The sequence below is a fragment of the Chiroxiphia lanceolata genome, chromosome 11 (genome assembly GCF_009829145.1).
Source record: "Chiroxiphia lanceolata isolate bChiLan1 chromosome 11, bChiLan1.pri, whole genome shotgun sequence".
Lineage (NCBI taxonomy): Eukaryota > Metazoa > Chordata > Aves > Passeriformes > Pipridae > Chiroxiphia > Chiroxiphia lanceolata.
Window position 1 is genome coordinate 12,711,749 of NC_045647.1, and position 106,997 is coordinate 12,818,745.

The 106,997-nt window shown below is 40.0% G+C and overlaps 1 protein-coding gene across 42 annotated transcripts; it reads right to left on the bottom strand.

Annotated features, from left to right (window-relative positions):
- Positions 1–19,278: 19,278 nt before the first annotated feature.
- On the bottom strand, positions 19,279–105,767 carry SLMAP (sarcolemma associated protein). Of its 42 annotated transcripts, none has more exons than XM_032698564.1 (24): positions 104,774–105,763; positions 71,688–71,841; positions 66,543–66,615; positions 65,304–65,340; positions 63,881–63,943; positions 62,389–62,484; positions 62,026–62,097; positions 61,229–61,369; positions 59,451–59,588; positions 58,047–58,215; positions 57,911–57,961; positions 57,319–57,369; positions 53,698–53,760; positions 47,855–47,911; positions 44,395–44,478; positions 44,069–44,128; positions 38,603–38,725; positions 37,740–37,814; positions 34,233–34,553; positions 33,564–33,681; positions 31,921–32,092; positions 30,358–30,492; positions 26,721–26,810; positions 19,279–25,693 (listed from the first exon to the last, which is right to left on the bottom strand). In XM_032698564.1, the coding sequence occupies exons 1-23, from the start codon at positions 104,969–104,971 to the stop codon at positions 26,727–26,729; spliced, it is 2,535 nt and encodes an 844-aa protein (XP_032554455.1). In that variant the 5' UTR covers positions 104,972–105,763; the 3' UTR covers positions 19,279–25,693; positions 26,721–26,726. The 42 variants fall into 42 exon arrangements, with proteins under 42 accessions (XP_032554455.1, XP_032554458.1, XP_032554478.1 ...); XM_032698567.1 differs by having other exon boundaries at positions 71,694–71,841; positions 104,774–105,762; XM_032698565.1 differs by lacking the exon at positions 19,279–25,693 and adding an exon at positions 25,706–25,968 and having other exon boundaries at positions 104,774–105,764.
- Positions 105,768–106,997: the final 1,230 nt, after the last annotated feature.

The following is a 106,997-nucleotide window of genomic DNA, read 5'->3' on the forward strand; positions in this document are numbered from 1 at the left end:
GCCCCTGCACGTGGTACTACCATAATGCATAGGGCCAGCCACCAGGGACTCAAAATACTGCTATTTCCAGAAAGATGCATAAAATGCTTACATGATGATGTCAGTCCTGACCTCCATGTTCCTCCGGCACTCCTCTGCTGCACCGACTGTTGAGCAATGGAAACACTTCCTGCGTTTCAAGTAGCTGTGTTCTGTCCCCCCACCCCCAGCTGCAGGCTCACTCTCACCTTCAGCCACCACACTGTCCCCTGCAGCCCGTTCAGTGCTGGCAGATGGGAATTTTTAAGCTTCTGCCCCCCAGGAAACTAAGTCTGGCTCTCTGCAAGGGTTCTTCAAACACCACTTGTTAGGTGTGAAATCATGACTCAAAACGAAACTCTGCTCTCGGAGCTGCTGCCACACGCGGGCTGCCCTCTCGCCCGGCTGCAGGAACAGGGCAGGTGTGAACACTTACCAGCCTCCTCTGAAGGAGGATGTGCCGGGAGGCTGCAGGGACTCACAGGGAAGGCCACACATGGCAGGGACAGGAGCATTTCATTTCAGGCAGCAGGGCCAAGCTGCACTGGAGGTTTTCTAACGACCCTAATGCACCCAAGGGTTCTGCAGTGCCCTGTGGGCACAGCGCACGCTGTCCCGGGCACACTGGCACCTGCTGTGCTGAGCCCGCCTGCTGCCCACCCCTGCTCAGCCTCCACGGCCTCTCCAGTGCACCAGCCCGTGCATCCACAGGAATCCATACAGGTCCTCACCACTGGTGACAAAGTGCTCAGAGCAAACAAACACTCCTGTAACTCATGGCTCTGACGCCAGCACGTCCCACCCTGCCCCCAGCATCTGGGCTCCACTTGCGAGCTCCCCAGGCACGAGCTTTGCTGAGACCCCTGAGTCAATCCAATGCATTTTAGCCTCATATAAATCAGATGACCCTCAGCCAGCCCCATCAGAGCCTCTTCCTGTCCAGGTGATTCTCCAAGGACCATTGGTGCATGCCACAGCCAGCCCCCTTCAGTTCCCAGGCACCATGAGTTACACAAAAGGTGACTTTTGTCCCAAATAATAGGAGCTTGAGTGAGGGAGAGGGAGGGGACAGGTGCCCCTCTGCCCCTTTTCCCCAGAGCAGGAGGCTCTGACTGCAGCATTGTAATTCCAGGTGAGGCACAGCATCCCTGGGGCTCCACCATCAATGGCGCATGAGATGGTGGCTGACACATAATCCCTGTGCAGACACCCTTACTGATAGGCTGCAGCAGCTTTTCATTCATCCCTGAGATCAGCAAAACCAGCATTTAAGATAATTTTCCAAACCTTGCTCTGGAGGGAGAGCAGCTTTGGGGCTTTTGATTTCAAGTATGAGAAGTGTAATTATGGATAATGATGCCTCTTGCTGCAGTGCAAGCAAGAAACCTTTCTGTGTTTCATGGCTGGTCCCTGTGCCCTAAAGTAAAAAAGGGTTTCTGCTTTCATTACAAAACATATTTGTATTTCAGCCTGAAAGACCTTCTCATCTGGGAGCTCTCTAGTGGCCAGCAGTCTCTCCTGCATCTGGTGTTACTTAGCCAGCAATTTTTCTTCTGCATTGCCTGGGGGCCAAAAGTACTCCCCAAAAGGCGAAACAAGGGTTAAAATTGTTTAGAGAACAAAACTCTGTTAGAACGTTTTATTGGAGTCCAGGGAAATTACTTTTAAAATACATACACATAATACTAGCAGCAATAATAGACTTTTCAAAAAGTCCACTGTAAAAGTAATGGTATTTCAGACCGGAGCCAGTGTTTCAAACCCCTCTGTATGGAGATGACATCAGACACACGGCTTATGTTTCCACTTTCTGCAGTGTGAAAGCAAATACGCTGCTACGTACTTACCTTCAGCTGGTGTGTTTGCTAAACTTGGACAGTTTGGTTGGGTAACTGCTTGAACTCAGAAAGTTTCACTGTCAGGGAAAGCAAAAACTGTTTGTTTGGGTTTTTTTTTTAAATTTATAGGCTTCTCAGCTTGTATCAAACCACTCTTCTCAGTCCTCACTGGGTTCTGCCACTATGATGCTTAAAGCCACTATTATCTTTAATTTATTATAAGGTGACAAATTAATATAGGACGTGTATGGTGAATGCAAGACCTGTCCCAGCAGGTGTCTCACATTGCAAAATTTTAGGCTCACCTGGTTGGCACCAACCTTCCACCTTCCCCTGTGGTTCTCTGAAGGATGGCAGTGCCAGTGCTGGGATGGGCAGCATGAAGCACAGGGCAGCTCCAGCACTCAGACCAGCCTGGCCACAGCCCTTCCTGATGTCAGTTAAGCAGTTGCATTAAAGGTGACTTCTCAGCTGAAAACAGAGTGGTTGGGTTACCCCACATTCATCTCCTGCGAGCAGAAGCCAGAGCTCCTATTTTTCACCTGTCCATGAGCCGGAGCCTGGTGGTCTGTGGATATTTGTGGGGGCAGTTCAAGGAGGTGCAGTTCCTGCTGATTTGGACCCTGCCCAGGATACAATGGGTCCAAGCACATTATACATCCGTTTTACTTAAGGACACTTGCTGTTGAAGGCATTTTCTGTCAGGAATGGGAACTCCTGAGGGCTGTTCCCTGTACAGAGACAGGCGGTGAGGAGGGGATCTGCTGGCATTCAGACTCTAAAGGTAGTCTGAGATTTCCACATCATCTTAAAAAAAGAGTAAAAAATATAAATGATAAGAACTATGATATCTGAGCAAACAGCCCTAATGGATGTTTCCTAATTCCTTAAGCTGCCTTCTATGTTTATAAATGAAAGAGAAACATCCAGAGGTTCCAAGTATGAGGTTTCATTTCTTTGTTAATCATAAATGCCCTAAATACTTCTCAGTCTCTGTTTTCAGATGTTGCCTTCTCACAGAAATGACCATCTAAGGCATTAATCTTTTTTATTAAAAATACATCTTTTCATTAAAAAAAATACATTTGGTTTTCATCCTTATTACAGTCCTACGTTTTTCTTTTTTTGATATGGGTACAAGCATTTTTCTAAACTTAAAGAAACCCTTCTCAGAAGGGGGTGGAGATATGAAATATTTTTAAGATGCAGTTTTCTTTGATTTCCAAAGAATCTGATTCAAGTGTTAGAAAGTTGCAGAAAATAATCCCAGTGAGAGGAATAACCAAGAGCCAGGTTATTCTTAAGCCTTTGAGACCCTTTCAAGTTGGTCTGAAAACCTCATTGTTAATCCAAATAATTGCGTGAGAACCAATCAGGAAATCCTGAAACATTCAGAACGAAAACTTGTCGTTACAAATTCGCCATCATGGCTAAAAAACAGATTATCTCTGTCAAAAGCTGTGGGAAAGTTTGCTTTGTAGCAGTAGGGGCAGAAATAAATATTTGCCCAGTCTGTTTTGTTTATCCTAAAAACACATATACATGTGCAGAGTTTCAATTAAACACTATTTTCTTTTCCCCCCATGTGCACATCATTTGAACTGCCCATGTGAGGAGCTTTTAAAGCATCTCTCCCAGGAGTCAGGGAGGTGGCTCCAGGCCAGTACGTTACTCAGACCATTACACCATTGCAGGGCAGGTCGGATTGCTTTGAATTTTAAGCCTCATTTCTTTGGTCTCACCTCTGAGTCCATTTAAACACAGCTGACCCCTTGCTATAATTTAAAGCAGATGCACAAAGTGCCACTGAAAACATACCTGAGGATGTGTTGGTTTTGCTGGTAAATGCTGTAACTTCCCCAGGCTGGGGCTCGCTGGGGAGCAGGTGCAGGGGGAAGGGGTTCACATGTGGACAGGGTCCATTTCACCAAGACAACAATTCCCCAAGTTACTGTATTTAAACCCTTCAAGAAATTGCATATTTTTTCAAGGAAGAGTGTTGCTGGGCATGTCTGAGCTGGTAGAAGAGCTTGACCCCACAAAGGGATGATAAGCAGAGACCTTCTCTGTAATCGGTGGCAGGGAACATCTCTGGCATTCAGTTATGCCAAGATATCCATTCCATGTTGTCCCTCAAAACCCCAACTACTGCCCAGCGCTGTCAGTTCTTCTACCATGGATCCTCTTCCCTGCTAAGAGGATCCCTGGCCTCCAAGGGGGTCCTCCCCAGGGGTTCAGCATTTTCACCAATTTCAAGTCAAGTGACTGCTCAAGTTAGGGCCCAGCTTGCCTGGGGACATTGGGATAAAACAACAGTTCAAAGCACAGCTGTTTACTGCCCCACAGAGTCATGAGCCCCTCCTGCACTTAGCCCAGGAACCCTCTGTGCTCACACCACTTTTGCGGGGACACAGTCAGAGATACAGATGCAAAAGGTCTCTGGTCTGGGCTCTTTTGCAACAGCTGTTTGCAAAGTTAGTGGTGCACTTTGTTTTGAAAACTAGGTCCATACTTATAAACATGTCATTTAAAAATGCAGTTGTTAAAAAAAAAAGAAAACAAAAAGAAAAAAAATCCAGCCCAATGGTCAAACCCTCCTGATCCATTCCCCTGTGGCAACAGTGTTCAAACAGGTGAAAAGGGAGAAAAACAAGGGCTGGGAAAAGAACAAATGGTCACCACACTTAAAAACACCTGCTGGAAGTGACTGCAAGAGAAAATAGTTTGGAACATTTTGGAAAATACCTGAATGATGCCCATAAACCACTGCTGCTCCTGGGAGGGCTGGGGACCTCTGAGCACTTCACTCTGGGACCCCACCAGAGCGTCTGCTGATCCCACTGGCATCACATGAAAGTGAAACAATCCTTTGTGAGGTAGTAAGACTCCTTCAAAGTTTCTTCTTGCCTGAAACAACTCACAGCTAAACAAAAGTAAAGCTTATTTTGTCCAGATTTAGCAAGTCTTAGATCTTCATCATCTCAGGAGATCAGGGTCTTGATGCTTCTCCCACTTGAGTCATTGGGAATGCTGCCACAGGCACCAGACGGCAACCAGATCTTATCCTACACGCTGCTCCATCGAACTGACACCTTTTCATTTCCTAGCACCTATCACAGCAATGGATTTACCAGAGCTGAGACTGTTCCAAGCAGAGCAGTGGGAAAGACAACAGCCTTCTACAGCCACACAAGCAGGTAATGACGCTCAGCCTCGATGGTTGCAGGTCCCTCCGAGCTCAACCCCTGACCTGCTGCTAAATGAACCCTGTGCCGGGACCCTGCAGTCGAGGATGAGCTGGAGGGGCCCCCTGGCCAGCTGGGGCCACCTGCCCCCAGCCCTCCAGCCCTGGACCTGAGGTTGGAGCTTCTCTTCTCTGGCCATGGGGCAGCACTGCAGGTGAAAGCTGTGTTTCAGGAATGAAAAATTCCGGCATTTTGCCCCAGCTCTACTTCTCTCCCTCCAGGCCTTTGCAGTGCAGTGAGGGGCTGGCTCTCCTCAGAATGTTGTGTCTGGGACTGCACCTGAGTTTGCAAATATTTCATGTAAGGAAGACAACTGGTTTGACACGATGCTCAGTTTCAGAGTAACATCACGGAACACACATCATGTGTGCATCCCCTTGCAGGACCATCACTTCTAGTGTCTTGAGGGTGCCCTGTGCAGGGCCAGGAGTTGGACTCAATGATCCTTGTGGGCCCCTTCCAATGCGGGATATTCCTTGATTCTATGACTAGGAGCACTTCCAGACACCCACCCCGTTGTGCTGCAGCACCTCACTGCCATCTCAAGCCACTGCTGCAGCTGGTGACCCACCAAAGCCAAAGGACAGCTCCAACTGGCTATTTATGCCTCCACATACTCAGATAGGGGTCTGCCCCAGCAGAATGGGCAGAGCGGGCACCTTCAGCTTCCCAGCCCTTGGAAGACATGGAAAGGAAGTCAAAGACACTTTAAGAGAGGAAAAGAAAACAATGGGCAGCTATGCTGGGAGGGAAAGAGGCCAAGCAGCAGGATTATAGATGAATAACATGTGCAGTGTAATTAATCTAGATTAGTTTTCATTTTATAGCATTAGCAGCCCGCAGTCGCAGCATGCGGTGATCTGGTCCCATGAGTTCCCAGCCTTTGCAGGGCTGGGCCGGATCCCTCGGCTCTGGGAGAGCTCCAGGCACAGCATCAGCGTGCAGGAAGCAGCGCTGGTGACTCACCGGCTGCATGTTTGCTTGGAGACTAATGAACTAATACCCGGCACTCTGGCCCTTTCCACGGCCCCTTCCATTAATCTTCGGGTTAAAAAGTGCAGCAGTTGCTCAAGAGGGAAATTCCCACAGAGCAGAAGGATTTGTGCTGGGAGCCCCCTGTGCTGACCTCCTTGGCAGCCCTCACAGAGCCAAAAGTCCGACTCCTCCGCCCCATCAGCCGTGCTCAGGAGCCGCTGGGATTTACGGCTCTTCCTCTCGCCTGCGCTGGGAGGGTGGCTGTCCCACTACACGTGACGGGGGTTCGGGCTGCAACTCCCGTCTCGGGGATGACATGCAGCAGCAGGGTCTCTCCCTGGTGCCAGGCAGCTCACAACGACATCTTTTTTCCCACAAAATATTCACCTTGGCATTTTTGGGCAGGTTCCACTTTCTCAACAGCAAGTTGCCCATGTGAAGTGCTCTCAGCCCTCCTCACCGCCCTCCCAGCCTCCCTCCATCCAAACCCTGGAGATTCAGGGTTTCGCTTTCCCTAGATTACAAATTGCCACGTGCTGTCCAATTAGAGGTACTACCCCTAAAGGGCCCTCATAGCAGTTGTGCCTGGAGATGTAATAGAGCTTTTCCAGCCTCAAAAAAACTGAAGCACAGTTGAAAATTGTTTCTGAAAATCCCTGAGACACAAGAGTCGCTCAGTGCCTCAAACAGCAGGGGAGCCTGGGATCGTGGAGACAGGCTCTGCTGGTGAGTGATGTGCGACAGAACTTGATCTGTGCTTCCCTTTCCATCCAGGACAGACTGTATTTAACATTGTATCGTCATGTGGAAAACTCCTAAATCATTCCAGGGAGGGCAGAGTCCTGCAACCACAGTCCTAGGGAATGGGACAAACAGCGCAACTGGGGACTGGGGGTCCAGTTACCACACAGTTACTTTACTCCATCCTTTGACTTTATTTTATATTTGTATTTCTTCAATGTAATAGAATACAACTTATTTTACATAATGTATACAAACTATATCACAGTGCTTTACAGAGCAAAGCATGAATTACATCGTGAAAACTGGGAGAAAAATGAAGAAGGTCCTTTGCACTGCCAAAACCCCCTCTTTTCTCCCTATTCCAGGAGACCTCCCAGGACATCCTCAATTCTAGTGGGAAACTCCCACCTGGCTAATCACTGGCCCCAAGGTGAACATGGCCCATCACTAATGCTCTCCGCGCTCTCCAGGGCAGGGGCAGGGCTGGTGTCCCACTGCCTCCACCCTTGTCTGCCTGAAGACTTGTCACATTTAACTGCCCTTGTTCTTATCTCCATTTTCTCACAAACCAAGCAGCAGCTCTCTTTCTTTTGAGCAACATAATTACTCCCAAAGTAATTACTGCAAACTCAGGGAAACCCCCCATTATTCTTTCCTCCAAGGATGAGCTATCTTTTGCAGGGCACAAGGGTGGCCTCAGATAAACCACTGGGTTTGGCAATGCCATCTGCTACATTTATGGGAGCAGTAAATCCATCACAGCTCCACAGTAACAGAGCTGGGGTGGGATGCGCACCTGCCTCCTCCAGTAGTCTCTTCGTAGCTGCTTTATGGACATAGCAAGGAAAAGCACTCACAGCCACCACTCATGATGTTATGGGATGCTTTAAGTGACATTACATTGATGGCTGCCAGGTCTCCAAGACCTAGGAATGGGAGTACTGACATGGGGAAAAAGGAAGGCTTTGGAGGCTGGAAGGGAGTGGGACGGTGGACAGCAGGAGCTGGGGGTCACACACGCAACAGGGACAAGGCAAGGACAGACAGAGGGAGACTGCCCTTACTGCCAAAATAAAAGTTTTCAGATGGATCCCCAAAGAGATCCTTGTAGGAATCCTGAACACAACACACACCTGTGAGGATACATGACCACACACAACAAAAGCAAGGTACTGGCCACGGCTCCCCCAGCGCCCGCACCACTGCAGATCATCCCAGAGTGAACAGGGCGCTGCTGTAACAAAGGCTTTTAATGAGTAATAAGAATAACAAACCACCCGTTTTCCATTCTCTAACCTAATGGACTAAATGTATAAATTCCTAGCATCTGTACAACAACATCATGTCCAGAAACTTCTCCAAATGTGGAAAGATCAGGATCCCTTTCTGCAAGAGTAAAATGGAACACACCCATGGCAGAGCTGATGACAATGGGCAGAGAAAGAGCAAAGGCAGACGTGTAGGAATAAGTTTCCCTACAACACTTACAATAGAAACACAGGTCAAATATACATTTGATGAGTAGGAAAAAAGTGCTTAGTGGACAAGAAACCAGCTTTTCTAACTTCAGAGTCTACTTCCTCTCGTAATCCCTTTCATTCCAGATTCACATCAATGAATCAGACTTTGACTTAAAAACTTTGCAGCAGGAGAATTAGCCAAATGCTTGAATTAAATATTGCTTTACAAAAATCTATTTCCTTTTCTTAACAGCAAATTTTCCAACTGGGAAAAGAGTTTGAGGCCCACATGCTTTCTAAGTTTGGAGAACTACAAGTTTTCCTCTTTTACATCCCATCCCTTATAATCTGGAAAAGATACAGCCTTACACGTCGAACTATTTTCCAGGAGAAACTCAGCAGGATATTTGCTTAACCAGGAGGAATTCTCTATGTCTAAACCATCCTTGAATGATCTCTTCATTTCTGACCACGCATCCCGCAGTCCTTGAAACCACTTCAAGTGTGACGGGTCTCTGCTGGCCCTGGTGGCTGTTGTTTGGTGTTCCAGGACTTCCTCCTGACCAGGACCTGGTGCATCTGCTGTGGCTCTCCCAGGCCCAGCAGCCAAGGGACAAACCTACCTTGGCTTGACCGCAAAGTCAAGTGCTACTGTGAGGTCATTCCAGCAGCAAATATTAAATATGTCAGACCCTGCCCCATAACTACACTTATCAAGAAAGTCCCAAAACAACCTGACCAAAAAACCTGACGTCCCTGTCAATTTTATAACATATTGATATTATACAGTTACAACCTCTGGAGCACAGCAGCTGTGGCTTGTTGAGTACACGTGAATCAAGCCTGAGCAATGGCCTCACTAACAAAATAAAGGCATTGCCAGATCACATGGGCCACACGGGCAGAGACAGGGGAAACCACAACTCACAATGCTTTCAAGAAGTGACTAAGACTTAGGGGATAGGATCAGGCCCTGCCTGAATAATTTTACTTTTAATCAATGGAGGTACACGAGCTTTTATCTCTACCGATAAAGTCTGGACACAATGCACGATTGATAACGATGGGAACTGTAATCTCAAACACTAAAATAACAGAGTGTTTATTAAATTAATACTGGCTGGTCCATGAAGCTTCTCTTCCAGAGAAGGATATAACTATGATTAAAAAGCTTTTAAAGTCTGAATAGGACTTAGGTGACCAGGTTTAGGCACCATTTCCTTAGTCCTCAGTCATCACTCTTGGCTCAGCTTTGAGCTGCAACCATTTCTCAGGCCATGGAAAGGAGGTTGTATCTTCCCCACAAGCAAGCAGGAGACCATCATGTTTAACTAACAATGGAAGCTTCGCCTGTGGAAAATATCCTAATTTAAGTTTCCATATTGGTGGCATAACTGGAATATCTAAGTAATCGCGTGAGCGTTTTCTTGGACTAGTTTTAAGATTACTGCATAAAAGGAAACACTTTGAAGTTCTGGCAAAAATGAGAACTGGTAACTGGTGGCTTTATATCCTGCTGGGCCTTTCAGGGGCCATAGGCATATATTTAGAGCAGCAATTAAGTCAAGCTTTCCTGTTGTTCCCAAGAAAAGCATTTCTTGAGAATCCTTCCTTAACAAGAGAGAAAAAGGAGGCAGCTCTCCCTATTTTGCTCCTGACTTGTAGAAGGATGTTCTGCAAGTACATGTGGCCCAGGGCCCACTCCCACGAAGACACAGATGCCAACAAACCTGGAAGCACTGTGGACTTGCAGCGAGCCCACTGCTGTGGGCTGCACACAACAAGACATCTTCCTGCCCTCTCCATCACACTGGCACGCTCCTGCCTTGGAGGAGATGTCCTGCACATCTCCTCCAGCGAGTTTCTCTGAACCTCTGCCTGGGGCTTTATGTTCTTGCAGGAACACAGGGCCATGGTAAAAGGCAAGATCACAACACAGACCCTCCTAAACTCCCCTGATGTTGAGGGCACTCTATCAACCAGCCTTTCCTGCACACAGGATCGATTCCTACCTGCCAGATGCTGCTGCCTCCATAAAGCAGTTAAGATGCATAAAGCAAACTTCACAGACAAGTTATTTTGGTGGGTAAACAAGTGCTAGTGGGCAAGACACCAAAAAAAGGGAAAAAAATTAAGAGTCTAGCATGGCACCAGTTAGCTTAGATTATTCTTTTTGCTTTACCCCCCTCACTTTAACTGGATCAGTACTTTTTAAAGCAATCTTGAGCACATCTTCCTAATGAAAACATTATTTAATTCTACTGCAGCAAAACAGACTGCATGGCAAAGCTTAATTTCCTAGGATCTCACGCTCATGGTACGCTAAAGTCACACTGATTCCTGTTCTAGGTGTGCAATTGGAGATGTGTCAAGCTTTAAAGGACACTGAAGATCCTACTAAACAGCCCTTCTTCAGAAAGTGCTATACATAGATATAAGGAGCACTGAAATAATCTGGAAAAAAGCAGACTGTATCCTAAGGCAGCGATGCTTCAAAAATGTGCTGAAGCCCATAAAAATAAGTTAAAGGCTGTGTTGACAGACAGGATGAAGGAAAAATCTGTTTCTGGGATTAGTAGTTACAAAAGGTCTTCCAGATTCTGGAGTAATCACAGGATGAAATTTCCAGATGGTTCACCAGGATCTTAGTAAGACCAGGAGGAAACACACATCCCTGAAGTTACCAGGCACAGCAAATCCTCTAGATAAATGGTATCTCAAGGGTACCCCTGAGAATTATCACATGAAGGTGGCACCTAAAATCTTCTCAAAAAAGGACCAGTCTCTCCAAATCTCCTCACCTTCCTGGAAGCAGGAGTAGTAAAAAATGCTTCTTTGTCAGCCAGGACAGCAGCCCTTAGCCCTGGGCAGACCCAGGCCAATGGAGGGTACACTGAGGATCTGTTTGGGGCTCAGCTGTAACCCTGGACCCAGTGAGGAGCTGGTGTATGTTTGTGAGATGCCCCAAACCATCTCACTTCCGCTCTCACACCAGCTGGGCTCATCTGCTTTTATAAAGCTGCTGTTCTGAGATGAGGGTGAAGACACTGGATAAGCTCCAAACAAAGCATGAAGTGCCATCAGGGAGTTACCCCTCCCACAGGGAGCTGCAAAGACAGAACACCTTCAGATGTGGTTTTCCTCAAGTTTTAGTGTGAAACTCAGGCATTAGAGCAAGTGAAACCTGGCAGGAGCTACGAAAAGCAAGCTGGTGACCTCCTCCAAACCACCTTGGCAGCACTGGAGCCCTTCACAGGGCCAGACCCCGGGTTGATGGGCTGGTCCAGGAGTGCTCCCCCACTCTGGCTGATAGCCTGGCAGGGCTGTGAACAGCAATGGGAAAAGGCAACAACCAGATGAGAGAAATCAGGAATCTGACCAAAAGTTTGCTGAGCCAGCCCTGGCTTAAAGCCAAGGAGAAGTGGCAAGAGCCACTCCACAAGGAAGGTTTAGGAAATGCTGTTCGGCCCCTGGAATAATGCAATATTTGTCTTCATTTACAGAGGAAGCAATTCAGAGAGGACAGAAGGCAGACAGGCTGGAGGACACTGGGACGTGGCACCCCCCGTTGTCCTGCAGTGCTGTAACACCAGCCTTTCCCATGGCACGAGGTCAGGTTTGAAACAAACTCACTGAAAACAACCACTAATGCTTGCTAAACGCTTGTCCCTTTTTTTTTAAACAAACAAACCAACCCAAACAACTTTCAGTCTCTGTTCCTGCCTGACAGCACAGACGAAGTTGCTGCCTGACAGTGAGGAGAGGCACAGAGACGTCCCTGCACCAAGGCAGGTGCTATGAAATGGGAAGTGCACATCTACTTTCCTCATGGCAATTCACAGCAGGGGCAACTTTTTTCAGTAAATATGGCACAGAAAATCCAGGTGAGGAGAAAACAGGGTTTTCTCTCTCCAGTAGGCAGGTTGGTGTGTTGCTGCCAAGGTGCAGCTGGCACAGAGGTGGGGCCTGCCAGTCTGTGGCTTTCCTCTTTGGAGAGAGTGATTTCCTATTCAGGTACCAAACAAATGCAAGAACCCAGCCAGGCCAGTGCTCTTGGCTGCTCACAGGACGTCTTTAAAGGCTGAATGACAAGCTGTAGAGCAGATGTTCACCCTTGGCAGCAACTCAGCCATACTGCAGTGTAGCATTTTGCTTTCTCAGCTCTGGCCAGAAGGGCTGCACAATCCCTCCACGCTGTGTGATGGAGAAGAGACTGAACCTTACTGGGGGGATACTTTCTAACAGACATCAGCAAACTCCTCTGGTAGGAAACCGAGCTCTTTACTGGCAGTTCATCAGTGCCCTGAACATCCCCACTCTGGGTGACTAACACTGAATCCCAGAAACCGTCACCGCACGGGTCAGGCATCATTTACAAAAGGCTTTTGGAGGAGTGCAAAAGCAGATTTCTGGAGAAAGCTGGAAGAGGACAAAAGAGCTGCCTGTGCTGCTCCTCGCACTCCCCAGCAGGCTGCAAGCACCAATTTTCACACAGTTCAGAAGAAAAAGAAAAAAAAAGTGAAGAATTTTTGCTAATAAATTACAGTTTGAAATGGAGTAAAGATCACAGAGCTGACGTGACTCAGGATATAGCGTCTTTCTTAAATACACACTTGAAGATGAAACACAAATGTCTCATAGGGACACTTCCTAAAATTTGCTCTCCCATAACTGTTTAAGGTTCCCGTTCTGCCATAAAAGATGATGTCACTGTTTATATAAATAAAGGCAATGCTGCTCAGCTCAAATCTGGGAAACCAGTCCCTTTCCTCTAAAAGTTTAGTAACCACATTAACTTTCTTACTAGGCTGGGGAGTGTAAGAACTGGCCAGGGTATAAATAGAAACATAGACAAAAAAAAGGTGCAGAACTGACCCAAAACACATACTTGACACAGATTTCTTTTGTTCTCGGAAAACTGGCTAAATTAAAAGTGATACAGCTCTCATTGCTCTCACTCTGTCCATATTAGGGAGATCAAACTCCTGCACAGGAGAGCTGCAACTGAAAAATATTGCCATTACACTGAGCACAAATAGCTTTTTCTTGAACACCGAGCATGCATGTGGCCTCCCCTCTCCCCCCAGCTTACATTTTATGAGATTTTGGACAGTCAGAGAAAACTCTCCTTCCATATGTTCAGGATGTTAAGATTTCAACCTCCTTGCAGCGGGAAAATAAAGTCATCTTCTTTGTAAGGCCACAGCACTGAGCACACACACAGCACCGAAACAGTAACGCATGAACTGAGCTCTGCCATGGCGGAAAACTGCAGGGATCCCGGAGCAGGTCTTGTTCCTGTCATGTCTGCAGATGCTCTGTTAAGGACTCCAGGGACATAGAGCAATTACTAGGGTTTGTTTCTGCTTTCCAGGAGCAGTTCTGTTTAGGAGAGAATAGAAAGGGATTATTTTTACCTTGTAGTTTGGACTTAAAGGGTGTGAACTGAATGCTTCTTCCCACAGAGAGACATCGTGTAACAAGTATTGCAATGCTCTGTATCGGGCTGGGTTCCTTCTCAGCAGTGTCCAAAACCCCAAGGGCTAAGGAGGGTGACAGGCAGGGCCCAATTAGCAGCACAGGAGTAGGGATGGCTGCATTTAGGCCACACACTGAGTCTAAAGGTTTTTTCCCTTTTGTTTTGGGGGGGCTTTGTTGGTTTGTGGGTTTTTTGCTTTGAGTCTAGAAAGTTGACATCTGCTTCTGGTAAAATTAACGACTTATTTAACAGTAAATGTAGATTAAAACAGTACTGTGAACTGCATTGTCTGGATCTGCGGGACTGTAGGAAGTATTGATGAAGCATTTTCCACTGGCATATGTTTAGAGAACAAAACATTTAAGTGAAGATAATTTTTTCCATATATATTATGTACATTATTATATACAAGTGAGAATTAGACAAAACAAAACTAGAACAAAGATTCTTTTAAGTTTTAAAAGGATCTTTGTCTCTCGTAGCCACAGGGATGGCCTAAGCCAAGCTCCACGGATGAGGCAATGAATGAGGCGACAGATGCACCAAAGGCATCTCACTCCTAAGACACAGTTTAGCCAAGGCAATACTCAGACCACGCAGGACGTGCTGGCACCAACGTCATTCCTGCTACAGCAGGAAAGGTCCCCAGATCTTACCTTCTCCTGGTGCAGTCAGGGACAGTTCCACCCTCCACTGTGCCCTACAACAAGTCCTGGCCCTGGGATGAGCAGGGCTGCTGTCAGCACGGGCTGTGCCCACCCTGCAGGGGCACTGTGCCTTCACAGCAGCACGTGCAGCTGCATTCTGCAAGGTGATCTCCAACAAACCTCATCCCACAACGTTTCCTGCAGCCATGACTGCCAAGACCAAAGACTTTGCTTCCTGGAGACCTCAGTGACTAGAAGGGTGTCTCCAGTTAAAACCCTCTGGACATGACTGGCAGCTACTTTACTGTTCATCTGCCCAAGGCTGCAAGCACAGTTCCAGGTCACCTCCCCTTTGTGAGAAGCAGGAGAAATCTTCTGCACTCAGGGATAGGGAAGTCCATGGACCTGGCTCTCATGTGGCAGTGGAAAATGCTGGCCCCACAAAGGTGAGAGGAAGCCTCTGGTCACAGCAGACCCACAGGTCAATACCAGGAAGGAGATAAGAATGGAGCAGGCTTCCCATGAGGTTCAGGCACAGGGAAGGAAAGCAGATACTGTCTCTGAGGCCCTTCCCTTGCACAATGCGTTAAACATTAAACAGCACCTTCCACCTCACTGCACTCCAGGTCAGGCAGGGCAGCTCAGGAGCTGGGGACTCTCCACCACCACGCTGGCTCAAGGAAGCAGGCAGCAGACATGAACAGAGGATGGGGATGATCCCTCAAGGCAGGAAGAGTACTTTTCTCCTCTGAGGTAAAACCCAGGAACACCCCCATCCTTCCCAAACCTACTTTGCCCTTCCCTTTCTGATGCCCCCCCCCCCCCCCCCCGCTTCTCCTTTGCATTGTGTGGGAACTTTCCCCAAAACATGCTGTTTTCCCCTCATTTCCTTCCTCTCAAGACACCTGGAATTTCCTCCTGCAGGCTCCTGCCACCCCTCACAGTGACACAGGCCAGGCCATGCTTCCCAGGCCACCAGCTTATTGTCCATGAAACCAAATCAAACAAACATGCAGCACGGGGCTGCTGGAGCAACACACTCAGAGCCAGTGCAGCTACAAGGGCTTTTATGTACTGAAGATGACAAGTAATTTACTTCAGCAAAAACACCAAAAACATATTTGAGGAAAAACAGAAGCAGCAACTACCAGCAAGGACTTCCTCCTGAAGGCTGTAGGGGAAGTATTTTGCATCACAAAATATGTTTTGAAATGTATTTGAAATTCGTGATTTGACATCTCAAGCTGTTAGTAATAAGCTCCTTGCTTAAAAGAGTCAGTTTTGCATGCATTAAGCAGTGCAGCATAGAAACAAAAGAAAAAAAACCTTTCTGGCTTAAATGCCCATTTAAAAGTTATTGGGAGGCAGCTAATATATTTGGGGAAGGTTTCTGAGCACCCTTTTGCAAACTAAGATGCCTCAGCAGAGATCTGTGCACACAGCACACGCCACTTCTCAGCTCCAACTTTATCCTTCTAACACACTGCACTTTAAAAGCTTGAAATAACTTTATCTGAACCTCTATGCCATTAAAACTGTATTCAGAAGCACAAGGCTTCACCCTGCTATAACAGAATGTAGAGATAAGTGGAGTTTCATGCAGAGCTCTGCTACACTCGCTTGTTTCTGCTACAGTGTTCACCTGACTCCAGAAGCCACAGGAACACAGCTTCACTCACTCAGTGTGTGCTGATAAAACAGAAGTTGCATAAATACACTCAATCACAGAATCATTGAACAGCTTGGGCTGGATGGGACCTTAAAGATCATCTCGTTTCAACCCTCCTGCCGTGGGCAGGGACACCTTCCATTAGACCAGGTTGCTCAAAGCCCCCATCCAGGCTGGCCTCAAACACTTCCAGGGATGGGGCAGCCACAGCTTCCCTGGGCAACCTGTGCCAGTGCCTTCACAGTGAAGAATTTCTTACCAATATCCAGTCTAACCCCACCCATTAGCATAAATGCTGGACTCCAGCTGAAAGCCAACAAGGCAGGCCACAGTACACTGAGATGCAAGAGCCAGAGGCTGCTTTTCACTGACAGGTTTTCACAGCCTCCCCTCGTGGGTACTGCCAAGTGGCAGGCTCAGCTCTCCCACTCTGGACACTGGAGCAGGTATAACCACATTTCATGAAATCAACCCCAGAACCCACTTCTCCAAACACACCAGAATCAGCATCACAGCAAATATCTCAGCCTATGACTGCAGAGAAAACCACAGGAGTGTCAGCTGGAGGGAAGCAAGGCCACTGTATGTGTGTGCCTGGGTCTGCAGCCAGCGGCCTCAACAACGGGGCAGCAACAGCCACCAGCACTGGAAAGAGGTCCACTTGACTCCAGCACCTGCAGTGCTGAGCTTGAGCTGCTTTTGAACAGGTAAGCTACACCCACATTTGGACAGCCACAGACTTCTGAAGGACTGGCTTTCCCTTTCTCACATTTCAAGGATTTTTTTTTTTTATGGCTTTTCAGCTCCCATTCATCAGAAGCAGGAAGAGTGAGGTGGTGGTGTCCCTAACCAGCATTAACAGGATGTGACTCTGCCCTGAGTCATCATCCTCTTTCTCCTCAATTGGAGATGTCTGCTCACACCTGGATCACAGACACCTATTAACAAACACACTGCTTCCCCAGCTTGCTCTTCAGAGGCTGCAGGAAGCAATCTTCATATCACACAGTTACAACTCTGTATTTTCAGACTATCTTCACAACCAGAAGGACTGAAGGACTCCAATATGTGCTCAAAATCTAAAGAATAATACAGCAGTTTCCTGATGAGGTATCTGAGCCAGCAGAATCTCAGCGAGGCCCTACTCACAATCCAAGAAATTAAAATGTTAACCCACACAGCTGCAGGATATTACTGAATACCCAATTACTGTTCTTTATTTTAGAATAAAAAAAAACTTACCATGTTTTAATAATCTCCAGTGAGATGTATTTTATGGGAACTGGAAACAATTTACATTAAATGAACCGAATGAACACACCACTGTTACATGAGTCCACGTGCACAGGAGCAGAACTGAGGTACCTGAGCTGAGAATGATCTCTGCCAGTGCAGAGGTCTCATCTTCCATCTTGATAAACTTTACATCAAAGGCTTCCCTGATACATTTCCCTGCCCATCTAAGGACAGACATTCAGTAGCAGGGACATCCTGCAGACCCACATTCCAAGCAGATGCAACATCCTACACATCTGATAAAGCAATTCAGTTCTCACCAAAGAAACATCCCAGAAGTGCTCATTCTGATGGCATTATTCCAGTATTTGTTTTTTAATTACCAGGAGAAACATTAGCTTGGGGCAAATAATTTTTTACCACTCTCTCTAGATTTGAAATGAGAAACACCATGTAAAATCATTAAAGATTTTTTTGCTGTTTATCTACTAAGTCTCCTCCTGAACAGGGGTGTGGATGTGCTAAGGAACACCCTCACTCGCTGCAAAAGCGGTCTTCATGTGAAGTAATAATAAGGGAGACTGTTAATAATTTATTATTGGCTGGGACACAATTAGGGAATATATAAACATGGTACTACCCTGCAGGTGCACCATGGCAGCAACTTTAAATTTACTGATTAAACAAATGGTGAGAGTCCTTTAAATCTCAAAGGACTGAAAACTAAGGAAGAATTACAGTCCAGAGAAGTCTGCAGGGGAAGGGCATACTATTGCTGCAACATGTAGCACAGACACACCAACACCTGGCTAGCCCGAGGGTGTAAGTGCAGTTATAAATGACTGAAGTTGCTGCAGGCTACATCTTCAGTTACGTGCCATTGCAATAATTACGAAGTGGAAAAAAAAAGCGCAATAAATGTGTCTCACAATGCCCAGCTACAGCTGGATTACAGTCAGGTTCTGCAACAAAAAAGCTGCCACTCAGCTGTGGCTGCTACACATACAACAGAAACAGCACCTCGAGTATCACACCTAATGAGCCTGTAATCCTCACACTGAGGATTTACAAAAGCGCAAACCTTATCACCCCTTTTCACCTTTAGGCTACTCAGATATAAACTCACTCAGTGTCTAAGGAAGAGCGCTCTGCACTGCTATTTGGAAGACCAGAAGTCAAGACAAAGTTACTGGCACATGTAAGGTGTTACCAACAGCACCCCGTGAAGAGCAGCACAAGTATTTAACATTTTTTTAGGCTGTTTCCCCCCTCCTTCAAAACTCCCAAACATCTACTGCGTCTGGGAGAATGTTTTCATGTTAACTCCTGACTTAAACTTTTAAACAGAGAAATAGCAGAGACAAGTTACGTAGGGTCTTACACCAGGACTTACCACAGTCTGGAGTGCAACCGTGTGCACTTAAACTGCACCCTGAGGTGGATCCAAACCACAGAGCAAACAGGGAGGAGACTTCCCTTCCTCAAACTCGCTGAAAACTATGTAAGTGACTCAGTAAATGTCCTTCTGAGTCAGCACTGACACAGAGCCCCAGAATTCCATCTGGTTTACAGTGCAGATAAAAGACAGTAGGATTGTTGGTTTTCTTAAAGGATGATCCGTGAATGATACCCTGAGGGTGTCTGGTCGCTAAAACCCACTTAACTCTTGCACAGACCAAGGCTGAACTCCTGCCCCCTGATCCAGCCCTCCTCTCCCTGGGTTCACAGGCAGACCTGTCGCAGCCCGGCTTTACCACGTCACACAGAGCAGGGAAGGTCATGTGGCTGCAAATCCCATTCGTACAAAATAAGCAGATAAATAGATTCCAATTTTAAAATAAGTTTTAATTGCTTCATTAATTAGTAACTTGTCTTCTACCGCAATAAAGCAGAGTGTAGCAGGTTCGGAAGTTGTGGAGTGCTGAAATTTGGAGTTAGGCTGAATGAAAGACTATGTACAATACACATCAGCTTTCTGTTGTGTTGTAAATTTATTCTCATATTTTTTACCATTTATTCATCCCAAAAAGACATATTGCATATTTGGAACATTTTTAAAGTAAGAGCCACTGTATTATTCAAGACAAGAAGTAGTTTTGTCACATCAAAACTGATGACATACTCAATAAAATTATTTTCCAGAGCAAGTACTCCTTACAAGAAATATAAATAGAATATAAACTTCATAAATGATCTAGCATGAAAAGATTAAAATAGTAAATCCATTCCATACTGAAGGCAGTACCTTACCACTCATAGTGTGTGTGTGGTGTTTCTAAAAAAAAAAAAAAACAAAAAACCAATAAATCATCATTTCCCAACAGAGGGTACTGAAACAAATATGGGCAAGTTTTGGTTAAGTTTATTCCAACAGAACAGAATGAATTGACCTCTTCAACCTTTTGTCTGAAGTTACTGAACTAATATGATCAGGTAATAAAAAAGTTACTTTTAGTTTAACCCAAGCTTTGGATTTGTTCATCAGACACGATGAAGAGATGACATGCTTGGAAGCACATTTGCATTTCCAGTGTGTCACCTGACACGGTACAAGAATTCCACCTCCCTACCAACACCTCCCTCCCACAGCTGAGAATTATTTCACCGAGAATCTCGATCCCATCCCCACTCCCAGGGCTGCCAAGCGCCGGTGATCACGACCCGTTTTGCCGCATGCAAGCGCAATCCCAGAACAGCCACGGCCACACATGCACATCCCTGGGAGCCACAACTGCCCACAGCCAGCACTGGGAACGGCGCTGAGCCAGGCCGGGCACACCGACAAATTCAGGGAACGGTTCTGGATCTGCGATGCCTCGCAGAGGGAAGCGGCACTAATGGGCAAACAACACGATGGGGCTGAGGGGAGAGAGTAAAATACCCGATCTTGGGAAAAGGACTGGCTTTGCTCCACCCTAAGATCTAAGCAAATCAGAGCGATCCAGGGGAAGCAGTCAGCACAAAATTCAAGAATGTAGAATAATTCGGGCCTGTCGAAGCATTTTAAAAATAAAATTCCGCTTTTCTAAGTTTACAAAAAAAAAAATAAGTTTATTGGTGTTGTTAAAGCAAGGCTTCTGTGAATCACGACATTCCAATAAAAGTGATCATTACACTACTATCACTGTAACTAATAATGCAGATTACAGAACAGTTGACAGACTGCAAAAACTAAGTGAAGGAATTATTCTATGAATGTTTTCCCTACTGTGCTTCAGGGACCTGGTTTGGGCTCACTACTGTTCAACAGTGTATGATCAATAGTCTAGAAGAGCTTCAGTAATCACCCCTGTAAAAACCTGAAGGGAAAAAAAAACCCTCTCAAGTGCTGAACAGTCATGGGAACACGTCACTGCCTTGGAATGCTGCCTACAGTGATTTTTACCAAACAATATTGCAAGAAATACACTGATTTGATTCACAAGATGAAAATCCAGATGCTAGAAGTCTGTGAATCCCAAAATAAGCTCTGGTAGACAGTCAACAGGGAATACCAGAACAGGATATAAAGCTTATTGTCTATTTATATGATGTCAGTAAGGTAATTACTGTAAGGACGTGCTGTTCTAGTACCTAGTCTTCAAAAGAAGAACATTCAGAAAATTACATATTGTTTAAAAAGCTGACAACAAAAACTAGAGGGATGAATAAATAAAAATTACGAAATTGAATCCATTCATATAAAGTAAGATTGGAAGGTATGATCATGGCATGTCAAATCCCTAGATCAGGATGACATTTGCAGCAGAATATCCTCCAAAGAATATCCTCAGAGATATACTGAAGTCCAATTTTGGGGATACAAAGCAAGATGAACCCAAACACAAGGTTGGGTTTTGTTTTGGGGTTTTTTTGAGGGGACAGTAGTTGCTCACATAACTTACCTACAGAGGAGAGTGATCCTTTTTCTTAAGTCCTTAAAGCAAGAATTCTTTTTTTCTAACATATGCTTAACTTCTTGACACTCTGCTGCCGATGTTGAAAGCAGTGAAGTTTTATGATTGCAACATCCAGAAAAGTGATGGGTTCCCTTACCTTTCCAAATGGGAACTTGAGCCTCTAATGGCCCTTAACACCAACACCTGGGTTTCAATGGCTGATTCACCTCCTCCTGCTGGGAGCCTTTAGTCAAATACTGGTAGCAACCAGTTTTTAAAACAGTAGTGGGTGCAACCCTCTCTTCCAAGCAAAAGAACTTGGCTCTGTGGGCAAACCTCTGCTCACTTTTAGTAAATGGATACGAACTAAAACCCTGGGAAGGCCGAAAAGCCCCCATACTGCAGCCCAATTCCCCACCAGAGGAGAAAGAAGAATTCTGTGTCCATAAGCATGTGCAAAGAGGGACTGGGATAAGTAAATCAGCTGGATCTGGGGAACTCAGTGCAGCTGTTTGCCGGAAGCAATCACCCTTCAAACAGAGGTATACGCAAGAGAGAAGGAAAGAATATGGCTTGTAATTCTTTTATATGATCCATTGCTATTAAAAATGGAGACTCAAAGTCTTGAGACAGTTGCTAATGAAACACTAATGGTGGATGAACAGCCTGAGGGGAGGTGAAACCCAGCCAGCCCCAGTTGCAGAGCCAGTGCAAAAGACAGTGGCTTCCTAAAAGCCGTTGTGGTGACCTGGTGTTTTAAAGCACTCAGATGCTGCTGGTGGAATGAATTCGGCAGTGGTTTTGTCATGGAGAAGATTCAAGCTGAAGAAATTATTCTTGCAAGTGGTAGAACCCTATGGATTAAGGCAGGAGACATTCAAAATCTTATGTAAAGCACACTGAAATTCTGGAACAGGTAATATACTTTAGAAAAATAACTTAAGAATATACCCCAAAAATACATGCACAGGTGATTACCTTTGCTTCAGTCATCAGTCATTTGATACTAAGTCTCGCTGTTTTATGAGAACACTTGGCAATATACTGTGCAGGCTCCCAATTCTCCATTTAGCACCAAAAAATCCAGAGATTCTGCAAGAAGGATGAGGCTAAGACTCTGGAAGAATGCGTTTAATTCAGCTACAAGGAACAGGAAAAACCACACTATATTTTTTTTACATACTATATATTTTTAAATAGAAGGCCTGCTATTGTAGTCCCTGTGTAGGTAGAATTCTTTTAGAATTTAAAAAAGGTGGATCAGTCAGGACAAACCTGAAGAAGTGTTCAGATATTCTATTACAGTAAATCTTCCAAATTGAACTAGCAACTGATAAAACAACTCTCTAACTTTCCTTGTATGAGGAACCTTTTTAAAAGCTCAAACTTCAGTGCAAGCTCAGAGCACTTGTTTTACAAGTAGAGCAACTTACACGTGTGAAAAGCTGCTCATTACAGTGACTCCAGGGCTTAGCTAATCAAGCTTTACAGAAGAAAGAACCTAAATTTGAATGTAAAAGAACACACATATTTTCCATTAAAAAAAAAGCAACTAAAACCCAGAAAGAATTGTGCAAGGAGTGCTTGCAAAATAACTCCACTTGCTGTTTTAGTATCAAAGCACTGAAGAAGAGCAGCTTCCCAGTTACCCAACCCTTCTCCAGGGATTTTCACAACATAAGAGTGAACTGTGCATTTTAGCTCATTCCTCATCATTTTGAACATGCAATTGTCAAGAACTCCTGGGAAAGGCACTGTATTAGGGAACCACAGGTATACTTGTAAGCATAAACCCCCATGCAATGTGTACTATGTGTATATAAATATGCACACATGCACAGAATGAGATTAGAAATATTTCTCCCTTAATACAACCACGCTGGGTCTCAAGCTGCAGCTCTCTGATGCTCTAAAGATTTCTGAAAACTCAACGTTAGTCTTCAATACATGAACAAACTTGTGTCCCAGGCAGCACTGCTGCAGTTCAGGTCCCTCCCAGCTGTTCCCAGGGAACTTGGCACCTTCCCTGCTGCCAGGCAGGAGGGACCCCTGCTCCACCAGGCTCCACTCCACCTCCTCACACCATGTCTACATGCAGGGAGGAGAGAAGAGAATCCACTGAAAAAGAAACAGTAGCTGAAAGAGGGACAAACAGAGAGTTTGAGATGCTGAATAAGTGAGGAGGCAGCATCAGGTCCCTTCCCCCAGCAGGGTTTTTCTCCTCTATTGCCCAGGACCTGCAGCCACTGCTCCTCCCATCTCACCACCCTGCCACAGGCACAGCCACCCTTCAGCTCTGAACATCTTTTTCCTCCCCCATGGAAATATGCTCCTAAGCCTTCCACGGCTCTCTCCTACCCCATTTCTTTCTGAAAACCACAAACAGGAGAGGGATCAGCCAGACAAAAACTTAAAACCAGTGCAAATGTGAAATACAAAGTAAAAAAAAAAAAATGTCTTTTGCTTCTACTGGACATGCTGCAGACATTGTGCCTATAACTGTGGCAATATCTAGTGCAAAAGAAACTTAGCATGAATCTCTTGTTTTCAAATGACATTCAACTCAAACATGCATAGGGAGAGTAAAGTTATTTTATTAAATCATGCACATCACGTGTGTTAGTGCAAATAGTTTAATCTGTACTCCAGAAATTCTATTGTATTTTTATATCTTTACAAAATAGATTTAAAACAATTATTTACTTTAAAAAATGTAATTCTGAAGTTAAGCATTTCAGAACAATATTTGCAATAACCTATATACAAGAGGTACTAAGTACCACTGGCATACGAGTGTTCTGTGGTTGGGTGGCTTCCTGCAACTGAAAAGGATGAAATGAATGAACTAAATGACAATATTTATTTTCTACAAGTCACTTGTGGACTATTTTTTCCAACTAATAATCCTCCCATTAGCAAATCCCATGTAACTTAAGATAGAACCTTTAATTAAAGGACAATGACCCTTAAAACCTCACAAAGTAAATTATATGCTAAATTTCTATTTAATTATTTAAACTATCTGTCGATTGCCATAACATCCTTTAAAGCCAATTGAATTGCTGAGATTACCTCCCTATTTTGAAGTTTCCTTTTACTTTACCATTCTTTAGCATATTATTTTAGTCTTTAATAAACTTTTTTGACAGAACTGTTGAGCTGAACAAGACAACTACAGTCTACATTTAATTCAGCACTAACTACAGTGATTCCCACCAAAAGTCAGCAAATAGCAATAGTTATAGTACTTAGATAAGGAAAATCAACTTTGTAATGGGGACCACTGCATCATACTTACAGCCATGTGATGAGGATGCACAAAATTTTACTACCAAATTAAAATCATCTTCACCTGACAATACCTCAGCAGGCATGTGATTCCAATTTCGTAGTATTTTATGTATCTTAGATGTTTTCAGCTAATCACAGACATACTGTAGCAGTTCTCTTAATAAAGTTACGTCAACAAAAGCTTATCTAAAGAGCTTCTCCAGCTCAAGTCAGAGAGTATCAAATGACTGAAAAAATAAACTGATACATGTGATATGTGAGAAGGTATTCATACTTTTAAAGAACGTATCTCTTTAAATATATGAAATTCAATAAATTACATTCAAACTAAAGTTAACGTAAGTTGAATCACTGCACTATGTCCATCAAATGACCAAGTACTTGCTCCCAGAAACACCTCAGTTCACTCAAGAACACACACATGCTACACTCGCACTCGCGCACACTAAATACTTTAGGCTGGTCTTCACCATCGATATCTCTATCTCTTTAAGGCTGGACATGAATTGTGTTTATTCCCCAAACCCATTCATAAAGCAGTCCTTATCAAAGAAAAATATGCTTCCTTCGAAAGGCGTGGTAAGAGAAGTTTTCTTAAAGTCTTGTTCCCAACAGCTCAGTGACTAACAGCAAGTAAATGATATACTAGTTAAAAAAAAAAAATAGATCATACTGAAAGGCACTGAGCACACTGCATCTGTTTCCCAAGTATCTGCAAAGTTACTTGGCTTGGATGTCCAAATCAGAAACGTATTTTCCTCTTATTTCTGGCAATCAGATTCTAAAGTCAGTGTCCACAACCCTAGCCATTATAAATAATTTGGTACCAAGAAGCCTACTTTAGGCCACCATTATAGTATTCAGAACCCCAACATACTAATTTAAAACTTGCATGAAGTTGTAAGCAAAAATATTGCTCACAGTATGATGAATCACAATTTTATTCCCTCTTTATAGACAGATACATTTTATACAGTTTAAAGCAAATGACCCTACTGCTGTTCTCACGCAGAGCTGTGCTGTATTAAGAGGTAAAAAGGAAGAGAATTAATCTGTTTTCCCTCAGTATATGAATGTTGCCAGCTTCTAAAGGGAGGACGGTGTATGGATTCAACAACAGTTCTCATGGAGAAGCTCTGGTTAGGCCTGGGTACAGCACCACGGCTGTTACAGCAACCAAAGCTGCCATCACAGGCATCCAAGGCCATTGTCTCTGTGTGGAGAGAAAAAAGAAATCAATATCATATCTGTTCTAGTTCATACTGATCAGTTTACCTCGTGGTTCCTGAAAGTCTCGAGTACCTGTCGATAGGCATCACTACATTGTTACCCACGAGCCCTGCTGCAGGCTAGTCCTGACTCGGAGCATCACAGCAAACAGTGTTCTCTAGCACAGGGAACTCCACAACTCTTCAGGACTGAGGATCAGCAGGAGAACGTTTGGCAGCTCCGAATTCCCAGGTTCGTTAGTGTAGGCACCTCAGAAATCTGCTCTTAAACATGCGAGGGCTTGAGGTGTTTGAAACTTGGTTTGTGCCAAGTCATCACTAGACACAGGTTTATTCAGTACTGCATCTTTAACTTTGGCATGTTCAAATCCAGATCTGTGTCGTTAGTTTGGAGCAGATCCTAACAACATCATTTTTAAACGGACTGTCACAACATTGCATGACAACAATGGCATTTCAAGAGGAGGACACACTGAGAGACATTAGAGAAAATGCAAGCTGAGAGTTCAGAATACAAACCAACCACCTATTTCTCATCTTTGTTTCCATCTTTCCATCAGCAATAGTGAGAAAAATTAAAGTGTTTAGAGCCAGAGTGGAATTTCTTAGTCCATAGATAGGAACCAAAGCTTGTTGATTTTTATTATTAGAGGCAAACTCTTCATTTTCCATAGTTAATCAAGCAATTAAGTTTTCTTACAAGCCCTAGCATCACAGCATTGTGCAAAAGGCAGCCCATTTGCTAAAGACAAACTGAGACCGAGTTAGAAGAGGCACGTTCAGAACCAGTTAGGATGAAATTAATTGTTAAAATTAAAGAAATCACATAGATGTTAAATGATTAGTTGATCGCTCAGCTCGTCAGTATCAACAGAATGGCATATTAAATGAAGGGTTTGCTTCAGGTAAAGAAATACCTGTGAGCATTTGAACCATGCAGAATTTCATACAGAAATGGCACAAACAGGTGAGAGGGACAAACATACATTGACTGAACAGTAGTGCTTGTACCTTTCGCTACCACAATGGGCCGTAACACCAATACAGGAAAGCCAGGATTAGGCCGATGAATACGGCTGGGACGGGTTGTAATATGGAAGGCTAAAGAAGGGAAGGGATATTAAAAATCACTTTGTGCTATAAAATCAATCAGGTAAAGATGATTTAGAGGGGGGGGGGAATAAGTCAGTAAGTTCTGTTTTAATTGAAATGTATTAAAGACATCTAACACATTACAGCATGATCTAATCTGGTATACAAAGTTAGTACACCATTCTACTCAAATGAACAGGGGTGTTTAAAAATAAAGGGAAGTAAGCAGAAAATGTTCCAAGAAACCTCTTGTCACAACTTGGAATTTAGCACTTGAAAACAATACAAATCTTAAACTGCTTTGCCTGTATTTTATTTATAGTTGGTTTTAGTTTTTCTAAGTGAGAGGAAATCCCAACTGGATTTCTTGAGGTAGATAGACTCACACCAGATTTTGAATTTTTCAGGTATTTCTTCATTCCTTGCTAGTTAGCCTTTCCCATTTTCCATCACCAGCCTCCAGGAAAAACAATCTTTTCCCTCCATTAGTGAGTCAATTAACTATGTCCACAGGCAAACCCAGTCGTTCAGACATTTCCGTGAGATTGTAACATGACTGTACAATCAACACTCAAGTTACTATAAAGCAGAGAAGCACATTTCCATCAGAGATACCACAAAGCTCAGCATCTCTGCCAGGTCAGCAGCCTTGTGACCAAATGCAATTCTGAAAATGGATCAAATGCTGCAGCTGGGCCAAACTCCAGCTGACCAGCCTGCAGGGTTCCTTCAGCTTATGGCCTCCTTAGAACCAGCCACACGTTTTCTCAGCTATGTTCAATTAGGTATAAACTACTGCACATTCTGGATGGACAGCCTCTATCCATGATATGATAAATTAAAAGCAAAAATGGACCTAAATTTTTTTTAAGCTGTCCTTGGAAGACATCTGCTTTCTCTGTATCCTAGCCTACATATTTGTGCACACACAAAGACACACAGGGGTAAGTTCAAACCATGCCAAATATTTTTAAAACTTTTTCTTGTGCTGAAGCTACCTTGATTTTTGTTCAGTCAAATAAATAAACAAATAATAAGTTCATGATTGAATTTTCTAAAACATTGTGATTCATAAATCAAATCTCATCCTGTTACGAATTTGCAGAAGTCACTTAATCGTAGAACCTCCAATATGGTTCAAAATACAGGAATACTAGAAGGCATTCTAGTCTCTGCCATTCAATCACTTTTTTTTTTCAATCAAGGCAAATATTTAACAGAAAAATTATGTGTAGCTATTGAAGTAATTTTCATGCAGGATTATTTTTGTGTCACTGGTGCCACAAATCACAGTGCCACCTTCCCACAAGAAAGCATGTTGGCAGAAATAACCACAGCAGTGTTCACAAAAGTGCCAGAAGTTTAAATCAACCAGAGCAGCTGACGTTCCCAAACCACTGACATCATTAAATCTGTCGTATGAAGCACATCAGGAAATAACCAGTGACCATAAGCATGCAAGCACGAGTAGTACACCACACTGCCAAGCGTGTCAAGAACACAACACTGCAAGTTTTTTAAAAGTAAAACTGAGGTATAAAAACTTTAAATTTAAATGATATCCCAAATGGAGTACAGAAGCCTTGTCTTTTCTAACATTTGTTAGTTCACTGAACAAGTCTATGGATTTATTTTTTTGGGAAGTTACACACATTCGTGGCTGCGGCATCTTGGCAAATGAAACCGGTGATAAATATCCACTGCATCCAATGGAATTGTCTCCAAACAATTAAATTTTTCCTCTCAAAAACTTATCAATATGTAACACATCTTCTTATTGTCAAGGAGCACTTAACTAGGTGCTTTACCAAAAATGTGCATCTTTTATTAGAATATGAAGATATGCAAACTCAGACACAGATGGGCTGCAAAAAGGAACAAATCCCACAGTGGGAATCCACTTTCTGTTCCTTGGAAATGAAGTAGCAGAAAATGATTCCAGCAAAAGGGGACAATGGTACTTCAAAAATTTGACCTTGGAACTCAGCCCAGTATCCACAATGTTTGAAATAATCCCCAAGATGGACATGTTTTACATTACTGATGGGGAGCAATGTTTGCTCAACAGCGAGTTTGTCCTGCAAGCCCTTATATGGCTGGATGCTCTTCATCATACCCTGACCTCCAGGTTTCAACTGTCATAACTAATTCCTCCTCTGGAAGCAGATTTTGGCAACTGCTGTGATTCCTCATTGCATTTACTTACCTCTAATTCTTCCTAAAATTTCCTTTACCTTACAAGCGTTTCCACTGTCATCAGGTGCAACAACTCCCTTCACAGTATGTCTTCCCTCTACTATCACCCTTTTCCACTGATCATTTTAATTCTGAGGTTAATGTTTTTAACAGAGCAGAAAATCTCACATTCACTATTATTTATTCAGTGTGTTCTCTTCTACTAAAATGGGGTGGGGTTTTTTGCTGGTTGTTTTTGACTTCTGCCTGCTTAAGTAACTCAGTATTATCCGAGCACTGCAGAAGAGTTCTGAGCAAGAATCAGGTTCCAAGAGCATTACAACATTATAAAATCACGTTTCTGAAAATATGGCTGAAAGAAGTGAGAAGGGCTTTGAACTCTTTACATCTTTGACAGCTCTGCGATGTTAGAGGTTTATATTCAGGAATTGATTATGGCAAGGGTATTCATACAAACTTTTGGGCATCTAGGAGTCAGCTGATTTTAGAGGATGGGGTACTGTAAAGTTTCTTTGTAGTGAGAAAACCAGTTTTCTAAAAGGCTATTACAGAGCATTCATTATTCTCCTGTTTTGTACTGTCCACTATAGGAGTTGTTCACTCTGCAGTGACCACAGAGGCAGCAAAGGAAGACAAGAAACCAGCCCTCCCAGGGTAGTAAGGTACCTAAAGATAAGGCCATGACCCCCCTTATAAAGTGTCTCCCACACCCCTAATGTTTGGAGGATTTCAGAATCTCAGTATAAAAAAAAGTTGTCTCTAGCTGTAAACTCAGTTCTAATGACACAAACTCTCAAATTAATTGCAATAGAAAACAGTATTTTCATTAGTGAATAGAAAGGACAGTTCTACTGTACTGTTTAAAGCATGAGCCCATCAGGAATAACCAGTTAAGAAGAATGAGCAAGAGTAAGGAGGGAACATCCATCGTAATAAACACTAAGAAAATAAAAAGCATCTTGGAAACGGTTGCTTAATTCATTTGGATACAGGTTTCTAAGCTTTTACCCCTGTATCATTTTTTGAAGTCAAAGAGTTTTCCTTAGTTCTGGTTCACTAGCATTTCAGTCATATGTTTTCAAGAGAGCAGATATCTAAGGACATACCTAAACCTGTCACACAACTGTAAACTGAACTTTCACGTGTAACTGTAACAGTGTAATGACCTGCAAATTTGCACAGGTAGGACCAGAATGGAATTTTGCATATATATATATATATATATATAAATAAAATAGAGTACACAGCCTTTTTTTTTTTTAAAGTCCATCCTTTTCTATTTGACTCTTCCATATTCCTTCAATCAACAGGATTGTCAGTGCCATAATCTGACTTCCCCACACATTTTGTACAGACTTACGTTGTTTCCTTTTTCTTGTAGCAGCTTCAGGTTCTCTTTACACTGTTTGAGCTCTTCTGTGAGTGACTGCTTCTCCTGCTCAGCCACCTCATACTTTGCCTTCAGCTCGGAGAGCACAGTCTGTGTTCTTTCATACTAAAGACAAAGAGAGAACAGTCTGTGGACCCCTGGACACCCAACACATGCTGACATTTGCTTAGTGCACAGCTTCCTTTTCTGTCATCTGCCTGGAATAACTTGTCTTGGATCAGTACACTCTTTTTTCACAGAAGCAGTGTAGAGTTTAGATTTCCTTTTTTTTTCCTAAATGAAGATTTTTGCCTGACTTGAAGGGCTAGAATTACTAAAACCAAGGAAATACAAAGTAAATGCAAGGTCTTAATTTGTGTCTTATACCAATTATTCATTATCATACTGGAAAGGACTGTAAAAACTAGGAAGATAAAACAAAAAAGAGGGGAACAAGGAGTCCTTCACGTTTGAATAGTTGTCTTACATCTAGGCTGCAGCTTCAATCCCTACACCCAGCAAACAGGTGCAAAAATCAGCATTCTGTATGAAGTAAATCAAAACCTCTTCCCACAATGCCAACTCAAACATAAGGCAGGCATTAAAAATTATTATGCCTTGTACTGTCGTGCCATAATCCTCAGTGTGGGTCAATTACAAACAGTACTGGGTGAATGTGACACATGTTCCTACAGGATGGACAGACTTTCCTTTTTCAAACCCACATTCCATTTTTTCTAGAGATCACAAACTTTCTAGTAGTCCTCCTGACAGGGACAGAATCAATGATTTTCAGTACTGGCATTTACCACAAATTTAGAAAAGATTAGGCATCTTGACAAATACATCTGATTACAAAAACACAGACTAACAGGACTGGGATTTTACAGTTCTGAAAATTGTAAGGAATGTGACACGGATGAATTATCAAAGAAAAGTAATGTAAAAGAAACTAAGAGCAGTGATTGGAGAAACACTCAAAATGCTTCTAAGAGGAAGCAAGTGTCGGAAAATATGTCCTTCTTCCAGACAATCCTTAGATGCCAGGCAGACGAAATACATGCTCAAAATGCTGACCCTTATGCACTTGCAAGTCATCTTCAGCAGGCCAATGATCCAGTCAGATGAAAGGAGATCTTTGTAAAGAATGTATAGTTCCACTCATATAACTAGAGAGATCAGACTGACTCAAAAAGAATCAATTTTGAGTCATAACAGCTAGTAAAACTCTAGACCATGATGTTCAGTAGACTCTGAATAAGAATTTACCCATCTGAACAGCTTAAAAGTAAATTCACTAGGGTAATGCATCAAAGTAAAGCTTAGGAAGGTCCCAATGAACACAGAAGTAATTTTACCTGAAATCTTCCTTTTTAAATCTAACTGCCAGTTTATATTTTCTTAGCTACCATTAAGTGCTTGCAATACAATTATGAAAAAATTTCATTACTAGAAATCTTTTTTAGTACTAGAAAACTTTTCCTTTTCTTTTAGCTGAAAAGTCAGTCATTGGGCATTACATTCCCTCAAAATGGAACCAGTATTTTGTGTTACCTCTTTCTGAACGTCTTTTGCTTGACTCTCAGCTTCACTGAGCTGAGTTTTCAGACTAGCTGCATCCCGTTGATGTTTTTCTCTCAAAGATCCCATCTGATTTTCAAGTTCCTTTCGAGACATTTCAAGAACACTTATATCGCTGGTCAGTGCTAAACTCTGTTTCTGAGAGCTGCAAAACAAAATCACATTGATTCTTTATGTATCTTAAACAAGCACTTTTCATCCTCAAAAGCTTCACACATTATTTTCAATGTGTAAATATCAGCTTAGAACAGTAACAGAAGCACAGATCTTTGTCTCTTTGTACACAGTACTGACACAAAAGGCTGGCCATGATCTTGCTTTAAAATATATGTCCACAGTTTACTGTGTATAACTAACCATAATTTATAATTTAAATAAGTTATAACTAATTTTTATTTTCTTATTCTAAATTTTATTACTCAAAGGATTTGCTATTATATACTCCAAAGTATTTTGAAACAAATTTGTAATAAGAAGTCTGTTCAAGGTTGTTCAAAGCATTTCACTTGTTTGCACATGTGCTTCTGCTTACTCCCCTTGCATAAGCTAATAGCATGAATAGTATGTTCAACTGTTTAGTGCAATTGGGTAATAATCAGAGAGCTCAAAATTAGGCCATTAAACATCAGTGTAATAGCCAAGTAGTGTTAATTCATGCCTGTGCAAGAAAAAAAAATAAGGAAGAGATCCTGCATATTTCCATTATGCAAATCCTGTAATTTCTCGTCTGACCTTGTGTATGCAAAAAACAGAAATGAGGGCATAATGAACCAAAAAAGAAAGGTTTGAATCCTGAAAAATAATACATTACTTCTGGAATGTTTACTGTGAGACATTTTCAATTTTCAATTACATCTTACAACGCTGAGGAAGCCACAAGGGAAAAGAGACCACACATATATCTAAGCAGATCCACAATAAAACAAAGTTGTTGTCCCATATTTAGTCTGTGAATTATATTCCAGTATCTAAAACTGAAAAAAAAAAAACAAAAAAGGTAGATGAAGGGATAAGAGGGGAAGTTGTTTCCAAGTAGAAGATTTAGATGGCCTTGTGCAATGTCATGTTCTCAAACAGCAAAAGAAATACAGTACAATACACTCTAAAACCCCTCCCAAAGGATATGACGCCACCTGTGATAAAAAAAGATCTATATTTTTCTCTTAAGGAAAAGATGATCTAGAACATGGTTTCTGCCCACCATTTCTATTTATACTGTGACAGGCTATCACAAGACACCCAACTGTTTGAGAATCATTTTCCACCCTGAACACTAAGAAAATTTGAGGTTAGGAAATCCATGTAGTTTATTATCTTTTAAGTGGAAGGATAACTGTTAAGTCTAAATTCTTCCACAATGCATGCTTCCAAGCCCTTATTAAAAGCAGCAAAGTTGGGTTACCTTATGATGATAAAACATGACAAAAGCATTTGTAAAACAGAAAAACATAACTTGGGATAACAACTGACATGGAAGTGTTCAGCCCAATACTCTGATATAAATAAAATCTCAATGCATTTATTGAAACACCCTCAGACATGTAGTACCTCTCTTATGAGGAAAGAACACCAACAAAACTCTTCAGCTACTATGGTACCTCCTAGACAAACCTTACCTAGAGAGCTCCTTCTCTTGTCGCTGAAGTTCAGATGTAAGCAAAGTATTTTCCTTCCTTAGTTTAACACATTCAGCTTCCAGAGCAAGCCACTCTGCCTTCAGCTTTTCAAGTTCACCTGCAATAAATAAAATTTAATTCAATTGAGTAAAATTATTTCATGACTGCATCAAGTAGCACAAGCTAATACATTTTAAATTTAACATTTTTTATGTTAAAAATGAGATGGTATCAACAGTTTCATTAAGCCATAAAATACAGTTATTTGTCTTGAGTAAAGCTTTGCCAGAATTAAAAAGCCTGAAGCTCTCCCTTTATGGGCTTAAATTACAGAAGTTACACAAATCCTCTTGGAAATCTGCAGCAGTCTGAGTCCCTCAACTGTAGAAGTTTTCCATCTTTTCAAAGTGGAATTATAGTTGGTCCTGATATCAAAGTACATGAGCTAATTTAGACAATTACTATTTAATGAAGCATGCAAAACAGCTTTTGTAACACTACAAGCCTTGACACACATACATAAATATACATATTTGTGTATAAATATATATATAGACAGAGTAAATGACTCAAAGGGACAGACCAACAGTGATTTGAGCAACTGCCATTCCTCAGAGTGAGAAGGATGCTGTGTTAGCACTGGTCTGTGACATCCTTTCAAAGGAGTACCTTTTAAGCGAGTGGCCTCTTCCTTCTGCTGATCCTCACACTGCTGGCACCTGAGCTGAAAACTGGCTTGCAGGTCGACAATTTCTTTCTCATAATCCGAGGCATCTTTCCGCCACCGCTCAAGCTCCGCTCGCACCGTCTGCAGCTCTGCTTGCAAAGTGGAAATATCTGTGTCCCGTTCTGATGCTGCCTTTTCTGCTACTTGCTGAAGTGACAGAATCTCATTCTGAGCACTGACTAGTTCGTTTCGAGTGCTTGAAATCTCGTTCTCCTTTTCCTTACGAAGATTCTCAATTTCTTCTTGTAGTCTTCGCAACTGGGCTGGAAAGTGACATTAACATTTGTATTTTTTAAAACTGTATTTAGAGAAAATCTAAAAAAACCATAACTCCCTTTCTCAACTTGTCGATATTTAACAGGACTAAAGAAGCCCAATGCAAATGAAAAAAATATATTAATCTTGTCAAATGCTGTACTGACAGAGACATGTACGTGGGCCATGTAGCACAGAGTCAAAAGAAACAAAAATGATGTCTGAACAAAGCTTCCTTAGACAAAGCTGTGTTGTGTGTGTGATACTAAAGCAACTCTCCAAAATCTGAAGCAGGATTTAGATCCAACTTTATTGTAAGCAAAACAAGGATTATAGAACAAGGACATTGGGGCTTTCAGGAACAAGAGGAAAAGGAAGAAGGCTTCTCTGACAAGACAAACACTTGCAAAGCTACACTGGAAATGTTCGCCTGTTCAGCAGTTAACTTGTGATGTCTATAAAAATTTGAGGCACAGGGTCTAAATTTTGACTCCATGCTCAACATGTAGCAGAGGAAGTAAACATTATTTCTTTGCAAAAAGCCTTTTTCAAAGCACAAGATGAATTCTGAATGAAAGGGACAGCTGCTCCAAATATACTGAGCTAGAAGGTCCTTTAGCATTTACAGCTACTGTAAATGTGCAGCAGGCATGTACACAGTAGGCTATGTGACATTTCTGCATGAAGCAAACCTTATAGGTTATTCCCACCCAAAACTGTTTCATTACCAAAGACATCTCTGAGCACAACGATTTTTCATGAACACACATGCAAACAGAATCAGTGCAAACAGTTGGACAAAAAAGTACAGTACAGAGGAAAAACTACAGTTAAACCCCTGACTGATGGGAGCAAAGTGTTTAATTTGCTGTGGTTTTGTTTTACTTTTTAAAGAACACGTATCAGAGTTCACATGTATTTCATTGATTTTAACATGTGAAAAAGCAATTATTAAATTAATAAAGAATTACTCTGAGAAGAAAAGGTAAAATTCTTCACAGGACCTGAAAACCTAATGTACGATACTGTGGAGGGTCAGGATCACACATTTAAAGTTACATGTTTCAGAAGCAAAGGGCCAAATGAGGACAGTGGAAACTGCTATCCACTATGGGGTGGATAACAAGACTGAGTAACCCTCCTAGATTACTTGTATTTATTTCTGTCCTCTCAATCCATTACAGAAGATGACAGGGAGAATGTGAGTGAGTCTAGCTGTAAACTGATGCAGCATCAAAGCTACTCAAGAGACACCTGCACCTTCATGACAATTATACTTGATATTTTTCAGTAGCTACATAGTAATACAGAAAGAATTCATATACCAGTACAGTCTAGAAACTTTGGTGTTAGTTGATGTACAGCAAAGAAGAAAAATTCAGCTTTTTTTGCTCTCCTCTAAACTGAAGCAAGACATTTAGCTCATTAGAGAAACTAAAGAACCCATGAATTGCCCAATTCCCCAGTTTGGAAGAAAAAGACAGCATGGGAAAAATATGATAGCTATTGTACTTTGCAATAGGTAAGAGCTATTATAGACAAGAGTAAGTTAGATTCCACAGCAATTCTGTATGAGATGAAACAGTCCACCTGTTCCATAACACTTGCAGCATGATGGATTTTTAAATATATGTGTGCAACATGAGGCTTACTACCACCTCATCTGTTTGAAAATAGTTTCTACAGGCTTGTACTGTAACAGAATAGCAAACAAAGTAGTGGATGAGAACAGCCTGACAGTAACACAACATCTGGTGTATCAACAGTTGCCTTTCCATGTAGCCTTGGAAGCCCTGAGCCTATCTCAGTAATATGCTCTAAAACACAAAGAACTATGACTTGCTAAGAAAGCAGGTTCCTGAGCAAAGGAATGCAAATTATATCTTCTTGATACTATTTTCTTTATCAAGCCAAGCTAAACTCCTGCTTCTTGGCATCAGCAGCATTTCAAAGAAATGTGTTCTTTTCTTCCATCTGGGTTGCTGATGAATAACTGTCCCTTTAAATGTTCAGGCGTGAAAACAAGCAAAGTATGATGGAAAATCCAAAGATGCACAAGAATTTCTAAAGCTTGGTGGAGTTGTAGAAATAACTTACAGATGAAAATTACTACTAAGAATCTTGGAATGGTTTCTGAAGCACTGGGTATAATTTGAAAGAACAATTAGAAGGAAAACTTCCATTACATCTCTCATTTATATAAGCCATTACCTCATCTAAATTGAATGTTTCACTTCTTTTATTTTTTTTAAATAAGGCATAACAAGTTACTTGAGTTTCCTTGCTCTACCTATCTGTTCATATATCGAACTTCACATGTAGAGACACAATCTCCGTTGTTTCTGTGGCCCTTTCTCTTCTCCACGACAAACATAAAAAAGCCATGCAGCACTGGCTGGGCTAAAACACTGATTCCATGAAAATACTTCAGGAAATGTTACTGCATGAAGTTGCCAGGGTTTTTTTTTCCCCTCCCTACAGTTCGCAGCAGTTGCCAAGGAAGAATCCTGACAACTTTTTCGAAATTGCGAGATGTGTCACACCCTAAACGTTTGGGAAGCAGCAAGCACACAATGAACATCAGAACAGTCTGAATTACAATGGAGAGAGAAGAGGAGGAAACATTAGCAAGACCTCACTTGAGAACGATCAGAAAACAAAAAAGTACTGAACCAACAAGAGGCATCTTGCAGTTAAGCTTGGCTCTCTCAAGGTCCTATCTCTTATTCTCTTTTTTTGAGAAGAAAAAAAGATTTATTTTTTCTGCATCAAAATAACTATCAAATTCTATTTTTTAACTTTCGTTACAGCATTTGTTACTTGGAGAGTTTTTATTACTAGCAGGATAACATTCAAAATTAAATTACTCCTCTTATTCTGAAGACTGAACCTTCTCAATGCTCTGAAGGTCATCACAGTAAGAAGCCCTACATAATTCAGAACTGAGGAAGACTGAAGAAAAATGAAGAGGTATCTGTTACAGATTACATCTTCTGCATTTTCTAAGTTACTATTAGAACCGCAGGAATTGACAGGAAACATTTCACAATAAAATTCAAAGATACGGTGAAAGACATCAGATTTAAAACATACACTCAATTAACATTTTCCTTTATTAGTAATTATGATGCCACAGAAAGTCAAAGCTATATATTTTCCCTAAAGAGTGGGGGGAGAAAAAAATAAATTCCTACCTTGCAGAGCATTTATTTGCTTGTTAGATTCTTCAACTTGCACTCGATATGCTTTTCTCTCTTCTTCCAAGAGTGCTATAAACAAAAGTGAAAATGTGCCCCAGAGGTTTTGTTAGTAAGATGTATTTCAGCTGCATAATTAATTTTAGTCACAACTTCCCCTTAAATGAAAAGGTGAAACAAACATATTATTTCAGGAAGTTATCAAAGCTAGTAACTGTGTGAGTAGTTTAATAAAAGTTAATTTTAAGAAATCATTCCATTATTGTGGTAGTATTACAATTAATTTGAAATTCATGTAATCTGTTGCCTGCTCCGAAAACTCCGTGTGTGCTAAATGCAAACTGGTGTGGGAGGAGAAAAAAGAAAAAGCTGTAAATACATCCCATAAAGAACATTGAATAATATGCAATTCAACTGGACTATACTATTTCCTGTAAAAAACAACCCACAACTTTACTGAGGGTAATGATACAGCTACATAGCTGGGAGGATGATCTAAACACTTCCCATTATGTGCATTATCTGACTGAAAAGCAGATTAATCGGTATCTGGCGATAAATATATTCTATAAGGATAAAATATACAGAGTTCAAGTACGTATCTGATACTATGAAAACTTTATCTTGAACTAAAAAATCAGAGCTGAATTGAACTGCGTAGAGTTCAAAAAAAACAAGCAAAAGAAAAAAGTTGGGAAAAAAGAAGCATAAAAGTTTCTGACATTCTGTGCAAGAGATGTGAATGCTATGAACCAGATTTATCTAACAGACAGTCAGCAAAACTGGACCCCCATTTAAGACTACCTGACAAATACAATTTTAATGAATACCCTATGCAACCAAGTTGATCTGGGTCTCACCTTGAAGTTCAAAGCATTTTTGTTTACTTGTCCTAGCTAGCTCTTGGGCTTCAATCAGCTCCTTGTGCAGTTGCTGAATTTCTTGCTTAGCCTCAGTCTCTGATTGTGCACCCTGCAATTCATCTGATAAAAGAACATTTTCTTTAAATCATAAATTTGAACAACAGTTTAATTTGCACTGCCACGTGGTGACTGGCAACTTTTTACTCAAATCTTCCAAAGTTAGTTAAAGTAAACTCAAAACTGGATTAGGTAAATATTAGCCAAAATATTAATATACTTAGAAAAGGAGTAAAACATATGCAAACTTTAACACATTCATTACATATAACATGCAGTATAAAACAAAAAGTAACAAACAAGAACTAGAGAGTTTTTGAACACACTGTATAGCTTGGCAAGGATTTCTGGACTGACAAAACCGAGGGACAACAAGTACATATTTACAACTTGTCTCCTTTTGAAGGAAGCCACTCTAAGCCTGTCCCTGAGCAATGATCCTGCATTCCCCCTTTCCCAAACACCCCCAGCCCAGCCTCCTGCTGAGGCTGCTAATGCCCATCAGCTGCAGGGATCAGGCAAAGAGCTGCTCATAGAGGGTTTGCTACTGCCACCCTCCCTCTGGGGACCAAAGAGGAAAGGAAAAAATTAGGGAAGTTTTCTAAAACAAAGTTAAGAAAAAGAGGAGAAGTCCAGCCTCCTTATTTCGTTCTTAGTGCATACTAAAATAAATTTTGCCTTTACATTTTTTTTTTTCACTGTCTTAATTAGGTATATCTTTATTATGATCAGCTATCTATGCATGTTATTTAAATAAAAACATTTGCTCTTCCCATAAGTTTTGTATTAGCTAAAATGCATATTAAAAGCCTCTTGCATTTATAAGACATGACTTGCAGTTACAGACAAGGTAAATACTTTTATAGCTGAAGTTTTGGAGGAATTTAAAAGGAAAAATAAGCTACTTGTAACCAATAGCAGTGCCCTGTAAGGGACACACACTAGAAACTAGATGCAGGAACACTCCAGCCTGCAGGCATCTGCAATGCCAGGAACTGCATCCAGGAAACTCTCATTCACTAGATTTTCCCTAAGCAGTGTCTGTGCAAAAACTGATCTTTCAATAGGCTTAAATAGCATTAATAAACCTTTTAGGCAGAGGGCTAAAACTTGATACAAAGCTTGTTTGGTGAGAAAGGTAAAGAAAGGTCATTAGTGAAAGAAGTCCAGCTGCATCTCATGGGAGAGGGAGGGAAAAAAAAGGTACAGGAGTTACACAGCTACCTGGTTAATAAACATCTGCAACTAGAGACCATATGGATCTAAGATAAAGGCTTTGAATAAAATATTACTTTCATTGTCTGGACCCTTCACTAATAAGAACAAAAAAATAAAAAGAAGCTATAGTTTAGTTTGTCATTATACTTTTGACATTGACGTTTGACTATATACGCTACCAACAAAGTAACTATACATTTTTCTTGTTCTCTTAATTAAAACAATTGTTTATCAAATCATGCTTAAGTATTCATACTGCATCCCTCTAAATAAGAGGTTGTTTTTTCTGTTCTCACAGTAATGAATTGGTGGGATTGAGTAGAGCTGAGGACACACGTGTGCTTTTAGACTTTTTCAGAACAAAATTATGAGAGCAGAAAGAACAGAGAGGACCCCATATTTCATCCAAATACCTTGGTTTATAGTTTATTATTTCCAAATCCAAGTTTCTCTTTACTGAACATGTTTTGTTCTTAGCTTTTCATGGATAAAGACATGGGGCAATTAGACTTCCAACACTCCTTAATGAGACTTTTCAGAAGAAATGGATGAGGAAGCTGACAAATTATGCTCCAATCACTCCTGATAAAGAAGCAGTGTTCTAAATCCAATAAAAGACACCCTAAATGAACTTGCTGGTGGACAGGATTTTCTAGTCATTGAAAGCACACATCATAAAAGACAGTACTGCTTCAAAGGAGATGAGAGGCTCAGTTTAAGGGACAACATTATCATTTGAGCAAAGGAACAATCAAGGTAAAAACTCTTTCCTACTCCAACCCAAAAGGGGAATTTTCATGTGCCTGACATGCTTCTAAATCAAAAGGTAATTTTAGTTTTGAAAAATAATTTTTAAGTGAGTAGAATTGCTCTATATAAATAACAAAACTACTAAATATCATCATGCCTAGAATCAGCTCCCTTAAGAAGCAAATTCACATCACAAAAACCTGTTTTGAGAATCAGTGTAAAAAGCTGCAACTAAAAAGTATTTGAGCAATTTCCAGAAGTGTTCAGCTTTGGACTAACTGTTCTCAGAGAAGGTTAAAGAAGTTATCATTAATTACAACAAGGTACCAGAAAGAAATTAAATTTTTTTTTAAAAAAGGTCAAATACAACAGTTTGAAAACCCTCATTCATTTATGTCAATACTAAAAATTTAGAATTTACAAACATGAAGATATTAACCAAGCTCTGTTTCTGTTTGCCTTTACACTTTTGTTTTGATAACAGAGATGACACAGAACCACACATAGGCTGTGGTCTTAATTGATCCCCTATCTGTATGTACCTGGCCTGTGGAAGCAACTTTATTAGCAGGCTGGTATTTCTCCAAGTCTGACAGTAGTTGACTTCCAGAATTTTGCAGGATTTCTCAGGTTATTCAGAAGACAATACTCGGGGTACTCCAGTGAAATCACACAAACAATTAAAACCCTGAGTTTTCTTTAGTTTTGTAAGATCCACGTGAAGGAAACTATCATATACTTAAAGTAAAGTACCTGGCTACTGTAACATAAAACAACAGTTCCCAAACTTTCTGCATCAACAGACCATTGATGATTTTCAAAATTTCTTAGGTAAACTACCACTATTCAGCAAACCTTCAACTGAAAACACTTTCTACTAAGACTCCATGGATCAGTCTTGTAGTTACTATGAAAACACAGGGGCATTGATAGGAACAAGACCAGCAACCTTCCAGTGACATTTATTGCTTCTTTCCATCTGTTTAACATTTACCTGTCTCTAACTTTGCAATAAGTAGTCACAAACAGCCTGTTTAAAGAGAAGTATCCAGGGAACTGTTATGAATGGCTCTTAAAGTCATTTACCTCGCAGGGAAAGGGGAAAGGGGAGAAGAAAAACCAACTAATCTGTGACAGCTTTCCCCCCTCCCCTCTTTGCCCGATTCTGACTTGTAGAAAGTTGAAACTAATCCTGAATGCACTCAAAATTTTTGATAGAAAATGCATGGATGAAACTAGAGCAATTAGAAGTCTCATAATTTTCTTGTTCCATTGTTTTGCGAATTCCAACAAGACCGCTGCCTTTTGCAGCAGCTGTTTCCACGTCCCAAACAGCTGCCAGATCAGAAATGTTCTCACTCTTCCTTAATTATATGACAGCACAACAAGGCCACTTGAAAGTCTTTCTGTGGCAAGTAAGATCCTTTTTAGGGCAAAGTCAGGCACATGAAGTAGCTCCCTGAAAAAAACCTCAACACTGTGGGGGTTTATAGGCTCTTCATAAAAATTAAAAGGGCAAATGATTCATTGTACAGATATTTTGTAATGGTTTCATGAGAGCAAAATAGGAGTGTCCATAAATAGCTTCAAGAGGGAACAAGTTATTCCAACTATTTTAGTTAATTCAATAGCAAAGCTCTCTATGCAAATAGGTATTTTTCTACTTATTCACTTAAAAATTCAGTAACAGTTACGGTTTAAATCTTCAATTGAGTAAAGACAGATGAAGCAATGAAAACATCTACATTAGCAAGAGACTATAGAAAACTTGATTTCAGTCCTTTAAGTGCCCAATTAACCCTCCTTGCCAGTTTAGCACACCCTGGACAGAGCAAGTGTAACTACACCTGCCCTTGCTGTGCAATGCAGGAAGCAGCAGGGTCACAGCTGCCTGATCCTGGTCTTGGGCTGTTCAATGAACCCTTCTGGCAGAACTTAACACTTGTCTTGCATAAAAGGAGAATTCAGGAATCTATGGGGTTTCAGCCTAAGGGGTCCATGAACTCCCTTTAATTTGTTTGCAGAAGATAACTAAGACATTGAGGCAGTTGGGACTAGTCCTCAGTTGGCCATCTTAAAACTAAACCAATTAGAATTAAAATAGAACTTTGACATGAGCTGAATTCAGTTTCTCTACCATACAGTTTACACATGAAGGGTTGTTCCAGCTGTGAATTCAGTGCATGTGCCAATGCTTAGAGAAAACCAACTCCTTAATATGTCTCCCATTCTAGACTTAAAAGTTCTGATACTTAATGAACTTCATGCTTTTCAACTGAATTTTTTTTTCAAATAGAAGCTGCTGCCAACATCAAATTTATAACTGAAAATAAGACTGTCAATCACTACACACAACATTATCAAATTCTACCTTCTAGAATAGGAAGTCACTGACTATACTTGTTATTAATTGCAAGTATTAAAGCAAACCCCAAATGGAACACGCTCAGTATCTCAAATACTCCTTTCTAAACTGCTTTGCTGAACTGATGCCTACTGGGAAATATCAAACTCCATTTTATATAGCTGCCAAAAGCAAAAGTAATTTGTGCAATATTTGGAAGCCTTTCTGTTGTAAAATTAGGGAGTGCAAACAATTGCAGAAAAAAAGCTCTTTTACAGGTCTCCTAAGTTCTGTTATGGTTTCCTGTCTTTCCGAATCACAAAGAACTGTGACATTCTTTTTACTTGTGATCACAACATGAGCATAATTTTACAAATCTTATCAAATATCTACCTGCACAAAAAGCATAGAATTAATTTTCAGTAGGCTAAATGTAACAACTAATTAATATGCCATCTTTTCCAGCTCATGAATATGTAAATATAACCTTGTTAATTAAGTTTTAATCACAAGCCCTCAGTGGAAAGAACAGTAAAAAATTTTAATTTTATAGCTATAAAGCTCAAAGCTACAGCTCAGCAATCATTCTAAATACAGCTACAATAGGAAATTCAATTCTTGATTGTGTTAAAAAGAAAAACTAAAGTCTTGTTTTGGTTAACCCGTCAGCTACAAACAGCAGCATTTCTGACAGTGATGGAAGCTATGCAAGTAAAATTAGACAATGCTTAAAGCACATCAGTGATGGAAGAATCCCTCCTCCTCACAGCTATTAACCCTAACTTAAGTGCATACTGACTAATTCTCAACTCTACTTGAAGTCATGACATGTAAATTCCTAGAACAGTGTTGGTGAGTGCAGAGACTACCTTTATACACAGATTATTTCTATACTAACACTGAGAAGTGTGCTTTTATATTATATCACCCAAAGGAGTCATTATTGATACTTAAATTTAACTCTTACATACTACATGATTAAAACCTTTGAATTTCAGCACTCTACTTCAATGCACTTTTGATAAAAAACAGGTAGATAAAAAGATGACATATACAGATTATGCACCTAAAGGTAGAAAAATAAGTTTGTTTACCTTTTAGAAGAGCTACTTTAGCAATAGGTTCATTTAGATCTTGGTCATCCATTTGAGCATCTAAAAAAAAAACCAAAAAACAAACCCCAACCTTTCAGAGAGCAGGCAGACTGCAGACAGGTTTCATTCTGAACATGGAGAGAAGCTTTTATGTTCTTCTCAATTTACGAGAGTCAATTATGAAGCTGCAGAATAGACAATAGTGCTTTAAGCTTGTATTTGACTCTGCATAATACACCCCACTCTTGTAAGAAGATACTCATGATTAATTAAGTGATTTAATTAAAAAAAATTATATGTTACAGAAACCTCAGTTAAACTCTGACCTGTAGTGTCGTCGCTGCTTTTTTCCTTGCTTGGGCTGAGAGTGTCTGACAAATCGTTGGATTCTTTGACTCGTGCTTGATTCTCTGCAAGAGGCAAGGAAAAGCAACTACAGTCAGTAAATGCTTTGTTCATAGTTTCTCCTGTACACCCAAGTACAGCTCAATGTCAATAGAAAACGACCCAGTTCAAGAAACAGTTAAAAACCTGGTGGTAGCTAATTTCTTTGCAAGTCTGAGCTAAAATGGATTCCGCATCCCTGGATCATTAATCCACCCTCGCCTCTAACAGGGGATGCAACTGCCTCGTGCACAGCTTGAACTTGGGTTAACACTGTGTTCCTGCCAGCTGGAACTGTGCAAAAGCTGATTCAACCAGAGAACAAATAAGAAAAGGAAACTAAAACAATGCAGATACTGTAGCAAGTCAGAAAGAAAGTGCTGTTAAGAATAAAACTGTGCTTCAGTATTTAGGACAAATAAAATAATAGCAACAAGTCTTGTACATACTGTACCGTTAAAAAAAAGTGTGGCGTGAACCATTAAAGAACCATAGAGATATAAAATAATACAGGAATTTCTAGAAAGAATTTTCAGCTCAAATTGTATTAAGAGAAAGCAATGTATGTCCTTTCCACTAAAAAAATACCTTCATGAAGTATCTGTTCACACATAATTCATTACATTATTACATGCAACTTAGTGAAGCCACACAGTTATTTTTTGTTTTGTTTGCTGTTCCTTTTTTTACTTCCCCAGTTCTAGGTTTTCAAGGAGACATTTTCAAAAGATGAGGGGACTTAATCATACCAGTGCATTTTTTTCCCCCAGAGAACCATCCCTCCTGACTCAAAGTCTAAATATTTTATGTGACCAAAATATTTTCTTTTTAATTTTTCTTAAATGATAACTCTGGTTCAGTTCTGATGGGTCCATTAAAGAATGACACCATCTCTGGTGTGGGCTAACCCAGGAGGTCTCAGTGAGGAACCAACACGCAGGTGAGGTTACACATAATGAAATCTTTCTAGGCTGACTGTTCAGAGCCTTGGTTTGACAGCATTGCTCCCCACTTGTAGATTAGAAGAGGTTTCCTCTGAGTCTCAAGTTCCAGGCAGAGATACATATTAAAAGGAGTCAATGCAACATTCCCAGTACACAGACTTTACTTCTACCATACATGCAGAAAAGCATGGTGAACATAAATCATTTCCTCACATATAGATAATGTACATGCAACAAAGAAGTACCAGGACACAGGAAGAAAGAAGGACATCAAGAAATAAATCAAGTGTGTTATACCAACAGAGTTAGTATATGAAAATAAATAAAAAACAAAGGAGACATGAGAAAGCTTTTTCAAATAACAAGAGAACAGAACTAAATTCCCCCCAGATTAAAGAAGTTAAGTTCAAACTGAAAACAACTGATGCACTACATGGGAAAATCAGCAAGATGACAAAACACAGATAGGTTAACAGGAAAAAAAAAAGTTTTCTTCATCTGACATGAAAAATTCTCTATCTCTGTGTGCCAGAATAACATCCCCTTGTACACGAAACAGAAGGTAGCAAGTACAAACAAAGCAGCTGATGAAGAGCCAGACTGTTCTCATGCTAATGCACTGAAATAACTGGAGAGGAGGAAGGGGAAAACACCTGTACAGTTAAAGCACATCAGGGGTTCAGACCTGGCAGCTATTCCAAACAACTCCCATGACTTTAACAGACTTCAGAGTTCATAATGATTGGAGTAGTTAAAAACTTATTGTTTTAGCAAATAACCACCCCCAAACATAAAGGATACTTCCCTATTTTTAGGAATAAGGTTTTTAACTAATATCTGAAGATGCTACAAATCAAGCATTTTACATGTACCACACAGAACCAAGCTCACAGCATTGCCACTAATAATTACTAAATAATTACTAAAAGTAATACATCCTTTTTAAAATATTAAGCAAAGGATAACCTAAAAGCCTCACCCATGGCAGTTATATGAGCGGCCGATCCAGAAGCGCTAAGCTGAACAAGATCTGTATCCAACTAACTTTACCATATCTGGGCATCCATGGAAACACAGCTTTCCTGCTCTGTGTGAAATGGGAGGAACTACGCGAGCTCCAACCACGGAATTAATGTTCTCTCCCCCACCTCCCCCTCATAATTCCCTCCCACCCACCCTCGGGTACACTGGCTTCTTCCTCCTCCCGCCCTCCTCCCTCTGGAACAAGGCACAGAAGATCAGGCACCAGAGGAAAGATGCATCTACATGTGAAGCAGCAGAAGTCAAAAAGAGAAATGATTTAGAAACCTCCTTCCTATTCTGGAACCAGAGTCATAAGCACAAAACACCTTCCTGTACTATATTACTTCACAGCAGTTGTTCCTATTTCCCATAATAAAACTGAGCTGAATAAATATAGCAAAAGTGATGAAGTATATTAAAATGTGTTGACATCATACTTACTTGATGAGTTAGAATATATTACCCACTAAAAATAGCTCCCAGCTTTGCAATAAGTGGCATGCAAGTGTTACATTACAGTTATTGTATGCATTCTTTGCCAAATATGGCACCCTTTCTATAGCTTGCTCACATACAGAAAGAAGTTAAAGGTGCAATTCCATGCACTAAAGGAAGATAAGAAATTAAAATGTCTCTAGAATACTGGAACTTCTAACATGCTCACACTTATTCAACAAAACGACACTTTGCAGAAGGACAGAGGGTAAAGAAATGAGTTAGTATGTCTAGACACCAATAAAATGCTACAAAAGAGGAGCCAGCCTACGAGTCCAAACAATCTTATGTTATTGGACACATGGGAAATATTGACTTCCACACTTTGTAGCATTCCTGACTGGCACTGTAAGATCAGGATGACTGTTCCTTCACAAGACAAGTCTTTTCTAATTAGCTCCTTTAATTTAACTTGCTTTATACATTAGAGAAGAGAGTTAGAGATGCACAGATATGTTTTACTTGGAGAAGGCACATTTAGGAGGTTAATGCTTATTTTACAGTTATAAGGGTCTGAGTTAGAAAATAGTCAAATTAAAATACAATTTTATTGAAAACTTAAAATGAGACCAAGCATTATTTCTATTTAGCCCTGTAACAAAAACAAGATCCTGTTTGAAATTTATGCAGACATTAAAGTTTGAATTCAATTTACAAAAATTATTGTAATTTTTAAAAAAATGCATATTAAGGTCAGAACTCAGTCAATACTGAGATCAGCATTTCATGCACTCAATCTTCCAAGATTGTTTCCATTAAATCTTTTTACCCTGCAGTAGTATTTGGAGCAGAGTTCAGCAAACAATTTACCTCCCTTTTATTGAATTTCTTCTCAAATGTGTATTTAATCAAAACTCAAACTGCTGGCTTAACACAGAACATGCACTGAGTGACATAAAAAGCATGCTTCAAAAACAGTGAAACAATCCAGAAGTCTAACCTTTCAAAAGCTTTGTTTCTTCCACTTTGGTTAGATGTCCTTCATCTATGATCTTGTCTGCCAAACAAAATAAGTGTTACTTTCCAAGCTCAAATTTAACAAGCTTTTCCCTGTACGCATCTACGTAGAGCACATTCCATGACCAAATTAAAAGCTGATAATATTACTTCCTACTCAGGCTTGAACAAAAACTTTATTCTGGCACAGAATAACGACACAGAGCACACAAGCCTACCGGAACTTTGTGACACAGTGCATAATTACTTCTCCTTATTAACTTACATAATCCTTCAGTTCACTAATGAGAATTTAGGGAAATTAATTTTATGTACTTTTTAAAAACCTAACCAAAAGTAATAAATTATGAATATGTTTCTCAGGTTCTAGTTATCAGAAAAAGAATTCTAAGAGCTGGTTCCCTGAAATAGGTGTCCACCCAACACAGCAGACATCTAGAAATACAGTACAGTAAAACAGCAATAGAGAAGCCCCCCATTCACATCACAACTGCTTTAAAGGTCTGTGAAAGGTACAAAGAAACAGCCTTTCTTAGATTAAATCTTTCAAGAGAGCTGCATAAACTTTCAAAAACTAGGAATGCATCACATTCAAGTTCACAAAAATTGAGTTTTTATATAAAGTCTACTTTTGGAAACCCTGTTCGTGTATGTCAGGTGCACAAAAACCTAAAAAGTTCAATTTGAGATTACATTGCTAACTTCATCCTAACTCCAGTTAGGACATGAAGGCAAACAAGAGGACCAAGGGAAGAACAAGTTTGGATTAATCAAAGACACTAAAAGAACTATTGTATCATTACTTAATTTCTTTTTTCAGATGAGATTTCATTATTGCAAATTACTTAAGAAGCAACTAAAACCGCCAACATACAAAATTATCGAGGGTCACATCTTGCAGATCACATTCTCAATTTCTATGCAGTAGATCTTTCTATTTAGATCCTGTTGAAAGCTGTTAACACCCCCTGAGACATCAGGCTTGAAGCTGCCTCTGTCTTCCCTCTGTGCTTTCCCTGCCAGATCCCTGATAACCAGGCAGGGAACTGAGTTTGCTGCTTACTCCATGTGCTGTTAACAGGTGACTGAGACATGGAGAAGACTGGATGAACAGCACACATAAGAGAGTTCAGATTCAGGAAGCTGGATGACAGTAAATCTTTTTCAAAATTTTAATTAAAAAAAAAAATAAAATAGTGAGCTTTAGTCAGCATCTCCAGCTTCAAGCAGCTCTGAAGATTAGCCTGTACTCCTCCAATGGCATGCTGCTGTAACCATGACAATCTAAGGACAGATGCAGGACAGGATTTGTGAGGAGGCAATTTTTTCAACCCTAGATGGTAGACAAGCTCTCAGACAAAAAAAAAAACCAACCTGAGATTTGAAGAACAGTTTGCATGGCCAAAAGATTGTCCTGTCCTCTTTCCTCCCACATTGCCAGGTAAACCAGTCTAAAAGAGATGTTCCCTCCAACTCCTTTTATCCACAAATATTATCTGGCATTCCTGTAACATTTTACTAATACTGCTTCAGAAATACACTGAACAGCACACTGGATTTTTAGAATTGGCTTCAGGTCTCAAGCAACTGTAGGTGATAACTCATCATCCAAGTTCAGGACAGCCTCAAGTTCCTTAGAGCTGGAGAGAATGACTGTCCCCAGACCAAGGAAGGCATCGTGGAGGGAATCAAGTTACTGCAGCCACAAGTCAGGAGTTTGAGTGATATCAGGAGCCCTCTTCCATTTAAAAATAAAATAAATCTAATCAAAAGTTAGTCCAGGACTCATCTGAGGCTGAAAGTGTGGTGGAGAGGAAGACAGCAAGAAAACAGTCGGGAATTCCGCCTATAAATCTGAAGAAAACAGCTGAATGCAAAATTCAAGTAGTGATCAACTGCTTGATCTGAAGGGGTAACATCTCATCTATGCTAGACTGCCAGCTTAAAATAGGCTTCTATAATCAGTTTACAGAGCAAAACTTAGCTTTATGAAGTGATGGATCTTGTAGTTTTCTGAATGCAGTAACTGCTAAATCCAGAATAGTTACAGCACAAAACAACAGGCAAATGTTTTCCAAACTGAAACTTTTGCAGCAGCTCTTTACACTCAGTTCCCACGGCTAAAAGAAACTCTCTCTATTTTTTTTCATTTCCACCATGGCTGTTTTCTAGTGTCCATTATAGATTTCACCATCTGTACACACGGTTTCTCCTTGACACTATTTCTTCAGCCAAGACCTTCAGCAGCAGCACCAGAGTCCCTTGCCCAGCTTGGCCAGTAGTTTTCACTTGGGGACTGACATCTCTCCTAACTTACAGAATGCTGTGTTTAAAGAATGTTACCATTAGGGTATTTTGAAGCCAACAAAAAATAGTTTATTTCAGTGTGCTGGCATGTATTTACATAATACACAGAAAATTAGATGCTGGTATCACTGAACTACACAGAATCTTATTTTCCACTCTGTTACCATCCCAGTCACTAAAAACAGTAGAAGCCAGACAACAATTAGAAAGTAAAAGAAACAGACATGTCTTCTTTAAAACATCTCTTTCGAATCTCTGCATCTTTTCACATTGCTATTTCAGAAAACTTCACAAACGTGATTTATTTTTAAATGTTTTCCCTGAATCAAGACATGCAGTTTTGGCTACCAAAATATAAATTTGGGTGAGGATCCTGTCTTTAATTTCTGGCACAAAAGAATTTTATCTGTCATGCTATCCAGTCACTACTTAACAAAGTCACAGAAAGTAGCAGAGAGATATATATAATAAATAAATGCTTTTACTGAAACAATCTGCTGTGAAATTAAGCTTTCAGTTCATCTTTCGTATTCCTTTTTGCTGATGAAAGCAGTTCATAGGCAGCTTCCCTTTAGGTTTTTAGTCATTTCCTATCTTTTCAATTTAAGAACTCCCTTTTAGATTTGGGTTGCCTATCACTGTGTGCAATATAATAGCTAAGATCTGTTAACATTAAAATTACCACTTAAGTAACATGTTCCCAATACATTTAATGGTTTTGTACCAAAATAGTCTTCGAAGAAGGCCAGTTTTGAAAATCAAAATAAAAGCAAACTTGACCCTCAAAACACAAATTTCCAATCATCTGAAAAAAGTGATACTAAAGAGCTTTAACTTTACTTGCCACATGCAGGTCAAATGGCAAAGTTAAAAATAACCATTCAATCCATCCAAAAACTACTAATAACAGCTTCTTGAACATCAGCTTGGTAAAAAGGAAAAACATTAACTTGCATTTCAAATCATAAATGCAAAAATCACAAAATAAGGGGAAAAAAATAAGGACACAGGGAAGGGTTAGATTGGAGCTAAAGGCAGGAAGCTAGCAGGGCAAATCTCACTTTTGTCTATACATCATCACCATTTTTGGTAATAATTCATATTATGAACTAATCAAAAAGAAGCACCATGACTTTTGCTGTCGGTATCACTGATTTTCACCAGTGGTTATTGAAACAAGAAAAGTTATGGAATGAGCAACAAGTGAACTGGATGTAATGATCAGAAAGTAACAGACTTCCCAGATCATTCAGAGCCAGATCTCATAAGACTGTGCAGATGTTGCAAATCAGGACATGTTACTGAATGAAATTGTGAGCGTACTGCACTTAAAAAAAAAAATCAAAATAATTTAAAAATACCTTTAAAAACCTACAAAGCTGGATTTTACAAACAATACTACCGAAATCAAGCATTCAAGCTGCACTGCAACTAAGACTTCAGTGTCCTGTTATTTCTGCCCCACCAAAAATATTCCAGCTTTAGTACTTCAAGAGGTTTTAATTGCTCTGAACTGATGAGCACTTTCAACTGCCTTATACCTCCACAGCCACTGTTTGTATAGAATACCAGACTGCTTAAACAGCTCATTTTTCTTCTTGTGCTATCCTCCATACTCCAATTCCTTTACTCAAGCAGGTTTTCCTCATTTCTCTGCTTGTGCTTTCCCCATTTAAGTGCTTTTCCCCCAGAACTATGGAGATGCACACTTTGCACGCAGTACAAGCACACCAACTCAGAACCTTCCCTTCTTGACCAACTGGATGGTTGTCTCAATTCTCCTTTTGTTTTTAGATTTCTCTTATGGTTTGCAGATCCTACAGTTTCAGTTCCTCTGCTTCTATTACAAAGCAGTAAGCCCTACATAACACAACTTCAGTGAGTGACTCCTGTTTCTGGGATTTTTACTGTACTATTGTGTTTTAAGTAATAAACCTGCTCCTCTCTCTATACTTAATCCTTGGGGCAAAACTCCTACATAGTACCACATGATGAACTATATATTCTTTCTTTATATTGCCAATTCTACACTTCAGTATTTGCTGCATACCTTAAAACTCAAGTTCCTGAAGATCTCTGGAACTCTAAAATTTCTCACCAGAAGTTCCTAACCCTCAATGCTACACAGAGCAAAGAACAGGAGTAAGACTGAAAGGTAGCATTCACATACAAAAGGAAAATAACAGATCCTGCAGTTTGCAGTTTTTAACCTCGTGATATTGTGAGGTCTGATTAAACATATTTGAATTTGGAAAAGGCAAACTTTCAACCCAAGTATGAATTGCTGACTTGGAATCTTTTTTTTGCTCTCAGTGGGAAATTAAAAGTTTAGACTGTCGTAAAAAATGCAAAATCCTGAACCCTTTGAACTCATACTCATTCTTTTCAAAGTGAGGTGATGGAGGCCTTAAAGTGTCTTCACCCTGTAGCTTTCCATCTCTGAAGAATGGGTAGGGTATAAACACATGGTACTTTATTTTACTCTTATTACTGATTCAATTATATCCTAGAATCTTTTGATACTGAGAATTACTTTTCCTTCTCAATAGTTACAAGATCGGTCATATTTAGTTTGCAGAAGTGATACTAATCCAAGTTCTGCTAAAATAGGTTAAGCTAACATCCAAACAATGAAAACAGGCAACCAATCTGTATTTGAACATCATTCAGTGTGCTCTTCATGTTCAGTCTAGACAAAAATAAAGATTACTCAAACATTTAACTTCATTTTTATGTACCAAATAAAGATGATTCATATGTGATCTTTGCAAAATTTAGAATTATTTTAAACAGCAGCCTGACATAAGATAGCTACCAGTCATTTTTAAAAATAAACAGTTTTCAAATAAAGTTTTAATTTTCTTAGACAAACACTGGCAGTATCACATCATTCAGTTTATAGCACTGCAACCCTTCTCACCAGCAGTAAAGTCACACAAGTCTGCTTCACTTCCTCATCGAAATTTAAAAGGGAAGAGTCCCACAGACATAATGTCAGAAAAAGATACTCTCTTGTTTCTGCTTCTAAATGCTTCTCTCTGCTCAACTTTAGGTACACAATTTCTATAAACTCTTAAATAAAAAATTAATTCCTTATGCTACAAACCAGTTTTATTTGAAGTTTAACAGTACTCTTCTCTCTTTTTATTGATATGTGAAAAGGCATCATTACCTTATCTCTGTCCTACAAGCTTGTGATGTATGTTTAAACTGACAGAGTTAGGCTTTCAACTTAATTTGTACCAGGTGAAAAATTACACTCAGTTTTAAATGCTGTGTTGCAACATCACCACCCTTTTGTTGGTCAGGGCACAATAATGGATTAACTGCTACAAAGAGATGATGTGACGATTGCTTTGCAAGAGCAAAGATACCCTCACTGCTCCTACAGACCCTGCTTGATATCACAGTGCCACAGTTCCACAGAAAAATTAAATAGCAGTGACAATTCTGGTTTTCATCCACCTTTTCTGGGTTTTCTGTTGTTTTTAAAGCAAATGTGAACACTCTTGTACTCACTCTGACATTCTATGAACTGATGAATAAAAGTGCAGTCCCCTCCACTCTTTGAAAGAAAGTGCTCTAGTAGAGAAAGAAACACTTAAGTTTACACCTTCTTATCATTTTCAGATTGATGCAACAAAAAATTTGAAAGGCGTATTAACAATATTTGTAATTGTGTATTCACAGTGAACTTTTGAAATCTGAGTTAATATGCAAGCAGACAAGACATGAAATTGAAATGATGTCTGAGTGATACTAGGAAATAAGAATACTCTTTTGAACTGATCAGAAGGAAGTACTTCAATTGCCTTTTCAAAAGAAATGTGTATTTAACCTATATTCTTCAGCATTTTTATTAGCTTTAAAAGGGTATTTAAGTTTTTCATTAGTCTTCATGTTGATTCTTCATCTCTAATACCCACTTGAAATGAAAAACATTTATTTTAAAAGTGTTGTTGAATATCTTCCTTTACTTTTTAAATGGTTTCACTGCACAGAAACAATTCCTGAAAGGACTACTCTACAGTAGAGATCCTAACACTGGGCTCAATTTCCAGGTTTACTCAAGTTGCTCCATGTCATTTTGTTCAGCTCCCAGCTCCTGCATCTCTTCAAGTGAAAAGCTGCCAACACTTCCTTCCTGGAGGATCTCAAAAACCATTTCACCAGGAGTCCAGTAGTCTGAAAACGCTGCTTTTATTATAAACCTGCAGAATGTGGGACATTCTAACCAAACTGTTCAATCACTAGCTCTGACATCAGCAGCTCAGCTGCAATACTGAGCTTCACTATACTTCAAAGTTATTCTAAAAATTATTTATTTTCCGTATTTAAACTTTTTTTCCTTTAGACACGATCCTCTAAGTGACTGTACACAAATTTCTCATACCTTTCTTATGTAATACATGGCTCACAAAATTTAAAGATGAAAGCCAGGTGTGGTGCAACTCACTGAGAAAAATACAACTCGGTTCTACACAACTGTTATCAGGGGCTTGATGTATAAGCAAGTTCCTCTCTTCTGCACCAGCTTTTCCATATATGCAGTGAGAGAAAATGAATGCCCAACCACCATCATCTGAATGATGATGGTTATAAAAAGCCTCTGCAAAGGCTATAACATGAGTTTTTAGTTCCTCTAGTCTGAATAGAGCTCTTGAATGCTGCTACAGAAAAAAGTAGTGCAAACCCCTTGTTCTTGCCATGGCCAGGGAGTGTGTCTGTACACAAACCTTGAGGCCTTGAACTGACCTTTTGAGAAAGACAAAAGGAATCTTAAAAAATATACTGTTTTTACACGGTTTTACAATTTTTCTCTTTTGTTGCCAAAGTTGCTCAATCTGCATTATAATCTCAAAATTCTTAGCTCTTCTAAAATAATGCAAGACTACTCAGAAAAAAAAACAAAAAACAACAAAAAAACCAACCAAACAAAAAACAGAAAACCAAAACAAAAAAAACCCAACCAACAGTAACTGTCTCCTGCTGCTTTTAAGAGAACAAAATCCAAAATCTGGCAGAGCAAATGACTGCCCATCTGTCATACAAGGGGTATGGGACCGGAAGATCCAGAAAGGCACAGACTGTCATGAAGAGAACACAGGGCAGAAAGCTGTAAAATGCCAGAGAAATGTGGAAGGACCGAGTATGGCAGAGATGCAGAAGAATGTGGTACAGCTGGCAGAATAATGGAAGACTATGCTAAAATACAGAATAATAAAATAGCATGGTATGTGCAGGACAAAAAAGGTGATAGACTGCATAAACACAGAAAGCAGTTACATGTTGTCTGTATTAATAAAGACAAATAAATTGGCAAACAGCTTCCTAAAACTTCCAGGTTTAAGCACAAGTTACACTGTTACTCATAGTACAGAGGAACCCATTTTGTCATCCATGACATTGACTCTTATGCAATCCAATGTAAGTCAAAAAGGGACTGCTTCTTCAACTTTGACAAAAAACTATCAGTAATACAAAAGATACTTGCTATAATCACATCATGATTTTTAAATGGGCAATTTTTAAATCTAAACTGGTAAGAAGTATCAGTATTAAAAAAACAGAGGACATTCCTACAAACTATTTTAAAACAAAGTGTTTCTTTAAAAAATTTATATCTAATATGATGTTATAAATTATTTCTCTATAAAATGATTCGTATTTGAGCTCAACAGTTTTTACTAAATGTTTCAAATTAGTTCTAGGCTACTGCTTTTCACAGTATTGCCTGTTTTTCTAATAACCTCCAAGAACCTCACTTTCAACATCTTTTTATGGTTTACATGATTAGAATGAAGAATCCCAATCTTTATATTCCTCAGTTTTGCCTTGTAAAGATGTTAACTTCTGTGGGTGGAAAGTTTTAAAAGAAAAATGAAAAAACAAAGGTAGATTTATTTCTTAACCAGTCTTGCAACCATTACAAGTATTAGCAACCTAAAATTATGCATCAGCAAGATAGATCAATCTATTTAAAAATCAAATCTCATGGCAGTCCAGAGAACTGGGAACAGACGTTGAGTTAACTGCTTGCACTGTGTGCACCACAGCAAAGTGATCAAAATCCTGAGGCACTGAGGGATAACCAGCACTCTTCATTAAGAGGAGGTTTAGGTACAGCTCCTATGGGTGTTTAACAGACCTTTCCTCCTGCTCCAAATAACAACCATGAAGTTATGTCATGATTAAACTTTTTATTTTGCTATTGGTGTCCCTAGTTAAAAACCTCTTTACAAATATGCATAGAAAGCTTTAAAACTGTGTTTCAAAAATACACACAGTAATCCTTCAACACTGTGAATATTAGTTAAAACTATGAGTTCTCTATACAGGTGCCTCAATCTTTCAACTACCACCATTCCTCAGACTGTAAAAGAAAGTTACATCAAGGAAAAAATAAAAATTGACACAGAGGACAGTCATATATCAGCCAATCAAACAATTTAGTGAATTTGGAATCAAACTGGAATACTCTTTACTCTATATGGTATAGGCCATATTCTTACTGGATAACTTGATTCAAGAAAAGTTCAAGTGCACGTTAAGACACATGAGCTAAAATACTTGGCTCTAACTAATTGGTCTGTAAGAAACCCTGTCATTTAGTTCAATCTGTATTAATTCCTGTTTCACATAAAGACAATCCCGAGCACTAAAAAATTAGTTTCTACTATTTATGTATTTTATATACTCACATTTTTTAAGTCAGTTATAAAAAAATAGGTTCTGCTGACTTTACTTACCATACCAAATTTACTAGAAAAATGGTGTATTGTCTGTGTGTTGTAAGAGAAAATAAAATCATGAGGAAAAGCAGCCAGTGAGTTTCTCACTTTCTTGTGTCACAAGCCTGATATGATTCAGTAAACTCCTACTGATTCCAGTGACAGCCCATCAAAAAAAAAAAAAAAGAAAAAGAAAAAGACGACTTCCAAGTTATGTTACATTTTACAGAACCTTCTAAAAACACCCAGACTGAAAATCTAAGCAAAAAAATGTTGGTCAGTGGAGTGGAAAAATTCAATGTAATTTTTAAAGAGAATATTATTCAAAGCAAAACTTTCAAGAACATTTTGAATTTGTTCAACTTCAAACATAAACCATAAGACAAAAGGTAGCCTTAAGATACACTACCTTTCTCTGTGCTCCCATTAATTTTAGGTATGAAGTCGTCAACTTGTATGCCTAGGATCAAGAAAGGGTATTATTTTTGGAACCAAGCAAGATTTTGTTTTGGGTTTTGTTTCTTTATAAATACAGCATTGTGAAATGTATCTGGCTTTTCATGCTACCTCCTCCTTCTAAGCACCTAATCAAACAAAGCAGGCAAAGTGTGATGGCTTTTTCTGCACTACAGACCACATTCCTGATTGTTCAAACATATGAAAGGTTACTAACATCCAAAGAATGACTGCCTATTACATATATACATACATATATCCTTTTATATATATATATATATAAAAGGATTTTAAAATGTATAAGGATGTAAAACCCCTCCAAGTCCGATCTCGGCATCGGGCCCTGGGCAGGCATTGAACACCCGCAGCACCAGCGCCCTCTGCCGACCCCTGTCCCCTCTCCGTGCCCGGGAGAACTCCCTACTGGGATAACGGGGAAACAGAACTCCTCCGCCAGACACCGGGAATACGAGACTGTCCCAGCAAAAGTAAACGAACAGAAAATCCGGAAACCAGCTTGAAACAAGAAACTTGATCACACCTACCTAAGCTGTTGTGTTCTTTAAGAGTTTTCTCCTGAAGGTGTTCTAACCGTACTGTAAACAGAAGTCCAAGAGAAAGATATTTCACAGATTAAAAGAAAAACAAATAACCAAAGTTTCTCCCCCGCTAGTGACTAACCTTGCAAAGCTGTCAGGCGCTCGTTGGTGAAGTCATTGTCGGCCTGCAAAGCTTCTATTTTTGCTTGAAGCTCTTGCTCCCTTTCTTCCATTTCATCTATTTTATGCTGCAATTCCTTTTTCTCAGCCAGTCCTTTCTGCTGGATTTCTTCTTGTCTTCCTTCTGCTACCTGCTCAAAAAAGGTGAAAAAAATCCCCAGACAAATCAAACTTAACACGTGAAACAATGTCTCCTTGATTTTTGTATAGCTAAATGGATCTAAGTAACTGTCTTTGCTAGTCAGATAAAGAAAGCAGAAAAAACGCAAAATCTATTGTTCTTCTATAAATTTCTCTTCAAGTACAGTAAGACAGAAAGAATCTCAAAATACCTTAACTAACTTTTTGTCTGAGGAACATAAATTTTACAGTAACAGGGTCCAAGAACTAAGAAACACCTGAACTCTCCCAGCATCTCAAATCAATCACAACTCAAGAGCCCTTTTGAACTGAACGCACACTGACTGCACAGACCAACTTGATTGAAGCCACATCTTTTTCCTTGCTGGATCTCATGGTAAGTTTCAAAGACTCTTCTCCCTCAAAGCTAAGTAATATGTTTCAGTTTTGACCCTTCTGGGTATACTCAGCATCATCATTAACTCATAACTGCTCTAAGACCAGCAACTGAACCTTTTAATTTGGAAAGAAAAATCTTCTGTCTGAGATACTGAATTAGGACTCAAAGAGTATTTATCCAAGACAAATGCAACAAGTATCTCAGGTCTCCACAGACAGCACCACTACCTTCCTCCTCCACAGCTTCTACTTATCTAGATTGGAAACTCTGGAGGAACAGGATTTATCATGAAGTGTTTATTCTGTTCTCCAGCATAAAGGACCTTTAATTATATACTTAGACATGTAGTTTAATTACAAACCTAACAGCATGTTCCTACCCCCTGGTAGCTGTGCCATATTATTACTACGTGGTGGGCTAGTTATGTTTGGAACTGCACAAAGAGGCAACACAAATTGCAAATTTATTTCTAATTCTAGTTTCCAATTCCATTACCTGTAAGATGTTTAAGTTGAAAGTTATTTGTCTATACAAAAGCAGCTGAATGTGAAGTTTTACACCTTACATAATTTTATCTTAAAATACATTTTGGCTTCAAAAATTTGGTAACTTTCGAAATGAACAGAAAAGAAACCTTCTTAGCAAGTGACTTAACTTATGACAGCTTCAAGTACATTAAAATCAAACCAAAAGAATATGTAAAAGATTACATGCATCTTTCTATCATTAACCTGTTGTTTAAAAAGCTTCTCAACCTTTTCTGATTACTACATTAGAAATGGAATTGTATTTATTTGTTGCATTCATCGCAGTTTCATCATATATCAGATTAAGTTCTGTCGTTACCTTTAGCTTGTCAGAAAGATCCTTAATTTCATTTACAGCTCCATTGTATTTATTAGCTAATTCCCTTAATTCTTCCTGAGTCCGCTCATTCATTTCTTTCAGGTGTGTACATTCATCTTCTGTATTACTTAAACTCCGCTGTAACACAGAATTATTATGCAATAAATAATAAAAAAGACACAATAAACTACCAAACGCTAAAAATTATCTACTTTTTCCAAACAGTATATGTAACTACTCATGTTTAGCTGCTTTGTTCCTAGTCAGTAAGGCCAAACAAACAGATCAGGTCTCGGCAAAAACATGATCTATACAAAACTCTAATGCTCTACTTAAAGAACAGATTATATGAAAAACAAATTGGTTTATGTATGTGGGAAAAAAACCCCCAACCCAAATATTCCATAGTGGGCTATATAACTGTGAATAAAGAACTGAAAAGTGTGATCCCTCTCCACCATTCTCTTCCCTTTCATGATAAACTGAAAGTTCTATAATAGTTTTTAATTCAATGTAATCAACAGATTTCATCATACTTTTCACCCAGCAAAAGATGATTTAAGACATTATAACAGCCAAATGGCTCCAAGGAAGCATTCTAAATCTTTTTTTGTACTTCATAATGTGGAAAAGCATCTAAACTAAGGTCCCCTTGCTCAAGAGGCAGCTGGGTCTCCAGGAGGCAAGGAATGCTCGTGAAGTTCGGTGACAGCAGCACAACTGAACGGTGTAGAGAGTTGCCTCCTCACAGCTCAAGGTTTGTTTCTTTGATCATCAACTCATTTTTGGCCTTTGGTGGGGGGGATTCATTTTGGGTTTAGGGTTTTTTGGGGAGTTAACAACCTCTGACCTAGTTCTCTTTCAGAACCAAAATACCTTTAAACAAAAGTGCATTAAAAACTACATTACATAATAACCATTAAAGAAAAACTCTCAACCAGGAGCCAATGACTTTTCTGTGTGGAGAGATAAGTACATGGCAGAAAGCACTCAAGCAAATCTCTTACTCAAGTTAAATTACTATTTCTCCCTCATAAGTCAAAGTAAAGAGGAACAAGTAGAATAAATGTCAGCACATTCTTCTCTTAGTATAGGACAGGAAAGGAGAAGAAAGGTAGAAGTACACATAAAACTCCAGTCATTAACAAACCTGCCAAGAACTATTACAACATAAGAAGGTGTATTTAAGTAAAATCTCCTAAGGTTATTGATTACAGCATTGCATTCTCTCAAAACCATGAAGAGAATAGAGACTTTGTGCACTTAAGTCCTGTGAGACTTCTTGATCTAAGGGAACATAGCAAATAATGATAAAGGAAAAAGAAAATAAAGAAAAAGATAGTGAGGAAAGATATTATAGGGGTAGAAATCTTATTTGAAGAAAGTGTCCATCACTTTGAATCATAAAAGCTCATTCGTAAGTGTACTTTGTACAAGTAGTTAAGTGTATGTTTCCATAAATTCTACAGCATTTTTTTAAAGCATGTATGTTGTTTTCCCCTCACTTGTCTCCCACACATACTAACTTCTGTAAGACAGCTTCACGAATTTTGAAATCTGGTAGAAAAGGGAGGAGCTGCAATAATAGCTTCTCTAACTGTTTACCAATTTTAGTATTGTCCAACAGGAGAAATAAACAGTACTACTTAATACCCTGCAAGTGTCAGGGTACAATAGATTCTGGCATACTACACATTAGGCAACAAAACAGGAATTTAAGTAGCAGCAGTTACAACTATTTCAGCATTTCCAAAAGACTTGGCATGAAACTTCCATACCTCCACTTCAGACAATTTTCTGACCACTTCGATTTTCTCCTGAAGGACCCGCCTCAGGGACTCTTTGGCTGTTGTCTCATAGTTGTGTTTGTCTTCCTGTAATGCTATAAGCTCTTTTCGTATACTGTCTTCTGTTTGATTCTGGAAATGTAAAACAATTCAAAGATAGAATGTAAAGTAGTATTTTGCTGATTAAATATAACAGACCCTGGTAAAGCCTGGTGTATTAAAAGTAGGTAGCAATTTCTGATAGATGGGAATATGCTGTCTACAAATCAGTGATCAAAGATGCTTGATATAACTGGGTGTAAACCATTTTTTTTGAGTGTATGTATAGCAGCACACATTCAATGGTCAGATTTGATTACAGAAAAATGATGGGGCTTTTATTGGACACTGTTATGACAATGTCAAGCCTAGGAGACCTATGAGGTCCCATACAAAATACCTCAAATGGGACCTGCAGAAAAATTTCTTATAATGTAGGTAGTTGAGAGGAAATAGAAACAAAATAAAAATTAAAATTCAAGGTAAGCATAAGTGACCTAAACAACAATCAAGGCAGTGCATATTTGTTTCTCTGAATATCAGACAGCACATGGACAATGAAAACAATAGCCACTGATCCAGATTCCATGAAATACAGAACAGAGCTACTCAGATTAACAAAATTGCACAGGTTCAATTTAGAAAGTTTATGTTCCAACTGCTTTCCTGCAACCAGCTAATTTCAAAAAACACTCCAAAAGAGGTATCTTTCAGAATTACTAACATTCAACTTTAGGTGAACTACTTACCTTTGAACAAGCCTGTAATTGATTTCCCATAACCTCTAGTCTTGATAGCAGCCTGTCTTCATCTATTAAAGCCTAGCAGAAAAGAACCATCACCTTGGTATTAATATGTGCTTTATGTAGTGCCAGTAGAGTTCTGCTTTAAAGACCTGAATTCTGTTGGAATATTCACTACTAACAGCTATTTCAAACTGGCACATAATCACAAAATTTATTAAACATTCTCTTTTTCACAGTTTTAAAGAACCACCATAAAGTTTTTATTATTTCTGCTGCTTTTCCCCCCCATTGTTTATAAATTGGTAGCTAAAAATTTATATGTTAGTGCATAATTTAGTCCATAAGGAAAAGGATGCCTGCAGATACCTGCCAACTAGTATCTGAAGCCTCTTGTGTGACAGCAAGTAATCGCTGAAGGGTTGCCAGCTTCTGTTCCAACATTTGTTCCCGATGTAAGGCTTCCTGTGAAGAGAGCAGGGCACCAGTCAGTTCAGCTAGAACAGCTCAGAAAATCAGAAGCAACAGAAGAGATCACAAAATACAAGGAAAAAAAAAAGGAAATGTGAGTGACAAGTACTGTCATATATTCAAAACCACAATAACCCCATTCCATTTTATCCATCCACACATTTATTTGGATAGTCTGATTAGAAAATGATATCTTGTAACCTCAGGTTCCTGAAAACCTTCATTTTTCATGCATCTGGTGCACACGCTGAGGACACATGGCTGTTCTTTCCAAGACTTGAAAACACTTTGTCTTTTGTCAATAATTTGAGTAACAAAACTGCAGACACCAAAAGGCAGCTTGGCAGCTCCCATGGAATGAGCTGCTCATCCTCAAATCAGGTCGCAAAAGAAAAATGCCAAGCAAGAACTACTATTTCTGTTGGATTTTTGGTTTATGTCAGTGAGATAGAAGAGCATCTTCGTTAACAATTCCAGGATATGGAGAGTGAACAGATTGGGGAGTGAGTATGTATTTGGCTTCCCAAGAAAGAGCATCTGCCTGAGCTGCTTCCTGCTATGTCAGCAAATACATATAAAGACAGTATCTATCTCAAAAGCCTCAGCATTTATGTGAACAAATAAAAATTGCCATTATCTAACAAAAACAGGCAAAATAAATCAGTAGAACTACATATAAATTAAACCTAGACAGGATTTACCAGTAAAAATGGTTTCTTATCTTTTGCAGAAAGCTGATGTTGTGATCCTTTCTAAATTGTGTACTTAGATCTATTAGCACACCCTTTAATGTGTTGCCATTTTGCAGTCTAACCCTTTTGTGGCATGAGATCTTTTGGGGGAAAAAAAACACCTACTAAAACTGACACAAAAAGGTTGGTGATGCCAACGAGGAAGAAGAGCTGCCAGCACTGTTTCCAATGGACACGGGGTCAGAAATATTCACACTGAGTTTACATTCTCAGAAACAAACTAGTCCTTGGCACATGAAATGACCTCTTGTGTTGCCTTCCTTGTGTTACTATGACTTTTCTACACATCCACAGCACATCCACAGCAATGGATGATAACAAAAATATTGTGAGCAAAGGAAAATTGGGGACAGCAGGGTAGGAGAGAAGAAAGGCCAGGAAAAGCAAGTACACAGCATTCATGAAGTTTCTATATAGGAAACTTCCATGTTTCCTCTAAAAGAGACGTAGTTTATATTGCTCATGCAAAACCCTGAAAGTTTACACAAAACTACACCACGTGCAATTACATTGTTTTACATTATTTCACTATAGAAAAGGTTTATGCTGTTCTTGTTTACAAAACACAAGCCCAAAGATAAAGCATAAGGTTTGTCTTGAACAACAGTTAAACGAAATGCCTTTAAAAGAAAACCTACTTGTAGATACTGTGAAAGCTGAAACAATTCCTGAGAATACATACTGGGAGTGTTAGCAGCAACCTGAAAAAGAAGGTAAGTAAGAATCAGAACGGTTTTGGATTTCTCATTAAAGTCAAATAATGCAAAATTCATTTAAATCTAGCCATGAAGGCAAACTTACAATTATCTAATAATAGATTTTCATTAATTTATTGTTCCATTACTATTTATGCTTTGTTTTATCATAGAACTTCCCAACTCTGGACTGAGGCCCCATTGTGTTTATGTCTTCACAAGTTCTTGAACCACCAACACACCAGTGAGTTTAAGGTTATTGTTGCAATTGAGATTCAACTGACAAAAAAACCCCCAGGGGCACAAAAGTGAAGCCATTCAACCCAAGGACAAACACAAATTGTGGGCTTCCAATTCAATGTCATCGCACACACGTTGCAATCACATTTCCTGTTCACCTACCCCTTTATCATCCCCCTTTATAAGTATCTATTTCAGATTTCAGGAATATCTGTACTATTTTTAATCATAACTGAAACTGTTTGGGTTGTTTTGCAGAGTTTTTTGACAGTGGAATATATTTATTTGCTAAATCTTGTAGGTTTTTAACTGTTTTCACAGTTATACCTGTAGTCCTTCCTCAGAATTTCCACCCTTCCCCTGGATTCAAGTCACATACATGGTTTTGAAACCAACTTAAGCACAGTCTGTAAACCCCTTGGGCTGCTGACTTCACAAGTAAGCTTCCACAGCTCTTTGAAATTTTGCTCCTCAGGTATAGGTTCTCTGATTCAAATCTACTTAAGTTAATCTTTCTTTTTAGAAGCTTGAGATATAATTCCTGATCATTTTTCTCAAAGATGTATCTATTAACAGCTTTTCTACAAATCCCCCACATTACCAAAACTGAGTTTAAGAATTACACTTGACAATACTGATTCCAAGACTCTCCAGTGAGCAATTCTGGCTCTGCTCAAGAGAAACAGAGAGGTCTGGTCTCAATCTTCCTTCAGAACACGACAGAGCACTTTGCAGACGCTGCAGTGCAGCTTCTCCTCCATAAAAAACATGATACAAAGACAACAGAGCTCATCTAAACACCAAATCATAAGCTGCTCTTGGGTCCCACAGAACAGATGAAACATTAAATTATGCAAACATGTTGGTCTGTCAATCTGTACCTGGAAATTAATTATCTTAACATCAGTAGTTTTGTTCCAAAGACATGTTTTTCAGGTACCATAATGTAAAAAGTCAAACTACCTTCAAATATACACTATAATACTGCACTACCTTCTCTGTCCACAGACAGTGGAAAACATATCTAAATGTAACTGGACAGACTCCACCACTTCTTCATCTTTATAACAAGTCCAAAACCAACATGTGGCTGAATAAGGCATAAACCAGTAAATTACTGAATTACCTTGTCAACAGGACTTGGTAATGGAGCATGGATAACACTAAAAAAAAATAAAGAAAGTGAACACAAAGTGCAGAATAGCAGTTCAAAAATCCAGAAGATCACTAGTTCTGTGCATTTAATCAAGATGCTTTGTATTCTTAAGTTCACTCTTCGGATAAAGTTGAAGAGTTAATACACAAACATGTAAAACCAGTTAATACTGTGCTGTGAGACTTTTTCAAAGTTACAGAACTACGTCAGATTATAAATACAGGAGCTATTCTAAAAGCTCTCTTTACCAACTTTTATTTCAGTATTCACATAAATTGATTCTTTAAAAATTAGTTTATTAGGATTTAAACCAATTTACACAAAACAATAAATATTAAAGGAGTGGATATACTATTCTCGTTTACAAATTCAACAGAGTAAAACAATATTTGGTAAATTAACAGAATTTTGTACATTTTCACTAGAGTAAATGTTATACTTGCACATTTTCAGAAGAACTAAAAGTTTAACACTCTACATTTCTACTATTACTAATTAGGACATGAAATTATATGGAAATTTTCCCATAACAATTTATTTTTATTTATCTTCCCAGAAGACAAGACACCCTAAAGCTTCATGCAAGTGTTTCTGGATAGTAATGATAAAAGAGTATTTAAATAAGCAATATAAAACATACAATTGTTGATAATGAAAGATGATTAAAATTATGTCATTTGTAATTGGCACTCAGAGCAAACAAAAAGTTTAAGGTTTTGGTTTCTACTACTCAGTGCAAATTTCTTCAAAGTATGCACACATGCACAGAAACCCTGCCAATATTCAGCTGAGTTTCCATGAACTTCACTTTACTAGAGCTTATGTGCATTTAAAGGAGCAAAAATAATAATCCCAAATAAAGAAAGAGGGAAGGAGAATTTTCTCATTTGCTTTCTTTTTTCCTATATTTTTCTGCTTCTAATACCCATTTCAGCAGACTAAACCACAAATAGTCAGAAAAGCTCAACTTCATAAGAAATTGTTTCTTCTTTTAGAAAATCTTTTTATTCTCCATAGTTAATTTCTAAAAGCTACAAGCATATGAGATTTCTTTTCCATAATGCCTGCAAAAGAACCATGCTCTCCTTGCACTTTCTTTGCACAGTCATGGGAAAATAAACTGTTCCTACACTGATTTTAAACATAATATCAATCAAATCCTCATTATAGAGTAGCTGAGTTTTGCTATACATGAATATTTATTCTTACTCTGATCGCAATCGAGCTTCCATTCCATCTGGAAGGAACAGTTTGATTGTGGAGACTATACATCCATGGGTGACTGGAAAGAAACAAATACTAAGTCATCGTGATTCACTACTATTGAATTGTAAATTCAACACTTAAGGTTATAGTAACAATCAAACCATCTTAAGAAACCCTGAGACAGGCAAAGAAGAAGAGGCAGGAACACCTTCAAGCACCAGTGCCTGGGTTTGCCTTCCTGAGACTCCTCTGGAGACAGGAAACTTCAGCATTACAAACTCGAAGGGGCTCTGCTGTGTACTTAGTCCTGGCTGGGGAGCAGTTCCAGTTCTTCCACGTGCAAAAGAAATACCTGAAACCCATCTTTTCTATAGTAATTTAAAAAGTTAATGGTGTGTTTTGAACCTAAAATGAGGAAGGAGGAATGCATCTTACCTGAGCTAGGCAATGGGAATGCAGAGGTATAAACAAAATAATGAGCCACCTTTTTGACAAGATTCCTACAAGCACATCCAGGGACAAAAGGCAACACACTCAACTTGTGTCATTGACGCTCACTTCAACTTGCCAAGTGGTTGTTATTTACAAACAAGGATCAAAAAGGAAATGCAGAGGAAGTGTGTAGGAACCACTGAGAAGTACATCCTCTCTAACACCATAAGCAGCATCATTCAAGACAAAACATCTCTATTTTGGGATGCTTGTGCACATCTAATGCACAGCCCTAGATGGCCTCTCATTTCAGAAGAGGAAAACTTATTTCTTAAGGACTAAATTCAAGATTCTTTGAACTCCAGAGAGATTCTAAGGAATAAGAGGAGGAAATGCAATATTTGATTCCTACATCAAGCTTTCTTCACAGTGTTTCCCAAAAATGCTACTGATACCAGTTCCAATGTCTTTGCAAACAGTCAAATTATGTCTGAGTTTTAGTTGGTTTTTTCCTTGGATGGTTCTATGAACTGGGAAGTAAAAATTATTTCTGGATACATGGAAAGATACATTGTACCCAAAATACCACCACAAAAGAGATACAAAGGAGTATGTGGTCACCTATCATGTACTACTATACCTCAAGCACCCATCAACATACAAAATAGCTGCTCTACTTTCACAGTTATTAATATCAGCAAAACAGTTAATCTAGCTTTGAAAAAAAGGGCAATGGGCATTTTAGGACATCGGTAATACGCCGGGGAAATGAGACAAGTCTTTGAGGAAGCTACCTCAATAGAATCTAAAAATACAGGAGAAATGATCCAACTAAGCCGAGTTGTTTTTAACCTTTATCCATAGCTAAAAGCTAATGCTTTGCAGACACATCCTCCTGGCTACAGCACCTTGTTTTTTCAAGCTGATCTGGTAAAGTATTACACTTATATGACAGGGCAAAACAGATTAATCTGCAAGGTTTATTTATTTATAATGGAAAAAAATCCATTCTTGTAAAAACACTTAAAAATCACATTATATAAAGTAATATTAGCTGTAGCCTCTAATACATAGCTTTCATAATGAAGAATCTTCAAGAGGAAATTAGTGATTTCAATAAGAAAACATTAGGGTATCTGAAATTAAATACCAACAGACACCTTTACCTTTGGGTCATATATCAGGTAGGTCTGCTGTGAGATTACATAATTGTGAAGTTTTTCTGTCAACACCCAGACAGGAAAAAAAAAAAATCCCCTAAAAGCTGCAGGAGCTTTATTTGTGTAAAATATTACGATATAAAGAGCATTTAGCAAAAGACAGTGACTGGGAAAAGGTACCAAGCATTTTGATAAGTTTATAAAATAAAAACAATAAGAAAGAAAAAAACGACCCAAACCCCGCAGTCTGACCTTTAGCTATCAGTTAATTGTAATTGCAAAAATAATGAGAAAGCCTAAGGGAAAGGGAAAGCGACACAGAAAACATGACTACAGCGCTGACTGCACAGGACAGCAGCAACCGTTTAAATTGAGGTCTGTGCCAAGCCAAGGCAGCGAAGCGAGCTCTGGTTTCCCCAAGGGACTGAGCCACCCCCGCTCCCCGTTCCCGTCTCCCGGTCCCGCTCACCTCGGGCGCTCCGCGGGGCCGCCGCTCCCGCCCGGCACCGGCACGGCGGCCGCGCCGCCGCCAGGGGGCGCCACAGCGCCGGACACGCGGGGCCCGGCGGCGCCTCCCCGAGAACCGCCCAGGGCGGGACACGCCCGGCCCACAGGGACACCCCCGGGGCCACAGCCATGGAGTGACCCCCGGACCACAGAGACACCATCGCCCCACAGGGACACCCCGGGGCCACAGCCATGGAGTGACCCCCGGCCCACAGAGACACCATCGCCCCACAGGGACACCCCTGGCCCACAGGGACACCCCCGGCCCACAGCCATGGAGTGACCCCGATCCTACAGCCATGGAGTGACCCCGATCCTACAGCCATGGAGTGACCCCGATCCTACAGCCATGGAGTGACCCCGATCCTACAGCCATGGAGTGAGTGATTTACAGATATGGAGTGACCCCCGGCCATGGAGTGACCCCCGGCCCACAACCATGGAGTGACCCCCGGCCCACAACCATGGAGTGACCCCCGGCCCACAACCATGGAGTGACCCCCGGCCCACAACCATGGAGTGACCCCCGGCCCACAACCATGGAGTGACCCCCGGCCCACGGCCATGGAGTGACCCCCGGCCCACGGCCATGGAGTGATCCCCGGCCCACGGCCATGGAGTGATCCCCGGCCCACGGCCATGGAGTGACCCTCGGCCATGGAGTGATCCCCGGCCCACGGCCATGGAGTGACCCTCGGCCATGGAGTGACCGCCGGCCCACGGCCATGGAGTGACCCTCGGCCATGGAGTGACACCCCCGGCCCACGGCCATGGAGTGACATCCCACTCCCCACGGAGGGAAACACCTGCCCCATAACCACAGCTCCCACCCTGGAGTAACACCCTGCCCCACTCCCACCATGGACTTAAACCCTGCTCTTGCTCAATTTGCTGTACCACACTCCAGTCATGAGCTCTGCACCCCTCCGAAACACGGTGCTGCCTCACACTGCACCTGACCACTCCAAACCCTTCCAAGAGCTGCCTTGAACCCCAATGGATTATGCTGCACAGGGAGCACAATGGGAACATAGAAAACGTTTCTGTTTGTCTCAATTTTTGCTTCCTAGAGAAAGAATTCACAAGGGACGGTCTGGGTTTACTCTTCCCTCATTAGTGCGGTAACAGCAGCCTTGGTAGCCACTATCGAGCCCCGAGGAGCCCCTCACACCCCTGAGGGTCTGTGCACCACCCCACAGAACACACTGGGCTCCTCACTGCACAGGCTCCCTCAAACACCCCATGACAGAAGAGATGTTCGAAAGAGTCCAAACCTGACTAGAAAAAGTAAATAAACTGTATTTGAACTAAATCATCTGGTATTATTTGACCCTGCTTTGCAAGGCTGCTCCTCCTTTCCAGGCAGGGAAATACCGCCAGTTAACTCTTGGAGTGCTCTGGTGTTGACTGAAAAAATTAACAAGTGCTAAAAGAGTATAAACCACACTAAAACAGAGAAAAGTGCAGCAAGATGTTAATAGCTAAGTGCTGTTTTAAGGAGAGGGAAATGGCCAGGCCTCTGTACTTGTCAGTAATACAGCAAGTGGACAAATAAGGAAGCAGGAGGCATGGAAACACTTCTGCAGGGCCCGCTATTGACTTTGGCTGCACAGCAGGAAGCTGAGGAATCAGTGCTCATACCTGATAACCTGAAAAATCACATACTGAACATGCCACTACTTTAATGAACCAAATCCAGATCACATTTGCAAGGAAATTATTTACTAAGATAGAGCCTGAACAATAAAATAAATGCATTCTAGCAATATTGACACAATTCAGAATTTACATAGACAAGTACACTCTGCCTATCCTGTCATTACCTTATAATTACACCCAGCAGAATGCTGAAATGTCTTGTGCAAGTAAGGCATTATGTAAATAACTAAATGCAAAGTGGTTTTAAAGGGAATCACTAATTTAAAAACTACTTTCGTGTCTGTTGCATGACTAGATTAGATTAACAGGAACATCTAAGACTCCTGAAACGAACCGGTGAAAAAACTGTGTCTATGTGCATTCCAGCGGCATTCCTGGGTAAACACCCAAACTGCTTTGTGCCTCAGCATGATGATATGATCTCCCTTCACTGCTTGGGGGAGCACAGAGAGCGAGGAAAGCAAACCTGTATGCTCTTCCTCATTAACAAGCTCAACACATTCATCAGTAACAGGAGCACGGCTCCTACGTTCAAAGCTTGAGAAAAGGACAAGGAAGGCTGCACAGTCTGATCACTCATTACACAAATGACAGGTCACTGGGATGGTGTTTTGTAAAACCACTGGAAAGAACTACTACTGGCAAGAATTCATGGCAAGGATTTTGCTTACCATGAACTTTCCACAAATTTTCCCATAAACTAACTGCAAATAATTGCTGATAAAAACAAGTAAAATCTAATTTTTCTTCCAACTAAATCTTACAATTAAAATTGTTTTAGTCTAAATACACTTGAACAAATTCAGCTTCTCTGAGTGAGAGCAGCATCTCATCAAATTAACAGTTCCAGGTTCATCAGATGCAATGTATTCCTTTGATTTCTTCCACGTGTACTGCTAGTATTCATAAATATTTGCAATCACTTCTCATGGAAACATTTTAAGTAACCCCCAGACAATTTCAACTAGACATCCTGGACTTGAATCTCTGCAACATCATCTTTGAGAAAAGTGAAACAACGTGATGAGACCTTCACTACAATGAATCACTCAAAAATACTACAGCTCCAGAAGCTCTCCATGACAAAACATTTCACCACCACCATTGCTTAACAATGTTTTCTTTAACCTTCATTAACCTTCCTCTGATACTTCAGAGTTGAGAACTATAACCTACTTGGCTAAAGATGAAATCATGAGTAACAAATGGAGCAGGCACTGTCTTTCTGTTTTGTTCACTTAATGCCCTTGAAAAATTCTACTGTTGTACTATGGATTGGTTTGTTGGGCTTTGGAGGGGTTACAATGGGAATGCTATTTACTTTTAAACACTGAATTGCAATCAGATGTTCTAAATAAACACACTTGAAAAAACAGAAAATGATCCATACCCTTACCTTTCCGCGTGTTCTCCGTCACATCTACACCAAACTGGATGATGTCACCCGACATTATTTCACATGGTGGGCTTTCCTCAGATCCTCTACTCAGTCTCTGACTATTAATAAAGGTACCATTACTACTTTTAGTGTCTTGAAGATAGAACTGTAAAAACAAACAAAAAGAATAGTAAAATATCTGTGAAAATAAGACAACTATGATGAAACATAAGTTCAAGTAGAATTTTATTTGCTAGAAAATATAACTTGATCTCCCAGTATAGAAGAGAATAAACGTGTCAAACTCAAAACACCCTCAGGATGCAACACCTTCCCATTATCAAGAAATATTTGTATTTGATTTTTAGCTGTTGAACATGCAATTGAATCCTAGTAAATACATTATGGAAATAATTGCTACAAACTATATTTGAACAACTGCCTGCACAGAAAGGAACAGACACCATTAGCAACAATACCTTTTGCCATATATATGTAAGAATTTATATTTATGTTGATCAACACACAAAAATTCTAACTGCTCATACATTTAAGGTAACAGTGTTCCATGATAAACTTGTTGTAGGGAAGATTAGCACTGAGGACATAAGGAAAAGCTTTATCAGAAGACAGAATTCAGGAACCATAAGACCATGGTGAAACTAAGGGAAAACAACAGGCTGCTTTTACCTCTCAGCCAACACTAGTTCATGCCACTAAGTTAATCTCAAGATTGCTGCATCAAGTGCCTTTGTAAATATCCATCTGTAGAGTTAATTAAATGTTAATAGCAACTTATTGAATCTGAAACTGCTTATGACACAAGACTTGTAGTCAAAACTGCTGCATCTGAGAACAGGTTACAAATGAGTCACCTGGCAGGAGACTGGAGTCTCTGGCTAAGACCTGATGAGCAGAGGGCATCAAAGAGGGGACTGGGATGTTACGAACTAGCCAGGTGGAACTACTGAAATGAGTCAGTCACAGCAGTTCAAGCTGACAACAGTTACTACAGAAACCTGGTGGGATGGTAAAAATCCCTGGCTTCCTGCACTCATAAAGGATCTCATCAAGTCCCAAAGCAGGCATAAGGTCGGGGGAAGATATTGCCTTCAGAGAAATCAATGTATTCCCATGTTTTGCTTACAGAAGCAATTGACTCCTTTTTTTTTAAGGATTCCATGCAGAATTTGGCATGCTTTTATTTGCCCCTATCATTGCACTCCTCAAAAAAGTGATACATAACTCAAAACCATAGTGTCGAGGGAAAAGGTGGGTTTAGAATGCAGTGAGAGCTCAGCACCAGGGCTCTTCAGATCTTATACTGGAAAATGACACCAAGTATGTGAGACATATCTCATATGCTTACCCCAAGGAGCACAAAGCAGCAGCCCTAACTGGAGAGCTTGAATTGCATTCTGTCCAGGACATGGGACTCAGTGCAGTAATCAAGGGGAATGCCAGCACAGGAAAGCTCAGATAGGTGTATGATGTGACAGAATGAAAAGCAGTATGTGAAAGACTTTTTTTTTTTACCCCAACAGATATGCTTTAGATCTTAAATTGAAGGAAGAGAAAATAAAGATGAAGGCAAACACAAATTAAGGATAACAAATTATGACTGTATTCACTGCATTAATAATCAGACCCACCCTACTCTAAGTAATACTCTCCATATTATGAAATACTATCTATTAATATAATAGTATATAATATAGCTTTTATAACAGTTATACATTTAAAAGCCAATCAAATTAATTAGCTTGTTAATTTAACAGTCTGAAAGGACTGAACCCTTTCATGATTCAGTGCACAGATAATTATTTTTTGCTTCCTGTTTGTTTTCAATTAGCCTTCTGCTTCATTTGAAAATTCTCCTGTTATGAAAAAGTGAGTCACAGGCAAGGAGAAACAAATACTGTGCTTATTTACTTTTCCCCACCCTTTTCTTCCCTATGCATAATACCTGCCTTTTATCCCTCCCAACTTTTTGATTAATCACTGCCCCTTGCAAACACACTTCTGCAGAATCTGCAAACAGGGCACAAGTGAGACAGCACAAGGAAATACAGGAGAGAGACCACAGGAAAAGAAGCGAAACACAGCATCAGCCACACAAAACTCACAAAACAGGAGCAGACACAAAATTCAAACTGCAAAATGAAATCTGTAAACAAATGGCCACAGAAAATACAAATTACATGTAATATTATATAACTGGTGTCCAGTAAGTGCATACTACTGAACTGCATTATGTACATTTTAGGAAAGTGATAATCTTCAAGTCTTTTCATCCTGTTTGTAAATACTCTTCTTCCTGCCTCTGGTAAAGAAATAAGTAATAGCAGCCACATGTTAATAGCTGATGTCTAAGGAAGGGGAAATGCACTGACTTCAAGTCCTGGCATAAAGGATTCGGTTCTCTTTAATGGAGCCACTGCTCAGCAACCTGCTGAGCTGGTCCCTTCCACGCAGCGAATTCAAATGTTACTTCCCTACCAGTTTTCACCAGTTCAAGTGATCTTTCTCAAAGGTCAGTCCCTCCATCACTTTTGCATAATTACCAAAGTTATCTTTAGGAAACAAAATCAAGCGCAAGCCCTAAAGCAAACGTGTCCATCCATGAACTGGCACTCCTGGCCGCACACTGCTATGTGATGCACTGCTAATTACACAGTACCCTCGGCGGGCTCTGCAGCTCCCGAACCAACGCCTTTGCCTCAGCAGCTGTGTCACACAGCGCCGTCTGCGAAACCATTTGTCCTTCCTGCTTCTCAGCGCAGCCCAGGCTCGGGCAGCAGTGCCAGCTCTCGGAGCGGGGATGAATCCTTCCCTTCCCAGCGCTCGCTGCCGAGCTGCTCCACCACCCCTTCACTTGGACCGGCTCAGGCGTTTGTTTAGTCACCGCAAACCAGTTTCGAGAGCTGACGCAAGTTACACGAGGAGGTGCTTCAGCCGGTACTGCCGGAAAAAAGGGCAGCATATATTGGCCTAATTATACCGGCTTTCATAAATCACACCTCGCTTCAGAGGAAAGTCCCAGCCTTTGTGTTCCTCATATTAACAACGAGTTCGACCAAGAGCAGAGAAGGTGGCTCACACACATTCAAAACAACTCAGCTTTTGAGGACTCTGAAAGGATCATCACATCCTTAATTCACACAGTAACTATGTGTATCATTTGAGTGGTGGTTCCCCCTTTCTCAAAAAATACAAGGTAACAAAGTATTCAAGAAACTTACTCTCCATTATCATAACACCTCAGACAAAAAGAGATATCCCAGCCGGTACTTCCTCTTTAATAATTTATTCTTTACATCCCCTCTCATTTATACACCATTAATAAGCTCAGTTAATCGCAGACACCTTACCATGCTGCTTCTACAAAATTTCTGAAATCTTTATTCTAAAATAAAACTTGTAGTTTGTCAGTACACTCAAACTTCTCCAGTACAGTCCATCCTTAGAAACTACATTGAGGAAGTTTCCTACAGATTTTTGTTTCCCTGCTTTGCAAGGAATTATGTACTTATTTCACACATTTCATATTTATAACATTTCAAGGTACCATTCAGTTTTGCAAATGGAACAAAAAAGTACCTCCTCTGCTCTGACCTGTGGTGTACAAAAATCACATTCCATTTAAGTTCCATTGCTTTCTAGGTCAATGACTCAGAGGAGTATCAACAACCTGCTAAATCACAGTCCACGTGTTATTTTCATGCAGTTAGATACCACTATGATTTTTCCCCATAACAAATTCCTAATATTTCCTGATTAGTGAAATAAGAATTCTTCCACAGGGGTTCCAGACTATAAGATATTAAAGTTAAGCACATAAAATACATCAATTTTAACTGACATCAAGAAGTTGCAAATTGCTCCAGGAGGACAGATTTTAACCTTATTTATGAAATGTAGGTAAACCGTTTTCTTCAAAGAAATAAAAACAAATAACAACAACAAAGCTGATTCTGTTTCATGATTACTACTGTAACACCTTTGAGAGGGAGGTTGAAAAGAACTCCTTACTTAGCCTGACAAGTGAGAATGTCATGAGGTGTTCTGGTTCCCAAGCCATATGCAGGCCTGATATAGGGTGAGACACTTCTGAAGGATCTCAGAGAAGACAAAAAACAGGCTCAGAGATGCACAGAAAATCTTGCAAAGAAAGTAGCACACTTTTTCAGTGATTTAATTACCTGGATTTAATTACAGTCTAACAACAGGAACAAACAACTGACCAACTTTTTAATATTTCTAATATTTGCTATCACTGTGTACAGCCATCCTTTGCCATTCTAAGGGCACGTTACTGCTACTCCATCTAACTCAGCTTGAAACTGCAGTTCAGGACATTATGCTGAGAGTTACACTGAGGAGAATTACTGGAGAACTGAGTTTGTCTACAGAGATTTGAGACTCAGTATGTGAAGAGGAACCACTTCTACATCAAAAAATGCAGACACAAACCACAGCATATAGTCAAAGCTATTTCAGCCTTATTCCATAGCTGAATTAATAATTAATAAGTACCAAAATGTAGGCTATTGGCTTTTACAGAAAGTCAAACATTATTGTATTTTATTTATTGCATATATTTTCGCTGCCTAGACAACTAATGTAGAAAGAGAATCTCAATTTCAGAACATCCTAGTTTACCATTCTTCTCCTCATCCTTTATTCCCTGTATGAAAGTAGTAAACACAACTCCCATGTGCTTCAGGGTCCCATTAAACCTTTGAGGCTTCGAGGCATTAGCTTAAACCAGAAAGACTTAAATTAATTTGTCAAATTCTGAACTACAGCCACTAAGGAGATGGCAGCTTCACTTTTGCCATGGTTACTGCCACCAAGGGGTAGCAAGGCTGTCAGCCACAGCAGTTAAGCCATAAAATGCTGCAGTTAACGATGACAGATTCTTCCCCTACTCACAATACATAATCATTGAACAATTAATGCAGGCATTATAAATGCACCCTGAGTATTAAAGCTAATACTCAAAAGCAGCAAGTAAACAGGATCTAGAAACTGGAATACTTGCCCTGGAGTAATGCTTGAGCTCAGAATTTGACTAAGCAATAGCACGACTGTGTTCAATTACTCGTTTAATGCTGAGAACTCAACTAGGAAGAGAAGTACATTGAGCACAAGTCAGGCTGTGCAAGGCCAAAGACTTGAAAACAATACATACCAGGGTCAAACTAACATGGCCAACATCTGTCACGTTTGCAGCTAGGAAGCTTTTCTCTCATACTGTTAAAAGAATATTTTATCTTCCTTGAAGTGTTAACACTGGGTATTTCTCATTTGGGGGGCAGCACTTCTGCTAACAGAGTACACTGTGCAAACCACACTGAATTCCAGGTCAGCCCTTTGGCTGCAAGATAGAGAAGTTCAAATGCTAAATTATCTCCAGATCCAATTGATTGAGTTCTTCATTCTGGTCTGCTTAGACAGATCCTAAATTCCATTCCTCTCACTTGCCTAACTCCACCCGCCTATCAAGGAAGTAGAAGAATTTGTCTCCATAAGCAAGCATAATTCACAGGGTGGGGTACAGCAAGCAAAATTGCTTTTCTATTTAGTTTTCTAGTTCTTAAACACACAGATCTAATAGCTTTTCGCTTACTAAACTCCAGATCCTTCAACTTAGAAACAAAATGAGTTTATTAAGTTTAGAGATATTTTTAAAATGATTCAAGCTACCCCAGGCAGGCACACGCTATGAAACTAAAAGCAACCAGCTGTGAAGAAAGGGATTTTCCAGTCAGATTGAACGGAGTGAAGGAGTGGCAGTTGGCTATTCAGGGACCATAACTATTAAATATCTCCAGAGTGAAGTAAAACTTGCTAGTAGTTTTCAGTAACATCTTTGAAGAAAATAATAAACTTAATCACTCTTTCCGTGCACTAATGAAAAAGAGAAAAAAGTAACCTTCTTTGATATAGCACTGGACAAAAAAAAGTCACTCCAAATTTTCAACTCAAAGTGTAAGCCTAATGTAAATCCAGCTACTCTGATGAAAAAAAGGTTAAAATCCTCAGCTACCCCCAGGAATTCAGTGCTATCCTTCCAAACCTGCCAGTAGCTCCAAGGGGCAGGAAGGAAAGGACAGCAGGGAATATGCTCTTCTGCTGACCAAGTTGTTCCGTGTCTGTTTACACCTTGAAGTTTTGTTGACTGCACTGCCAGGACAACCCTGCTGGTTGCTCATACCTGTTGTCAAGCAAAATAAACGGCAGCAGTAAAAGTGGTTTTGTGCCAGCATAACCAAGTCTGGGTATAAACACAGTTTGGCCTTTCCAGATGTATTTGAAGTGCTGTAAAATATTAATCCCTCTGCTGCTCGCCATGTCCTGGTCATTTAAGTGCTCTGAAGTTCACTACAGGCCCTGTCACTCAGCTTAACTTTTGTGTGAGCAGAGTCTGCAGACTTTGCCTGAAAAGGAAACAGGGGCTACAACGGGGAAGGGAAGACGGATGGATTTTTGGGGAGCAGGAGGAGGAAGCACCTTAGGTAGGTAGGTAGTGCCCAGCATGGAGAGGAAGCAACAGCTTAACCTGTGCCCAAAACACAAGCTTCTCTACAACCCTGAGTTGCTCCGGTGTGTTCCTCGGTAGCAAAATCATAGAATCATAGAATTAGTTGTGTTGGAAAAGACCTCTGAGATCATCAAGTCCAACCCCTGATCCAACACTGCTGTGGTTACTAGACCATGGCACTGATGCCACATCCAGTCTCATCTTAAAAACCTCCAGGGACAGAGGATCCACCACTTCCCTGGGCAGCCCATTCCAATGCCTGATCACCCTCTCCGTAAAGAATTTCTTCCTAATATTATAAATAAAAATGTCACCTTTCTCAACAGAACAAAGCAAACATGCCCAGGTGTGCTGTACCTCCAAATGTTTCAGCACAGACCTCTTTTTTGACAAACAACTTTGCAATGCTTTTTTTAACTGGGAAGCTCTACAGATACACTTACACTTATCAGAATTTTAAAAACATTCACAAAAAAAGAAACACATGAAAGCATGTTTGCAGAGTTAATGCCACCTCCTACTTGTTGTGCCTATTAGGTACAAGTGTTTACTTTCTAAATCACTATCTGACCCTCACATTTGCAAGTAGTTGTAACTGAACCTGTCTGATGGTGAAAAGCTGAGGACTTAAGGTTACCATTAGTCAATAGCTCTATACTATTCTTTAATATTTGCAGGTATCCACATAATCTACTTTACATCAAAAAAACTCAGAAAGAGGACATCAGACATTTACTTTATAAGGATTTTTTAAATTTGTATAAGGAAGCGGTCATTATTAACAAAAAAGCTACTAAAAAGATTAAGCAATACTTTTTAATTATTCAGTTTTACAACTAGGAATGTAGAGTTTAAAAACATTCTCTTCAAAGGGTTTCAGCTATTTATTACCAAATATAATTCTCAAGCAGTATTCTTGCATTTTCAAAGTAATTAATACTAAAGAGATTGGCAGAATATGGCTAAAAGTTTAAATGGAGGACCTCAAACTACATCACAATCCAAGTTCTCTAGTTTAAAACCAAAGGAAAAAACTCTACTCACAATTCAAGGTTTGTGCACGTGTATGAAAACGAGGAGGAAAATCTCCACCACCTGTCTGTAATTATGCATTGCTGCCCTCAACTCCAATCCACAGTCCCCCACACCTTTCACAACCATTATACCATTCCAGACCGAGGTCTTCAATTTACCTGTGGTATTGGACAAAAGAAATGAGGCAGCTGAACCCACCACCATCCTGGTTATCTGCCTCTTACCCATCAGAGAAAGCAGCAAAGTTGGCTCAATGGTAGGGACAGCTGAACAACCCAGTGTGGTTTCAGAATTCCTATCATTTTCAGTTTGCCTAATTTGGTTGGTACATAACAATGACCTGGGCTAAAAATGAGCCTACTTCAGAAGCTGGTTCCTAAGCCATGTACTCACACCTCCACAGCAGCAGCATCAGTCAAGAAGAGAATGGCAGAGAGCAGGCTGTATTTACAATGTCAACCACCTGATTTCTGTCAACTGTTCTATGTCAGAGTCAGTACATAAAGTACATAAGTACTTAAAATACAGTTCATAACCAGAACTTGAAGTTCTCTGCATTAGGAGACAGCTGTCAGAAACCATGATGATCTGCATCATCTTTGCTTTTATGAAATATATGCTTTTTCATAAATACATAGCTCTGGGCACCTCAGTACTAGAGACAAGGAGCTCCTGGAATGAGTCTAGGGGAGGGCAACAAAGATGATTAAGGGACTGGAGCATCTCTGTTATGAGAAAAGGTTGAGGCAGCTGGTCCTGTTGAGCCTCAAGAAGAGACAAATGAGAGGAGATCTCATCAATGTCTGTCAGTGTCTGCAGGGAGGTGTCAGAGAAGGGACCAGGCTCTGCTTGGGGTTGCTGAGCAACAGGACAAGAGGAAAGGGGCAGAAATTGATGCCCAGGAAGTTCCACCTCAACATGAGGAAGAACTTTTCCTGTGCAGTGACTGAGCACTGGAACAGATTGGCCAGAAAGGTTGTGGAGTCTCCCTCACTGAAGATGTTCCAGAACCATCTGGACACAATCCTGTGCCATGTGCTCCTGCTTGAGCAGGGAGATTGGACCAAATGCCCCACTGTGGTCCCTCCCAACCTGACCCATTCTGGGATTCTGTGAAAATATAAGTAAACAAACTGCATTACAATTTCTGACTCCCCCAACAACCCCATGGACAGCACAGACCTGCATGAACATCACTAACCCACCTTCAGATTGCTTTTATTTACATCAACTCTAAAAGGAACTATCAACACTCCAAACATCTAAAACAAGGAAACTGGAAAAAATACAGTAGTACTATGATGATGGTAGTTTATATGGGAAAAAATCCTTCCTATGAGATGATCATATACCTTTATTAAAGTAATAGATCATACTGAAAACAACATTTCTCCTCCAACTGTGCACTCATCCAAAACTTTGTACAACCACCATGAACAGAAACATTATCAGAAAGGATGGTTGCCTTTCCTCACCTACTTGCCTTCACTCTCCTCTTGCAGAACTGGTGGCATTCAAATAACCTCACAAAGTACTTCCTAGAAACAAGACTTTCTAACCAAACTTGACAGTTGTGCAGTTAACACCTCCCAATAATCACATTCCACAATGGCAAAATGCAGTCAAACACTCAGTCACAGAAGAACAAGCCCTGGCCACCCCCTACTATGCAGTAAGGCCTCCTTCCTCAACACTCTGTAGTAAGCACATTCACATAGAAGGTTCATGCTGAAGGATGTGAGCTGAAGCAATCACAGGCTTGATACATAATATTAATCCCTCTTCTACATAAAATTTTCTGCAGGAAGCACAAGGTACAGAATGAAGAAGTTGAGAAAGGTACAAGTTGCTCACAAGTGCTGATCTATCCATAGATTACTCAAATAATCCAGAAAGGCATTCACTGTCAAAAGGAGCAGAATGACAAGATACTCGCCAAAAACCTCAAGATAAAATGTTTTACCACAAAATGTGACAACACCATACAAAAATAGATCCCTCTCTACACATCAATGTCACTACTTTTGATGCAAAAAGCTATTTTTAAAAAGAAGAGATGTAGAGGAAGAGTTCTAATTTACAAGTAATTTGGTTTATATATAGCTGACTGACTTGCTACAGTGAGACATCTGTCACCATAGTTACTAATTACTACTCCTTAGAATGTCTCTTTTACTTCACTTTTGTCCTCACAGTTCGCAAGAATTTCTGAATATCAGCCTTCTGCTACAAATTCTGGATGGTTTCGGGACAACTAGAACAATTTTAAATTTATTCTCTTCACAGATGAATGAAAGTCTGTCCCTTCACATATGCCAGGCTTTAAAACTTCCTCTTTTACAGAAAACACAGAACAGATTAAGGACATTAACAGCCTCAGAAAAGGAAATGCAACTCCATTCTGAATATAGACAATGTAGAAAAGTTTCTTAAAAAAAAAAATCCCTAAACTCAGTACTAATTATATACTATTTTCTTGAGGAAAACAAAGGATATTTAATTTTCAGCCTACGTGAAAATTCTCAAGTACTATTTTGATTCCATGTGAAATTCTCATCCTGAAAATGCTGAGATTTGATAAAGTGCAATCAAGAAAAAGATTCCCAAGAAATGATTACTCACACATCACTCCAAGATGCTCAAACTGACTCAACAGAATACTAAAGCAACATAAAAAGTGACTTATTTTCTCTTCCTGCTGTCACAGATGACAATGTCTTATACAACATACAGACTTTGAAAAAAACTTTCCTGCTCCATATTAAAAAGCTGACTCGTGCAATGGACTCATAAAACCAGTAAAACAGATGAAGAACAGGTTTCTAGAAGGAAATTGAAACTTCTTGCAAAGAAGTTTTGTGCTTTATTTCATTAAGGAAGCTCAGCCTCTTGTTACACCAGACATTTCTACAAGCCATGTATCACATACCACTGTGACACCAGTGATTACTTTGTATCATTTACATCGACTTCTCTGTCCACATCAAACACTGACCCAGGGGAAAACACACGGCCAAGGTGACTTTTTGAGGTTTCACTGAATGCTCCTGTGTTCTCTGTGTTAATCAACTACGGAAATACATTGTAACTTAATATGGCTTTAAAATAAAGAAACAAAACACCTTAATAGCCCATTACCCAGAAACTTAGGCTTCCTCAGGATAATCACTTCTAAGTGTAAAGTATTGGTGAAATACTCATCAATCCCGATGCCATTACAGGAATACTTGCCCACAAAACTAAACTGAGAGCTAAACACAATTATTTACTATCATAAACGGAATGAGAGTTTGGCAAAACGACACAGTCAAACTTTGCGACGAGGAAAGTAAACACACTCTTGAAGTGTACAAAGTCCCAGAGACTGTTTGTAGGACACATGAATCCAGATAAAATAAATAAGCTGTGCAAAGAGCAGGTTCCCACATATAACCGCAATTTCTTTTCAAATACATGTTTCTAAAGGTTTGAAATGTATCATTGCAATTTACTCTTGCCTTCAGGAGGCAAAAGCCCCCATAAATATCCTGCACTAGGGAAAAATGCTAAGGCTATTCAGAAAACTAAAATTTTTATTCTTAAATTCACAATCAAAAAATAGTTAAACCTGATAGTTAACATTCTTTGGCCAACTTAATGAAGTGCAAGACCATAATAAACTGTGGGTTTGTCTCTGACAATTGCAATGAAAATTATGACATAAAAATGAAGATTTGTCTTGTTTGGATAGAACTGTGCCCTAATTTAAGAGCACAAAGGTAAGGCATAAATCTCTCCTGGTCTTTAAATTTTGACTGACCTTATGAAAACCTTGCATAAATAAAAACTAAAATCAAATATCTTCAACACCTACTAAAGAAACCCACTAAATTGTTTTTGTGGAAGAACACTGAAGAATAGGCAAAAATGACACAAAAAGTAGAAGATAAAGGGGGAAAAATGTTTTAAAAATAAGAGGAAATCTTGAAATACTGTCAGCATCTGTCCATAAATACTCAGAAAGAAAAATGCAACACTAATATTATCCATTGTTTCTGCTTCCTCGAAAATCTTGAGCTAATAAGATACCCAAGTGACTAACAGAAAATTAACTGAAATGGAAATTTTCCTAAAGAAAACTGGGCTACTAAACTTCTATCAGCAAAGAATTACATTTTTCATTTGCAAGCAAATTGAAGAAAAACCACAACAGAAGCTGAGATTACCAGATACTCCGCCAGGAGAGAAGATCTACTCATATGAAAGCACAAGGAATGAGGCAGCTCGTTAGTTTATCAGGAAACTCCAACTCCCAACATAACCCCAGACATTTCAAGGCAGGTGCAGAACTGCAAAAGCTGCTTAACTGTCTTGCTACTCGCTGCTAAGTTTCTAAATTAGTTAATCATTACATCAAAGCTCCTCTGCTCCTGCTAAAGGAGAATCTCCTCTCACATGTTGACTTTTCAACTGCTTAGAGAATAAAGGGAGAAGTTGTTTTCAAACTTTTCTCATTTCTGCTCCTTCCACACCAGGCACTGTGTGTACCTACTGTCATTAATTCCATACTGCTGCTGGTTTACAGCAGAGAAAACTCCCAGTGATCACACAGTCAGATAAAGAAAAAACCACATCAGATTTCACAGACACATCCAACTGCAATGAAATAGTGGTTTGGTATTGCCACAATAACACTACATAAAACTCTAAAAATATCAGGAAGAAGTTGTCTCCCTTCCTTTTAACAAGGGACATTCTGTCTGAAAGGACTTGTCTAATCTGACTACAATATTTTTACTTTTTTTAAACAAAGATCTGCAGCAGGCCTAGTTAATTCAGCTCTCCTTTGCAAAAAGCAAAAATTTCTTGCTCTCTGACATCATCTGCTCCTGAACTATTTATTAACAGCTGACAGGTGTCACAAGGAAAATAATGTTCAGCACATTCCTAAATTACAGTTGAAGTGACCATACTGAGCTTAATGTTATGGTGATAAAAATTCAAGGCAGCCAATAAAGATGCAGAAGTACAAGTCCTGACTGAAAGGAACTGCCTAAGTACACATGACACTGCACTAATTTTAATCATGTCAAACTAGATATTTTTGTAACAGGTCCAAACCACAAATATTACCCAAATAGAGTGTAGTGAGAGTTCACCACACAGTTCCTCATACTGAAAACAAGGGGTCACCAGAGCAATATGCTCCTCCCTTGCTTTTCTGAAGACTTCTCTGTATCAAGTAAGGACCAAAACTTTTTCTTTTTTTTAAAAAATACTAAATTTAATTTATTTTCATTCTGTGTTTTGAACTCCAGCATTCCACACAGAGAGCAAATGCAATTAACTGGAAACCAAACACCGAAAGAGAAGGGTGCGGCTCCATCCAAAGACGGAAAATTCATTTTCCAGCACAGAGGAGAAATTTGACAATTGGGAGTTTAATATTTGTACTCAAGGCACTGCCAAGCCATACCTCCAACAAAGTGAGAGCGAAAATAGTCTGGGAGGAGGCTGTATTTATTTGAAATGCATTCCTGGGTCAAGATTTTCAACGCAAGTAGTAATTAAATGCTGGTATTTATGAACAAAGGCTGATTTATTCTGGTGCTCATTTGAGATCCACAATTTTACAATTAAAAAAAGATGGATTTTTTAAGCTTAAGTTAAGAAATCCACATATGGAAATAGGTCTGCCAGCAACATGAGCTGGTTGTATGGGCTGCTTTTTGATAGGCAATCTTAAAGAATATTAATCAGCCATTTCTTTAGCTGTGTCCTACTGGTTTCAAAAAAAAAAACTAGGGGCAGGTGCTGCAGCCTTCTCACAGGTTCCCAACGCCAGAAGAACCTTCTCACAGGTTCCCAACACCAGAACAACCCCAGCAGAGAGGAATGGGCAGAGGGCAGGTGGGGCGTTCAAGGATATGGTAATTACGGTTTCAAACAGTGACTCACGACTCACGCTCATCTTAATCCTGGGCAACAATCACATCCGTGGTAGGTTGGACTCACAGATTAAAAGGGTTGCTAACATGGCAAAACCTCCAGTAAAGCTTTCTACACAGACTATCCTACCTATTTTCCATCATATCCACAGTCATCGGGGATGTTACACTGCTAACACCTGTGCCCATCAATGGTTTTCTTCAGCCAAGCTAAAAAAACCCCAAAATCAACAAATACATACAAATAAACAACCAATAATCCAAATCTCTTAAGATCTCTTTGTCAATAAAAAAGTACCCAGAACACATCAGTGCCCATGACCAATCTGCCAGTGAGCACGAGGAGCAGAGGCAAGGGAATCACAAAGTCCTGCTGGTATCTCACACCCTTTCAGCTAAAAAGTCTGAGGGAGCAGTTGTCTACATCTCTGAAAGATATTATCAAACCTTGCTATTTTTTGGACTAAGTGTGCCATATTTCCCTCTAAAACACAGAGAACATTTTTAAAGTACAAAAAGAACCTCTCTCCAGCATCAGTATTCTCGACTGGCAGTTTAAGAAGAAACAGCCTTCACTAATGTTTTAATCCTTTAACTGCCATAAGAAAATTTTCCAAATGGCAGATCCTTCCAGGTATAAAAATCAGAGACAACTCCATCTATATGCAGATTTCAGGTCACACTGTCCAACTGACAAAACACAAGATAACATTTTTCTTCCCAAGTCAATATACATTTATAATGGCTAGAAACATACACTGAAATTTTTCACAGTTCACCTACTAGAGCAGAGATATTAAACTGCTGACACTGTGTACACTGAATCACTTGGTTGTTCTTTGTACTTCAGTATCATCACCATTCCCCTCTCTATTTTTTTTTTTTTAACCGAGCAGTTAGGATAAGCTTGATAGCTTTTTATTCCAAATTTAAGTGGCTTCAATCCTGAAAAGTATATGCAAAATTACAGAAAGATGACTAGTCCCCCCCTGACTACCAAACTCCTTGAGTGGAGGGTCATCAGGTGATTTTTCTCATAACTCAATTACAATGCTTTGAATTAGACAGAAAAGTGACAACTGTAGATAAAATATGACAAAAATATTCTACACACATTCTATACCACAAAAAAAGCAAATTAATCAAAGTGGCCTGAAGGACATGAATACTTTTTTTTTTAAACATCCACTCACTTAGAATTCAAGTCCAAACCCCACCAAAAGGTTACAAGTACCACTATCCCATAAAGAGGCCAAAGGTGCATCTCAACCAGCACCAATGACAATCTCATAACATCATAAAAAAGTTATACAATTAATCCATGGGGGTTTTTTATTTCCACATTAATATTTAAGGGTGGTAGTCCCTGCTATGGAATTATACAATCCCGTTATGTTTTCTTTGTACAGTCCTGGTGTTATGCAGTTGTCACGGAACAAGTGATGCCATTCCACAGAGCAGGGAACACACTGCTACTGTAAAAAGCACAACACAGCTCATCATTTGCAAGGAAGAATCCTTGACTGCCTTCCCTAAGCACGGCAATGCCTTTTCCTTTCGCTAAAAGCCGAGCTGCAGCCGGCAGAGGGCAACGCCACGATGCACACACTGCCCGGGCTGGGCACTGCAAAGCAACGCCACAAACAGCAGAGCACGAACTGCAGCTGAAGACTGTTTATATTATGAAGGAGCTTTTCTAAAACCGAAATTTCCATTAATTATAGAACTATACCCAAGTATTCTGTGGGTTGCCTGAACTATTAATTCCATCTTTACCGTCTGGGGCCTCCAACAGAAGCTACTTCTATGCTACAACATCCACAGTAACAATTCTCCTACTTCTCTGATTTTAAAATTAGGTTTCTCAGCTTCAATGTTCCTGCAACTGTAATTATGCAAGTTACTGAAATACTACCCAGAATAACACGCATATGTAAAAATCAGAATGCTGTCAAAGGCTTTTCCCATTTAAAATAGAAATTGAACTTTCTAAACAATGGTAAAAAATACGTAGCTAGAAACTGGCCATACACTGCAAAAGAACTGGAATTAACATGTAAATCTTTTCCATGTCTAATCAGCATTTAAAATAAATTCCTGTTCTGAAAACAGTTAGGCTTTTTCTTTACAAAGACAGCCCTTTGTTGAAATGTATTCTTGACATTTAACATATTAAATTCTGCTATAATTCATTATCTATGCTCTTAGAAGAACAAAAAACAAAGTCCAGAAACTAAAGCAACTCAGGAGAATGAGTCATTTACTAAAAGAAAAAAAAACAACTACCAACAGAAGCACACACACTGGCAACTCAAAGCAAAAACATTTAAAGAATTATTTCAAAATCTACAGTCCAAACAGAACATGGAAGAAAGCTCAGCAAGTTTGTCATTAAAAATGATGACATTTAATAATAGTGGCAATGCACTGGCACTGTGCATCAAATCAGTCCCATCTACACTGGTCCATCTACTCCACGGAAAAAGAGAATCTGTACTGTACATCACCAAAACAGATGAGCCCTCAAATTAAGTCCACATAAGATTCAAACTGCACTCCCAGTACAAACACAGCCGTCCCACAAAAAACATGTTTGCTATTAAGTAATAAGCTTTGACATACCAAGAGGTTTGTCATACAAGCTTAAATTTAATACAGCTGTAGACAAGATTACACTTTGATTAAAGAAAAATCAGTGAGACTTTTACACTACCTATAATTACTCTACTATTACTATGAAGTTTTAATAAACTTTAATTAGGATTAGATGCTATCCATAGCTTGTTTCAAAGGGAAATAAGTTGGGCCACTGGGAATTGGCAGCATTAAGAGCAACATGGTTAAATACAAATTCAAAAGAGACGTGTGTCCCCCATTGCTTCTTTCTTCTAAACTTCTCTGGAAAGAAGTTTTCTTCTGCAGACAAGTAGTATACTCAGTTCCTAAGCAAATACCAGGCATATCAAACCCAATAAATGATGCAGGTTGGCAGAATGTTTCATTGGATTATTAGAGCTTTGCACTATTTCAACCCTGTCATTAAAAAAAATAAACAAAAAAATCTGACACTTTCACTAGAAGAACTTTCAAGTGTGCACCAAAAAAATGCTTCAAAAGTTTGTCCAGCCAGTCTTAAAACAATTGAGATGTTTTTGTTATAAGAAAAACAGAATATGAAATTTGTATATAGATCAGTAACAGCTCTCCTGATTGTTCGTAAGCAAATTCATGGGAATCTCCACTGAAGCTACAAAATCCACCAGATACAGGAAGCAAGCAAAGGGCAAGGCCCCCTCCCAGGAAAGCACCTTTCCAGGCTGCTCCAGTGAGGAGGCAGGAATTAGTCTGTCTACCACAGACATGGAGAGAAGTAAGCTAGTCCTTCTGCTACTTGATCTTAAAATTACCTCCTGCCTCTGTTGCCTGACAGTAGCTCCTCGGGGCTGAGGAAGAGGTTGTATTTTAGACATTGTTAAATGACAGACTGCAGCAGCTCTTGGAAGGCAACCTCAGCTTTACACCCCTTGGCTTTAATGCACAGCACATTCCCTGACCACACTACTCAGTATTTCCCATGTAGGTTGTCAGGGAAGTGTCAGGAGTCAGCTCTCTGCTTTCTTCTCTCTGCACTTTAACTGGTTTTCATCCCAACAAGTTCCCTCAGCTGTGGGACAGACGCTGTGCAGGACACAGCTGTTCTGCTCTCCCTCACAGCCGCTCAAGAGTTGCACCACAGGACATCTCCAGCTTCCTCCCTGTTTATATGTTCTGGTTTCTTTTGGAATAGGAAAAAACCACACAGACACAGGGAGGAACTGAGTGTGGACCGGTCCCCTCCCTGTACGCAACTGCAACACACGCAAAGCACACAAGTGACTGGAAACAAATGAGAATATCCTGTATCAACACCTCAGCATTCAGCAAGGTACCTTAAAAACAACGAGGTGCTGCATTTCTGAACTTAAATATAATTTCATTATTTAATTCTTAGTAAGTTCTCATGGGACAAACAAAGTGTGTTTTTTACTACACTTTCTGATCTCAGGGCTTGATTCTCTGTTTCTTAAAATTAGATCAAGTCAGATAAAACAAACACATTCTCTTCAAGACCAAGGTCCCTCATTTACCTTGTTACATTACACTTTTCACACTTAATTCAGAATTGACAACTTGAGCAGCTTATCCACCTGCTGACTGCACAAACTGGATGGACTGACAACTTTCAGACTCAGCAGCTGAATGTCTCCAGACTTCCAATACCATCAACTCAGCCAGTGCCAAGGAGAATTAATTCAAAGCATGACACACTGTCATCAGCCACCTCCCAGCAGCGTTCTGCCACGTTTCTCAACATCAGTGTTTCTTAACAGGCACATCAGGAACGTTGATGTTTTCTTCACTTCCCTTCGAAATGTTTAGCTTGAAAACTGAAGTACCAGAAACAGTAAACTAGTAAACAAAATTGTGTAAACCACATCAAAAGTTCAGAGTAACAAAACAGAGAAGAAAAATCCCAGGGCAATTCAAACAGCTATTATTCTGAAAGAGAAAAGATCAGCATTTCAAACCAACTGAATTTAAACCTTTATTCCTAACTACTCTACCAACACCTGCATATTTTGTATAAAATAATTTACAAAGAAATTCTTAAAATTTCAGAAAGTCCTTCTGGATTTTATCAGTCACTCATATATAGAATAACCAATGTGCAAATTATTAATCCAGTTTCTACCTTACAAGAAAACTAATAATCATTTACACAAAGCAAGTCACTCATTATAGCCCATATAAGTTACTTATAATATTCCATAAGTTACAATAGAAGTATTCTTGCACTGGGCCTCATGACAGACTACAACATATTTATTTCTTTGCCAGTTAGACAATACCAATTACAAAATTTCACTCAGGAACAGCTATCCTTTCATTTTTTCGTTCCCCTCTTACTAAAGGTTTACCAACTGTGTATGATTTACAAACATTTTGCTCAGCAATCCAGAAGCAAGTGTGGCCATGGTGAGTCAATCAATCAGCTGGAACCTCAAAATCACTTAAACTGCAATAGCTTACTGCTTGTATTTTCTCAGATTTATCTGCAGCATAATTTCAACTGAAAATTCAATGTGGATTAGAAGGACTCAGTCTCTAAACCATACAAATAAAAAAGCAAATAACATTTCAAAAACCAAAAAACTAAACCCCAAAACAAAAAACCCACCAGAACTAAGTCACAAACTTGATTCAACTAAATAATTAATTTAATATAGAAAAAACAATTACCATTATTTTTTTAAAGAAAACAACTAGAACTTTTGCATTCTGCAGATATAAAGAGTAATCATCATGTCAGTTCAAGGATAAAAACATTCATCTCTACTCAGTATCAACTACCATGCAAACTAAACTACTAGATTTCTTCATGAAGCAACACACTCAAAGTATGAAACAAACTATTTTAGCCCTGACAGGAAACATGTAGAGGACATAAATATTTCCAAGCTGCTATTTAAAACATAAACCAAAACTACTGAAGGAGATTCTAACATGCAATACTCTCATTAGCAAGTCACAATATAACCTTCAAAAACCAAACCTGTTGTAAAAACAGTTGAAGTGGTAAACAATAAGTGTCTCAAATATGGCATAGATAGCACATTCCTCACTAGGAGCAGTCTTATATAAAGTTTTATATAAAAGAGATGAAACTATTTTTCCTAAAATCTTTCACAGAAGATGACTTATCTTCCAACTGTAAGAGTAGTTCAATTAAAAAAAAAAAAAGTCTGCTCTAGAAATACCTACTTCACTACAAATGAAGCTCCTTCCAATGACCATTCTTGCATTGCTCATAACGGTGGCTCTTCCAAACATGCTGAGAATATTTTGATAAAACTTAAACAAAGCTGGAAGAAGTAAGCATTTTTTAAAACTAAATACTCAAACAGCAGAACACAGAAAATTGCCAATAAAAGCTTTGTTACCTTAAGTGATAGCTTTAGCATTTACAATCATTTTTCAACAGCGGAGAACTGCTCTTCAGGCACCTGAGCTTAGTGGCACAATTCAGAAAGCAGAAGTAGTACCAAGTAGTAGCAATACATGTTTCCTGTTTTTCTTTTTTTTCTTTTAAAAAAAGGGCAACTTGCAGTCTAAAGTGTGTAATCATGGCTTCAACTGTTCTCCAGTTTCAATATTCCCCTTGGTATCACTTGATCCACTTGCAACACTGATCCCCTTGTCTCTATCCTCATAGAATTATTCCCAGAGTAAACTCCAGTACCTTCACTGCTCATTGCTCTTCTCACCCATCCCTTTACCCCCAGTTCTGCACAGTGCTTTGTGCCTCAGTGCTGACAAGCAGCTCACCTCGACAGTTCTCCCACCAGACCATACAGATGTGCTTCCTGCCCCCCACAGCACCTGAGCACCTGCAGAGCCCCCTTCCACATGGCCACCAGGCTCAAATCAGAGCAACCAACCTCAACAACTGCTTCCTTGTTTTTAGAAGGAATGAGACACAGAAAAAAAGTTTCTTCCAGCCTTTCATCACACTTCCCTTTCCCCTAATTTTCCTCTCTCCAGTCCCTAAAACCACTTATATCTGGGTGCTCCATCACCACGTGACACTTACTTCAAAGTCACATGGACAAAAGATAGGAGGAATGCAGGGTGCACTAAGAGGGAACGCTACCACATGCTGTTCTTACCCTGCAGAAAGGGACAGCAGCAAGGGGAAGGTGGCAGCTGGGACTACAATGATTTCCAGCCTTACAGACTCGAGTGAGGAAGGGCTATGCAAAAACAGACAGGTAACTCTTCATAAAAACTTGGAATTCTTTTCATCCCAAAGAGTGGAAGGAAGACAGCACCAACATTATAGAGCATAAGGGAGCTGAAGTCTAAGTCTAGCCTGGCTTCAAGAGTGGTCCAAGTGTGAGAGTCAACGTGTAAAGGGTAGGATAGACGAAGGATCAGTTATGCACAAGGGCTCATCTGATATGTGACAACTGGTTTAGAAATATTCTGTGCACCCACAACCTTTTCTGCCACAGATTTCTTCTTATTTCTTCAGTTTTGTCAAATACCTTACTCAGAATCGGTAGCTTGCAGAACATTTTTTCGCCTTCTCAATAGGAAAAATAAAGGAAAACTGAATTCCACATTCTGAAGTATCGTATTTTCTAATGGTAATATATGAACATTACAAATGAAATGTAATGTTTATATTACATTTCCACAATCCACAAAGAAACACAATACACAGAGGCACTTGCTGCTACATAGGATTTAGGTCCCAGGAGGATCAGATAAATCAAACAAGGAACACCCTACTCTGATGCTGGGGTTCATTGTGCTTTTTTGCTGCCTACTCCATTTCACTCTTCAATTAGCTCTTCAATTAGTTCAATTAGATTACCTCCCTAATGCTGGTGAGAGCATCTTGCTCTAAAGTGTTATGACCCACATTTTCAGAAACCTGTAATACATTTTGGATTTTGGACATTGGACTGGACACTGCAGAACAAGCTGCCAAGATTTTGTTCCCTGCTATTTGCTTTAGCGGTTTTGTCAAGGGAACCAGAAAGCACAAAGGAACTCAGAAATCGATGGTGAAAAAAGTACCTTTTGAATTGGAACAAACATCTGTCAAAGAACAGAACTGAAACCGAAAAGCCTGATTTCTCTCTGAATTGCAGCTCTGAGTTTTGCAGAAAATAGCAAAGATTCCATATTCCACCACAGTTTTCATAATGCAATTGCTCATTAGCATTGCGGGAACATGCAAGACGTGCAGCCTTCTTGCTACAGGACATCTTTAACAATTCTTCCCAAACATAATATCAACATATCTGAAAAAAACCCTGTTAACAGTATTTTATAAAGAACAGTCATCCATGTCTATTCTCCAGAATTTGAAGCTCTAATACTTGAAAAAAACCAAACTACACAAGTATTTAAATTAGAATGTTCTCAAAACTTGTAAGTTTGGCCTCATACACTATTAGCATGTTAAACAAATATGTTAATTATCATAATTCCTACATTTAAATGATAATATCCTTACTATGCCTGAAGTGTAGACAGGTATCTAAGTGTTTTACACTTGAAACAAGCTGCATTTAACTGAATTTACCACTTGTGATTATATAAAATAAATATACAAGACATTCCTCCCATCATAATTTTTCCTCAAGCAAGGTCATAGAGCTCTTTCTCAAGGCTTGTTTATCAAAGCAGATAAACTTTCTCCTTCTTAAGATGCCAGCAAACAACACTCATACTTCAAAGGCTGCATTAAAAAGGCAAGCTCTAGTACAGCTCATACTCTTCCAAATGCTAAGAAATACAATGCATCAGGGAAATATGGAGCTCATCTGCACCAGCCTGAGTTCACACAGCATGTGCATAAACCAAAAAAAAAAAAAAACCCTTGCTAAGATGTCAAAAAGGCCCTCAGACCTGCTCACAGACACCACTGAAAAATGTGCACTCCTGGCCAGCTGTATGTACAAATGCAGTGCATCTGACACCCATCTGATTTTGGGATAATTTATCACTGGTGTTCTTCTCTTTCACTGAAATGGGACATTTCATCAAGAATTATTAAAAGTACTGACAGAAATTCTACTGCTTTAGAATACTTAATAAATAATACTAATAACAACTAATTTAGTACTGAACGAGTGCAATGAAGTTAAAAAAAAGACCATGAAAGGAACAATGATGGGGGGGGGAGAAAAACAAAACAAACAACAACTGGAAGATGCTCCATCCCTGGAAGTGTTCAAGGCCAGGCTGGATGGGGCTCTGAGCAACCTGGAAGGTGTCCCTGCCCATGGCAGGGGGTTGGAAGGAAATAATCTTTAAGGTCCCTTCCAACTCAGGCCATTCTATGATTCTGTGATCAGCAGCAGGTTGGTCCCGTCCATTCACTGCATCATCTCCAGCTTTATGGAAAGGAAACCCCACAGCAGGAATTATATGGGTCAAAAAATCATAACAGCAAAGAATGTCCACAAGTATAAGCAAGCACTTACTATTTCTTAAATCCTTCTATTGTGTGAAAAGTTTTGTTCTGGATAAGAAAGAAAAGTCTCCACTCAGCTTTGCTCACCTGTATAATAACTGTCTGAGGCAATACTTAAAGCAGAACTGTATAACATACTTGCTAGACTTAATTTGAGGCACAACACCAGCAAGCAGATCCAGTAACTCAAATAATGTTACAAGATTACAGGTATCCTAATATTAGACTCAAAACTACATCTACATAAGAGGTTTTAAAGGATCTTACGAAGCAATTATTTTTGTAAATCTTTTGGAAATACAAGACAGCAATTATAAAAGGAGATGTGTACAGCAAGTTTAAACTATGAAACACACCAAAGAGAGGACAAGTTACAGATCTCAAAGAGTAGTCATCAAGATCCTTTAGTATTAGTTTATAAAACTTAGATCATCACCTAAAATTTATCCAGCAACATTTATCCTGGGAACACTCAACATAAAGCTGTGTGGGAAAGCAACGAAAGAAAATGAGCACACTTGCATTTGATAACCAAATGTAGACCAAAAACACCCTATGCATCCAAAATTGTTCAACTGCAGGCAGATTTACACTGACCTGTGAAGCAGGCAAAATCCCAGAACAGGGTGACCTGAAGAGCCCTCAGGAATGGGCCAATGAACCAATCTGGATGTCCCAGAGTGGCTCAGAGAAAGTAGGACAGCTGTGCTGGTGCACTGTTTTGCCAAACTAACCCTTCCCAAGCCCACTGTTGGAACGTGGGGTCACAGAATGTCAACTTGCAGCTAAAATGTAGATCTGCACGGAATTTACCAGGAAGCAACATCCTGCAAAGCAATGGCTGCACAATCCCTGCTGCTCTCAGGCAGTGAGGCAGCACGTGTACACAGATCCCAAAACAAACCAGGAGTTTGGAAAGAAAGGCTGTCCTTGTGTGCCCGTGCAATGCATTTGTTCAAGTACAAAAACCTCCAAAACCTCCCTTCTGTTTACATGGAAGTTAAAAGTTAGCCAAACACAGCATACGTACTTTTAACTTCCAAATTAACAGTCAGGTTCATGAACGTAACTAAGGATCAGGATGACACTGTGGGTAAAGAGCATTCAACAGACTGAGAACATTCACATGCCTTTCTATGGTATAGGTAATGTATTATTAGTATAAATAGCAGCCTATCAGTTCTCCCTTTAATCACATAGCAAGCCCTCTGTTCATAGACCAAATCACTGGCCTTCACTGTCACAAACAGTACTTATATACCTAACAAAGCTCTGCTTAAACAGCACAACCAGGAACTTTACCTAACATCAACTAGCTACAGGGATTCCAAAAACAAATATGCCCCCTCTGTGACAATCTGTATTCCTGGCTTTCTCTTACAAGTGCTGGAATATGCAGTCCAGGAAAAGTCCTCAAAGAGGAAGACTGAAAAAAAAAAAATTTCCCCTTTGAGTTCTTAAAAAGGAAGTAGTGGTTGACAGCTACAAGTGAAAGTGTTGTATTATTTCCACCCTTATGGAATCAGGGGTGGAACTAGGAACATTATTATGTCTTTCATTTAGTGCTTCTTTTCCTCCAGAAATTCTTTTAAATTTAGCTGACACATTTTGATGTAACTTTAAGTTACACTATAAAAGAAGTACTCCAGATATTTCATAATATTCCCTTCTATCTATACATACACACACTGAAACTTAGAACATAATTTAAGACAAGAGCAACACAGGTTAACCCACCTAGGAAATATCTCTGACAGTGACCTCAGAAGCTTATTTGCTGGTAGGGGTTAATTTGCACCCAAAATCCTATCCCAAGTCCAAAAGTAACCTGAGCTGCTTAGACCTGCTGTGGAACTGCAGACTGGACTGGATGACCTCCTGAGGTCCACACCAACTTTAGTTCTTCCAACAGTTCATCCATATCATAGAATGTGCTGTTCTTCTTCACAGTATTGTAACTTCCCTCAAAGTAGATACCACCCGAACTACTCAACGACTTAGAGTTCTGGAATCCACAGAAACAAAAGAAACTTCATTAAACTTATTCCTTGTCCTTTAAAAATATATGTTAATATTGACATAACCTTAAAAATCCTCTGGTATACAGCAAGAGGAATCCCTGTAATGATTGCAAGAAAACAACAAGGAGTTGCAATTACCTACAGAGATCAAAGACCTCCAAAAATAACTTGGCTGCAGAATGGATTCTTCCACAATCAGATATAAAAAGCAAAGCTTTTTTTTAATAAGAAAGTTAAAAACGTGAAGAATTACAAATAATTCATTATGCCTCCTGAAAGCTTTCATATCCTTCAAGCACTTGGAAACAGCAGGTGTAAGTGCAAACATCAGCAATACCAGAATAAAATCACAAGTAATACTATAGAAACTGATTTGCAATTCTATTGCCCATAAGTTCAGGCAACCATTACAGCTAACAACAACAACAACAAAATAAAAACGAGAGGATGACAGTTAATTGTACTAGGAGTTACTGGGAAAGGTCACCAGAAATTTAAAAGGCAAAAAGGCAGGCAGGTTAAAAGCCCAGCTTTGCAAAACCAAGAGATCTGACTTCTGGTTTCTAACCTACACAATTAAGCATTACACTTCAAGAAAAGCAATTAAAAAACCAGAAGGCAAGGCATAATGATCAAACTCTGTTGGGGTGCAGTTCAACCTCTTACAGAACATTAACAATATTGCATCAAACACTAAGTTTTAGAAAAATTTATGTTTAAACTTAATCTTGCTCAACTTCCAGAAAAGCAACAGCTTTGGAAAAGTGCCAGGTAAGAGCAAAAACTGCCTATCAGATAAGACTAATGGCATATACAAATAGCAGCAGCCAGTACCAAATGTCTTCAAAAGAACTTGCTGTACAAATATCTGGCCCATAACAGAGCTTTACATCTCGGATTTGAAACATAAGCATTTCTGTTCCTTTCTATTTCTTCCTTTAAAAAGGTTATTACTCAATGCAGTTAACAAGCACCCACAGCTTTTGCATCTTAAGCCCTTGCATTAATTTTATTTTTATGGAAGAAAAATTACAACTGCAATTATGAAAATAACTTTGTTCTTAGTTTTCTATTCAATAGCCTCTTAACACAAGAACAGAAGGTCACTTGTCTGCTCTTATATGGCTTATATATTATCTGATACCTTGCATGGTTCCTATATTGAACTTCCTGTCAATAATATTTCCAGCATATTTGAATTATTACATGAAGACTAAAACTGAACAAGATGTTCCTACTGGGGACAAACTTGCTTTAACAGTAGCACAGTATTGTCAATATTTTTGTATTTAGTTACAAGTTCTCACTATTCTACACTATTAGGACGTTTGCAATTGAGTCCCTCTCACTGCCAATTCTTCAGTCTCTCCCATGGTTGGTTAATGTTATTTTATAAACTAAAAGGTCTACCAATAGCAGCTATTGCCCTCCACTACATACCACAGTTCAACTATCAATACTGAAATGTTCCTTAGTTCTGCAAAGATATTATAAATTCCTCATGCCCTAAACTACCCTTGACTAATCCCAGTACTTTTTATGTTTATTTCTTCTGTTAACTTTTTAAGAAAGAAAAAAAAAAAAAGGTCAAACTACTGCTAGCAATTTCTGTGTTTTTCCACTCAACTACAGTGTTACTATAGGATTTTGGACTTTCTATTATAAGCCTGCTGGAAGTTCATCATTTATTTATACTTTCTCAGGACTGAAATAAACTAAGACATTGCTCAATCATACACGTCTGGTACAATACAACAGAAATTGTATCCAATTAATTGTCTGGCTCCACCACAGTGATTTTCCTTCTCATAAAGGAAACTCTTCTGGGCCGCTGGCAGACAGATATGGCTTCTTGCAGGGGATTAAGATGGTACAGTCCAACTTATCTCTCTGCCTGATGTTCCCACTCCTAAAGCAGACTGAAAAAACACTTGTCTATATTCAACCAAAATGTGACAATGCTGCAAAGCTTTCTTCCAACAATTCTGCCACGAGCAGAAACATTTCTGGAAAGCAACACTGGGAACGTTAATGCATTGACACAGCAAGATCTAACAAAACTCAGAGCTCCTGGATAATCCAAAACTCTCAGCAAGTGAGCAACGTTAACAGGAAGCAAGTATTGATGTGAGTCAAAAGAAAACCCAGAGACAACAAACAATGGTATAATTTAGCAGCAATAGGCTGTAAAATTGCTGGCTATAGAGATGGAGACAGCATTCTTCCTTCCTTTTCACTGGCCAGGTTCCACGAACAATAATCATTTTCACTTTACATTATCTATTAAAAGAAATGACAAAACCCAAAATGCAACAAAACAGCTGAGTCTTTAGCAGCACATTTTGCTGAATTCTAGCTAGATCAGATTCAAATCAACCCAACCAAAGCAGCCCACTGACACAGACACTCCTCACCCACATGGCCCTTACAGCATACATAAATTCAATTACTTTAATTAGATAAATAAGCAACAGAAACTGTTCAAATCCAGCAAGAAAAATGAGAAGGCAAAGTCAAATCAAAGTATTCCTCCAATGCAACGTAAATCCACCTGCAAATGACCAATGGATTGCTGCAACTAGCACAGGAAAAAGGAAATGTCAACAACAACTTTGATTATATAAAATAGGAAAGCAGCATTTTACATTTATAAGCCTGGGACAAGGACCATCCTATTTCAAGATCTAAGGAAAACACATTTACTGGCCTTCATGCCTACTAAGTAACCTGATTCATTTGAGGTTTGTAAAAATTCATTGCAAATACAAAAGGGATTTTTGTTTGTTTTTAAAACCTAATCAATGTGTTGGTGTTCCTGGCTCAGGATAGATGCATCATGACTGCAATGGATCAGCTCCAAGAATTACAGTATTAGCTCTGCAGCAGTGGCTCTAGATGGTATCTCTGCAGGGAAATCCTTGTCAGCACTGACTTACCTCTACTATAAATGGCCGCCCGCACTCCTACACCGGGTTCTAAAAGTATGGTGCTGAAGTTTGTCAAAAGTGAGACTCTCTACCCCATAATATTCTTATGATCACATCAGCATAAAATTGGATAGTTCACTCAGGGTGAAAAGCACTTACATAAAAATATTAACAGGTGTATGTAAGGGCTGCCTGACATCACCCTCTTGCCAAAAGCATCCACGCACTGGAGTTTCACCTCAGTGCATTAGAGCAGAACCCAGGTCAGTCCCCCAGGGCACTTGGAACAAATATTCAATGTTTGGAAGATAAAGTGTCTCCACTGTAGACTGTAAGGACACAGCAACATCAAGAGTACTGAAAAATAAAACATCTGTTCATCTCTCAAAGGACAACAATCCTAACAGAAAGCTGAAAAGATGCAGTAGATGAAAAAATAAATAACGGACATGGTATCTACCAAAATAAATGCTACTGATACATGAGAAACTAAACATCTCTTGCACAAACCAACACTAAATAGGCCCGAGTATCATAAAGAAATCTCCACTGGAAGTAGCAGGAAAAAAAAAATCTCCCACAAAAATCCTGCAACTCTAAATACCATTTTTCATGCCCCACTTAATTTTTAAGACAGATTTATTAAAATACTTCTGAACAAATAGGATATCCAGAGATGTTCTATAATTCTTGATATCCACAAAACATTCTATGTAATGTTAAGTGAAAAACATATTTCTTTTTTACACATTCTTTCTTCTTCCTATCATGATCAATGTACTTTTATCCTTAGTACAACACACCACAAAGAGAGATCATCCAGTGTTTCAACTCCTGTTTATTAATGTATGTCTTGCACTGGTGGTCCAGAATTAGATGCAGTATCCTAGACAGGGTCTAATAAGCTGGAAGGGGTTCTTCCTTTCCACATGCAGGCTTCACATTTGTCCTTGTTCAGGCTCCTGTCTGCCCATTCCTCCAGCAAGGTCAGGTCCCTCTGGAGGGCAGCCGTGCCCTTGAGCATATCAACTCATTCCCCATCACACCAACAGATATGGTGTCACCTTCAAACACAACTAAACTTCACTGTGTCCCCCAGGTCATTGATAACAACACTGAACAGGACAGCTCATAGCACTGACCCTGTGGCATCCTGCTCCTCACCAACACCCATCCCAGCACCACCGTGGAGCCCCGTCCCAAAGCAGTTCTGTTTTACTCCTCAAGTCGCTCGGACACCCAGACTGCAGTGCCCAAACTCAGACAGGCCACTGTGGGGAAGGGCCAAGAGCCCTGCTAAAGGCAAGGTACAGAGTGTGCCCTGCTCTGTCCTGCCCACAAAAAGAGTCATTTCATCACACAGTGCAACTGGACTCAGCAGGCCATGATTTACCCCTGTCAACTCTACGCTGACTACTACCCAATCATCTTATTCATGTGCCCAGAAAAGTGTTCCACAACTTGTTCCATGATTTTCCCAGGGACTCAAAGCAAATTAGCCAGTCTGTAATTCCCTGGCTGCACCTTTGGGGTGACTGCTTTGAGGTGTTGGGTTTTGGGTTGGTTGGTTGTGTTTGGTTTGTTGGGGCTTGGGATTTTTTGGTTGGTTATTTTGTGGGTTTTTTTGGTTTTTTTGTTTGGAAGTTTTTTGTTTGGTGGAGTTTTTTTGGGGTGTGGGGAGGGTTGTTTGTGTTTGTTTTCTTTAAAGAGGGTGCTACCTGCAGGAAGTATTCTGTAACATTTTTATCTCACATATTGTAAGTCTAGAAGCCATAAAGCACAGCCTTCATAAATCTCATTTACTATTATGTGGACTATGGCTTCCAATATACTAGTTAGTGTTTCTGTCACGAAGATACTATGAATGTGCTCAATTCAACTCATATCCACTTTGAATTAAACAAAAGCAGTAGTACTGGATACCATTAACAGAGAAACTTGTGCCTATACATATTTTTTTTAAGTTATTAAAAATGACCAGTTACTTGGAGTCCTTTTGATCTAAGAAAATACTTTATTTTTCACACAGTTTCACAGAGCCTTTGGTAAACTGCGGCAATGAATTCCCTATAAAAGGTACTTATAATAGCAAGTCACAACAACCTAAGGCACTGAATAATTCCAATTTCTGAAAGCCTGGATATCTGTTGGAAGCTTCACATTTCTTCTAAAAGCTTCTACCACATCTGTCAGAAGCATTTCAGCCTGGGAGAAGTCACATACAAATTCTCCAGGGTTTTCCACTTGCTTATTTTTAAAAATGGAAACAAAACCGAAAAAAAACCAAAAAACAACTTTAAGACTATCTCAGTTTAGCAATCTGAAAGAGTTTCTTCCTATATGCAGTGATATAAGCTGAGCAAACAGATTTACATTTTCTGAACTATAGCCCACTTTTCCTTTTGCTTTGATTCACACTTTTGGGAACACTCCATGCTCAGCACAACATCTACTTCCTACATATCTAGTGACTCACTTTTTCAGGCATCTCTACAAAACCCAGATTGATTAACTTGTAATTACTAAAAAAAATGAAATAAAACTTAATTCTAAGCATAATCTTCTAATGTTATCACTGTATGAAAAATTTACAAGAGGTTATTGTGCTCTACCTACAAACAAAAGCAAAAAGAGGCATTTCACTGGCTGTTTATAGAAGTATCACTAAGCACAGAAAAAGTCCAAGTACAGATAATCCCACCACCAACTCCTCCCACCTTCATCTTACACACATTTAAGCTTAGATATTATGTTAAAAATATTTTAAAAAGCAAATCCAAATTTAAATATCTCCTTTTAATTGCTATTTACTGGTGATCCTGAAAGCCCATCCTACTTTCATCCTTAATAATGCTGGTGTTACATAGACATTATCTCCTTGGGCACATAACTTTTTCCATGCATAATTGAAGTGCCTTTATACAAAGTAAACATTGACATCTTTCAACTGCAAGTAACATGTCATCTTCAATTTGGTCTACTTATGTGACATACTTCAAATTATGCCTACCTCTGCCTCAGAAAAAACACTGTGTAGTTTCCTTACCACTGTTTACTGATGCTCCCTCTCTTTGGGTTCTACCCCTCTTTACAGATTATGCTGATAAAATTGTTTACAGACCACGTAGTAAACAGGATCACTCACATGATTCACTAAAATAAACTCCAAATCCTCAGAGAAAAACAAAGACTATTGGAGTATAACTGAAAGGCAGCTCAAGAGGCAGCACAGACTGGACCGAGTGACTGGGAATGCCAGAAACTCCTATGGCCAAAGTCCACAACTAATGAAACTGCAGTTCCAGATCATTCATGAACCATTTTGAATTATTCTCTCTGTTACTAAATTAACATTTCAATGTCTTTTATCTTTCAAAAAACCCAGAATTGATAAAAGTCCTATATATAAGCTTCTAAAAAATGTTTACAAATACCGTGACAATTTGTGCAAGTTTAAATTTAGGTCATCGATAGGATAATGACAGTTTCCTAAGTGAGATGTGCCTATTAGCAGTTCTGTAAACAATGATAATGTATGTTCCTGCATGCAAATGTTCTGGCATAGTTTTATGGTTTTGTTTGTATTTTGAAAACACCACAGAATTCTTTAAAGTGGTTCTTGTGATTCAGGATCAAGCCTGTATTTATCAATACCTTCCACCTGGCTTTTCAGAACAGCATTTGATATCCATTATCTCTAACAATGCATTTACCCCTCTCCTCCACCTATCTCACAATTTATCATTCAGATACTCTACCAGATGAAAAACCAGACCATACTGCCAAGAAACATACACAGAATCTGAAGTTCTCCACGCTGCTGTACCAATGCTTTAAAAAGCCTTTTACAGCACCACCACAACTAACATGCAACACTCCCAGGAATGGATCCCTATCCATGATCCCAAACTCACTCTTCAGCTGACCACTATGGCTACAGATCTCCACCTGGGCAATTTTAGCAGACTCCCATCACATCTTCACATGGAATCTCAAGAACTATAACATATCATCCTCTTACTTCCTACTGCCAAGCTGCTACTTTAAAACAGACAGATAAAATGAATAAGCATATACATGTTTGACCTATATTAGAAAATCCAAAGCTAACTGAAATTTAAAAACAAACCAAAAAACCCACAGCTGATAGTCCTTGAAGCTTTTCTATTAGTCAGCAGACACTCAGTGCTTTGCCAAGTTAACCATCTTAAATATGGCTGGACTATTTGTAAACATAATAGACCACAGGGAGGGTGTCTTAAAATCTTTCTTACTCATGAGAAATGTTAATAAAAAGCTATATGCACAACATTTCTATTTTAAAGACAGCAAAATAAATTGGAGCATTTTACTTTGTTGAGTCAAAGGAAATGTTAAAAAACTAAGCTTAAACTGAAAGTATTTCAAGCACCTAAGCTTTCAAGAGTCCAAGAATGCACATGACACACACAGCAGAGCCAAAGCAATATGCTTAATGAAACACTTCATACAGATAGCAGTTTGCACAATTACCTGCAGGTAACTTGAAAGCCATGCCACAACCCAGCCTTAAGAAATTAAATGCTTGTCTTGTCCCATCATGCCCAAGGATTGCATAACACAGGATAGTTAACAATGGAAGGTTTAAGAACTTTGACTGCCTTGTGCTGCTCCTCATGCTGTGTCATATTACTAAAAAACCTGTATTAATTACAAACCACATTATTCTTAAAATCCAGAGCTACACTGACTGCATTTCATAGAAGGGCATGTTGTGAAGTTAACAATCAGCTGATTTAGAGCACATAAAGTTCTAGGGTGTAACACGAATATATTTGGAAAAAAATACAGCGCTGAGGAACTGAGGTCTGCACTTTGTTCTTTTCTTGCTGGATATTTAAAATTAACTTGACAGTTATTAAGTAAAACACTTTACTTGTCCCAGTTCAATCCCTAGTGGACAAAACACGCACTACAGAACCCCTCAATTTCACTTAACAAGATCGCCAGCCTTGGGAGAGGAACAGTGAAAGCAACACAGGATATATTTTAAAACCATTTTCACTATCAACGAGAAAATACACCTTGTATGCCACTTGTTACACTCCTGCTGCCAGCAACAAAACTTCTACCAGATCCAAACAAAATACTCTATTAAAATTTCAACAGGACAAGTAGGAGGAGTGAGCGTGCCAAACACAACGGGGTTTTTTAAATCCACTTTCTGACACTCCTCGCAATGAGATTTATTTACATGCTCAAATAAAATGGTAATTTCTCATCATTTGAACAAATGGTATTACACCATTATATTGATACAAGCCTGTGCCTTCACATTTCTATGACTCACCTGAAAATCACCTACTTCCAGCAATGAATAATACACATGCAAGTTTTTCACTTCTTATCACCATTTTCAACTGTTAGTTTTACATACTTTTAATAATATTTAAAGTTTCTGCTTCGTCAGAAATCACCAACTCACCTGAAAAGTAATCATTTTCACACAAACCTTACTCCTTCCGCGTGCAGCCGTAGTTATCACCGCAAAACCAGGGTGATCTGCAGCCTAGAGGGACTTGCTGAAGCACACGTGCAGCCCAGCACGTTTTTAAAGAAAGAAAAACATCTTACCTTGCCTGTCTTGTGATCAAACCAGACGAGAGCATGGTTCCTGGAGAGCACCTTGCAGTCAAACGTGGCGTTGTTCTGGGCTGGCCGGCAGCGAGCCACGGAGCGGCCGATCTTGACGGGCTCGTCCAGGTAGACATGACGCTCCTGAAACGGATGAGAGTTCGGGCGGCAAGTGAAGATGGCCAAGGCTGAAGGCATCGAGGACAGATTGCTGGTTGCCACACCAACCAGAGATGAAGAGAGCCTCTTCTGATGCAGACTGTCCTCCACAATTTTTAACGCACCTCCGCAGCAACTTTATATTAAAGCAGGACAAATATTATCGTACGAGAGGCCTAACAACTCATTGTTTCAGTGTGTAAACTAATCCTGGCAATAATCCAGTGAAAAAGCCCCATTATGTCTTTAATAATATCAGCAGTGGCCCAAGAAAAGTCTAAAATGGACAACTTTCAATCCATCCTCCTCTGGAAGAATAGGAACAAGCATCTGATTCCCTCAGAGAGAAGCAAAGGCCCCTTGAAAGAAGGATATAATGTCTTAAATCCAAGTAGATGAGTCATACAAGTACTTTTGTTTGTAACCTCAACTGCCTTCTTTCCCCTCCCCTTCCGTAAACAACACTGACCAAAAGTCTGACCAATGCAACATGGAAGCAAGGAAAGGTTTAGGGAAGGGGATGAAGGAGAAGAATTAGTGTCCTCTCTCACAGAGCACAGATCGGGAGCTGGAAGGTGAATACGAAGCCCTCAGTCCACAACAGGGATCTAGCTGCTTCACACGGCAATCCGCATTTCACCATCTTCGTGAATTAAACCACGGCAGAAAAGGTGGTCCTCGATTTGGGATGGGGTGCGAGAGATACACTGTTTTCCTCCCCTGCACCAGATAAAGCCGAACTGGTCTACAGCGTCTGGCAGCCGCTCAGATAAGCAACTTGATAAGGCACGGAGAGGGCTCCCAACTCTCCTTCTCCCGGGGACAAACCAGCGCGTGGGAAGGGTCCTCGGGGCCGGCCTGCGAGGTGCGCTGACAGGTCGCTCCCCGGCGGTGGCTCTGGCGGCGGCAGGGCCGGCGTCCGTCCGTCCGTCCGTCCGTCGGCGGCGGCGGTGCCGGGGCGGGCGGGCAGGGGCTGCCCCGGGCAGTGCCCGCCAGGAGCCCCCGGCGCGGCGGCGGCGGCTCCGCTCAGCCCCTCCGCAGGTGGCTGCGCATGAGGCGGGCCCGCTGAGCACCCCCGCGCTCTCCGCCCGCCCAGCGCCGCTCCGCTGCCCCGGTGGCGGGAGAGGCCTGGCGGCCGGGCCCGGGCGCTCCCGCTCGGTCGCTCCTGCCGCTCAGGCGGCCGCCGACCGCGGGAACTTTCCTCCGACCTGTGGGGCCGAAAACAAACCGGGTCAAGCGCGTCCCGCTCGGCGCGGCCCCGCGCGTCCCCCCAGCCCCGCTTGGCGCGGCCCCGCGGGCGGCTCGGGGCGCGCCCGCTCCCCCCCTTACCTTGCGCGCAGCCGCCGCCATAGCGCCTGGAGCCCTTCCCGGTGTGGCCGCGGCGCCGGGGCCGGGCGGGGCGGGGCCGGGGGCGGGCGGCGTGCGCACCGGCGCGCCCCGCGCATGCGCGCTGGGAGCAGTGAGGCTGCGGCACGCGCGGGCCCCGCCCCGCTCCGGGCGCTGGGATCGGGAGCGGGGGGGGGGGGGAGCGCGGGGGAAACGGTGGGATGAGCCGGGAAAGGGGAGCGGGAAAAGGGGAGAGGGGCTATTGCTGAAAGGGCACGGCTGGGACGTGTTAGCACGGGGGCAGGAGCTGAGGTGAGTGAGCCCCCGGCCCCGTGCGGTCGCTTTCCCCTCGCCGTTCTCCTCGGCTGTGCCCTGGCCGGGAGGGAGAGAGCGAGCGGGGCCCGTCAGACCTTGTTTATAAGGGGGAGGGAATGGCCTGGAGTTGTGTCAGAGGAGGCTTATGTTGGATATCAGGGAAAGATTCTTCACCCACAGTGTAGTTGGGCACTGAACAGGCTCCACTGGGAAGTGGTCACGGCCCTAAAGCTGCCAGAGCTCAAGGAGTGTTTGGACAACGCTCTCGGGCACGTGGTGGGATTCTTGGGGTGTCCTGTGCAGGGCTGAGGGTTGGACTCGATGCTCCTTGCGGGTCCCTCCCAACTCAGGGCATTCTGTGATTCTGTGAAATAAGGGAGCTCTGAGGAGAACCTGGGGTGACACGTTCTCAGCAGAGCTCGCA

Coding starts and splice junctions, on each gene's coding strand:
- SLMAP (XM_032698563.1), bottom strand. CDS start 104,971: ATGCCTTCAGCCTTGGCCATCTTCACTTGCCGCCCGAACTCTCATCCG. Junction 38,726..44,068: donor TAAAGTAGCTCTTCTAAAAG/GTAAACAAACTT, acceptor TTCTTTTATCAG/ATGAATTGCAGGGTGCACAA. Junction 30,493..31,920: donor CAAAAGACGTTCAGAAAGAG/GTAACACAAAAT, acceptor CTTTGTCTTTAG/TATGAAAGAACACAGACTGT.